Source organism: Amblyraja radiata, chromosome 15 (genome assembly GCF_010909765.2).
Source record: "Amblyraja radiata isolate CabotCenter1 chromosome 15, sAmbRad1.1.pri, whole genome shotgun sequence".
Lineage (NCBI taxonomy): Eukaryota > Metazoa > Chordata > Chondrichthyes > Rajiformes > Rajidae > Amblyraja > Amblyraja radiata.
In genome coordinates, this window is record NC_045970.1 from 33,229,272 (window position 1) to 33,373,450 (window position 144,179).

At 43.2% G+C, this 144,179-nt stretch overlaps 2 protein-coding genes across 2 annotated transcripts; both read right to left on the bottom strand.

Annotated features, from left to right (window-relative positions):
• Nucleotides 1-352: 352 nt before the first annotated feature.
• On the bottom strand, nt 353-65,566 carry smc3 (structural maintenance of chromosomes 3). The gene is made up of 29 exons (XM_033033992.1): nt 65,327-65,566; nt 62,606-62,681; nt 59,118-59,156; nt 56,966-57,033; nt 55,924-55,995; nt 54,592-54,671; nt 52,955-53,033; nt 49,952-50,069; nt 44,606-44,781; nt 43,654-43,734; nt 42,969-43,133; nt 40,570-40,691; nt 38,973-39,186; nt 37,941-38,044; nt 37,204-37,303; nt 36,458-36,618; nt 35,746-35,887; nt 35,272-35,422; nt 28,546-28,698; nt 25,720-25,871; nt 25,050-25,208; nt 24,422-24,529; nt 20,876-20,984; nt 14,959-15,206; nt 11,893-12,105; nt 9,943-10,113; nt 9,017-9,194; nt 2,923-3,029; nt 353-813 (listed from the first exon to the last, which is right to left on the bottom strand). Exons 1-29 carry the CDS (start codon nt 65,339-65,341, stop codon nt 742-744), a joined length of 3,633 nt encoding a protein of 1,210 aa, XP_032889883.1. The 5' UTR covers nt 65,342-65,566; the 3' UTR covers nt 353-741.
• Nucleotides 65,567-109,969: 44,403 nt separating this feature from the next.
• Nucleotides 109,970-125,451, bottom strand: dusp5 (dual specificity phosphatase 5). Its single transcript, XM_033033993.1, has 4 exons — nt 124,945-125,451; nt 119,187-119,335; nt 113,838-114,057; nt 109,970-113,035 (listed from the first exon to the last, which is right to left on the bottom strand). The coding sequence occupies exons 1-4, from the start codon at nt 125,306-125,308 to the stop codon at nt 112,641-112,643; spliced, it is 1,128 nt and encodes a 375-aa protein (XP_032889884.1). The 5' UTR covers nt 125,309-125,451; the 3' UTR covers nt 109,970-112,640.
• Between the last annotated feature and the right edge of the window lie 18,728 nt (nt 125,452-144,179).

Consider the following 144,179-nt stretch of genomic DNA (forward strand, 5'->3'; position numbering starts at 1 on the left):
AATTTTTTATCAAAGATCAGGCATTAAAATCTGTGCTGATTTTGAAGGATCATTAGCAATTCTTCAGTCTGATTGTTTGGTTAAGGATATAAACTGATCTTCCAGCTACAGTAGTGGACCTTCATGTCATTGAAGTTTTAGCAGAATCCATTGAAAATTCAATCTAAACAAGATTTGGTCCATTCACTTAATGTTGATTCTAAAAAAATGCTCTGTTGGGTGTTGCAGATATTAATGTACAAAACTTGCTCCTTGTAGACAGAGTGCACTCAGCATAGAAAACTTAAACACAAAAATATTTACCTAACATTTTATTGCAACTCTTTGAAACAAAAAGTGATTAAAAATTATATAGTGAAAAGCTATTTATTGCAATAGAAGATACAAAGCTTATAAACAACTACGAGAAACTTTACAAAACCATAGACATACTTCAACTTTGCACGCAAAAGATAGCTGAAGCGGGTGTCTTTATTTTAAGAAACAGCAACAAAGAGACAGAATAGACGTCAAACTTCTGAAGAAAATCTGCTCTGGTCATTTCCTAAATGTCATAAAGTCCAATTAAATTGACCTCAGCTCAACTTCACAGGTGGAATTTAGAATATTTTTTGAGTAGCCATGTGAAATGCAGTGACTATCTAGTTTAGTATGATATAAGCACTATCAATGCAAATCAAATCTGCAGATAAAAAGTATACAACTTGTGTACAATTGATTGGAAACCAGATCCTGCTATTTTTATCCATGTGTGGTATCATCTTCTACAAAGTCTTTAGCTTGTTCAGCTGTGATCACATCAATGTGACTGACCTGTAAAAGATTTATTTTTAAAGAAAATGTAAACACACAGTTTTACTACAACCCAGGTACATAAAAGTTTATCAAATCAGAAGGCACTATTTATAGATAAAGGAGAAACGTGACAAGAAGTGCTTTGAAAAGCTGGACAAAGTGTTACCAAGAAGGAAGTCTATACTTCAGTAAGTTAAATTAAAAAAAACATTAGATTGATTCCTTGAGTGAAAGTGTTGATGTACAAGAGGTGGAACAGGTCAAGCCTAGACTAATTGAAGATAAAAATGAAGTGATCTTACCAAATTAAAGTTTTGAGAACTGATAAAGTGGATGCTTAATTCATCTAATGGAGATGCCTCGAACCAGGAGATAATTTCTGAACAAGGGATTTCCGATTTTAAAGCAAGGAGTAACAACTATTTCACACGTGGGTTGTACATCTTTATGCCCAGGCGGCTGTGAAGGCAGTCACCAATTATATTTAAGACTGAGACTGATAAGATTTTTAAACTCAAGGGAATGGGGAGAAAGCAGGAAAGTGATGTTGAGGCCAAGATTGGATCAGTCATGAGCTCAATGAGTGTCAGGGGCAGTTTATTAATCTACTCTTGCCTATGTTCTAAAACCTGCAACTTTATCCAAAAATGTTATGGTAAAATAAAGGTGTTGCAGTGCTTTCAGATCCGAGGTGTTCCATGTTTAAAAAAAATCTTCAAAAATGCATTAATTGAAGAAGTTATTGCATTACACATCAATGAAAGACTTTGATTTTAAATATATTAAGTTACTCAAGGTGTAATTTAATTTCCTTTAACTTACAGGAAAGCATAATTTCTTCAGAGGCAAGTTTAGGACTTGACTTAGAGTACACAGTCTGATGAGAGGTCACACGTATTGAAATTGAAGTGATTGTACAATTGAGAATTTAGCCTTGCCAAAGGGCTAAGGCTGATATAAAAGCTTGACAAATCTTGTTCCTAGAACCCTGCGCATCCCAGAAACAGCTTGGGTTGTAGAAAGGGGAACAAACGTAGTCTACACTGGCCACAATTATATTCTCAGTTAGTTCATAATATAGGTTCATTGTGAATGTTCAAATTTGATATAATAGCATTGTTAAGGTAAAGATTGGGGAAAACAGCAGACTACATTAGGATCAGCATTCACTAAGTAATGTACAGCAGGCCCTTCATTAGTATGCTATTCATATCCAGCAGCAGCACGATGGGCCGAATAACCTTCTACTAAGCTATAGTTCCAAGATTCCATATCTCTAACAACCTAGTCAAGATCCAGGAAGTTATACAGCACAGAAACATGCTCTTCAGCCCAACTTGACCATGCAAACCAAGATGCCCCTTATGCACTAGTCCAACTATTACATATATACTGCCCATAGAAAGAGATGGCCCATTCTCAGCAAGCCAAGTGGGATAGTGGTTCAGTCTTCTTGAATGAGATACAATAAACAGCAAAGGGTGACAAGATTTTTTATAGTTTAGTTTAGAGATACAGCGCGAAACAAGCCCATCGGCCCACCAGGACCATGCCGACAAGTGATCCACATACAGTGGCACTATGCTATACACTAGGGACAATTTACAATTTTACCAAAGCCAATTAACCTACAAACCTGTACGTCTTTTAAGTGGGAGGAAACAGGAGCACCCAAGGAAAACCCACGCGGTCACGCACAAATGGGGAGAACGTACAAACTCCGTACACAGCACCTTAGTCAGAATCGAACCTGGGACACTGGCGCTGCGCTACCATAAAAATATTATTTACATTTTAACCATTCCCATGTACAAAAAGACACCGACAGACAAAATTAAACATAGCGCAACTATATTGGTACCAGTGAACTCCAGCTAAATACTTGTAAACAGCCTCGTTTGATACATCCTTGGACATCTCCTGATTGCAAAGTTGGCTGATCGGTTTGGATTCCCTCCTAGCCTCTCCCTCCCAACTCACCTAACACCCGCTTCCTTTCCATCTGGTCACCAATGAAACGCAGCAAATTTCCCATTTTAAGAGATTTGTTTGTTAACAACTGTTCAAATAAAGCAGCTTGAATATAAAGCGAGTAGGTTACGACATCCACTTTACTTATGAAATTACCTTATTCCTGAATTTCACTCCATAAAACTTGTCTGCTGATTCGAGCAATTCTGGCCTGAATGTAGTCGTAATGAACTGGGCATGTGCGGAAAGTTCGGATATCATATCTATTGTGGAAAAGATTGTTAGGATGTTAAAAAGAGAGCAAAATTACAATTTACAAACCTACTCAAGCATCAAATAATTGCCATTGAAAATTAAAACAGATTTTAAAGGGTGGAACTGAGTTACTAAAGCACAGATTCCATTTACAAGAAGAACTTGAGTGTATCAACAATCTTGACAGAATTTGTGTGTAGTCTGGTGGATTGCCAGGTACCTGGCAGATAAGGCAACCCATCTGTCCATCTCATTTGACCTTGTATCTACAGCTGCAAACATGCTCCTCTGTCCCCAGAACGCCCACAAACAATCAAAACATCACCAATGGTTCAGCAGATCCCAATAAATGTACATTAGATATTTTATCGTGAATTCTCCCGCCATTCTTACCCTTCCTAATAATAATAATAATAATAATAATAATACATTTTATTTATGGGCGCCTTTCAAGAGTCTCAAGGACACCTTACAAATATTGAGCATGTAGAGGAAAAACATGTAAGGGGAATGAAATAAATAGTAGAGACATGACTAGTACACAGGAGGAGGAGGAGCCATCTTGGTGAACGGCTGCTAGCCAGCAGCCGTCCGTCTTAAATTCGTTTTTTTAAAAATAGTTTTTAGTGAGTCCTGTTTTTTTGTTTGTAGGGGATATGGTCTTTTAATGTGGGGGGGTAGGTGTTACTTTATTTATAGGTCCCTACCTGGTCGGTGTGGCAGCCTTTTTTCCGGGCTGCCCGTCGACCCGTCCTCGTGGCCTACCAGCGGGCTTGGAGCGCCGTTTCTTGGCGGGAACCACCCAGCACCTCGGCCTGGGTGGCGGCACAGCATTGGAGCGCTGGAGCGGAGCGGAGAGGGCGATGCCTTGCCTGGGTCGCCGCGCTGGAGCTCTGGCGAGCTGGACCGCCGTGAGCAACATCTCCGGGCTGCGGGTTTGCGGAGCGGAGAGGCGGCGTGCGGAGAGACGGCGTGCGTAGAGGCGGCAAGGCGGCAGTGCGGAGAACGGGCGCCGACTTTTTTCATCTGGAGCCTGGGAGCGCCAAACCGGCGCGGCCTTGTCGGCTTCGGCAGCCGCGGGCTCCAACCAAGAAGCGGCCGTTCCAAGTGGCCCAGCCGCCGAAAGGACTCTCCCGACGCCGGGGCAAGACCACCCGGTGAGAACGGCCAGGGACATCGGGCCTCCGTACAGGCAATTGCGGTGGCCTCAATAGGCCTGACTTTGGGGTGAACATGGGGTGGGGACTGGACATTTTTTTGTCTAATTGTAGTCCTGTAGGTCTGTGTCCAAGATGGCTGCCGTGAAGGGAGAGTGGACGCTGGCGCGCTTTGGCTGCCGCTGCTCTCTTTTCACACTGTGTTTTTGATTTTCTGTTTTTGGATTGAATTCTGTTTTTAATTTGTGTCACTGTGATGTCTTTAATTACTTGTTTTATTCCGATTATATGTTTCTATTCCGATTACTATGTAAGGTGTCCTTGAGATGTATGAAAGGCGCCCATTAAATAAAATTTATTATTATTATTATTACACAAAGTAGACAGAATTCAATACAAAACACAGTATGAGGCAATTAATGCACAGATGAAAAGGGACGGGGCCGTGGGGCTAAGGATAGGCAGAGGTGAAGAGATGGGTCTTGAGGCGGGACTGGAAGATGGTGAGGGACACGGAATTGCGGATCAGTTGGGGGAGGGAGTTCCAGAGCCTGGGAGCTGCCCTGGAGAAGGCTCTGTCCCCAAAACTGCAGAGGTTGGACTTGTGGATGGAGAGGAGACCGGCTGATGTGGATCTGAGGGACCGTGAGGGTTGGTAGGGGGAGAGGAGGTCAGTGAGATATGGGGGGGCCAGATGGTGGAAGGCTTTGTAGGTGAGGACCAGGATTTTGTAGGTGATCCGGTGGGAGATGGGAAGCCAGTGAAGTTGTTTGTGGACTGGAGTGATGTGATGCCAGCATTTGGTGTGGGTGATGAGTCGGGCGGCTGCGTTCTGGACCAGTTGGAGTCGGTTGATGTAGGTGGAGCTGATGCCAAGGAGAAGTGAGTTGCAATAGTCCAGTCGGGAGGAGATGAAGGCATGGATGAGTCTTTCAGCAGCGGGCGGTGGGAGAGAGGGTCTGAGTTTGGCGATGTTGCGGAGAAGAAAGAAGGAGGTTTTAATGACATGGCGGATGTGAGGCTCAAGGGAGAGGGTGGAATCAAAGATCACGCCAAGGTTGCGGGCCTGGGGAGATGGGGAGACAGTGGTGCCGTCGATGGTGAGAGTGGGGTTATTGATTTTGCTGAGTGTGGCTTTGAAGCCTATGAGGAGGAATTCTGTCTTATCGCTGTTGAGTTTGAGGAAGTTATGTTGCATCCAGGTTTTTATAGCTGACAAACAGGAGTTGATATGGGAGAGGTGGGGGTTGTGGGGGGATTTGGTGCCAAGGTAAATCTGGGTGTCATCAGTGTAACAGTGGAAGTCCAGATTGAAGTGGCGGAGTATCTGACCAAGGGGGAGGATGTAGATGATGAAGAGGATGGGGCCGAGTACGGAGCCTTGGGGAACGCCTTGAGTGACTGCGGCTGTAGCAGAGGTGTGGTTGTGGAGAGAGATGAACCTAACCCAACAGAATTAGTTCTTGTACCTTACATTTGTCCTGCCAATATAACAGTGCACTGGCAAGGACCCAAGTCTTTTTCACCCTTCAAGTGTTGATTTACACCATTTAGAAGATATATTTTTAATTCTTTAGGTTAATCTCACGAAAGACTCGTATTGAAATGCAATTTGCTGTTGTTTCTTCACTCACTCATTCAGGTAATATTGTTTTGTAACAATGTTTATTTAAATTGCTGCCTTTGTGACATCCAAGTAATTTAGGAATATGGTGATTAGGTGCAGCCCAAATACAGATAGTCAAGCAGAAAAGTCCTCAACTTACTCACCATTAGTTGGCATCAGATTCTTCAAAAGATTTGTGGAATTCATCCAGCTCTGCATAACTTTACTCTTTGCGACTTCACAATATTTACACTTTTGGGTGGGGAAAAGAGTGGGTTAAGTGGGAGCATGGGAGCTAAAAGAACCCCTGTATCCCATGCCATGATCAGTGGATTCCATTGACTGCAATTGGGATAGCGGGTTACAGGGGAATGTATATTAATTATTTGTGGACTGCTTTTGGTGGATACTTGTTTTAATTATTGAGGTTTTTTTTTAATATCACATACTTATTGAATAAGTATGTAATATTTGTATGTAAGACTTGACGAATAAAGTATGTAAGATCCAGATCCAGACAGTCATGGCCAAGCATCATGTGCCGGGCGAAGTGGCAGATCTCATCCTGGACTATTACAACCAGTTCAGCATGAGAGTCTCATCAGGGTCAGTAACATCAGAGTGGCACAGACTGGAGGTTGGGATCATCACAGGCTATACCATCTCTGTGATCCTTTTTGCTTGGGCGATGAACATGATCGTCAAGTCTGCTGAGCCAGAGTGCCAGGGCCCTCGGACCAAGTCAGGAATGCGCCAACCACCAATCAGAGCCTTCATGGACGACCTGACTGTCACCACTGAGTCAGTGCCAGGAGGCAGGTGGATCCTGCAGGGGTTGGAGAAGCTGATTGGATGGGCAAGGATGAGGTTTAAGCCAGGAAAATCAAGGTCACTGGTGCTGAAGAAGGGCAGTCATGGACGGGTTCCACTTCAGCATCGAAGGGACACCAATCCCAACTGTCTCTGAAAGGCTAGTGAAGAGTCTTGGCAAGGTGTTTAACAGCAGCCTGAAGGATACAGCATCTGTCCAGGCAACCTGTCAGGAGCTGGAGAGTTGGTTGAGAGCAGTGGACTGGTCGGGTCTTCCCGGCAAGTTCAAGGCATGGATTTACCAGCATGGTATCCTGCCAACGATACTCTGGCCACTGCTTGTCTACGAAGTCCCAATATCCATCGTAGAGAGATTGGAGAGGAAAGTCAGCAGCTTTCTCAGAAGGTGGCTGGGACTGCCCAGGAGCCTTAGCAGCATCGCCCTTTACGGAAATAACACCAAGCTCCAGCTGCCCCTGAAGTCCCTGGAGGAGGAGTTCAAGGTGACTCGGGCCAGAGAGGTGATGCTGTACAGGGACTCCAGCGACCCCAAGGTGGCTCAAGCAGGGGTGGAGGTGAAAACTGGGAGGAAGTGGAGAGCCGGCAAAGCCGTGCTGCAAGCAGAGTCCCGGATACGCCACAGAGTCCTGGTGGGAGCAGTGACTCGGGGAATAGCAGGCCTGAGAATCTTCCCATCTCCCCAGTTTGACAAGGCCAAGGGGAAGGAGAGGCGCAGGCTGGTCCAGGAGGAAGTGAGGGCAGTGGTGGAGGAGGAGAGGTGTACCAGAGCAGTTGGATTGAGGCAGCAGGGAGCTTGGACAAGGTGGGAGCAGGCCATGGACCGAAAAGTCACATGGACTGAGCTCTGGCAGGCTGAACCACAGCGCATCAAGTTCCTGGTCCAGGCAGTGTATGATGTCCTCCCCAGCCCATCGAACCTCTTCATCTGGGGCAAAGCGGAATCTCCAGATTGCCCGCAATGCTCAGGCAACGGGACATTGGAACACATCCTGAGCTGTTGCCCAAAGGCTCTTGGGCAGGGCCGGTACACATGGCGTCACGACCAGGTTCTTAAACCCATTGCAGAAGCCATCAGCATGGGAATCAGCAGCTGTAGACGAAAACGCCCCACCACCCAGATGATCACCTTTGTGAAGGCCGGAGTGCAGCTGTCAAGAACCACAGCAGCCAGGAATCTGTCAGGAATCCTGGCCACTGCGCAGGACTGGCAGCTTTCCGTAGACCTGGTGAAACAGCTGAAGTTCCCACAGCACATTGCCACGACCACCCTGAGGCCAGATATCCTCCTGGTCTCAGAGGCGACCAAAAACATCGTCTTGTTGGAACTGACAGTGCCGTGGGAGGACCGTCTGGAGGAGGCCCACGAGAGGAAGATGACCAAATATGAAGAGCTGGTCATATAGACTGCCGTAAGCAGGGCTGGAAGGCAAAGTGTATGCCCATCGAGGTTGGCTGCAGAGGTTTTGCAGGGCAATCACTCTACAAAGCCTTGAGTGCACTGGGCATCAATGGAGTGGCGAGGAGAAGGGCCATCAAGAACACCACAGAGGCAGCGGAGAAGGCCTCGAGATGGCTCTGGATCAGGAGAGACGGTCCATGGGGAGGAGCGAATGCCACCTGAACACAAGTCGTGGTCTGATCAACCACGGCTGGGTCGCCTGGGTGAGGGTGGCTGATGTTGAAAGACCCGAAACACCCAATGACCCCAGGTTACATCACTGATGATGTGTCCAGGAGCATCTATCGGTGTATTTGTATCAAATGACTTGACTTGACTTACAACAGCATAGCAAATCAGAAAGTGAAGATAACCTGCCTATGCCAACTATTAAGCTTAATGATTTATACACAATCCTATGTTGTTATTTCTTCACTATCTGTAATTTAGATATAATTTTTGGCATGAATAGCGGAAGTTGATTAATCCCAGTGAAAAGAAAGAGAATTTAAGTTACAGATCACAATTTCGCTGTAATCTAAAATCACATGAAATCCGAGAAGCTTTAAGGTGAGGAGGGAAAAATTAAAAGGAACCCGAGGAGTAACTTTTTATTACACAGAGTGTAGTGGAAGAATGGAATGAGCAGCCAGCAGAGGTAGTTGAGGCAGGTACTATCACAATGTTTAAGAAATATTGAGACAGGTACATGGATAGGATAGGTTTAGTTGCATATGGACCAAACGCAGGCAGATGGGACTAGTGTAACATGTTGGTTGACATGGGCAAGTTGGGACGAAGAGCCAGATTCCACACTGTATGGCCCTCTTCATCCCTATCATTGACTAAAAATAAAATCTTGCTGTCTCAATGAGATTCCTTTTAATAGTATTTGAAAAACTCATGAATGGAGCAATATAAAATGCAGTTTAAAATCAACAAGGTTTTCTTTGAAAACTTTACCTGAAACAGCTTTTCTGTGTTGAGCATCCAGGGCCTGGTCGATTTCATCAAAGAGGTAAAAAGGAGCGGGGTCACATTTCTGAATGGCAAAGATTAAAGCAAGCGCCACGAGCGATTTCTGACCTCCAGAAAGCTGCTGCATTTCTCGCATTTCTCCTTGTTTTCCTGTAAAAGACACCTGCCAATGTAGAAAGTGGAATTACAATGCAGCACTACCAACATCTGCCAAGAAATTGTAAAATATATCAAGCATCAGTGACAAAGATTTAGAAATTAGCTTTTGGATGGTATAATCCTATCCTCTGGGAAAGTCCATAAGTTTATGTGTAAACCAGGGTTTGCTCTGTTTATGATGAATTTAAAGGACCCATTATTAGCACCAAGCACTACACGTGTGTATGCAGATGAAAATCTGACATGACTCCAGAATCTATCAGCAAAACAATTCTGATGAGGTGGAATCTGAAAAGAACATTGGGTGCAGAACAAAAATACTGAAACTTGTCAAATGAAATTAAATTTTGGAGTTTGTGCTTCCCATTCCTTAATCTAAATTTCCATAACCAGGTTGAAAAATGTAATTCCCCATGAGCATCTTAAAACAGGTGGATTTTATCTATAGTAACGATTTCTACAAAACAATGATGCAATTCTATGACTTCCAGAGAAGAAGGATCCTGACCCGAAACAACATCTGTCCATTCCCTCCACAGATACTGCCTGACCCGGTGAATTCCTCCAGCACTTGTGTTTCATTCTAAGACTTCCATCCTGGTTTATATTAAACTTGTGCCCATTGAAAAGTGAAAAACACCTGCAGATAATCCTGATCGACATCAATTATTTAATGTTGAAAACAATGAATGAGTGAAAGTGAAATTGCAGGCAGAGAACGTGATAAAATGACACACAATGGAATCAGTTACCCGAATGCCAACTCCTGTGAATTGATCAACAGATGGCACACTGCTCTGTGATGCACTGCCTTCACCTTCATCCTGCGATTGGCTTCCTTCCACGTCACCTTTCTTCATAACCAAGGATGCTTTACCACCTGGGACCAACTTTGTGAACACCTCACTGAAATTTTTGGATACCTAATCAAAATAACATGATCCGGCATTTTAGAATGATTCAAAGGATGAAAAATGACAATGCAGCCCAGACGCTTTGCTTTTATTAGTGGGTACACATATTCAATGCAGCAGAAGTGCAGCAGGTGCTACTGTGAAATCCAAAATGGATGAAATTTAACTGTTTAGTTAATGATTCTATATAAACACCCAGAGGAAATTGTAACTATCAGGAGAGGTTTTATGAACATATAAACTTACAGCAGAAGACACACAGCGCATCAAGGCTTCTGCTTGCTGTCATTTTACAGTGAATTCAGTAAGTTGTTTAGATGCAGTACATTTTCAAAAGACAAAAATGCTCCATTCAGTACCAGATTTTGTTTCCAATTAATAAAAAGTCATTACTGTAAACTGGTTTGCAGTTAGTTTTCAATTAATTGCTGAAGAAAGCAACAACAAATTTGTGTGGCGATATCATTTTATAATGAAATAAAATGTAATCAGCCAATTAAAATTTTGTGCAATGTAGGCTAAATTTGTACTTTCAATTTTCCTTGAATGCCACTTGCCATTTTAATAGTAATCCCTCACTGGCCAAACTCTAATACCTGCCTTACTGGCTGGCAAATTGTCATAGATAATGCCACCTACGTTTTGATACATTTTAACCATCTTCCCCCATCTCTAAAGATATTATCTTGATTCAGACATTTCCCGGTAGCCATGTTGGCTCTGGCATGTTAGTCTGCTGCACCCTTTAAATACTTTTTAAATGATATCTCAGGATTTCATGAATGGACAACTGGAAAAACTAAAGGCAAGATGGTCTCCACTGTAATACTGAAGTCAAAGTGCCTGCCTCACTGAATCTATAGACAAAGCGTTCACTATTGTTTAGCCATGTGATTAAAACTGCAACAAATCTTTTGGCCAAACTTTATATAAACAATAAAAATCATTGAAATCTCTTTTGATGATGCAAAGAAATAAGTCTGTAAAAAGTGAAACTGCAAATATCTAGCTTTGCTTTTAAATTAAGGCCACTAAAACACAAGCATGAAGATCAGAAATTTACAAGTGACTGAATCATTAAACAAGAAAATAAGATCTATTTTTAATTAAAATGAGCATTCCAATTTAGACTGCAAACAGAAGAGCATTCAGACATTTAATATAAATTAATTAACCCCGTAGATAATAAGAAAAATACTTCCAGGTTCCACCCTACAAATAGAAATCAGTTATATACTTGGGTTAGTCATTGAATACTCAAAATCCCTTGTCACAAACATTATGCTTGACCCTTGACAATAATTGTACTTAGTTTGTTCCAACATGGACTAATACAGCCAAATACCAGGTTCATTCAGCATGGGACCAAAGGTGCACTAGTTCCCCCACCCCCAAAGAAGGGTAGGCCGTCTTACTATTTTTCGCAATTTGATTGAACACATTGACTAGCTAGGATACTTCAGAAGTGGCCTAGCTACCCACGACACTATTACAAAATTAGTGACTAGCCAAGGTCCATGAATGTCCCACCGACCAGGGATCAGACTTGAAAACTACTGTGGATTGCTAAACCCTTGACATAAGCCACCTGTCCTATCATCACTATTTACACCAGGTATTAAAAAAGTTGATGTTGAACATCTACTGAAAATCAAACGATTGAAAACATATTGCAATGAAGGAAAAAACATGACTTTAGTTATAATGTATTAATCGCTAGATTTGTGAGCAAAACATCAAATAAGTTTTCACCAATTGATAAACTATTAATAGTACACAATATTTTACCTGTTTGAAGGTCAGCTGTATGGCTTCATATTTTCTCAACTCAAGCACATTCATAAGCTCCATGATGGACTTGTGGCCACGGTCAAGCTCCTCTTGACGTTTCATAAGCTTCTCCTTCTGTTCAGAGAAATTTATAAACTGGTCCAAGGCCTTCTTGTTGACGTGACTGTACTTCTTCAACTCCTGGTTACACTGTTCCAATTTCCGGAATAGCTGCAAATGACGGGGCAAAAAAGTGTGACAGTAGAAAGTCACTTTCATATACAAAACACACACAAAAAAGGCACATCTCAACAAACTTTAGATTACAAGTCATCTCTTATCAAAAACCTGTGAATCAATTTATGCTTAATAGTTGCTGCTCTAAATATGGCAAAATATTACGACAGTATTGTTAGTTGAAAAATGTATTAATGGGTTCATTTATTCCAGTTTTAACCAAGGTATCTAAAAAGAAATATTTACTGCAGATGCAGTTTACAAAAGTGACCAAACTACTGGAGTAACTCAGCAGATCAGGCAGCATCTCTGGAAACCATGTATAGGCGATGTTTCAGGTCGGGACCATGTTCAGACTCGCCACAAGGAGCTCAAATACTTGTTGACAAATGAAACTGCAGATACTGGTTCCTGAAGAAGGGCCCCCAAAGCATCACCTAATGTCCTCCAGAGATGCTGCCTGACCCGCTGAGTTACTCCAGCATTTTGTGTCTTTTTTATTTAAAAAATAATTGTACTAGAGCCTCATGCCAAATTTCCTTATCCATAGATTCATCTTTGTCTCCTGTTTATTGCTTTGAATATTTTTATTTATACACGCAGAGCTGATGACTTCATCTGAAATATTAACCAAGTGATTGTAGAAATATGTATGGGGGAACTAAATTAACAACAGTATGGATGCATTGCACCGTCCCTAATGTATACAACAATAAAACTAATCATAATCAATAATTACATAATTAAGATCAATTAAATTGGATATTAATTCAACTCCCTTACTGAATGCTACACTGCTTCTTGAAATTTGCACCTCACAGTGCAGTCATCAGCCCATACTGTAAAAAAATGTTTGTGATTGTAGGCTTATTGGCCAGCCTAAATTGCTCTTCATCAGTAGGTGGGTGATAGAATCAGAGGCGAGTTGCTGGGCATATGGGGGAGAATAATATGGATTTATTATGATCAATGTAAAATGGTGCTCAAGGGTCAGTATGGACTCAATGGGCTGAAGGACACAAAGTGCTGGATCAGTGGGTTAGGCAGAACTCTGGAGAGGTCTGAAGAAAGGTCTCGACCTGATACACCACCTATCCATGTTCTTCAGAAATGCTGCCTGACCTGCTGAATTACTCCAGCACTTTGTGTATTAATCAGCATCTGCAGTTCCTTGTTTCTACAATGGGTTGAAGTGCTCATTTTCATATTTTAGGACTTGATAAACTGTAGTTTATCTAAAACATTTTTTCCCCAGCAAAAATAAGTGGAGAAGATACAAAAAGTCACTTGCAATGAATGAATCCAGATCATACCAGAATGGAAGATCATACCAATTCAACAAGACTTAACAAAACAGAGCTCCTTTCCACAGAAAATGGAAAGCTGATGATCTAATACTTTTAATAGCATACCAGAAGGGGTTTCTTGGACAGATTTAGAGAAGATATTTCCACTCAGGTCTTAGGGGTAAGGGAATCAAGAGTTATTGGGAAAAAGCCGGAACGGGGTACTGATTTTGGATTGTCAGCCATGATCATATTGAATGGTTGTGCTGGCTCGAAGGGTCGAATGGCCTACTCCTATACATATTTTCTATCTTTCTATAATGTTGAACATTACCATAAAGAGCTGCTTAGGTGACTAGAAAAATGAACATTTAATGAACAGCAGGATAAACACACGAAGAATAAGAAAGGCAAAGGATATGCCAATGAGGCTAAATGGAAAAAGGCGACTCGTGTGCAGTAAGACGACAGGCACGATCGAACAGGAATAGCTTGTTTCCGGACTGCAGATGCAATATAATTATGCAACACAAATTATTAAATGATTCACTCCGCCTGCAGATGGTGCTCATAACCTTCTGCTGATCTTTAAGTAAATGGATTGCCCTTAATCAGTGCTCCAATAATGTACTGAATCAATAATTCTTTATCATTATATGTACCTCAGAATTATGTACACCTTGTCAGACAGAATTTAGTGCCAAATGCATTTTGTTCTCGATTGCTCAATTTGCCAGCCCATTGGGGTTCCATTAGGGAACATTAAGATAATAGCAGGTGATCCTAAATTGAAAAGCTCAATATCTTTACTACGGTTTAAGCCTCCACACAGACTTGCCTTCAATGAAAAGCAAGTTATAGAGAATAAAGTGCAAATTTAGTGACTTCCCAATGTACAGAAATGTGCATTTTATTTCTAGCAACAAGGAGCTGTAAATTCTGGTTTACTAAAATAAAAGTCCTGGAGTATTCCAGTGGGTCAGGCAGCATCTCTGGAGAACATGGATCAGTGATGTTTCAACTCAGGACCCTTCTTCAGGAACCAACAACTGCAGTTCTTTGTGTCAACCAGCATCTGCAGTTCCTTGCGGCAGTCTCGTCTATTGTCACCCAATCATGTTCTCAAGAGATGCTGCCTGGCCCGTTGAGTTACTCCAGCACATTGTGTCTTTTTTTTTGTTGCAATTTATTTCTTCCATTGCATTTCTACCTGTGCCAAAGCCCAAGAGAAAGGAACAAAATAATCAAACTGTAAGTAATTTTCTTGAAGTCTGGAGAAGGTTGATGAAATTATATTTTATTATTAAATAATTTTAGCTTAAAATATCAAAATGCAAAAGCATGCAAACACCACCACTTGGAAGTTGCCTTCCACAACGTGCACTATCCTGTCTTGGAAATACATGTCTGTTCCTTCACTGTCAATGGATCAAAATCCTAAAAATCTTTCTCCAACAGCATTGCGAGTACTCTCACACCTGAAGGACTGCAACAGTTCGAGATGGCAGCACAACAGAAGCCATTTTCTTCACAAGATGCCAATTTCCCCCACATACATTACCTGCTTGAGGCTCAATGTTTGGTATTTTTCAAAAGCCTCCTGTGGCAATGAGCCCAATTCTCTGATTTTCTTCATGCATTCTTCTTTTTTCTTAAGCAACATGCCCTGCCGGTTTGTCATCTTCTCCAGCTCCTTTGTGTCATGGTTGATAGCTTCCATGTGATCTTTCTCCATGTTCTTCCAGCGATCCATGCTTTTAATTCGATCTTTGGATTCCACTTCTGTTTTGTCTATCAGAGAATCCAGTTCTGTAAAACACATCTGATGTTTTAGCACAGATTTTGCGGAAGGGAAAAGGCAACTGTTTATCTTCAGTGCTCAGTTATCTCTACAACAATCACCCTAATCCAATATTAACAGTGAACTCACCAGATGTTAATGGTCAACATCCCAAGAACTAATCTTGTTTAGAAAATTAAGAATCATGGACTGTTTCCCTAATACCAGCTACTGCAGTCAAAAAATGCTTAATGAGTATTTGTTCACTTGAGTTCATTCAATTACACTATATAAATAAAATTGATTCATGGCTTCTGTCGTTAAAGGATGCAGCAATTAAATTCATACACCTGGAGTATAATTTATGCTTACACAATTACTTTATAATCATGCAATAACCTGCAGTGTTTTATTTTTATAAAACATCAATTGTAAATCTTGTGACTTCGAAGAACACGGATCGTGATATAAGAGTAATGGGTCATAAGGTTTCTAAAATTGTGCAACTTTATGACTACATGCGCTTTACAAAATAAGAGTCACAGAGTCTGATTTATACAGCACAGAAACAGGCCCTTTGGCCCAACTTGTCCAGGCCGACTAAGATGCCACATCAACCTTAGTCCTATCTGCCTGCATTTGGCCAATATCCTTCTAAACCTTTCCTGTCCATGTATCTGTCCAATTCTTTGAATAGCCAGAAATCCTTTTTGTAAAGGAGTGATTCCTGACACACTGTAACCTTTACTAAGAGTTTATTATAGCACATGGCACACACGTCCCAGCACTGACTGCATCCAGCCTTCAGGCGTACCGGGACCAAGTGGGAGGAAACAAAGGGAGGATATCACAGTTATATTAATATGATGGGGCGTGGTTAATGGCGATGAGGTAGCTACATTATAGGTTGCATGCATAAACCATCTACATCCTTCCCCTTACAAATTAAACAAGTTACGGCAATGGCAGGTTGGTTATACAGTACCTGCAAAGCTAAACGAAGTCTCCGTATCGAGCCGGAGGTTTGACAATCCGACCCGAGCGAGTGCGCACTGCACCCTCACCCTCCCCACCCGAAAGAATAGGAGGAGGGACAGGAACAGGAACAGGAGGGAGAGAGAAGGTAGGTGGAGACCCAAGCTTGAAAGGGGAACCAAGAGGCACAGGTGAACCAGGTGAAACAGAAGGGGTTGAATGAGCAGAATTCTGAGAGAGAGAAGGCCTGACAGGGGACGACAGGGCCGGAGAAGCGAACCCTAGAAGAGCAGGGGGAGGAGACCGAGGCAAACGGACCGACCGGGGCATGCAGGGGCAGGCTATTGTAGAAGCGGCTGTCGCTGCTGATGCGGGGCAAGAGAGTTGCAATCCGGACAGGAGGCCACCCTGGCCTTGATGTACTTTGCCATGCCCGGCCAATAATATTGTTCCTGGGCATGCGAGATAGTGGCATCTGCCCCGGGTTGCCCCATGTGGGCAGCGTTGAAGTACAAACCGTGCAGCGAGGCAGGGACGACCACCTTGTGTCCCTTGATGATAATACCGTCCCGGAGCACCAACTCATCGCGAACCAGAAAAAAGGGGTGGACGCCAGCAGGCAATGAAGTCCGTTTGATAGGCCACCTGCGCTTGATGACAGCAGCAAGTGGCTGCAGGTCAGGGTCGTTAGCGGTGTGCTCAACCAGGCACTGGAGCTGCTTGGAAGGGACGAAGTTTACGTTCAGTACCTGTAGGTCTGCCTGCTCGAAGGGGTGCTGGTCGCAGGAAATGTGGCCAACATATGGGACCTCAGGCACCTGGAACCTGCATTTTGACTGGTTCAGCTTTAGATTGATCTGACGTGCGCGGTCCAGAATCTGTCGGAGGTGGCGGTCATGTTCAGCCACATCCCTTCCATAGACCAGAATGTCGTCCACAATAATCGTGCAGGGCAGACCTGCAAACAATTGTTCCATAGAACGCTGGAATACCTCACTGGTGGAGTTGATGCCGAACGGCATCCGCAAAAATTTAAACCTGCCGAAGGGCGTACCGAATGTGGTCAAGTCCGAGGAACGTTTGTCCAGGGGTATTTGCCATAATGAACTCCTGGCATCGAGGACGGAAAACACCGTGGCTTGTCCGACCTGGGCGGCAACATCTTCAACAGTCCTCATAGGGTAGTGGGGCCGCTTAATCGCCAGATTCAAGTCCTTAGGGTTGATGCATACCCGTATTTCATTCTTCCCTTTCTTCATTGTGGCGACCATGGTGGAGACCCATTCGGTGGGATCGCTGACAGCCTCCAGCACTCCCATGTTAACCATATCCTTCAGCATAGCCTCCACCTTGCCCTTCATGGCGAACGACACCCTGTGAGGTGGGCGGATCACAGACACCACGGAGGGGTCTGTTGCGATTTTATACACCAGCGGCAGCTTCCCCAACTTGTCGTCGAACATGTCCGGGTACTCGGATAGTGGATCCATCACTGCTTGCACCTCGTGGACCGTACGGTCGAAGGACACCAGACCAAGATCCTGGCAGGCCTGGTTGCTCAGTAGAGTTACACAGTCGCAATCCAGAATAAAGAACGACAGGTCACGGGATGATTTCTGTAGCACACAATGGAAGGTCGCCCTCCCCACAGGTGTTAGCTCCTCTCCCCCATAGGCACGCAAAACAGAGCGATCTGCAGTCAACAGCTCATTATTTCTTATCTTGTGAAACAGTGATGTTGACATTACGTTCACTTTTGCCCCCGTATCCAGCTTCGCAGAGAAGGACTTATTGTTCACGGTAATGAGCACAGATGGATTGGGGAGGCGAGATCGGCTGTGGAGGAGAGTGTAAACACTTGCATCTCCCATGGAATAGCTGAGCTCAGAGCTGGGGGCAGTGTCGACAGAGGACTGAGAATCCATCTCACTATCAACTTGCTGAAGGTTGTTTAGGAATTGTCTAGGAGCTGAGGGCACATTCCCACGGGACCGGCAGGCAGCTGCAAAGTGGTTCATTTTCCTACAGAAATTGCAAGATTTCCCAAGAGCTGGGCACTGTGACTCCGTGGGGTGAACATAATTACAGTTTGGACACTTCTGAGAGCGCGGGACCCGAGATGTACGAACGGGCCGCGGTGGAGGGCGAAAGTTGCCCTGCATACGTCGTTGTCCAGCAACACCAGTCAGATTTATGGCTCGGCTGTCAGATCCCCTCTGCCCATGCGGAGGGGTAACCACTTCGGCGATGCGGCACGCATGCATTGCTTGAGTCAGGGTTAGGTCAGGCCGTTGCAGCAAGTCGGCACGTAGTTTCTGGTCGAGCATGCCAGTGACGAGAATGTCCCTGGTGAGCTGGTCGCGCATGGTCTCAAAATGGCACCGCTGAGCAAGGTAGCGCAGGTCAGCGATGAAACACTCGACAGGATCGTCCGGCTGCTGCTTCCGTGAGAAAAACCTAGCCCGCTCCAATATGCGGTTGGAGGGCAGGTCGCAAATCTCTGCAAACTTGCGCAAAAGACATACCGGGTCATCGGCAGATTCAGCTGGCTCGACAGGCTGGCCGTTGTCATCCAGGACCGCTGGATCGTAGACGAAAGCCTGAGCTCTCTTCATGGCGTCGGGACCGGCCAGGTTAAGCAGGAGTGAGGCTTTGACCGCGGCTGGGTCATTCCGGTGCGCAATGTTGACGAAGTGAGTGTAATCCATCACAAAAGTCGACCATCGCTCCGCAATGTCAGCGTCAAAGACAAGGGGAGATGGCTTTCGGCATGAGGATGCCATATCAAGGGAAACCCAACACTGGGCACTCAGGAGACAAATAAAAGAAAACCGGTAAACGGGAGGCGTGCGTTTAACTAGCTGACACCATGTAAAGGAGTGATTCCTGACACACTAACCTTTACTAAGAGTTTATTATAGCACATGGCACACACGTCCCAGCACTGACTGCATCCAGCCTTCAGGCGTACCGGGACCAAGTGGGAGGAAACAAAGGGAGGATATCACAGTTATACTAATATGATGGGGCGTGGTTAATGGTGATGAGGTAGCTACATTATAGGTTGCATGCATAAACCATCTACACTTTTAATTTACAAAAATCTTTAGTTCAAATATGGAAATTTTCAACAGTTCCCTTCCATAATGCTGTTGAGCCAACGACAATCAAGAAATATCAAAACTGAATTTGGGAGTTGTGGATTAGTTAAGGGTATGCAAAAAATGTTAATATATCAACCAAACATTAAATAACTAAATGGTTGAATGGTTCAAAGACTGAACAGCCTTTTTATTGTTGTTATCATGCTACTGAACCATCCTACCAACAACTAGAGAGCAGTCCTGAACTACTATTTACCTCATTGGAGACCCTTGGACTATCTTTGATCGGACTTTACTGGCTAAATGTTATTCACGTTACTCCCTTTATCATGCATCTGGCCCATTCTAAGTCATGTGTGCGACCAAAAAGATGAAAATTTGTGGAATACATCTCTTTTAATTATGAAAGCATTACAGGTATATTGTTTTGTGCTGCATATATGATTCTCTTTTCTTCGGTTTTCAATATAAATTTTATGTGTTACGCTGACAATGTTTGTTTAGGGTAAGAGGTCAAATATGGCTGGTCACGTGTGTGACACCACATGGACAGTTTACAAACTCTGAATTTTAAATAGCTAGAATGTTCATATCTTTCGCAGACATGCATTATAGTTCTGTAGGTAGGAAAATAGCGATGAATAAGATGAATCTCTTACAATAATTTTTTTGTATCACTTTGTGATGACATCTGGTCACGTGTGACATTTTGGTTCACTTTCCAAAGAATGGGCCATCTGTATACCGTGGATGGCTCGATTGTAATCACGTATTGTCTTTCTGCTGACTGGTTCGCACAAAACAATAGCTTTTCATTGTACCTTGGTACACGTGACAATAAACTAAACTCAAATTGCTGTTTTTAGGATGGGAGTAACAACAATAGCTTGTCCAACATTATGTGACTGACTGAAGTACGAAGCTTACAAATACTTTATTTGCCACTATATTTACTGCAGCAAAGTCCCAACGCCAATATAGCACTGAGAACATCTGCTCCATCTTCTGCTGATCCCATGCCTGTGTTATTTTAAGTTATTTCAGTATTTCCCCCCCGACTAAAAATAATCTCAGCTCTTATTCAAAACTTTGCTGCTAAGTTTTGCTTACCCAGAATCTGTGCTCATCAGCCTACACTGCCCCTTATGTCAAAGCACCCAATGCATTTCAAAATGCTTCAAAAATATTTAACTTTCTTTAAAGTCCAATTTTTACCAATTATTTAATACCTTTTTCTGCATTCAATTATGTGTTGTAAATGTTATACCATTTTTGTTATATCACAATTTGTTGCCATTAAACAGTAATGCAGCCTGCACAATCTTTAGGCAATCTCCCAACCTTTAAGAGTTTTGCCTTTCAATTTTACTTCAATTGAGGATTAATCTACTGTAGCACTCACATCGTGAGATGAGTAAATAAAGAATAAATCAAATTCGGCTAGGTATAAAGCCTGTACTTCTAATGCTGAATAGCATACAAAATTAATTAGCAGAACCATGGCGAAAGAGCATGGGAATGGGACTGATCTACCTGGCATGAACGCAGTGCTCTTATGTTGTTATTCTATAACTTAGAACGAAGACAAAAACCATATTGGCACTTAAAATGGTTCCAACCTTCTGTACGTGACGTAGTCTCCTTCACACGCTTGTTTATGGCCTCCAATTCAGAAGTTGTGGCATTTAGAGCAGTCTTGCCTTCAGTTTCTCGTAGGTCATTTAACTCCTAAGTAAAGAAAGTACACAATTAAATTAATCAAATCTTAATACCTATTCTGTTCGATTAGTAATAGTAAATTGCAAAATGCACAGCCAATTTCAATTAGGTACAACAAAGCACAAGATTTCAATGAACATATCACAACAGGTTTAAATTTGTTGTGCAAAATACTCAATAACTTTTTATTTAGCAAAAAAATATGGATTATTGGTGGCAGAAGAAAAACCTTTACTTCTGTTATGTGTAAGAAGGAACTTCAGATGCTGGTTTATGAAGATAGACACAAAAAGCTGGAGTAACTCAGCGGGACAGGCAGCATCTCCGGAGAGAAGGAATGGGTGACGTTTCGGGTCGAGATCCTTCTTCAGACTGGATAGGGATAAGGGAAACGATAGATATAGATGGTACACAAAAAAGCTGGAGAAACTCAGCGGATGCAGCAGCATCTATGGAGCGAAGGAAATAGGCAACGTTTCGGGCCGAAACCCTTCTTCAGACTGATCTGGGGAGGGAGGGGCGGGGACAAGAAAGGAAAAAGGAGGAGGAGCCCGAAGGCTGGGGGATGGGAGGAGACAGCAGGGGGACTGAGGAAGGGGAGGACATAGCAAGGACTAACAAAATTGGGAGAATTCGATGTTCATGCCCCCAGGATGCAGACTCCCCAAGCGGAATATGAGGTGCTGTTCCCCCAATTTCTGGTGCTGCTCGCTGTGGCCATGGAGGAGACCCAGGACAGAGAGGTCGGAGATGGAGTGGGAGGGGGAGTTGAAGTGCTGAGCCACAGGGAGGTCAGCTTGGTTATTGCGGACCGAGCGGAGGTGTTCGGCGAAACGATCGCCCAACCTCCGCTTGGTCTCACCGATATAGATCTGCTGACATCTAGAGCAGCGGATGCAATAGATGAGGTTGGAGGAGATGCAGGTAAACCTCTGTCGCACCTGGAACGACTGCTTGGGTCCTTGAACGGAGTTGAGGGGGGAGGTAAAGGGACAAGTGCCCGGGGAGGGGGTGGTACGAGAGGGAAGGGAAGAATTGGCAAGGGAGTTATGGAGGGAGCGGTCTTTGCGGAAGGCAGATATGGGGGGAGATGGGAAGATGTGGCGAGTGGTGGGGTCACGTTGGATATAGATGGTGATGTGGAGAGATAAAGAACAATGAATGAAAAATATGCAAAAAAGTAACAATGATAAAGGAAACAGGCTGTTTGTAAGCTGTTTGTAAGGTTAAAATGAGAAGCTGTGCGACTTGAGTGGGGGAGGGAGAGAGAGGGAATGCCGTGGCTACCTGTACTGGGAGAAATCAATATTCATACCACTGAGCTGTACGTAGCCCAAGCGAAATATAAGATGCAGTTTCTCCAATTTGCATTTAGCCTCACTCTGACAACAGAGGAGACCGAGGATAGAAAGGTCAGTGTAGGAACGGGAAGGAGAATTAAAGTGTCCAGCAACCGGGAGATCAGGTTGGTTCACGCGGGCTGAGCGAAGGTGTTCCACGAAACAATCGCCCAGTTTGCGTTTGGTCTTGCCGATGTATAAGAGTCCACATCTTGAACAACGGATACAGTACGGTTGGAGGAGGTGCAAGTGAACTTCTGCCTAACCTGAAAGGACTGTCGGTGTCCCTGGACAGAGTTGAGGGAGGAGGTATAGCAACAGGTGTTGCATCTTCTGCGTTTGCATGGGAAGGTACCTGGGGAGGGGGTGGTTTGGGTGGGAAGGGATGTTAAGCAGGGAGTTGCGGAGGGAACGGTCTCTGCGGAAGGCGGAAAGGGATGGAGATGGGAAAATGTGGCTAGTGGTGGGATACCATTGGAGGTGGCAGACAATTCGGAGGATTATGTGTTGTATGCGACGGCTGAGGAGGTGGAGGGTAAGGACTAGGGGAGGGGGAGCAAGGGCAGAGTTGTGGGGAACCGAGGAGACCCTAGTGAGGGCCTCATCTATGATGGGAGAGGGGAACCCCCATTCTCTAAAGAATGAGGACATCCCGCATGTTCTAGTATGCATGTTCAAGATTGGGAGTAGGGGATAGCGTCTTTGCAGGAAGCAGGGTGGGAAGAAAACGTCACCTATTCCTTCTCTCCAGAGATGCTGCCTGTCCTGCTGTGTTACTCCAGATTTTTGTGTCTGTCTTTATTCCTGTTAAGTAGCAATATTTGGAATTTGTGGGAGCTCTTGGGATTATCAGATTTGTGGGAGCTTGTACATTACAAGTAGTGATTCCCAGGATTGGTGTTTTTGATAAGACAGGGGGCTGCAAAAACTGCCTCTCTGCGAATGTGTCAGCTGGCTGCACAGTAATTTAATCCCTGTGGCATTCATCCTGGACAGCTGCATTCAAAGGCCATCAATCACCTTATATAGATAAGGAAGCTTGTTTTTTCTACAGTATATTCTGTAAAAGTGTTAGTCCAGTGTCTTTTGTCTCTCGTCATCTTCAGTCCTTTAGTTACAGTTCCATAGTTTCTTTGTTCTGTTAGTTATGATATATTCCGTTTTTATTTATGGTCTGCAGATATTTTAATACTTTGCTCTGATGCTGTATAATTGTTGCGCTTGAATAAAATCAAGTCAAGTCAATTTTATTTGTCACATACACATACAAGATGTGCAGTGAAATGAGAGTGGCAATGCCTGCAGATTGTACAAAAACAACAGAACAGAATAGAACAGAATCAGTATTTACATGTTAGGGAAAAAAATGTTTTAAAAGACACACCAGTAAATTAGTCCCGGGTGAGATAAGAGTTTACAGCCCTGATGGCCTGTGGGAAGAAACCCGTCTCATCCTCTCTGTTTTCACAGTATATCAGCGGAGGCGTTTGCCTGACCGTAGCAGCTGGACCAGTCCGTTGCTGGGGTGGTAGGGGTCCCCCATAATGTTGTTGGCTCTGGATCTGCACTTCCTGGTGTATAGGTCCTGCAGGGGGGCGAGTGTAGTTCCCATAGTGCATTCAGCCAAACGCACTACTCTCTGAAGAGCCTTCCTGTCCTGGGCAGAGCTGTTCCGAAACCAGATTATGATGTTGCCGGACATGATGCTTTCTACAGCCCCAGAGTAGAAGCACTGAAGGATCCTCAGAGAGATTCCGAATTTCCTCAGCTGCCTGAGGTGGTAAAGGCGCTGCCTTGCCTTACTCACCAGTGCAGCAGTGTGTGTTAGATTTTAAAAAATTTAAGATTTTAAAATGTTACTACTGTACTTGACAAATCATTGAAAATTCAAAGATCCTGCAGGATTTCAGGATCAGTGTACATAAATTCAGCAGATCTGGTCAACTGGTCAATACGTCCTATATGAAAGCTTTGTAATGTTGATTAAAATTCAAATCGTGTGCTGATTCTTCCAAAACATGGAAATTAATTAGCATCATTTCAAAATGCTGTTGCATAAATTTCCAGCATTTTGTTGTGAATTATTACTCCAAAACGTTATTTTACCTGCTCAACTTGGTCCAAGCGCTTCCTTAAATTTTCACTGAGATACGTCTCCAACCTGGTCATTATACCTTCTAACTTAATCCGTTCATTTAAAAGTTGCCGGTTATCCTAAACAGACAAATTAAAAGTAAAACAATCTTAAAAATCAGATGCACATCTGACACCAACCTATCATCAGCATTGACTCACTGCCCTATTTTTCACCTGGCTACGGATCAGTGTTTTAAGTTGGTAGGAAATGTCTGAGACCAGATGCTAGCAATTTTCCCCAAAATCATATCAAACATCAATCCTCTTGACATAAACTCAGTACGTGCTTTGTTTGATCAATCCTGCCATAATTAAAAAAAACTCTACTATAACCCATTAACTGTGGTACTAAACCACCCTGTTTCTCACACCATGGACATGCATCTTCTCGAAACTGGTTATTTTCCGAAGTAATTATTCTTTACCATTGCTGTTATAGGTAGATTCAAATGAGCAATTGTTCCTTTCTTATTATATTTCACATTTTCTCATTTGATCATGAAAATTCTGCTAAACTATACAGCAAAGAGGCAGGAAATTTTAGCAGCTTGTCAAGACCAGGAAATAATATAACATTTTGTATCTTCAAATACCATACCTGTTGGAGCTGTCGGATTTCATCATTAAGTGCATCAACTCGTTTTTGGTCATCCAGACTAAGCTGAGAAAGCAGATCTGTGCCAAGTTCAGCTTTCAGGGACTCACGTGTTGACTCCATAGCATGTAAACTTGCTTCCAAACTCTGCAAACTTCGTTGCTAGAAATAAATGGAAAAATTGCCTTAACTAAAAATAATGATCTAAATTGAGTGAATTTCCACCCAGCACAATTTTCTTCATTGAAATTGCAATCTCGTCCACCACTAACCAAACTACTTTTTGAATCACATTATTCGTAAAGAATAAGGAAACAAAATTTTTTTGTGAAATATGGGCAGCACAGCTAATGGAGGTGCTGTATTTCAGGTAAAGTGACCTCTGTTCAATCCTGACTTCACAAGCTGTGGGGAGTTGCTTGTTTTCTTTATAACCTTGTGGGTTTACTCCTGGTGCCCCAGATTCCTCTGTATTCCAAATACAAAGATTGACTGGTTAAATGGACACCATAAATTGTATTGGTTTGCATTAAAATATGGGTACGAGGCAGGAGGAATAGAGTAAAATTGATGAGAACATGGGAAGAGGGAGCAACAGGAAACATTAACTGGGGGAACTCCATATACCTGACATGTCTGCCTCCTATGTAAAAAAAAATCATTGGATTGGTACCTTAGGCATGAAGGTTTTCTCAGACTGTTGCCTCTTTTCTTTCAACATCTTCATTTCTGAAAGAATGCTGTCTCGTGATGCCTTAAACTTTCTCTGTTGTGTTTCAATCTGCTGCATTTGATTCATCAACTGATCAATCTCATTATTAATCTGTATGTGGTGCTAAGGAACAGTATATCACAGCAGTGTCGCGAGAGCAACTTAATTAATCCATCAGCCACTACTTAGTAATAAATAGGCAAAAATAGTTTAATGTATTGAACAGATTTCTTGATCTCTTAGACAAGATCATTCATCCAAAAATGAAGAAAGCAATGGTTTATTTTGCAATTCAACCCCAAACTCCCCACTCCCCGCCACACTCCCCGAAGGACACTTAAAATTATGAAACTTTACTAACCCTTTCACAATATCTCAAAACATTTTATGGTCAAAATATATTGTGGTAATATGGGAAACACAGGTGCTAATTTGTGCAAAGTAAAGGGCCTGTCCCACTTGGGCAACCTAATCCACGAGTTCAGAAGAGTGCCTTCTACCTTCAAGCTCGAGGGCACTCGCCTGGAAAGCCTCGAGCTGGATCGACCGTCCGCGTTGAAACCGCGAGCTGCATCTACCGACCGCACACACACACATCGCGAAGGTGGGGGCCAGGGACAGCAGAGGAGCGCTGTCTGCGCGAAGAAGAGGAAGGTAAACGGCTGCCACAGAGTACCGTAAGTCCTTTAGAGAGGGGGGGGAGGGGGAAAGAGAAGGAGAGAGAAGGAGAGAGAAGGGGAGAGGAGAGAAGGAGAGAGAACTTAGACAGAAGGGGAGGAGAGGAGAGAGGGGAGAGAAGGAGTGGAGACACTTTTAAGAAGTATAATAAAGTTAGCGGGCATTTTACCTACCGGCAGGCCTTCCTAGGTCGTGAAACTCCAATGAGCCAATCAAAATGACCGGTCAGCAAAGGAGATGGCCTACGGCCGCCCTCGAGTGCCTGTAAGTAAATAGCGACCCCACTCCACTGCACTACGAGTGAAAAAGACCCAAGCCGACCAAAATTTACTCACGGAAATTTTTTCAATATGCTGAAATATTTTCTGGGACCTAGTTGAGGCCGCGAATAGGCGGGAACCTCCCTCGAGCATGAAGGAGAGTTCCAACCACCTCATACAACCTCCTAGGACCTCGTGTCGACCATGCTGCGAGTTTGTGTCCAGGGCAAACTCTTCTAAACTCGCAGCTTAGGTCGCAGACAGGCCCTTAAGTTTCCTGAATTGTCAAAACAATAAACCATGTTTTTTAATGCTCATGGAGGGATAAATCTTGGCCTGGACACTGGGAATAATTATTTACATCTCTTCAAAACAGTACCTTAAATCCAAATTGAGTGTACTGAACATGTTTTGTAAACATTCCATCCAAATAACAAAATCAGCCAGCAGAGGTCTGCTCAAATATAAAATTAAAAGTCCAACTTAACACCTGCACTAATAATTTATTACATATCCAATCATCTCAATAGCCAACAATCTCTAACGCCCCGCTGATCTGTGAAGACTTTTGCTGCAATATCTTTGGAATGGGATTTGAACCAGAATTCTTCTGTTAGGGAAGGGTCTGCCACCCTCCAAGCACAGCTGACACTTGACAGCACCAACACAACCTCACTTTGGTTATCAGATGCTCTTAATAGTCCCTTCAATATTTCATACTGACAATTTTCCCAATTGAGTGAACCAACATAAAAACAATACAGCAACATGCTATTATTTAATATACATATTACTTCTGCACATGTAACTATGATGCAAATTAAAACACATATTTACATGCTCGAGTTAAAGAGACATTTTCTGTGAACCATATCTCATTAACTCAAACATGCACAAAGTCGATTACTATTATTTTCAGAAATTGCACTGTGCTTTACGGAGTTTTGTGTCATAACTGCATTCTATTTGTTCTAAGTTGAAGACCTTAATTTAGGATGAATCATGCAGCTCCAAAGTCTTGTATACAGCTGTGCACTCATTATCATCAGCAGAAAAGGTCGTAATCATTTATCACACTGACTCATTGCTATCAGGGGAGCCCAGTTTTAAACAACCGATTAAAAAACAGACTATTCATACAATTTATTTCTAAGAAAACCAACAGTGAGGTGTCACTGAAGCCAAGGTGAATTCTCTTTCCTTTTGTTTCACTTACACCCCATTCCTCCAGAACAAGAAAAATCAGTAAACACTTGCTGGATCATTTGCTAATAAAAAAAGTAGCACTCATTGTTAAAAATAAATTTCTACCCATCTCCGTGCATCTAAAGTTATTTAACAATACATTGAAAACAACTCTTTCAATAATGAAACAAACTCATTTCATGAGGTAAAATATTTGTGTTTTTCAGCACACAAAAAAATGGAATGGTGTTAATAATAGAATTTAACAGAATTCTAAAATCAAAATCTATCAGAATTTCCAGAGTGTTGGATGCAAGGATTTGGCAGATACAAATTGAAGAAACAGAAAATGATGTTGTTCAGAATTACAATGCTATAAATTCCACCCACGTTACATTAATAAAATCTGAACGAGCAGCCATGCTAGTTTTCTTTTTGGCAAAACAACCTATTTCCTACTCTCTCTTCCTCCTTCCCCACCTCCACACCTCCCAAAACCTTTTTAGGTCCAATAATGTTATTTTTTGAGTCATTCTAAGCCTTTTGAAAATTACATTAGATTTCCCTTCCATTTTTTCCTCATTGAATCCCAATGCATAAAAGTCTATGTCACCAACATTTTTTACATTATTATAAATGTCAAAACAGGATTTCTGAAGGATATTTTCAATGTTTCTACGGAGATTTTCGTTCAGTTTCGCTTCCAGTTCAGTTAATTCTTCCTCTGCTTTCCGTGCATCCTTTTGAAGTTCCAGCCTTGATTTTCTGGTGTCATAATAGCCACCAGTAAGAGCCCCACGGTGACTAACCTGGTCACCTAGAAGGAAGTTAATAACATTTCTCACAATCAAACATCAGTAGTAAACCACAATTCTTGCCACGTGCTTGAGATTAGTACTTAATCATTTTTCGAAACACCAAAAAAGGTTAGAGAGAATAATGCTTCAGGCCAACAAGGAAGAGCAGATTGGAATTTAATGAATTGATGTTCAGATGAATATTAATGTAAGAGCTATGATGGACTACAAAAATAACTAGAATAAATACTATGCAAAGCATTTATTTTAAAGTTAGCTAGGGAAGAAACAAAGTCATTGCAGCAATACATTCTCAAATCTACTGTATAATCTATGTTGGGTACACTTGCAAATTAAGGTGTCGCAAAATTTTCAGTAAAAGGTTTCTGTAAGAGTTTGAAACTGTATAACAGAAGAGGAAAATGAAAAACATTATTTTAATCTTTAAACATCAACAGTAAATAGTTCAAAAACATCCAGGTGCCTGACTGTTAGGTTTATTTTCCAAATGTTGTTCTTCCAGAAAGAGCCATCGACTAAAAATTAAATGCAATCACAAGTCAACAACAGAGATATGAACTACTTTGCATGCTATCTCCAGACACTATTAAATATAATTGGAACATTGTCGGGCCAATTCCAATTTGGGTCAAGAGACTAAAATGGACTGCTAGTTAGTGAAGGCATATATTTTAACATCAATTCCAGTCAGGCAGTTTCTATGAGGAGCAGCCTAACATTAACATTAGGTTGACATTTGGAGGCTATGTTCCAATACTAACTTCTGTTTGTGACAAAACCAGCTGATTTAATTTCTACTACATATTTCTACAAGATTTTTTCCCTTTCTTCTCACCCTAATGCATTCAAAGGTCACAATGCCAGGTTAAATAAGTGTCACACGAGGCCATTAGAGGCCATGAATAAAATTACAAATTGTAATAATTGGATTCACAGCTATTATGCCAAGACAGGGTTCAAGCCTCTGCCCTTATCTATTGCAAAACTGTCCAATTTACCAGCTGTTAGTGACAACGACAATTGGTGGTTACTGCTGCAAAACACACTGGGAATTTTCCACTTGTTTTAAATCACAAAAGTCAGTTAGAGGGAGAAATAAAAAGGGGGAACTAAAATAAAATAAATTTTAAAATCATACATTAAATTATATCGACAATACAAGCTCAAAATTCTGATTTTGTAAACAGCTGTAATTGCAACCAGATGAATGACAAATGGCAAGTGAATTTGGGGAAAGTGACAACTTTGACGAAATTAAAAAGAAACAAAATGATGCAAGTTTAAAAATAATGTCTGAGGGACTTTGACAATGATAAATGGATCATCTGAAAACATCAATTTGATCTGAAATGAAATTATGGCAGTTCAGCCAGAGAAAATGCAGACAAAAACCCATCATCAGCACCGTGGATGAGTCAGCCTTCTTAATCCTCCTACTGATCAACCAAGCTTACTTCGGTGGTAGAAGCAAAATTAATATTTATCTCTTGTGGTTAGAAGACCTTGTTTGTTCCATGAAATTGGTATTATTACTCATGTATATTTCAATAATATAAAAACGTTAGTAATCCTTTGCAAACAGTCTCACACAAAAGGTTAACAGAATATCAATCTCAGTCCAGCTATCCTAACCCACGCCATTACACATTAGTGACTCAGAACTGATCCATGCAACACCAGAAGTCAATGAGCATAATTAGCTAATAGAAGAATCAGGACCATTGGCTAATAAATGCCACAAATCTACTTAACTCGCAGGTAGGGTCGTTTTTATATTTATACCCAAATTTAAGTGTTCAATGAGCATTTTTATCCATTAAAATATACACAAACTTCATGCCAAAGACATTTTCCTTGATCACCACTTTCATGTTTCAGGTAAGCTCACGGGTTTACTCCCTAGCACAGAATTAATTGATCCAATTATTTTGGAAAAAATAAAGTATGTTGTATGTTAAAAAGAGATCAAGCTTTAAAACAAAGTGGAGGCCACAATTTATTCAATTTGGAGTATTCCATCGCATGTGGCACCTGATTAAAACAGATCTTCCATCTTTGAGCCAGGCATCCTTCTCAAATTGTCCACTGTGTGGCAACCTCATTTTTTCCTGAGTAAACTGATTTTTTTTCAGTGGAATACTCCGTTGAACAAATGTCTCCCTTCATTGAGATTTTAAAAGTCAGTTAATATCTGATATAGTCAAAAGTTGGACACCATAGAGGCAGGCCATTCAGCCCAACTCTGCCATACCGATCGTGATAGCCATACAGTGTGGAAACAGCCCTTTGGCCCAACTTGCCCATGCTGACCAAGGTGTTCATCTACACTAGTCCCACCTGTCCATGTTTGGCCCATATCCCACTAAACCTTTCCTATCCGTGTACGTGACCAAAACTATTTTAAATGCTAGTACCTGCCTCAACTACCTCCACTGGCAGCTTGTTCCATATATTCACCACCCTGTGTGAAAAAAATTGCCCCTCATGTTCCTACTAAATATTTCCCCCTCATCTTAAACCTGTGGTTCTTGGTTCACCTACAGGTTCCCTTACTGTAGGTAAAAGACTGCATCTGGTGTTTCTATACCCCCATCATGATCTTATACACCTCTGTAAGATCACTCCTCATCCTCCTGTGCTCCAAGGAATAATGTCCCTGTAGCTCAGGCCCTCAGGTTCTGGCAACATCCTTGTAAATCTTCTCTGCAATCTTTCCAGCTCAATAACATCGTTCATATAGCATGGTGACCAAAACTGAACATAATACTCCAAATGTGACCTCGCCAAAGTCTTGTACAACTAGTGATGGCTATATATGCAAATTTAATTTGCATTTGGTTGTTCAAATAGCTGAGCAATAAACCTGCTCAATTAACTTCATCAAAAGGAAACCAGGAGGGCATTCATTGTAGCGGCAGATTTTCATATCTTTCAGGTAATTAGCACCCTATTGGATGAGAATGGTTGAAGGGGGTGACTTCTAAACACATGCAAGCTCACTCAGAGACCTTCAGAGCTTCTTCTCAGATATGACTTCAAAACAGTCTTTTGATGAATAAATGCTTTATTGTTGCTAGAAAACAGTAAGATACATCCAAGTTTCTTCCGACTCGTTACTACAATCTTCTTCGAACTACAGCTTATTACTTTAGACATTAGTAAACTCCTTGTGTCTCTGTAACACTGGTAAGATCTGGCATGATCTCCTTTAGATCTCCCGTGGACCCCGTATGGCCCGCATGGTAGAAGGGTCAACCTTCCCCATCGGTTCTCCAAACTAATCTAAAAACTAAACTTCTGCGCAAGCATCTAAGCTCCAAACACGCCCAAAAACACGTCATAAATCCCACCCACAATATAACGGACAGTCTAAAATTTAAAGGCACATGCCATCCTCAATGGCATGCAAACAGGCCAAAATGGCCACTACATTCATTACCTTTAAAAGGGATAGGCACATCAAAAAGCGATATGCTTGTCATGTGCTTTGAGATATCCTCAACATGCAAGTTCTTTCATCATTAAATTTTTTCCCCCCACGGAATACAGAGGGGTACATGTGCCCAACCAAGGCTTCAGAGTACGGCAACATAGTAGTGCCAGACTGCATGATGCCAAGTAGCACTGTTCTTTTTTTAAGCTGTCCTTAAAGATCTATGATGCCTTATTTCCATTACATTTCCATGATGAGGCCGAACTATCTGAAAATCTTGACCTCCATTTTACACTCGATCCCACATTAATGGGATGTTACACTTTCAGGATTTGAGAACATCCTCAACCCTTCCATTTTTAGTTGATATACCCAGCTAGTAATCTCTTGCCACAAGGGAGCTCAACTAAAGCATCCGTTTTGAGAGTCTGCTGTCTGGCATGCGAATAATGTGGCCTGATGTGGTCTTATAAAGATATACTTTAAAAACACAAATCAGCATCTTATTGTTAAATGGTAGCTATGTCTTTTAAAGCCACCAAGTAAACAATAAGTTTATGGCGACAAGAGACTGCAAATGCTGGAATCTTGTAAATAAAAAACCAAAAAAAAACCTGCTGGACAAACTCAGCGGGATGAGTTTACATTAAGGTAAAATGTGGATATTTGACTGTAGATTTTGTGAATGTAGAGAGATCCACCACGATTTGTATTGTGCTCACAATGAATAGCAAACAAAAGGGCACCATGTTTAACATTTTAAGTTTAATACAATTTGTCCAACTAAAATGGCAATGCACATAAATGTTGTGCGATACGATCTCTTTCATATTACTAAATTATTGTTGCTCTCAGTAACATCAACTGTCTTTCCTTCTCTTTTTACTCATATATGGGAGATGGTGGATAAGAAGACTGCTTTACATTTGGGATCTTAAGAGAAACTGTGGCTTACAACAGCTTTCCCACCCCAAATAATTATTCCTGCTTCCTTCAACCGTTTACGAGGGCTGGTGTGTTATACCATTTAATACGCTAAATAAATTGAATGAAAACTGCAATTTGATACGTTAGAAAACTAAACCAGTACAATAGCTCTTTGACGATTCTGTCAGCGATCTCCAATCAGCGATAAACATGGTAGGCAGGGATGAAGTAAATGTTTTCACATTTTACCATGTCATAAATAAAAGACTGGCAAAAATCATTGCGATTTAGAACTCATCCTGAATTTGATATTCCATGTGGCGGGGCATTATAATGCATAACCAAATATAGTTTTCTGCATTAATTGTGGTTGGTGACTCATCTAATAGAAGCAAAGTTAGCTCACGACCCCTTCCTCAATTTCCATTTAAACAAAACTGTCATTCCAAATGAATCATCGATGAATCAGTAATCTTGATAATCATACATCATAAGCCTTGGAGCGTTAATCTTAATAAAACTCACCTAAAATGATAACCTTTAAACTCATTTTTTAAATTTGCGCAAGAACACTACAAATCTATCTTTGAAAACATTGAAGGGATAAATAAATGTAAGCTATCTGACTCTTGAACCACTCATCTCTTTCACATCCTCTTTCTGGGGGTGCTGCCACGTACTCTTGCTCTTAATTCTACATAAATTGATTATTCCGTTATTGTACTTGAGTGCTTTTGCACTACAATTTTTGTACCATTCTTTTCTTTCGCATTTTGTCGTTGTATTTATTGTTATATCTATCATCACCATGTATACTGTTTACTCTGAGCTTCATGCAATCAAATAATTTTATTACATCCTGGTGTTTCTGAATGGGATTAAATGAATACGAATGCCATGGACATTTTCCCTGTTTGATTTCTTCAAAAGTTGTACTAGATTGTTCACATGATCAAGTATTGTGCACTGGCAGTTACTTAATTCACCAGTTAAATGTTAAATTCATTTTGCACAGGCTGAAAATTAAGCCACAATATCTAAAAGCTTGAACTTTGGACAAATGTTAACATTAAAAAAATCAAAATAAGCTACAAAAAAAAAATCACAGGTGTTTAAGTGTGTACTTAAATCAAAAATGTAAATGTATTGTATTCAATCACTTCAAGTTCTATGAATAGCAATCAACATGTGTACTAAATAATACCAAATTCAATTGATTTATATGAATTTCAGTAAAGATGTGGTTGTCAAATTGTAAATTTAATTCTCCAAATGATCACAATTATGCTCAAAGATATTCTATTCTGAACTATGTGTAGGAAAGAACTGCAGACGCTAGTTTATACCAAAGATAGACACAAAATGCGGAATAACTTAGCGGGTCAGGCAGCATCTCTGGAGAAAAAGAATAGGTGACGTTTCGGGTTTGAAGAAGGGTTCGGACCTTAAACGTTACCTATTCTTTTTCTCCAGAGATGCTGCCTGAGCTGCTGAGTTACTCTAGCATTTGGTGTCTATATATCCTGAACTATATTGGTTTTGCAGATTACTCACAAATCATGTGCATGAATATAACAAGCTGTCTTTTAGACCTGCAGTTATAAGAAGGATCCAAAATAAAAATATCACGTATGCTGGTAACAGTAAATGCTGAAATTATTGCCAAATCAAGCACTACACCACCCTCAAAAACATCTTCTGTTTTACCACAACATCACTTGCACCTCTCAATTTATCTTGGCCTCCAACGTATTACACACAACCCCATTTGTTTTTCCCCCCTACATTTTAAAACAAGTTTTAGCTTTAACTTTGTACAGTTGTCATGAAGTATCATTGAGACAACATAGAACTGATTCTCTCTGCACAACTAATGAATAAAGATATTTCCATAATTTTCAGTTTTTGTTTCAGGCTATTAAAACCATGTTCACATTTGGCATCTGTATTCTATTCTAACTACAAATTTTGAAATTAAATTTATTCAAGAAATTAGTACATAACTTTACAACCTTTAACAATGTGGGCTTGAAGTTGAACTTTCCAGTGTGATAATCACTAAAAATTATTTAGCAAGTTAACATAGAAGAAATAGTCAAAGGAAAGCTTATGACACAAGACACGATATTAAGAATACGATAGCATCAAATGAACAAAGTTAACCCTGTTTGATATCTGATCCATTATATTGTAAGTTATTATTTATCCATACCTTCTAGAGTTATGCAATCCATATTAAAGGCTCTGGCCAACTGGGTGGAAACCTCCATACTGCGACATATTAGTGTTTTCCCAAACACATGTTTGTATGCTTTATCAAACCTTTGTATATATCTCAGTTTACTTATCATAGGTATAGCATCCTGGAAAGTAAGAATTACATATCAGAAACATGATTTATTTTTCAAAGTACTGCTGAAAATTAATTTAATTAAACACCAACATCGCTAGTTATCAAATATGTTGGATCACAAACACTACATAAATGGATATTCAGAAATAATAAATGCTTTTAGATCAATCACTAAATTTGAACATTTTTTTCTTCAAAACTGCATGACAAATATATTTTAAAATTTTTATACTGGAATTGGGTTTCAAAACATTTGCTACCTCAAAGCTTTGAACGGTTGTGAAAGGCAAGAAAAAGTATAAAAGATAGAAGGGAGGAGAGGTGCTTACGCACATTAGTTTCAGGATAAGCTGTATCTCGAACATCCAGTTTGTTCAGAGGAAGAAAAGTGACTTCACCAGGATAATTTTGCTTATTGAACTCCATCAAAATCTTTGTACTAACTTCATCCGATTCCACAATATGATAAAATAATCTAAAAACATTTTTTAAAAAAACATGTTAATTTAGCATATCATGTGCTGTAGAAAGCCATTTTCTAGAGTACCCGAGCAAAACAGCAGATATTTTATTTGTGCAGGAAAAATATGATAGCATTTTTCAAACTAAGGATTCTTTTCTCTTTACTACCCGAGTGTTAAAGCTGTAGGCTTACTGCAAAATTTATCCTAAGATTTATCTTGTGTCTTTATAAATAGTGCTGTTTTAGCATGAGAAAATATAAAACAGTCACAATGGTTACAACATAAAACAGTTAATTTTAAAGCTACCCGGTGACACTAAAACAGTAGCTGGAGCTGTGAATACAGGTAGTTTTATCAAGAGTGGTCACTGTGATATATGACCTCAAAGTTTTGAGGCAAAGGATTTCCTCAATTGGCATAGATAGACAAAAATGCTGAAGAAACTCAGCGGATGAGGCAGCATCTATGGAGCGAAGGAATAGGTGACGTTCTGCCAAATCTCCTCATTTGGCATGATATTTTTGAAGTACATCTAACATAATATTCTCCAATCAAATCTTAATTTCATAAAAATTGTTTACCGGTTTCCAGCAGTGACTTCCACACTGGTATAAAATGCTGGATCACATTCAAAGTTATTCATTACAATCCCATGATAGCCGTTTACGACATGTGGGTTGATGCCCTTACGACCAAAGTTCTCTAAGACTTTGTTTATGCTATCAATACCATTCAAAATTGCCTGTGGAAAAACAAAGTTTAATGTAAATGAAATAATGGTATATTAGAAAATTTAACTTAAGCTTTAGTTTAATTTGAAAACGATGTAATTGACTTCTGAAAATTATCCTGGAGAATATACCACAAATTTAAACCATTCCAACTCTTATAATTTGAATTCCAAATTCCCACGCTCAGTCATACGTTTATGAGTAGGCACCAAATAGAGAATGTTAATTGAAGAAAGGGGAAAAGGGGAAAGGTGAGACATTACCATTTGTGAAACATCATAAAAAACAGTACTTTTGAATATTCTAACCTTACCCAATCTAAACAGTAAATGTATATGCACTCCAACATATATATTTTTCAATCACAGTACTTATGTAGTATATTATCAATGTTTCTGCTTGACTTTCTCACTGTCGTGAAGCAAATTGTCATATAATTAAAAATACCCAAAAGGAATGCAATATACATGTTTTCCACAACTTAGCTATAAGCAATGCTTAATCCAAAACAATTCTAAATTACTAACTAACCCACAATTCTACCCCACTTTGGTTTCAGGATCACTAGCTTTACTAAAATTAGTAAAAATACTTACTTTTCCTGTTGCACCTCGAAGCAGTTGCTGTTTCTTTTCCAACTCTTCTCGTTTTGCTGCCAATGCTTGCTGCTCAGCATTTTCTTCCCGCCATAGGTAGCTTAAGAATTAAAAGTAGAGGCGTTAAAATAAAATTATGATACAGCCTCAAAGATATTTTATTTTATTCTCAGACTATGCTCCAAGCACCCAACTTATACGTTGAGAAAAGTAGCATTGCGCTTTATTTGGTGGAAAGGCAATCCTGAAGAAATAATAACAAGATTCACCACCACCGTTTAAGAATTTAATCCAGTAAGGATAGGAAATAAAGAGCTGGCGTTAGTTAAAACAAAACTGGTTCATGAAGCTAATAGATTAAAAGCTCAACTAATTCTCTAATGTCTCTTCTGAAAGGAAATCCACCATCCTTAACTCAATCCAATCAACTTGAATGGTGTTTACCCTAAATTAAACTTAATTCATACAGCATGTTAACCATTTCTATCATCTTACTTCAGTGAAATTAGGGGTGGCCACCACATCACATGAATTGTGTAAAACAAACGGAAGTACAAAATCTGCAGCATCTATATATAGTTTATGCTTGACTGTAGTAAGTCAATGGATGAGTGATATTAATACGTTAACATTTGGAATACTTTTGAGATCCAAGGAGTGCAAACAATATGGTACTTGCAGACCAATTAATATTCATCAACTTAAAAACATTACAACTTCTCACTCTTTGAACCTACTTCCTCTCATTTTGCAGCTCATCCTTTCTGTTTTTCACTTCATAGTATTTCTTGTCAAGTTCTTCCACTCGTGATTTCATTTCAGCCAGATCTTGATCAAGTTTCTAGTAGACAATGAAAATACAAGTTCAATCCACCAATTATTTGTGAACTATTTGTCTCCAATTAGTGATGGAATTTCCCAGTTATATACATCACATTATAATCATTATGTTTGCCCATTGGTGAATTGCACTGTGCCTGCAGGGAGTCGGACCCATTAACTGCGAGACATTTAGATACCTTCAACTTGATGTCTCAGGGAGGAGTGTAGAGAAGAGGGAGTGGAGGTGAAACAGTGACAGCAAGGCAGATATAGGAGGCATTTCATTATAAAGACAGTAGTGTGACTTTCTTACCACACCCTCTAAGCACTGCGCAATACATCGCACAATATAAACAGTAGCTAATATTCAATGGGATCCAGAAAGATGGAAATTCAAGTGGAATTAATTTGTCTGAACACCATGTGTTGATGGTGCCAGTTTAAGATGTGCACACAGAGGCGAGATACAGTGTGACCAGAAACCACTGACATGTGTACATTCTTTGATTCAGACATCTAACAAAGCAAGAGAATACAGTAAACCCTCACAATAACGGACCTCTACATAGCAGATTTCAGATATAGCGAACCGAGGTTCCCATTCAGCCACCCCCCTCACTTCCGGCAGTTACCCAATGAGCTAGGAACTTCCGGTTGCGGGAGTGGACTGAGCAAGCAACATGAAGGTGTCATGAGTACCGGACCCGTCCCTGACGCACCGCATGAGAGGCTAGGGTCTCTGAGGTTCCCTGGCGAGTGAATTTAAACCCCCCCAACACCGCATTTCTTCCCTCCTGGCCTTGGGTTAAACTTCATCCCCCTCACTTGGTTATAGTGGACAATTGGCAATAACGGGCACCACTCTCCCCCTCACCCCCTCCCCGTGCTCCGTTATTGCGAGGGTTTACTGTATATAAAAATGTACAAAGGTAGTCTTAATTACTTACACTGTACTGTTCCAAATTTTTCTCTTTATTGGCTTCTGTATCCTCCAGGTCTTTGGTAATTGCAGCAATTTGTCGTTTTTTGTCATTGATAGCTTGATCAAGTGATTTCAGCTCTTTTTTGATCCATTTATCTCTCTCTTCCTTTGATGTAAATTGACTTCCTCGACCCTGCTTAGCATACAAGTCTGTCCTCTCCTGGGTAGCCTGTGCCAACCTAAGCAAATCAAGAGAAATCAATGTAAACTAGATCAGGGCTTCTAATAGTTCACCCTCAGTATTATCACATTGGGCTCTTACACATTGGCAACTGAGCTTTGAATATATTTTATTCAATAATTACAACAGTGAATTGCTTTCTGTTTTGTTTTAGTCTAATCCAATATAAAATATCGGTATATTTGCTAAAGTGAATTTATGTTGGCATACCTTTTCAAACAACTATACACTGGATGGGTTTCACAATGGCAACAGAACATAACCAAATATTGTCAGCAGACCAAAATGCGTCAAGTTGCAGTGGGCTAAGTTGTTCTTTAGTCCTACTGCCAAGTTACCTTTAAAAAAATGGTGATCAAATCTCTCATAAAATGAAATGCAACTTCAAACTCTTTAAAACTGCAGCCCGCGCACTCAAATTACAATAAGAAGCAAGGCTGAGAAGAGAATCTTAAGTGTGCAAGTAAACAAAGGCCTTAAAAATGCAAAATAAACCAAAATGCTTGAAACTGGCTATGATACTCATTATCATGGCACTTGGTATGGACATTCCAGGAATCTTCATTTTGATAATTTACCCTGAAAACTTCAAACCAGCATGCAGATTTGGTAGTCAACTGATGCATGGATTATGAATAATGCCAAAATAAATTTTCTCTATTATTCTAAGAGAATTGTTCATGCAGATCTAGTTGCCTCGTTACAGGTTGAGTGTCGAGACTTGGAAGAAGAAGCAAACGAGGAAGACAATTAGTTATAAGAAGAGGTTGGACAAATTTGGATCATTTTCTCTGGAACTTCAGAGGCTGACAGGAGACATGATAGAAATATACAAAGTTATGAGAGCTATAGATAGGTAACACAGTCAGAACCTGCTGTCAGGGGTAGTAGTGGAGACTGATACAATAGTGGCATTTAAGAGGCTTTTAAATAGGCACAGGGAATGAAGGAATAAAGACCACATGCAGGCACAGTCAATTCGTTTAACCTGGTATTATTTTCGGCACAGACATTATGGTCCAAAGGGCTTGTTCCTGTGGTGTAGTTTATACAAATAAATATTTAGACATTATTGTAAACAGTTCTGTGGAAATCGTCTTTTAAAAGTTTACATCCATTTGGAAACTATGAGCATGTCAATGTATTATGAGCACTTAAATCAGTGTACTATCTAGGTTGCTGAGCAGTGACCTCTGCTGGAATATACAAACAGACCAAGGACTAGATTAAACAGTTCCCAGCAAGTAATAATGTCTTCACCTACTTGCTTGGTTTGCCCTCAAAAACAGCAACATACAAAGGTATCACAAGTCTTCCAGTTCTACACCAAGCAAGTTATTTGACTCTGGCTTTCAGTTTATGTCAAACTTTTTTTACAGACCTTGCTATCCCATTTTCTTCCTTTTCTTTAACAGTACTAAATTTTGGTTCTGTTTCTGCAAGTTCCTTCTGCTTCTCGTCTATTTTCTCCAGCAACTTTTGCCTTTCTTTCAAAAGCCGTTTCTACAAAAAAGAGAAAAGCGAAAATGCAAGCATAAAAATCAGTGCATTTTATTTTAATCCACATCTTTACTATAGCAATTTGAAGACAGTTCAAGGATCAAATATTACAAATACTGTGCATATTGTTTGACAAACTGAACAGAATCAACCAAGGAAATGTGCAAATCAAAATCACAACATGGGTATGCCGGTTCTGGTGCAATATGCGTGTCCTGTAGAGGCAAATTAGGATTTATTGTGTTGTCACAAGTGTGGCTTGGTAGAAAGGGTGCCTTCACATTTTTTAATGCCTATCAGAGTTTCGGGACTCCAATGCCACAATTCAATCCGTAAGTCACACAAAATAATACTGGAAATATCACCTCCAAGAATGATTCATAGTTAATTTGTAATGTAATGTACTTTAATCTAATATTTCAAATCTAAACATCACAATCATATACCAGTATATTGCAAGAGTAGGTCACGCTATGTCAGATGCTCAAATCCTATTTACACTTGACAGTTAATTTTAAAGGGATTTTTTTTTTTTTTGGACAGCTGGCTGATTGATACAAGCATTAACTGAATAATATAGTCCAATTCCAAGCGAACTACATTTGAGGTAATTTTATGCGTCAGAACAATCAACTGATCTATTTAGCTGTTGATGTACGTTACTATGAATGTGGCATTTATATATATTACTAGACCAAGTGCAGGCCCATTGGGTCTGTTCCCCCAAGTAGGGGGTGGGGGGAGAGGGGAAAGAGGGGGAGAGAGAGGGTGTGCTGAGAGGGGAGGGGGAGAGGTGGGGAGCAGGGAGGGGGAGAGGAGAGGGCGGGGGAGGAGGGGGAGAGGAAAGGGGGGGGGGGGAGAACCTAAAAATCATTTTAGAACCAAAAGAGACACTTTTTGCAAACATTTTAGAACCAATAAACACTTTTTGCAAACATTTTGGAACCAATAGACACATTCTGCAAGCGTTTTAGAACCACTAAGGACACTTACATTTGAGTAGACATGTGTTCAGTGTTATTTACAGCTCAGAGAAACGTGACCCTCTGCCTTCCTCCAGCTTGCAGACACTGATTGAGGCACACCACTTCCTGGTTTTATAGTCCCTCCCCCCTGCCGCCAGCAGGGGCAGCAGAGAGAATGGGGAATTTTGTAAAATCATTAATATCTCTGTCATTTGTCATCGACGGGAAAAATCCTCGGCACACATACGGCGGAGGGGGGCTCTGAGCAAGGTGGCCAAAAATGATGGCCGTAGGTGGCGGCGTTCTCTCGGAAATCGCAGCACAGATGGCCAAAACCAGTCAAGAACAGACTTTTAGTAATATAGATGTACAAGTCTATCACATAATCAATTTACACCTTTATAGTGGAATGATGAAAAAAGACTATTATGGATTGTATTAAAATTATAGAAAGGTAGAAAACTACACAATGGTGCCTGTTTGTATCCGATTAGGCTTCTGGAAATACTTTTATTCAACTAAAACTGCTTGTATAAATGTATATTATTCAAAAACATCTGGAGCGTTTGTTTTACAAGCCACACTCTTAATGTTCTTGTCTTTGATTAAAGAACCATCTGAAATTCAGATTATATTAGGAGATCTATTTCTTATATTTTATATAAATAGAAATCTCTTAAAAGAATCATGGAATAATTATTGCACTAAGCAGCCACTCAAGATTAAATCCACACAAACTCTTGTAGAGCAATCCAGTCTATTCCATTCACCTCTCAACCCCTATCCCCCGCAGTTCAGCATTTGTTCTTTTCAAATATTTGTCCAGATCCCTTTTGAAAACCACAACCAGATCTGCATTTAAGGCGCTTTTAGGCAATATACTCCACTTCCTAACTAATTGTTGCGTAAGTAAATGTTCCAAGCATCACGCCTTGATGATTTTTATGTCTTTTACTCAGGTGAATAGTTCAAGTTTGAAAATTCCATTGGAATGGAATTATTTTTGTTTATGATCTTTGAAGTGCATTAGAAATATTTTAATATAAAAGTAAAATTCCTGTATTTCTCAGACACACTTGCAACAGGAGATATATATATTTTAATCTAGAGTTGTAATAGTTAAACGGATGATCAGAGAAGCAAGCGTTCTGTAGCTGAGTAGGCTGAATTTAAGGGCCAGACCCCAGATTGTAAACAATGCAATAGAAAATTCCTGTTCTTGCAACAGTCTAGCTGTTCCGTGACCAACTTTCCTCTCCCAATGCTCCGACCCCAACTCATTCAATAGCTAACCGAACAGTGCTCATTTCCTTACCCTTTGTTCACTGTTCCCAGCCATCTCATCCTGAAGATCCTTTGTCCTTAACTCAAGCTTAGTCCTCTGTTTAATCTGGTCTTGCCGTTCATGTGTTAGTTGCTCTTTCTCTTCCTTCATTGATGAGACTTTTGTTCTCAGCTCGCGTGCTACCCTCTCGATATCCTTGATTTTCCAAAGAGAGATGTTTATTTCAAATATAAATAATAAGATAGTAAAACAAACAAAGCTACATTCTACATGGTGCATGATCAGTTGAATGATAGACTCCATAGAATTAACAAAAAAGTGGATAAAGAAAAACATCAGAAGTTTCAATTAGGTATATGCAAGTCAATAGAAAAATAATTCAAAATTTGTATTTAATTAACTAAAAGCACAATTATTTTAATCTTTTCAAACCTGTACACATAGATGAGTCTAAAGGCTTGACCTCTGAATTTGTACCCTACACATCTAATCTAATCTAAGTGAAAGCATATATGCAAGGTAAAAATCAGAATTCTTGCCACTATTAAAAAGCAAGGATCTTTTCTGAAAATAAGATCATGTTGGGAAATGGTTTGGTTGACATGACCTTGGTTAAAGCTTGTCTTTCCGAAAATAGAACATAATCTACAGAAAATATAAATGCGTTTGTTGACTCCAAAAACTGAAATTCACAGCAGGGTAAGAAAAATCTTACCTCCATTTTATCTCTAGCTTCTTGTTGTGCATCACGCAGTTGCCTTGATTTCTCACCACTTGTCTCTCGTTTTGCAGAAAGCTGTAGAAAAACAAAAAAATGGGTTCTGATAATCCAAATAGAAATGAACAAGTATGATAGTCATAGATTCAGAATTATACGGCATGAAACAGACCTGTTAGTCCAACTCGTCAATGCTGACCAAGACAACTACCTGAGCTGGTTGCATTTGCTTGTGTTTGGCCCATATCCCTTTAAACCTTTTCTATCCATGTACCTGTCCAAATGCCTTTTAAACATTGTAATTCTACCTACCCCCTACAGGATCCTCTGGCAGCTTATTCCATATACCCCCCTTCCACATTCTATGAGAAAAAATTACCCTCTTAAAGCTTGTCATTCTTGCCTAAAAGCTAGTTTTAAACTACCCTACCCTAGGAAAAAGACCATGACCAATCATCTTATCTAAAACAGTCATTTTATATACTCTACAAGGTCACCTCTTACCCACCATCAATCCAAGGAGGAAAGACCCAAGCTATCAAACCTCTCTTTACAACTCAAGCCCTACAGTCCCAATAACATCCTCCCGAATCATTCTGATAAATCAACCAAGCCAATTGAATTCTTAGCATTAAAGTCAAGAAAGTTAAGTCATAATACATTTCATTCTAGATACAATCTCTTATTAAATATCGATAAAAACACTAAATCCACACACGACTTAACTGAGTCGCACATAATCAAGAATAAATACCAAGAAAACTGAAACGCGTGGAATAAATATGGGATAACACGTCATTTGAAATATTCTTCCCCCTCCTCCCCCACCACTGAATCCGTTATTTTTAACCGTACATTACATTGTTCAGTTCACACATAGGTATTAACACAGTGAAACATTCCAGAGATAATTTAAACGTTTGCAAAAAAAGGTTCCGTTCTCTCTTACCTCATCAAGTTTGGCACGCGTCTCATTCAGTTCCTGATTGTAAATAGTATATTCCAGGGCTCTTCTCATTTTATCCCATTTCTGATATTGCGCCAGCTCTTCTTTTTCATCTTCTAGTGTATGCAGGCGCTCCTCAATGTATTTCAGTAATTCATTAATCTTTTCTCTTTTACCCTCTGCAAAATGTACCGAAATCGATTAGAAAATGGTTCTTTGTAAAACAAATGCCAATCAGATCTAAAATTCATCTTTAAAGTGATAGACAAGAATCCTAAAATCAAACAGTTCTGAAATCTCAGATTCCCCTCTGCAGTATCACCCTGGCCTCAGGTAGGCGACCAAATGAAAAGTAAAGCATATAGGAAGGAACTGCAGATGCTGGTTTATACTGAAGATAGACACAAACTCAGTGGGCCAGGCAGTATCACTGGAGGAAAAGAATAGGTGACTTTGTCAGAAGCCTTCTTTAGACCCCAGCCAACAATGGGCCATTATGGGCTCCATCCTTTCCGAGGTAATTTGTGGCCGGCCAAGTTTTGTTCGTTTCTCGCCTATTTATTTCCCTCCCCGCAGTCCCACATCTCTACTTTCAGTCTGAAGAAGGGTTCCAAACCGAAACATCACCTATTCTTGTTCTCCAGAGATGCTGCCTGACCTGCTGAGTTACTCTAGCATTTTGTGTCTAACTTCGAAAAATAAATTTTGTTCTGCGCTGCTCCAACAATATTCTTTATTGAAGTCAGGAAAGCACACTTCATAGTGTAATTGTGCCAAGATCAAAATTGTATTTCATAATCTGAACCAAACTTTAATGCAAATCAAACTGAAGATGCCAAAGTATTTTTCACAAGACTGCCATCCCAATTATACAACCTACAAAATGAAGACACAAATGCTGGTTTACAAAAAAGGACAGAAAGTGCTGGAGTAACTCAGCAGGCCAGGCAGCATCTCTGGTGAATTTTCATTCATTGGCATTCCATTTTGCATTGACAGTACCGAGGTACAGATGGTTGAAAGCTTCAAATTCCTAGGAGTAAATATCACCAACAACTTCTCCTGGACCACCCATATTGAAGCTATGACAGATGCGCCATAGAAAGCATTTTATCGGGATACATCACAGCATAGTTTGGGAACAGCTCCATCGAAGACCGCAAGGAATTGCAGAGAATTGTGGACGTAGCCCAGACCATCACACAAACCAACCTCCCTTCCATTTATGTTCAAGAAGGAACTGCAGATGCTGGAAGATCGAAGGTACACAAAATATGACTTGGAGCGCTTCAACCGTCGTCTCCGCCTCACAGCGCACTTCCATGGGAAGGAGTCCTCGCCCCCCAATGATGACCCTTTTTCCCGTCTCCAACGCACCCCCTCCTCGTGGAACCCCTCTCATAAAGTCCCGGCTCTGGAACTCTTTATCCAGAACTGCCGCCGCAACGTCAACCGCCTCAACTTCTCCACTCCCCTGTCTCACTCTAATCTTTCCCCCTCTGAACGCACTGCCATTGAATCACTCCGCAAAAACCCAGATTGGGTCATCAAACCAGCCGACAAGGGAGGTGCCGTGGTAGTCTGGCGCGTCGATCTCTACAAAGCTGAGGCCACGCGCCAACTCTCGGACACCTCCTCCTACTTACCCTTGGACCATGACCCCACTGACGAGCACCAGGCCACCATTTCTAGCACCATCACCGACTTCATCAATTCCCACGCCCTGCCCGACCAAGCTTCCAACCTCATCGTTCCCCAGCCCCGCACGGCCCGTTTTTACCTTCTCCCCAAAATCCACAAACCCGGCTCTCCCGGCAGACCCATTGTCTCTGCGTGTTCGTGCCCCACCGAACTCATCTCCACATACCTTGACTCCATCCTATCCCCCCTGGTCAAATCCCTTCCCACCTATGTTCTAGACACCTCAGACACTCTCCGCCGCCTCCACGCATTCCACTCTCTGGGCCCTCACCCCCTCATCTTCACCATGGATGTCCGGTCACTCTACACCTCCATCCCCCACCAGGATGGCCTCGGAGCCCTCCGGTTCTTCCTCGACCAGAGGAGCAACCTATACCCAGCCACTGACACTCTCCTCCGCTTAGCGGAGTTGGTCCTCACCCTCAACAACTTTACATTTGACTCCTCCCATTTCCTCCAAACACAAGGCGCAGCTATGGGCACACGCATGGGCCCCAGCTACGCCTGCCTCTTTGTCGGGTACGTTGAACAATCCTTGTTCAATACGTACCAGGGCCCCATCCCCGACCTCTATCTCCGTTACATTGACGACTGCTTTGGGGGCAACCTCCTGCACCTACACACAACTGACTGACTTCATCCACTTCACCACCAACTTCTATCCGGCACTCCAATACACCTGGACCATTTCCGACACTTCCCTACCATTCCTTGACCTCACCATCTCCATCGCAGGGGACAGACTCCTGACCGACATACATTACAAACCCACTGACTCACATGGCTATCTGGACTACACATCTTCCCACCCTGCCCCCTGTAAAGACTCCATCCCCTACTCCCAATTCCTCCGCCTACGCCGCATCTGTTCCCAGGATGAGACATTCCATACTAGGGCATCGGAAATGTCCTCATTCTTCAGGGAACGGGGATTCCCCTCCGCCACCATAGATGAAGCTCACACCAGGGTCTCATCCATACCCCGTAACACTGCTCTCTCTCCCCATCCCCGCACTCGCAACAAGGGCAGAGTCCCTCTGGTCCTTACCTTTCACCCCACCAGCCGGCAAATACAACACATAATCCTCCGCCATTTCCGCCACCTCCAACGTGACCCCACCACTCGCCACATCTTCCCATCTCCCCCCATGTCTGCCTTCCGCAAAGACCGCTCCCTCCGCAACTCCCTCGTCAATTCTTCCCTTCCCTCCCGCACCACCCCCTCCCCGGGCACTTTCCGTTGCAACCGCAAGAAATGCAACACCTGTCCCTTCACCTCCCCCCTCGACTCCATTCAAGGACCCAAGTAGTCGTTCCAGGTGCGACAAAGGTTCACCTGTATCTCCTCCAACCTCATCTACTGCATCCGCTGCTCTAGATGTCAGCTGATTTACATCGGCGAGACTAAGCGGAGGTTGGGCGATCGTTTCGCCGAACACCTCCGCTCAGTCCGCAATAACCTACCTGAACTCCCGGTGGCTCAGCACTTCAACTCCCCCTCCCATTCCCAATCCAACCTCTGTCCTGGGTCTCCTCCATTGCCAGAGTGAGCAACAGCGGAAATTGGAGGAACAGCACCTCATATTCCGTCTGGGGACCTTGCGTCCGGATGGCATTAACATTGAATTCTCCCCATTTTTGCTAGCCCTTGCTGTCTCCTCCCCTTCCTTAACCCTCTAGCTGTCTCCTCCCACCCTCCCATCCGCCCGCCCTCGGGCTCCTCCTCCTCCTCCCCTTTTCCTTCCTTCACCCCCCACCCCCCATCAGTCTGAAGAAGGGTTTCGGCCCGAAACGTCGCCTATTTCCTTCGCTCCATAGATGCTGCTGCACCCGCTGAGTTTCTCCAGCAATTTTGTGTACCTCCCTTCCATTTACTCCATTTATACCTCACGCTGCCTCAGCAAGACCACCAGCATAATCAAGGACGAGTTGCACCCTGGCCATTCCATCCTCTCCCATCCAGGCACGGAAATCGCAAACAAAATATGGAGGGGACACAATTTCTTGGCGGCCGCGAGCGCTCACACACACACGAGGCTTTGGAGGCTCAATCCAGCGTTAAATGCAGCTCAACTCTGCCTGTCTCACCGGGTTAACCTCCAGCCCTGCCTGGACTGACGGGACACAAGCGCTGCTTCTCCGCGCTGGCTATAAACCTGGGCCATATTTCCCGCAAGTCCAGGCAGGGCTGTAGGTTAACCTGGCGGGACAGGCAGAGTTGAACTGGGTTTAGTGCTGCTTCTCTGCGCTGGCTGTGGGCCTGAGGGCACAGCTCCCGTCTGACTCCCGACGTCTCTGGTCACCCCCGGGCGTGGGGGGCACTCGGGTGGGGACGGGGATGGTCTAGTGGCGGTTCGGCAGCGATTGCAGCGCCGGAGAGCCGGGATTGATCCTGGCTGCGGATGAGGCGCAAGTCTGTGTCCAGGGCTGGCGAGAATGTTTTGGCATGTCTCCCTCATCCAATCACCGTGCTCTATCCTCAGTCCCACCCCCCCTACATCCGCCTCTGACCGACCGACATCACTCTCGTCCAATCGGCGCCCTCGATCAGCAGTCCCACCCCCACTGTCTCGCGGTAAGCGGAGATTTCACCAGGTTTTGAAATCCGGATTACAAAAAAGTGGGGGGTGGTTCGTCCCACACCTCTCAAAACAGGGGGGGGGGGGGGGCGTGTCGCCCCTGCCGCCCCCCCCCAGATTTCCACCCCTGCTCGCATCGGACAAAAGGTATAGGAGTATGAAAACCCACACCTCCAGATTCAGGGACAGTTTCTTCCCAGCAGTTATCAGGCAACTGAACCATCCTACCCGAACTAGAGAGCAGTCCTGAACTACTATCTTTGATCCAAATTAATCTTGCACCAAACGTTATTCACTTTGTCGTGTATCTGTACACAGTGAATGGCTCGATTGTAATCATGTATTACTTTCTGCTAATTGGTTAGCATGCATGCACCTCGGTACATGTAACAATAAACTAAACTCAATAAACTTAACTCAACTCAGAACATGGATTGGTGACTCGATGTTGAAGTTGGATGAAAACTCAAGAACCATAGTTTACAGATTGCAGCATGTAACAAATTTGCAATAGCTATTTAATCCAATCATCAATCTGTTTTTCTGAGAATATATTGCAATTGCAAAGTTTATTGCACATCTCCACAATGATCTGGAATTTAGCCACTAAGTCCTCCATTTATTTCACTACTGCCACAGTTGACAAACACAAAACAGTTTTGCAGTCAATCAGAAGGCACCAAGGAAAATGCATAATTAATCATGCCAATATCTTTAAATCTTGTTAGGCCATTATTAATGCTGAGAAGATCAAAAGAGAACTGGCACCTGAATAACTTCCCAAAATATGCTTGTTTTCCTTTTTAATCTCCATTCTATTGTTGAGAGAATAAATTTGCGACTAATTGGATCTCATTCGGAGCTAGTAGATACACAATGAGCCAAATAGCCAGCTCTGTTGTTTGATGCTCCAACTTCAAAGAATGCACAACAGTTGAAATTAGCAGTCATTAATGCAAACAGAAGAGCTCCATCAAAAGATGAACCATTGAGAACCCAATCTACATTTGTATTATTTTGAACTTTAGCCAAAATAAATTAAGTGAAAGGCAGTCTCAGCTTTGCTTACCAGTTTCCTTCATAAGATTGATGCTCTCTTCTTTGCGTTCATCGTATACTCTTGTACCAGCAACCTCCCTCAGAAGTTTCAGTCGTTGAGAGTCTGGAGCTGTTGCCATTTGATTAATCTAATTCAAACAGATGCAGAGTTCATAAGCATGCATTATTAAGATAGGCCCAAAAAACATTTGCTTGTCTATCACAGCACAACAAAATAAGCTTTTCACTATACCTCAGGACACGTAACAATAAACTAAACTAAAATTTGAAACATAATGGAATTTGCCACTCAATATTTACTGGAATCACCTTGTTCAATGGAAAAAACTGCCCATTCCAAAGCATTACTTAAAAACACAGTATAAACCAACTAATCGGGCTTCAACAACTTTAGGACGTCATGTAACTGAATCTCATACTGCACAGAAACCACTACAATAATTTATCCCACCCAAAAAATGGCGACTTCTTGGGAACTTGACAGACCTTCAACAAACAGTCCCACAGGGTAAAGGTGGCAAACCCCTCAGCAGCAACAACTACTGGATAATGCAGTTGGTGTGGGTTGACTTGAAGGTGAGAGGGTGTAACACACTATCCCCTTAAATCAAGACGTTTGTCATGTGCGTTTTCCTTTAATATCATATGCATATCATAAAGATTCCTGAAAGTTATAAAAATATAATTGATTTTTTTTTTTAAACACACCAAGTGCTGGGGTAACTCAGCGAGTCAAGAAGCATCTCTGATGGACATGGAAAAGTGATGTTTCAGGTCAGGATCCTTCCTCAGACTCCAAGATAAAGGGACATTTTTTCAATATTATACGTATTAGTTTTGAAATTATGATTTGCAATACACATTGTGCATCCCCTTCAGAAAATGTCACAACAATGTGCATGGTAATTAAGCAATCCAGTTTCCAAACCCAAAGGTGGTGATTCATGTTGAATTCATAGTGAGCAAGACAAAGCAGTTGTGATTCATAGAGTGATTAGTACCTTACCAACCTAAAATGAATAAATAATTGATGTGCAACGTGCAACTAATGCAAATAAGGAAAGCTATCCCAAAATATACAGCCACAAATAAAATTGATTTCTGCCCCATCTTTCTCCCGCAAGCTACCTACAAATTATCCTCCACATAACAAGCAAAAATGTTTTGTGAAACATTTTAGATTTCACCCACTAGCACATATTCTGTGGCAGACAAAGAGGATGAAGTGATGGAGAAATAGCACAATGTAATTGAGCTACTGAACAATAACAGTCCAGGTTTAGTAATTAATCATTTTTATGTCCATTTTTAAATATCAAATATATTTTATTCATAAATAGGAGGGAAATACACAGGTCTACATCAGGTCAGTGTGATTTTGTTGTACTCTTAATTTTTCCTTTAATCAACAAACACTACACAAGACAAATATTTGTTATTATCATGGACTACACTGTTTAAAATATTGCAATCACAACACAAAGCTTAAGACAAACATTACAATGAGTAAAGGTTGAGGGGTAAATTTCAGTAGTCATATGCCAGATTAAGTAACTCCCTTTAAAATGATTCTTCGTGACCTAAATCACAGTTATCACTGTGCTTTGTCTATTTTCGTATTCTGACATTTATTTTCATACAGTGTAAAGCTCCAGAGTGAAAAGCAACATTCAAAACTGCACTTTTACTTTAATGAGAGAAAGCTGCACATTGCTTGCAGATGGCTCAATCTGTTCAAAATGCAGTTGAGATGGATAAGTGGATTGAATCAAGATAAGCCAGAAAACATGTTTGTTTCCTTCTCCCCCAACCGATCCAGACCACAATAAGCACCAAACCTATCAATGATCCTCCATCTTTAACTTCACCACTGTTTCTGGAGTGAAGTGCCAGGTTTCACATTCGTTTCATCAAGAATGCAATATAAAATTAACAATCCAAAAGCAAAACCATTCAGATCCACAGGTTTCACAAACAAAAAAAGCAAAACACAGGCACTATTCCTGTGTTGTTTTGTGATCTCAACAATGTATATCCTCTGGGACATCAGCTACAGCTACTGAGAATGGGTGGCAGAATGACTGAGAAGACCACGGTTTGCAATGGCAGCATTTATTTATTTTTTTAAATTGGGACCCAGAGGAGCACTCCTACTAAAAACAAAAAATAAAACTTGTCCTGACCTTCTACCTTCTCTGTCAGTGGAGTCAATTATAGTTTGCATAGCTCACATTCAATCCCAAAACAATAATGAGTCCTGTTAACATCACTGCATTCTAATTTGCACATTAAAGGGAAGCTTACCGCATAAAATAATTGTATATTTCTCTTGGCCAGTTACAGACCCTAGAAAAATGACTACAGGCAAACCCTCAGGATTAATGGACGAGTTCAGTCATTATGAACTTTAGCAGGTTTAAACAGATGCTGTGGAATCTGTACTTTGTTCATTTTGCCCTTCCCACTTAACTTGCCACCAAAACACTTACACATTAACCATATTCGCATCTCATGGGAATTATCTCAATAGACTTCATTGGTAATTATAATAAACTCATTGGCCTTATATCCAGCTATTATTAATTTGGCAACCAGTTAATAGATCAGCTTTGATTTTAATTCACTACATGTCCAGATAATATAAACCAATTTCTTATTATGCAAATGCTTTGCTTATTGTCCTGTTGTCTATGTCAAATAAGTAAAAATGGAAACCGAAAATAGTGGCAAATGTCTATTTCGACTAGCAAAAATGTGGTTTAATCCCGTCTCCACATTCTCGCAAATTGACTGCCATCAAAAGTCAATTCCAGTCCCATGCCTGATAATTTACTTTTGTGATCGTAAATACCTTTCAATTATTCAAATTTCCCAAAAGAGAAATTAGAACTAAATTAGTTAACTTGAATTAAAAGTAAAATGATTTTTTAAAGTTTAAAAAAAAAATAACTGAAAATCAAGTGAAAATATTCTTATGTCAGCAAAAGCCACTTGCAATTCCAAATTCAATTACCTTTCCTTGCTTGACGATATAGTAAGGATTGCTTCTGGAAAATCCAGCACTCTCCAAAAGATTCATAACGTCATTTTTCCTATTGAACAAAACAGGATGGAAATATGATCCTCAATTTGGGATTCCAGCGCATGTAAAAATATTCCTGAGAGGCAGCTGAAGTGGTACATCCCAAGTGTGCCGTAATAAAACAGTTCAAGATATTCTCACTCAACAATGTGTGTGTCACATTTCAGATGAATTTCAATCACCATTTGGAAAAATGGTAAGCATTCTTTGAGAATGTTACATTTAATTTATTTGGATATTGAAGAGGTTATCTTGATTTGACCATAAGAAACCAGGTGTCAATCAGCACTTCACAAAGCAATTCACAGGTACCCAGCCTCAGTCATTAGTGACGTCTGATGATTTCACCTTCTAAGTGTCTAACTAACAATCACTTGTTAGTACTGCAACTGGCTATGTTATTATATCAACAAGGTAAAAGTAGGTTCCTAGAGTATAACCTAAGAGAAGAAAATTGATTACACAAGGAAGCTGCTGATATAACCCATATAATAAATTTACTGGAACATTAAAGAGCCGAGATATTTACATTACAAACATTACTACAATATATTTTTTCAGGAAATAGATGTCACAGGCTAGGCCAGTATTTACAGCCTTACTCCGTTTTCCGAGACAGTAGGGGCAGCTTGCTTTCCTGAATACCACAAGAGGCTGCATAGGATGGTGGACTCAGCCATCATGGGCACAGGCTACCCCACCATTGAAACTATCTCCATGAAGCGCTACCTCGTAGAGGCAACATCTATCATCAAGGATCCCCACTATCCAGGCTATGCTCTCGTCTTGCTGCTACCATCTGCCAGGAGAAACAGAACCCTGAAGTGAAACACCAACAGATACAGGAACAGCTACTTTCCTATAACTGTCAGGTTCTTGAACTAACCCACACAACCATAATCTCTTCCTTGCCAATGGAAGCACTGCGGACCAACTCTTGCACTTTCACGGACATGTTTTTTTCATCTCTAACAATGTTATGAACTGATGTCTTTTTTTTGCACAATCTTTATGTATAATTTATGTTTTTGTGTTTCTTTAAGATTACATGCCTCTGACGCTGCTGCAAACAATATTTTCACTGCAACTATACTGTATCTTGTGCATATGACAATAGAGTCAACTTAACTTGAACAGTCTAACACAACCAAGTGACTAGCAAGGCAATTTCAGAAAACAGTTAAGAGACAATTGGTGTGGGACTTGAAAGGTATGGAAGATATTAACCATTGAAGGATATCAAATTTGCCTTCCTAAAATGGCATGCATTGCTTGGATATTTCTATCAATCAGACACCTTCCTGGTTCCTTAACTGTTAACAATTTAACTTATTTGAAACTGAAATACAACTTATTTTAAATTGCCATTCTCTGAATTATTAGTCCAATCGACAGACATACCTGTCATTAACACACTCTATTTACTGGTTAGTTGACAGCAAAACATTTGTATCAATCAATCATCAAAACTTAAAAAATAAGGTTACCTTCTGGAATTGCAATTACGGACAAAATAAAGTGTATGTTATTTCCTAATAAGAACTGAGAGGTGGAAAATATTAACCTACGTCACCATTTTCTTGTCCAGAAAATACTGATCCTTCTTTGCTCCAATGACACGACGAAGAGAAACCTCTTCTTTGTCAATCTACAAAATGAAATAAACATAATTATTTATTGTGCTAACACATTTCTACAGATCCTAAACACGGCTAATTAAATAACATCTCAATCAGGACAATGATTTAAAAGTTCTATTCTAAAGTTATTTATCTTATCCTCCAAACTTTCTCTACCATTGTGCAGTCAGATTCACAAACGCACAACTCCGTAAAGCACTGATGAAACAAGAACTGCACTCAACTTCCAATTTATTCCATTCTAATATTATTACAGTCACTCACGAAAAGGGTAGTATGCCTAATGCAGATAAATCTTTGTCAGAGCATTACAAGAGTATAATTTCAGTGCACCTGCAAGTACATCCTGCATAAGCGTAAATACACACAGAAATATTCCATAATACAATTGTCATGCTGCATGGAAACAAGGCCTTCGGCCCAACTTGTCCATGTCGACAAAGATGCCCCATCTATATTTGGCCCACCTGCCCGAATTTGACCCAGATCCCTCTAAACCTTTCCTATCCATGTTCCTGTCCAAATGCCTTTTAATTGTTATTATTATACCTGCCTCAATTACCTCCTCTGGCAGCACATTCCATATACCCACCACCCTCTGTGGGAAAAAGTTGCCCCTCTGGTTCCTATTAAATCTTTCCCCTCTGACCTTAAACTTATGTCCTCCAGTTCCTGATTCCCATACTCGGGGTACAAAATGCTGTGCATCTACACTATCTATTCACCTCATGATCTTATACACACCTCGGTAAGATTACCCCTCAATGTCCTGTGCTCTAAGAAATAAAGTCCTGGCCTGCCCAAACTCTCCTTACAGATCAGGCCTCTAGTCATGGCAACATTCTCGTAAATCTTCTCTGCACTCTTTCCAGCTTAACAACATCCTTCCTATATTAGGGTGACCAAAACTGAACACTACTTTTCATCTTAACTAAATGCTAAATATCCTTTAGTTCCTTTACTCAAGTAATGAGCTTAATCTTCTCCACCCCTTCAAAAGGTCACAACCTTGAGTCTATTTACATATATGTGCCTTGCTTCCATAGGAGCACCAAGGAAAGGGAAAGGAAGCAAATGGAACCACTGATGTTTAAATATTTGACAAATAAACTGCCTTAATAGAGACATTAACTAGCAAAGTTTGGTTTCTATACTATGCTTTCATCCTAAAAGTTCCCTTAACAAAGATAAAATAAGAAACAAAAATATATCCAATGCAAGTCAACACAAGATATTTTAATTCAATGAAAATCTACTTACAGGTAACCTGTTGTCTGAATTGTCAAATATTATTTCAACAAATGCAGAAATAACCCGAGGTCCAGTTCCTTCCTAATGGGTCAGTCAAAAATCACATTAATATTTGGAAATTAAATTGAATTCAAGGATAAATTGTAAAATACATTCATTGTAACAAAAAACAAAAATACATCATTCAATATATACACATTTATATCAAAGAATAAACAAAAATACAGGTCCGCAACATCTTTGGAAAGAGAAACAGTAAATGTTTTGGATCAGAGCACAGAATCTAATGAAGGATCATCAACCTAAATCATAAACTTTCTCTTTCCACATGCTGCCTTATCTCCTGAGTTTTGCACAAAATAAACAGCTGGAAGAACTCGATCAAGTAGCAACTGTGAAAGCAAAGGAATGGTTGACTTTTTTGGTTGAAACCCTTCATCAGTCCTTTTGCAGGGTCTCAACTTGAAACGCCAACTATCACTTTGCCTCCACAGATGTTGCTGAACTGTTGTCTTCTTCCAACAGTTTATCTTTGACTGCAGATTCCAGCATCGGCTGTCTCGTGTTTCCTGCTGAATATTTCCAGTATTTTGCTTTCATTCATAAAAATAAGTGTCCCGTATAAATTTAAAAGGGAATTAAATAAACAGAGCTACATAACAATTCTTTATTGAGTTAATGATCAGAATTTGCAGCTGGATTGACAAAAGATAATTGACCTGAAAAATTAGTTTCGTTTCTTCATCCACTAACTTCTTACATACTGAGCATATGCAACATTTTTTAGTTTTGAATTTGCTCAAGCAAGGGTTAGGCTCAGAATTACAGGACTCTCAGTCATACTATTGTGTAACTATCCCAAGTAGAAACCAAATAAAATTATAACTTTGCTTCATTAATTAAAACCAAGGGCTTCACAACAATTCATGTATTAAAAGGTATCAAAAGGTACATTTTGAAGAACAGTATCCTCAAAATTAAGTTGCACAGGATATTGCAGTAAATGATAAGCACAATCATAAATTAACTATTTTTTGGCACAAGTACTTACATGTAACAGAGCAAGTCTTTGCTCTGGACGAAGGTGACTGAACTCATCACTAAGCACAAACTGAATAGCTACAAATGAGGGAAGAAAAAAGTAGAGAAAATAGAAATAAGAAAAGTTACTTCAAATAAACAAATTTCACATTTTTATCCTGATTATGCAGAAGACAGCCATTTGGTTCTTTGAGTCCACGCTCGCTCTCAGAACAGCTTCAAACTCATGACTCTATACAGGTTAGACACAAAAAGCTGGAGTACCTCAGCGGGACAGGCAGCATCTCTGGAGAGAAGGAATTGGCGATGTTTCGGGTCGAGACCTTTCTTCAGTCTGAAGAAGGGTCGAGACCCAAAATGTCACCCGCTGAGTTACTCCAGCTTTTTGTGTCTATCATCGGTTTAAACCAGCATCTGCAGTTTCTTCCTACTCCATACAGGTTACTACCCGGGTTACCAACTCCAAACTTATGGACACCCGGTGTATGCGGATGAACGTTTAGGAGATCAAACGTTATATTTGACCAGGATATATTTGCTAGCTACTGCAGGCATAGTCTTTTGGGTGATAACAGAACATTTCCATGTGCCTATTGGCCACACCCCCAACAATCAGGGACGGAGCCGAGCAAAGCTAGAATGCTGAGCACTCACTCCATGAGTCAGTGAGGCTGCTCTTACTGCACATACTTGCTCTCCCACCATAGTTGTTTCACACACTGTTTTTGTTCAATTCCATCCTAGGAACAGTTCAGGTTACGAACAGTTCTCAAGTCTGTACCCTGTGGTAAACCATGGGGACTTATTGCAATTTATTTTCTCGCGCATGCCCATCACCCCCCCACCATTCTCTTGCCACACAACTACTCTATGGGCATTTAACTTAGTTGCACATTTGGGAGGAAACCAATGCACCCAGGGGAAGCCCATGAGGCAACTCCAGATAGCACCCAAGCTCAATATTAAGACAATGATGCTCGGGTTGCGTTACAGCACCAACACTAATTGCTGCTCCACCATGCTGTCCTTCTATTCAAAAAAGGACAGCCATTGTAGTTCCATTCTAATATCATAATATACACTTTTAATATGACGTGTAGGTTGCCGTCGATTAAAGATAGCCGGTCACTGTATAAATGAAACAAGTTTATAAAAAATCTATTCTGCAGCCAGGTACAACGCAAGTTATAACAACAATAAAATAAATGTATTGTGTAAAATCAAAGTGCGGCAGCTTTGATGAGATTGATCAGTTTTGATGGCTGGCTGGGTTTCTTTACAATTCTGTGAAATTGGATGTTTAATTGATTAATTTTCAGAAGATTTTAGTGCACCAATGAATATTACCACCTGAAAAACTTCAAGAAACTGAAGAAAGAGGCTAGTTTCTAATTTATTTAAATCTTCATTCATTATTTTCCTTAGAAAAGTCAACACCTGTGAAAATGAGTAAATTACTTTCACATCCCATTCTTGTCTCCAAATAAGCACCTCTAACAGTATCAGAAAATGACCATTCCAATTTTCCCACCTTCCCCAACATTGCTTCCAACCTAGAATTCCCATACCATTACACTAACATAGGCCATTTAGCCCCTCAAGCCTGCTTCAGCATTTAACAAGATCACTGCTGATTTGACTGTACCCTGAAGTTTGCATTTCCAGCTACCCATCGTAACTTTTCACCCCCTTGCTCATTAAGTATATACTCACATTTTAAATATGCTCAAAAACTGTTTTCACTCCTACAACCTACAACCATTAAAATAAAATATTTCACCTCATCCATCTTAATTAGGCATTCTCTTATTTCTAAATGGTGAACGCTAGTTCTAAATTCTCCCAGAGGAAACGTCCCTCTTCATCCACCTTGTCAAAACCACTCAGGATTTTAAATGTTTCAATCAACTCATCTTTTGCTCTTCTGAACTCCAGCAGATACAACCTTGCCTGATAACATGCATTCAATATTACTCTCCAATTGTGCACTTGAGCAGTTTCTCCTATACCTTAGTCAACATGCATTCCTAAAACGTACCATTAAAAATGCATGGCCAATGTATACATATTCCAAATGCCATAAATCAACGAGTCAGCATATTAATAGCCAATAAAGGTACAGTTATAAATTTAAATGAAAAACAAATCCAGAAAAATCTTACCATAAAAGAAGTTACTTTTTCCAGATCCATTTCGACCAACTAAACAGAAAGGAAAAATCATAGTTAAAATCCAAATTTACTTATTTTAATAGCAACTGTGCAAAGTTTAGCTTTAATAGTGAAAGACCAAGAAAGGGTTAAAAAAAGGTCGAAAGACCAGTTAAAAGGCTTCGGGGTACTAATTCTGATTTATCTTACGCTTGGCAGCACTTACCTGTCTGCTACCAAAACAACCATTTCTTCCAAGGGGTTTAAGATGTACACTAGAAATATTACATCAGCTGATCAGCAAAAGATTGATTTGAGCAAAAGTATGCTGTCATTTTGCTTATTCATATGATTTGGACTAATAACAAATATCTTTGTTCTTTAAGAAGCTATTCCAAAATATCCACACCCAAACCAGAACAGAATTTGGAGAATTATTGCCACAGTGGCCTATTTTTGTCTCATTTGGATATCATGCCACACAATAAGCACAGTACCACAGAACTATCATTGAATTGTAATCAGGTCCACCCTATAGAGAGGAGCAATCCATATTATGCCCCAAAACACATGTGTTTATCCACAATGGTTCACAAAAATAAAACAAATATTTGTTACGTTTTCCCCATCATTTAAAAAAATGTATTTTATTCCCCCGGCCATATTTATTGAGGATGTATTGCCCAACATTTAAAGAACTTCTGGTCTCAATAATCTGTAAAATGATATTTAATGCCATTCTTTGTTTCTCCAGATTCAATTCTACACCCGAGTTCCTCTCCTATCTCCTCTAAACAACATTCTCCTTTCTCCACTGAGTGCGTTGAGGGAAACAAGTCAAACTTCGCAGCCATTTGGCATCAACAAAATTCCACAAAAAAGAAAAAGAAAAAAACTGACCAGTTACCAGCACTGGAAGAAGAATTGCCCTTTTAAAAATATAGTAAAACTCAACAATGGGATTTTGGTTATGATGGTAGATTTTCTAGACCATTGGAAATTATTTTTGTTAATATCTTAACACACTGCCATGTCATTTTTTAATGAGGTTATACAGTAGAATCATAATATTCCTAGCAAATTTAAAGTTAGTATGGAAAACAAAAACCAGTAAGCCAGATGCTGAATGATTAGAATTTTCAGAGAGCGGCTCAGCAGTAGATCATCAGAGTTTTATTGCAGTACTGGGTCTATTGTGCATCATAAATGCCCAGAATAGATGGCCAAGACCTTAAACTATGCCCTCTTTCTTTACTGCAATAGTGCATCTCCAATAAGTCTGAAAATGCTACTGTAAAGTGCAACTCAATGGTGATAATGTTTCCAATAGGGTCACTCAAGACCTGGCCGGTAACCATTTTATCCAAATATTTTTGTAAAATTCCAAAAATTTCAACTGTTATTTATATAAAGTTATATATATATACTAGACCAAGTGCGGATCCGTTGGGCCCGCTCTCCCAACGCAATATTCCACCAAACTACGCATGCGTGGCTGATGAGCCCGCACTAACGGCAGAAATTAAGTTAAAGTTAACAATTTTGCGTTTAACATTTCCATTATCTCGCCATCCCTCTTCCTACCCCTATCCTCTTCCATTCCCCCTCATCCCCCAGCACTTCCTCCCCCTCCGCTTCACCCTCCCTCTTCCTCCCCTCCCTCCCTCTCCTTTCCCCTACCCTGTCACTCCTCCCTCCATAACCCCTTCCCTACCCCCCTCACCTCCCCCTATCCCACACCTCCTACTCTCCCTCATCTACCTCACTGTCCTCCTCTCCAACCCACTCCATACCTCCCTTCTATCCCCCCCTCCTCCCCCACTGCCTTCCTCTCCATCTATCCCCCACTCCCTACCTCCCCCACTCCCCTCCTCTCCCTCCTCACCTCCCCACTTCCCCATCTCCCCCACTCTCCCTCCTCACCTCCCCACTTCCCCCCCCCTACCCCCTCTATCCCCCACTCCCTACCTCACCTCCCCACTTTCCCCCCCTACCCCCTCCTCTCCTTCAATCCCTCTCCCTTCCCTACCTCCCACATCTCCCTCTATCCCCCTGCTCCCCCCACTCCTCCCTAGCCCCCACAATGAAAATCGCTGTTTAAAAAAAAATGAAATTCTCAATGATAAACACATATTTTCTTTAAAATAACCTAGGCACAATGTAAGCTGATAATGAAAACGGAAGAATTTGATTAAAACAAAGTTTATTGAAAATCAAAAAATTTTTATGTAAATGAAATTTGGGATCCTATTGTGACGTCGAATGCGGCTGACAGGCAGGGCAAGTGGAAAAGTGGTTTGAAAAGTGATTTTTGTAAAGTTTAAAATGTCAATAACTTAATAACTTAACAAAATATAACATCAATCCGAACGAAACTTGTTTCATTTACATCCCAATGGTGAGTAAGGCGGGCCAAAAATTGGAGCGCTATCGTGTACTGTTTTGGCGGGGGGTTTGGGATATCATGCACACATACAAACAAAGTGTTAGTAATATATAGTTCCTTGGCGCAGTTCCTTGATCTGACAGACAGACGAGACTTTTAATAGTATACTAGACCAAGTGGGACTCGCTGAGTCCCGTCCCCTCAATGTGCGGTTGCGGGGGGGGGGGGGGGGGGGGGGGGGGGGGCGGCCTGCGGCGTCACACACACGCTAACCACCCCCCACACACACACTAACCACCCCCCTTGATCTTATATTAATATTATTAATTCGCTCCTTTTAACCCATCCCCCCGCCCTATCCACTCATGCATAGCCCCCAACTCGCAGGCGCGGCTAGAGAGGGAGAGGGAGGGGGGTAGAGAGGGCAGAGGCAGAAGGCAGGGGGCAGAAGGCAGGGGCAACAGGTAGAGGCAGGGGCAACAGGTAGAGGCAGGGCGCAACGGGTAGAGGCAGAGGGCAACTTGTAGAGGCAGAGGCAGAAAGAGGGCAGTGACAGACACAGAGTGTGGAGCAACCTCTCCACCTTGCGCCGACACGAGGACCCCAAGCGAGGTGGCGAGCGAGCATCGACCAAAGGACCGCGAGTTGGGCCGCCGCAGTCTTCAGCCCAGGGCCCGACTTCATCTCTGGCTGCGTCTTTTGAATAACGGGGGGAGGGGGGGGGGGGAGGAGAGAAGGTTGGGCGGGTGAAGTCACTCCCAGCGCGAGGAAGGAGGCATGCAGACCTACTGTGACATCATCAGCGAAAGACAGTCGTTTTAAAATTCAATGTTTTGTCAGATTTTTGAACATTTTCATTAATAACTCGAGAAATAATGCATGAAATTTTCAGATAACGCGATTTTGGACTCCGGGGGGAAATGTCTATATGCAAAAAAATTACCGTTACCGCGTCGTTTTTTTTACGAAGATGTGATTATACACAAACACACACACAAATAAATACACATCCAAGATCTGAGTTTAATAAGTATAGAGATATATAGATTAGAGAACTTGGACCATAAAATATTCTGGCCAATTACTTTTTTAAAAACTATGCTTTGGAACTCACCTATAACGTTATGCTTGGAACTAAAGGGATCAACAATGGTTTGATCCCTGTAGCTGCGAAAACCCTGGATAATTACCTGGAAGATAAATAGGGTAACTAGCTTTAGTTTGCAGCATAATAAAACAGAAATTCTATATAGGGAATGTAAATCCCAATCTTTATGGCCAAAATGAGAATAATTTCATAAATAAATCCCAAACAATACCCATTCTACAACAGAACAAATTAAAATCTACTCAAAACCAAAATAATGTGCTCATTAAAACTTTGCATAGACTTCGCCATGTTTAAACTAAACTGAATGTACTAGGTCAGGCAACAATTAGACAAGGATTAGAAACCCAAGCAAGCCATTTCAAAGTCCTCCTACTACAAAGTTGTATGTACATACAATGTAAATAATAACTTTCATTACACCAATTCAAAAATTTATATTGATATAGAATGCAAACGTTGGGAATAGGAACAGCCGTGGAAGGGAACTCCAAGATTTTAAAGAAAAAAGTGAAACCTGCGGCAGCAGCAGGTAAATAATTGATTATGTGCATTCCATTCATTGCAATTGAAAAACTCGATGTTGAAAATCAGAGAGCGTGATCATTTTGTGTTAATAAAATAGGTAAAAAGGGCAATGACATACTCAAACTTTAGGCAGTAGAGTAATAAAGCAGCAAGATCACAATAGATAATAATCTCCAGATTATTGTAGGTATCACAGACAAGCGAATAAAAGGCAATAATGCAGAAAACAGGGTTCAAAATGCCTTGTGGAATTGAACTAGGTTTGGAAAAGTGCTTCCAGTAAAAATGGTATGCCTATATAGTTTATATGGTCTGCACAATATCTCTGCTCTATCACATTCCTGCCGATCTCTGCCTGTGGCTTCCTGTATTGTTCCAAGAAGACCCAAGTTCAAGAAATATCTTCCCTCTGGTACATTGAACGATTTCTGCCCGCCATCATTTCACGTCCTCTCGGACACATGGCATGGTCGTGCAGCAGTAGAGTTGCTGCCTTACAGTGCCGGAGCCCCGGGTTCAATCCTGACCACGGGTGCTGTCTGTATGGAGTTTGTACGTTCTCCCCATGACTGCTTGGGTTTTCTTGGAGATCTTCGGTTTCCTCCCACACTCCAAAGACGTACAGAATCGGGCCAACAACAACAACATATACAGCCAGTCACTTAATCTATTCGCACCAGCCACATCTTCACCTTATGGACTAGTAGATCCTGACCTCGGGTGCTCTCTGTGTGAAGTTTGCACGTTTTCCTTTGACCACGTGGGTTTCCTCCCACATCCCAGACATCCCAAATTGGGCTTTGTAAATTACCCCTAGTGTTTAGGGAGTGCATAAGGGTAAAACACAGAACTGGTGTGATGATGATCGATGGTCACGTGGGCTCATTTGGCCGAAGGACCTGTTTCTGTGCTGTATTGTTCAATTCAAACAATTAGAGAAATTCTCTTTTACTACCACTTAGAATAGGTTTTCTCTCTCAAGTTTCAAAACGTGCCCTTCTCTGAAACATTGAAAATGTTTCTCTTTGTCACTTAACCCATTTAGTTTCTCCATTTGTCAATTTGTTTTTAATATTATGTTGGCTCAGCTCGTCTCATCCTGCTACATATGCAAGTCTAACCTGTCCACCGCCCTATCATTAACACTACTGACTAACTAGCCAACGTGCTTGCTGCTGTTGCCATCAAGCCATTTCAATTCATGCTATCACTGACATTCACTCCTACTGAAACCTAACTTGCATCTCACTTTCACAATTCTGACAGAAGGTTGCAAACCTAAAATGCTGACCATTTCTTTTCCTTCAGATGATGCCTGACCTGCTCAGTTTTTTCAGCATTTTCCATTTTTGTTCTTCGTTTCCACCACTGGTCTTTTTTTTTCTCTTTACAATATTTATTCTGTACTCTCTTTCCCCTCTCTGCTCCCACCATTAAACAACTTCAAGCTTATCTCCTACTCTCCAGCCATCCCATCCGAAAATGCAGTCTTCATGTCTGCCTCCTTCCCTCCACCTCCCATCCTCAAACAGCCGCAGGCATCCCTCCATCCTGCCACCAAAATTCCAGTAACAGTGACAGACACGCTATCCTGTGATAGTGACAAAGGATATCCACGTTTTCAACAAGATGTAGATCAGTTGGACCAAGGCATGGCAAATAGAATTTAACGCTTGACAAGTGAGAGGTGTTGCACTTTGGCATGTCAAATTAGGGCAGGATTTACAGAGTCAATGGTACAGCCTTGAAGACTGATGCAGAACAGAGATATCTGAGAGTACAGGTGCAGGGTTCCTGAAAGATGGCGAGTCAGGTGAACAGTATGGTGGAGAAGACCTTTAGCATCTTGCCTTCATTGAGAAGGGTACTGGATACAAAGGTTGGTACAACATGATGCAGCTGTAACATTTGGAGTACAGTGTGCAACCGTGGTCACCCAGCTATAGGAAGGATGTCATTAAACTGGACAGAAGGCAAGAGGGGAGACACTATGATGTTGCCTGGGGATGAGGCAGCAGCACCCCGGCCTTCCCACCATCATCTCCCCCTCCATCCTACTCCACCCTCCAACCCAAGGCCTCCTCTCTCCACACCCCCACCGCTCAGCTCTCTCTCATTCCCTCCCTCCATCTCCACCACTCTCTCCCCCCACCTCCAAACTCAGGCCTCCCCCAGCGCCCAGGCCTCGCTGCCTCGTACCTGTTTAATGTACATTTCTGCGGGCGGACGGACGGACCCCTCGGCCGCGACACCGCCACTAGTTAATAACGGGCTTGGCCAGAAGCGGCGGCGGCGTCTATCCTTTCACCCCACCCCCAGCAAACCTCGTTTATTAACATTCAGTGTCCGAAACGTGAGTGATTGAAAACAAAATAAATTAAAAACCCAGAAACTCTGCGCGGGCGAGAAGATGGCGATGATGGTGGCGGCGGCCTCGGGTCCCGGGACTGCGGGGGGAGGGGGGGGACAGAAAACTGACAGCGCAATGCCGGGGTTAGAACTGGAACAAGAGCACCAATTCACCAATGTTTGATATGGTATTTGAAGATTAATACTTAATTTTAATGCGATCATTTGATTCACGAAGAAAAACAAATCATTCCTTCCATTGTATATACAGTCCTCCCCATTTGTCATTGGTTTGGCCCAAGTGAGGTCAAAGATTCGGCGCCAATTGGGGTTTCGGCGACTGCGCCTGCGCATTTTATTAAAGGCGCACTTTGTTTTGGAAACGTCATCGGATTATCTGCCGGCCGGTTTTATTTTGGATCACAAAGGTCTTTTATTGTCACGTGTATTAAGGTACAGTGATATTCGAGGCTTTGCTGGAAGTCTTACCACCATCCATTTTTTTCGCTCTTTTTGAGAATATTATTAGATATTGTTGTAGGCTTTCAATGTATAAACTCAGTGACGTTAATGAATTAAGTATAGAGATTCAAGGGACTGCTGATGCTGGAATCTTGAGCAAAACACAAAATGCTGGAGAAATTCAGCAAGTCAGGCAGCATCTGTGGAGGGAATGGACAGGCGACTTTTCGGATCGGGACCCTTCTTCAGACTGATCGTGATCTGTCAGTCTGAAGAAGGGTCTCAACCCGAAACGTTGCCTCTCCATTCCCTCCACAGATTCTGCCTTACCTGCTAAGTTACTCCAGCTCTTTTTGTTTTGCCCAATTAATGACTGGGTGCAATTAGCACAAACCCAGTACAGCGATTATTGTGCATCATAATGACCCCATCATGGCTCCAAATCACAAACTTTGCCATTGCTGTTTGAGTAACACTTTCAACTTCTATTCCACAATTCCCATATCAAAGTCAAAGTCAATTTTATTCGTCACATGCACATCACATGCAGTTAAATCAATTTGCTAGCAGCGATACACTTAAAAAGAACACACAATCTATCTATCTATCTTCTATCTATCTATCTTCTATCTATCTATCTATCTATCTATCTATCTATCTATCTATCTATCTATCTATCTATCTATCTATCTATCTATCTATCTATCTATCTATCTATCTATCTATCTATCTTCTAACTATCTTCTATCTCTATTATATAAAAGTCTCGCCCCATCCGTCCGGCTGGCGTCCGGATCCCTTCCTGCCTTTCGATTCGTTCCCGCCGTGCGATGTCACAATGCCCGATGCTCGCAGACGTCCAATCGCCATGCCCGACGCTCGCGGACGTCCAATCGGAACGGATCCATTTACATGTACGGCTTCCGGCCGCATTTCTTCCTTTGATTCCCTGCAACTCCGAAACCGGACGCGGAATCGCCGACGTCTTTTCCATTTTGGTAGAGATTTCACTTTTCTTTCTAGATATCCGCACCTCATTACATTTCGTCGTGTTTAAGTACACGTTTTTAATCAAATCCTTACCCCCCCCCCCCCAATATTTCAAAACTAAACTGGCTTCTCACCCACAGAAGCTTCACCAGCCCCAGCCCCTGCTGAACGTTCCATTGTGTGATGTCACAATGCCCAATGTTCACATATGTCCAATCGGAATGGATTCATTTACATATGCCTATGCAGGAGCCCCAGCCAATGGCGAACGTTCCATCGTGTGATGTCACAATGCCCAATGCTCAAATACATCGTTGCCATAGTGACAGTACAGAGTACAAACTGGCATCTCACCCATACAAGCAGCCATTTCGGTAGACATTTCACTTTCCCTTCCAGCTCTCCACTCCTCATTACATTTCGTTATGTTTATGTCCATTTTTTTCATTAAAACCTTCTCCCCACTCACTCATTTTGTCGCCTCCTGCTGGCCAGCAACCATAACGGCTGCTGGCGCCCGCAGCACAACCTCAAGCGACGCCATTTAAAAACGGCCTTTCGGGAACGGCTCTACTTCGAGGACCACGTCTCCCGTGGGGGCTGCGGGTAGGCAACGGCTGCGTTGGGGCATTACACTTTTAAGGCTCTGTGTGTGGGGATGCTTCGTGTGTGTGATGCCGCCCCGCCACCACTCCCCCCCCCCCCCGCGTTGCCGAGACGGACCCGACTTCGACGACTTCAAGATACGCTATTTTAAAACGGCCGGGACCCGACTTCGACGACCACGTCTCCGCTGGGGGCTACAGGTAGGGAACGGTCTTTATACACTTTTCCAACTCTGTGTGTGGGGGTGGTTAGTGTGTGTGATGCCGCCCCCCCCCCCCCCCCCCAGTGGGGGCTACGGGTAGGGAACGGCAGCGTTGGCTAAAGGGATCAAGGGGTATGGAGAGAAGGCAGGTACATCACTCCCCCTACCCCTCCCTCCCTCCCCACTCTTCCACTTCTATCCCCCTCCCCCTCCCACTCTCCCACCCCACTCTTTCCCCTCTCTCCCTCCTCCCCTCTCCCTCATCCCCATCTTCCCCATCCCCCCTCCCCGACATCTCTCTCCCCATCTCTCACCCCCTACCCCGCTCTCCTTTCCCTCCCAAATCTATCCCGTTTCCTCCGCCTCCTCTCCCCTCCCTCCCCTCTTCTCACCCCCCCCCCCCCCAAAACGCCGTTAGGGAAACAGACCCAACGGGTCTGCACTTGGTCTAGTCTATTATATAAAAGTCTCGCCCCATCCGACCGGCAGGCGTCCGGATCCCTTCCTGCCTTTCGATTCGTTCCCGCCGTGCGATGTCACAATGCCCGATGATCGCAGACGTCCAATCGCCATGCCCGACGCTCGCAGACGTCCAATCGGAACGGATCCATTTACATGTACGGCTTCCGGCCGCATTTCTTCCTTTGATTCCCTGCAACTCCGAAACCGGACGCAGAATCGCCGATGTCTTTTCCATTTCGGTAGAGATTTCACTATTCTTTCTAAGTATCCGCTCCTCATTACATTTCGTCGTGTTTAAGTACACGTTTTTAATCAAATCCTTCCCCCCCCCCCCAAAATTTCAAAACTAAACTGGCTTCTCACCCACAGAAGCTTCACCAGCCCCAGCCCCTGCTGAACGTTCCATCGTGTGATGTCACAATGCCCAATGTTCACATATGTCCAATCGGAATGGAGCCATTTACATATGCCTAGGCAGGAGCCCCAGCCAATGGTGAACGTTCCATCGTGTGATGTCACAATGCCCAATGCTCAAATACATCGTTGCCATAGTGACAGTACAGAGTACAAACTGGGTTCTCACCCATACAAGCAGCCATTTCGGTAGACATTTCACTTTCCCTTCCAGCTATCCACTCCTCATTACATTTCGTTATGTTTATGTCCATTTTTTCATTAAAACCTTCTCCCCACTCACTCATTTTGTCGCCTCCTGCTGGCCAGCGACCATAACGGCTGCTGGCGCCCGCAGCACAACCTCAAGCGACGCCATTTAAAAACGGCCTTTCGGGAACGGCTCTACTTCGAGGACCACGTCTCCCGTGGGGGCTGCGGGTAGGCAACGGCTGCGTTGGGGCATTACACTTTTAAGGCTCTGTGTGTGGGGATGCTTCGTGTGTGTGATGCCGCCCCGCCACCCCGCCCCCCCCCCCCCCCGCGTTGCCGAGACGGACCCGACTTCGACGACTTCAAGATACGCTATTTTAAGACGGCCGCGACCCGACTTCGACGACCACGTCTCCGCTGGGGGCTACAGGTAGGGAACGGTGTTTATACACTTTTCCAACTCTGTGTGTGGGGGTGGTTAGTGTGTGTGATGCCGCCCCCCACCCCCCATTGGGGGCTACGGGTAGGGTACGGCTTCGTTGGCTAAAGGGATCAAGGGGTATGGAGAGAAGGCAGGTACATCACTCTCCCTACCCCTCCCTCCCTCCCCACTCTTCCACTTCTCTCCCCCTTCCCCTCCACTCCCCACTCTTTCCCCTCTCTCCCCCACCCCTCTCCCTCCTCCCCATCTTCCCCATCCCCCCTCCCCGACATCTCTCTCCCCATCTCTCACCCCCTACCCTGCTCTCCTTTCCCTCCCAAATCTATCCCGTTTCCTCCTCCTCTCCCCTCCCTCCCCTCTTCTCAACCCCCCCCCCCCCCGCAAACGCCCCAGCCCCTGCTGAACGTTCCATCGTGTGATGTCACAATGCCCAATGTTCACATATGTCCAATCGGAATGGATTAATTTACATATGCCTATGCAGGAGTCCCAGCCAATGGTGAACGTTCCATCGCGTGATGTCACAATGCCCAATGCTCAAAGACATCGTTGCCATAGAGAGGGAGTACAGAGAAGGTTCACCAGGCTGATTCCTGGAATGTCAGAACTTTCATATGAAGAAAAACTGGATAGACTCGCCTTGTACTCGCTAGATTTTAGAAGATTAAGGGGGTATCTTATAGAAACGTATAAAATTCTTAAGGGGTTGGACAGGCTAGATGCAGAAAGATTGTTCCGGATGTTGGGGAATACCAGAACAAGGGGTCAAAGTTTAAGGATAAGGGGGAAAGCAGAATCGCAGACATCTTTTCAATTTCGGTAGAGATTTCACTTTTCTTTCAAAGTATCCGCTCCTCATTACATTTCGTCGTGTTTAAGTACACGTTTTTAATCAAACCCTTCTCCCCCCCCCCCCCCACCCCCCAGTTTTTCAAAAATAAACTGGCTTCTCACCCATACAAGCAGCCATTTCGGTAGACATTTCACTTTCCCTTCCAGCTATCCACTCCTCATTACATTTCGTTATGTTTATGTCCATTTCTTTCATTAAAACCTTCTCCCCCCCTCCCCCCACTCACTCATTTTGTCGCCTCCTGCTGGCCAGCGACCATAACGGCTGCTGGCGCCTGCAGCACAACCTCAAGCGACGCCATTTAAAAACGTGGGGGCTACGGGTAGGCAACGGCTGCGTTGGGGCATTACACTTTTAAGGCTCTGCGTGTGGGGATACATCGTGTGTGTGATGCCGCCCCGCCACCACCCCCCCCTCCCCCCGTTGCCGAGACGGACCCGACTTCGACGACTTCAAGATACGGTATTTTAAGACGGCCGGGACCCGACTTCGACGACCACGTCTCCCCTGGGGGCTACAGGTAGGGAACGGTCTTTATACACTTTTCCAACTCTGTGTGTGGGGGTGGTTCCATGGAGAGGCGACTTTTTCAGGCCGCCTCCCCCGTGGCCTAACAGCAAGGATTGGCGCTGACTTTCCTGGAGACGCGCCCGGAGCTTCAGCGGCGGGCACAGCGTGGACTCTCGGCGCGGAGCGGGTGAGACCTCGCTGGAGGGGAGCGCTCCGTTACGCTGGCCCGCGGCAGCCGGCAGCCGGCAGCCTGAAGCAGCGGTCTGCAGAACTCCAGCTGGTGCGGCGTCTACAGCCCGGGATCTCACGTTGGGGACCCGGGTGGAAGAAGCTTCCACCGCCGGCCCGCGGCCATCTACTACCGCGGGCGTGGTATGGACTTAACATCACCCCAGGAGGGGAGCTTCGACCGCCGGCCCTGCAGACTGTGGTGCTTCCGGCTGCGGCACGGCAGGTACTTTAAAACTTTGACCGCCGGCCTGCGGCCTACGCCAGCCTGAAGCCGCGGTCTCTGGTTGGGAAGAGCCGATCCTGGACTCACCTTGACTTTGACTTTGTCCCTTACCATCTGGATGCCCGCAGCAACGGCTGTGGAGGGTGGTGGTCCCGACCAAGGGGGAAAATGGAGGAGGACTGGCCAAGCTCTGTGCCTTCCACCACAGTGATGAATGCTGTGGTGGATGTTTGTGTAAAATTTTATTGTGGTTGTGTTCTTTATTATTGTACCGCTGCTGGCAACCCAAATACCACCGACCTTGGTTGTGTGGCAATAAAATTATTTCTATTTCTATTTCTCTCCCCCAACCCTCTCCCTCTCCCTCCCTAAACTGGGGTTTGACAGGCTAGATGCAGAAAGATTGTTCCAGATGTTGGGGAAGACCAGAACAAGGGGTAAAGTTTAAGGATAAGGGGGAAAGCAGAATCGCAGACATCTTTTCAATTTCGGTAGAGATTTCACTTTTCTTTCAAAGTATCCGCTCCTCATTACATTTCGTCGTGTTTAAGTACACGTTTTTAATCAATTCCTTCTCCCCCCCCCACCCCCAGTTTTTCAAAAATAAACTGGCTTCTCACCCATACAAGCAGCCATTTCGGTAGACATTTCACTTTCCCTTCCAGCTATCAACTCCTCATTACATTTCGTTATGTTTATGTCCATTTTTTTCATTAAAACCTTCTCCCGCCCCCCCCCCCCCCCCCCCCCCCACTCACTCATTTTGTCGCCTCCTGCTGGCCAGCGACCATAACGGCTGCTGGCGCCCGCAGCACAACCTCAAGCGACGCCATTTAAAAACGGCCTTTCGGGAACGGCTCCATTTCGAGGAGCACGTCTCCCGTGGGGGCTACGGGTAGGCAACGGCTGCGTTGGGGCATTACACTTTTAAGGCTCTGTGTGTGGGGATGCTTCGTGTGTGTGATGCCGCCTCCCCCCAGTGGGGGCTACGGGTAGGGAACGGCTGCGTTGGCTAAAGGGATCAAGGGGTATGGAGAGAAGGCAGGTACATCACTCCCCCTACCCCTCCCTCCCTCCCCACTCTTCCACTTCTCTCCCCCTTCACCTCCACTCTCCCTGCCCACTCTTTCCCCTCTCCCCACTCCTCTCCCTCTCCCTCCCTCCTCCCCATCTTCCCTATCCCCCCTCCCCCACATCTCTCTCCCCATCTCTCACCCCCTACCCCGCTCTCCTTTCCCTCCCAAATCTATCCCGTTTTCTCCTCCTCCTCTCCCCTCCCTCCCCTCTTCACATCCCCCCTCCCCCCCCCCCCGCAAACGCCGTTGGGGAAACAGACCCAACGAGTCTGCACTTGGTCTAGTTAATATATAAAACTCTCGCCCCATCCGTCCGGCTGGTGTCCGGATCCCTTCCTGCCTTTCGATTTGTTCCCGCCGTGCGATGTCACAATGCCCGATACTCGCAGACGTCCAATCGCGATGCCCGACGCTCGCAGACGTCCAATCGGAATCGAACCATTTACATGTACGGCTTCCGGCCGCATTTCTTCCTTTGATTCCCTGCAACTCCTAAACCGGACGCAGAATCGCCGACGTCTTTTCCATTTTGGTAGAGATTTCACTTTTCTTTCTAAGTAGGGTAGAGGATTGGGAAGCATTTAAAGGTCAGCAAAAAATAACTAAGAGATTAATTAAGACGGGGAAAATAGACTATGAAAGGAATTTAGCAAACAACATAAAAACTAATAGTAAGAGTTTTTATAGCTATATAAAAAGAAAAAGGGTGGCTAAGGTGAACGTTGGTCCATTGGAGGGTGAGACTGGAGAGTTGTTGGTGGGGAACATGGAAATGGCAAAGGCATTAAACGAGTATTTTGTATCAGTCTTCACCATAGAAGACACAAAAAATATTCCAACGTTGGATAAACAGGGGGCGGTAGGAATGGAGGAGCTAAATACTATTAAGATCACCAAGGAGGTGGTATTAGGGAAATTAATGAGACTGAAGGAGGATAAATCCCCTGGGCCTGATGGATTACATCCAAGGGTCTTGAGGGAGATAGCGGTGGGGATTGTGGATGCATTGGTGATAATTTTCCAAAACTCCCTGGAGGCAGGAACGGTCCCAGTGGATTGGAAAATGGCCAATGTAACACCTATATTTAAAAAAGGAAGTAAACAGAAAGCGGGTAACTATAGACCGGTTAGTCTAACATCGGTGGTGGGTAAAATGTTAGAGACAATTATTAAAGAAACACTAACGGGGCACTTGGATAAACATGACTTCATCGGACAGAACCAGCATGGTTTTGTGAAGGGGAAGTCCTGTTTAACGAATTTGCTCGAATTCTTTGAGGAAGTAACAACCCGGGTGGATAAAGGGGAACCGGTGGATGTGGTATACTTGGACTTCCAAAAGGCTTTTGACAAGGTGCCACATAAGAGACTATTGCTAAAAATAAAAAATTATGGAATTGGGGGTAATATATTAGCATGGGTAGAGGATTGGCTAACAAATAGGAAGCAGAGAGTGGGGATAAATGGTTCATACTCGGGATGGCAACCGGTAACTAGCGGGGTTCCGCAAGGGTCGGTGCTGGGACCCCAGTTGTTCACAATTTATATAAATGATTTGGAGGAGGGAACCAAGTGTAATATATCAAAATTTGCGGACGATACAAAAATGGGAGGAAAAGTAGGGGATGAGGAGGATAGGAAGAGTCTGCAAAAGGATATAGATAAGCTAGGTGAGTGGGCAACAACTTGGCAGATGAAGTTTAATACTAATAAATGTGAAGTCATTCACTTTGGGAAAAAAAATGATAGGGCAAGTTATTTTCTAAATGAGGAGGAGCTGAGTTGTAATGCAACGCAAAGGGATCTAGGGGTATTAGTACATGAATCACTAAAAGTTAGTATGCAGGTGCAGCAAGCAATCAGGAAGGCCAATGGAGTTTTGGCCTTTATTGCTAGGGGGATTGAGTATAAAAACACAGAGGTCTTGCTGCAGCTGTACACAGTATTAGTGAGACCACATTTGGAATACTGTGTACAGTTCTGGGGTCCATACTTAAGAAAGGATGTACTAGCCCTGGAGGCAGTGCAGCGAAGGTTTACAAGATTAATTCCTGCAATGAGGGGATTGACATATGAGGAAAGGTTAAGTAGGCTGGAACTCTACTCTTTGGAGTTTAGAAGAATGAGAGGCGATCTCATTGAAACATATAAGATCGTGAGGGGCCTTGATCGGGTGGATGCACCGAGGATGTTCCCAATGATCGGGGAAACTAGAACTAGGGGACATAGTTGCAGAATAAGGGGGGGCTCTTTTAAAACTGAGATGAGGAAGAACTTCTTCACCCAGAGGGTGGTTAATTTATGGAATTCACTGCCCCAGGGAGCAGTGGAAGCAGAAACTTTAAATATATTTAAGACTAAAATAGATGGTTTTTTAGCTGCCAAGGGGATAAGGGGCTACGGGGAGAGGGCAGGGATATGGACCTAGGTATGGTTAGTATAGTAAGACCTGAGTGATCTCCTGGACAAGTGTCGATCACCTAGATTGGGGTCGGAGAGGAATTTCCCGGATTTTTTTTCCCGAATTGGACCTGGGTTTTTATCCGGTTTTTTGCCTCCCCCAGGAGATCACGAGGTTTTTGGGGTGGAGAGGGGTGATAGCGGTATAAAGGGGAGGGTAGTGTCTTGTGTTCTGTGTCTTGTGTCTACTGTTTGTGGGTAAGTGTGTCTGTTTAGTGTTCAGCCATGAGCGAATGGCGGTGCGGGCTCGACGGACCTGGTGGTCTACTCTCGCACCTACTTTCTATGTTTCTATGTTTCTATGTTTATCCGCACCTCATTACTTTTCGTCGTGTCTAAGTACACGTTTTTAATCAAATCCTTCCCCCCCCCCCCCCCCCCGATATTTCAAAACTAAACTGGCTTCACACCCACAGAAGCTTCACCAGCCCCAGCCCTTGCTGAACGTTCCATCGTGTGATGTCACAATGCCCAATCTTCACATATGTCCAATCGGAATGGATTAATTTACATATGCCTATGCAGGAGCCCCAGCCAATGGTGAACGTTCCATCGTGTGATGTCACAATGCCCAATGCTCAAAGACATCGTTGCCATAGAGAGGGAGTACAGAGAAGGTTCACCAGACTGATTCTGGGATGTCAGAACTTTCATATTAAGAAAAACTGGATAGACTCGCCTTGTACTCGCTAGATTTTAGAGGATTAAGGGGGTGTCTTATAAAAACGTATAAAATTCATAAGGGGTTGGACAGGCTAGATGCAGAAAGATTGTTCAGGATGTTGGGGAAGACCAGAACAAGGGGTCAAAGTTTAAGGATAAGGGGGAAATCAGAATCGCCGACATCTTTTCCATTTCGGTAGATATTTCAGTTTTCTTTCAAAGTATCCGCTCCTCTGTGTGTTTGGGGTGTGGTTGATGTGAGTTTGATGCCACTGCCCCCCCTCCCCCCCCCCAAAAAACGCCGTTGGGGAAACAGACCCAACGGGTCTGCACTTGGTCTAGTTATATATTAAAACTCTCGTCCCATCCGACCGGCTGGCGTCCGGATCCCTTCCTGCCTTTCGATTCGTTCCCGCCGTGCGATGTCACAATGCCCGATGCTCGCAGACGTCCAATCGCGATGCCCGACGCTCGCAGACGTCCAATCGGAACGGATCCATTTACATGTACGGCTTCCGGCCGCCTTTCTTCCTTTGATTCCCTGCAACTCCGAAACCGGACGCAGAATCGCCGACGTCTTTTCCATTTCGGTAGAGATTTCACTTTTCTTTCTAGGTATCCGCACCTCATTACATTTCGTCGTGTTTATGTACACGTTTTTAATCAAATCCTCCCTCCCCCCCCCCCAAAATTTCAAAACTAGACTGGCTTCTCACCCATAGAAGCTTCACCAGCCCCAGCCCCTGCTGAACGTTCCATCGTGTGATGTCACAATGCCCAATGTTCACATATGTCCAATCGGAATGGATTCATTTACATATGCCTATGCAGGAGCCCCAGCCAATGGTGAACGTTCCATCGTGTGATGTCACAATGCCCAATGCTCAAATACATCGTTGCCATAGTGACAGTACAGAGTACAAACTGGCTTCTCACCCATACAAGCAGCCATTTTGGTAGACATTTCACTTCCAGCTATCCACTCCTCATTACATTTCGTTATGTTTATGACCATTTTTTCCATTAAAACCTTCACCCCCACACCACCCCACCCCCCCCCCCCACTCATTTTGTCGCTTCCTGCTGGCCAGCGACCATAGCGGCTGCTGGCGCCCGCAGCACAACCTCAAGCGACGCCATTTAAAAACTGCCTTTCGGGAACGGCTCTACTTCGAGGACCACGTCTCCCGTGGGGGCTGCGGGTAGGCAACGGCTGCGTTGGGGCATTACACTTTTAAGGCTCTGTGTGTGGGGATGCTTCGTGTGTGTGATGCCGCCCCGCCACCCCTCCCCCCCCCCCGCGTTGCCGAGACGGACCCGACTTCGACGACTTCAAGATACGCTATTTTAAGACGGCCGGGACCCGACTTCGAAGACCACGTCTCCGCTGGGGGCTACAGGTAGGGAACGGTGTTTATACACTTTTCCAACTCTGTGTGTGGGGGTTGTTAGTGTGTGTGATGCCCCCCCCCCCAGTGGGGGCTACGGGTAGGGAACGGCTGCGTTGGCTAAAGGGATCAAGGGGTATGGAGAGAAGGCAGGTACATCACTCTCCCTACCCCTCCCTCCCTCCCCACTCTTCCACTTCTCTCCCCCTTCTCCTCCACTCTCCCTCCCCACTCTTTCCCCTCTCTCCCCCACCCATCTCCCTACTCCCCATCTTCCCCATCCCCCCTCCCCGACATCTCTCTCCCCATCTCTCACCCCCTACCCCGCTCTCCTTTCCCTCCCAAATCTATCCCGTTTCCTCCTCCTCCTCTCCCCTCCCTCCCCTCTTCACATCCCCCCTCCCCCCACCTGTGTGTTTGGGGGGTGGTTAATGTGAGTTTGATGCCACTGCCACCCCTCCCCCCCCCCCCCAAAAATTCTGTTGGGGAAACAGACCCAACGGGTCTGCACTTTGTCTAGTTATATATTAAAACTCTCATCCCATCCGACCGGCTGGCGTCCGGATCCCTTCCTGCCTTTCGATTCGTTCCCGCCGTGCGATGTCACAATGCCCGATGCTCGTAGACGTCCAATCGCCATGCCCGACGCTCGCGGACGTCCAATCGGAACGGATCCATTTACATGTACGGCTTCCGGCCGCATTTCTTCCTTTGATTCCCTGCAACTCCGAAACCGGACGCAGAATCGCCGACGTCATTTCCATTTCGGTAGAGATTTCACTTTTCTTTCTAAGTATCCGCTTCTCATTACATTCCGTCGTGTTTCAGTACACGTGTTTCAGTACACGCACCCATAGAAGCAGCGCCAGCCCCAGCCCCTGCTGAACGTTCCATCGTGTGATGTCACAATGCCCAATGTTCCACATATGTCCAATCGAAATGGAATCATTTATATATGCCTTTGCAGGAGCCCCAGCCCATGGTGAACGTTCCATTGTGTGATGTCACAATGCCCAATGCTCAAATACATTGTTGCCATAGAGGGAGTACAGAGAAGGTTCACCAGTGATTCCTGGAAAGTCAGGATTTTCAAATGAAGAAACACTGGATAGACTCGCCTTGTACTCGCTAGATTTTAGAAGATTGAGGGGGTATCTTATAGAAACGTATAAAATTCTTAAGGGGTTGGACAGGCTAGATGCAGGGAGATTGTTCCGGATGTTGGGGAAGACCAGAACAAGGGGTCACAGTTTAAAGATAAGGGGGAAATCCTTTAGGACAGAGATGAGAAAAACATTTTTCACACAGAGAGTGGTGAACCTCTGGAATTCTCTGCCACAGAAGGTAGTTGAGGCCAGTTCATTGGCTATATTTAAGAGGAAGTTAGATGTGGCCCTTGTGGCTAAAGGGATCAGGGGGTATGGAGAGAAGGCAGGTACAGGATACTGATGATCAGCCATGATCATATTGAATGGTGGTGCAGGCTAGAAGGGCCGAATGGCCTATTCCTGCACTTAATTTCTATGTTTCTACGTTTCCCTCTCCCTCTCCCACCCATCCCTCTCTCCCCCACCCCCTTTCCTCTCTACCACCACCACCTTACCCCTTCCCCTCTGTCCCTCTTTCACCACTCCCCCTACCCCTCCCTCCGCACTCTTCCACTTCTATCCACTTACCCGACGCCTCTCCCTCCCCCACCCCTCTCTCTTCCGCTCCCTTCCCCTCTCTCCCCCACCCCTTCCCCTCTGTCCCTCTTCCACCACTCCCCCGTCCCTCTTCTACCACTCCCGCTACCCCTCCCTCCCCACTCTACCACTTCTCTCCCACTCTCTCCTCCCCCTCTCCTCACCCCTCTCCCATCCCTCTCTCCCCACCCCCCTTCCCTCTCTCCCCCCACCCCCTTCCCCCTATCCCTCTTCCATCACTCCCGCTACCCCTCTCCTCCTCCCTCCCCACTCTTCCACTTCTCTCCCCCTTCCCCTCCACTCTCCCTCCCCACTCTTTTCCCTCTCCCCCCCACCCCTCTCCCCATCCCTCCCTCATCCCCTTCCTCCCCATCTCCCCTCCCCCACATCTCTCTCCCCATCTCTCACCCCCTACCCCGCTCTCCTTTCCCTCCCAAATCTATCCCGTTTCCTCCTCCTCCTCTCCCCTCCCTCCCCTCTTCTCAACACCCCCCCCCCCACAAACGCCGTTGGGGAAACAGACCCAACGGGTCTGCACTTGGTCTAGTTATTATATAGAAGTCTGTGGCTGCCGCCTGCCGTCCTTCCGTCCGGCTGCCGGCTGCCTTTCTTCCTTTTGATTCGCTCCATCGTGTGATGTCACAATGCCCAATGTTCACATATGTCCAATCGGAATGGATCCATTTACATATGCCTTTGCAGGAGCCCCAGCCCATGGTGAACGTTCCATTGTGTGATGTCACAATGCCCAATGCTCAAAGACATTCTTGCCATAGAGGGAGTACAGAGCAGGTTCACCAGACTGATTCCTGAGATGTCAGGACTTTCATATGAAGAAAGACTGGATAGACTCGGCTTGTACTCGCTAGATTTTAGAAGATTGAGGGGGGATCTTATAGAAACCGATGTTGGGGAAGTCCAGAACAAGGGGTCACAGTTTAAGGATAAGGGGGAAATCTTCTAGGACCGAGATGAGAAAAACATTTTACACACAGAGAGTGGTGAATCTCTGGAATTCACTGCCACAGAAGGTAGTTGAGGCCTGTTCATTGGCTATATTTAAGAGGGAGTTAGATGTGGCCCTTGTGGCTAAAGGGATCAGGGGGTGTGGAGAGAAGGCAGGTACAGGATACTGAGTTGGATGATCAGCCATGATCATATTGACTGGAGGTGCAGGCTCGAAGGGCCGAATGGCCTACTCCTGCACCTGATTTCTATGTTTCTAAGTTTCCCTCTTCTCAACCCTCTCCCTCTCCCACCCATCCCTCTCTCCCCCACCCCTCTTCACTCTCTACCCTATCCCCTTCCCTCTCTCCCCCCGCCCCCTTCCCCTTACCCCTCTGTCCCTCTTCCACCACTCCCCCTACCCCTCCCTCCCCACTCTTCCACTTCTCTCCCTCACCCCACCCCTTTCCCTCCGCCACCCCTCCCTCCTCCCCTCCCTCCCTCCCCTCTCCTCCCCACCCCTTCCCCCTACCCCTCTGACCCTCCCCACTCTTCCACCTCTCCCCCTCCCACTATCCCTCCCCACTCTTTCCCCCCTCTCCCCCACCTCTCTCCCCCTCCCTCCACACTCTTCCCCCTCCCTCCACACTCTTACCCCTCCCTCCTCCTCTCCGTCCCCATCCCTCCCCCCCCCCACATCTCTCTCCCCTCCCCATCCCTCTCTCCTCCCTCTCTTCCACTTCACTTCTCTCCCCCCTTCCCCCTCCACTCACCCTCCCCACTCTTTCCCCTCTCTCCACCCACCACTCTCCCCTTCCCTCCTTCCTCCCCTCCCTCCCCCCCCCCCCCCCCCCCCCCTCACCCACATCTCTCTCCCCACCCCCCTCTCTCACACCCTACCCCGCTCTCCTTTCCCTCCCAAATCTGTCCCGTTTCCTCCTCCTCCTCTCCCCTCCCTCCCCTCTTCTCACCCCCCCCTTCCCCCATCTGTGTGTTTGGGGGGTGGTTAATGTGAGTGTGATGCCTCAGCCCCCCCCCCCCCCCCCGCAAACGCCGTTGGGGAAACAGACCCAACGGGTCTGCACTTGGTCTAGTATATATATTACTAAAAGTCTGTTCTTGACCGGTTTTGGCCATCTGTGCTACGATTTCCGAGAGAACGCCGCCATCTACGGCCGTCATTTTTGGCCACCTTGCTCAGAGCCCCCCTCCGCCGCATGTGTGCCGAGGATTTTTCCCGTCGTCTATCTATCTTTATTATATTACTAAATGTCTGTTCTTGACCGGTTTTGGCCATCTGTGCTGCGATTTCCGAGAGAACGCCGCCACCTACGGCCGTCATTTTTGGCCACCTTGCTCAGAGCCCCCCTCCGCCGCATGTGTGCCGAGGATTTTTTCCGTCGATTAAAAATGACAGAGCTATTAATGTTTTTACAAAATTCCCCATTCTCTCTGCTGCCCCCGCTGGCGGCAGGGGGGAGGGACTATAAAACCAGGAAGTGGTGTGCCACACAGTCTCTTCAAGATGGAGGAAGGCAGAGGATCACGTTTCTCTGAGCTGTGAATAACACTGAACACATGTCTACTCAAATGTAAGTGCCCTTTAGTGGTTCTAATATGCTTGCAGAATGTGTCTCTATTGGTTCAAAAGCTTGCAAAAAGTGTCTCTATTGGTTCTAAAGCTTGCAAAATAAATGTCTATTTGTTCTAAAGCTTGCAAAAAATGTCTGTTGGTTCTAAAGCTTGCAAAAAGTGTCTATTGGTTCTAAAGCTTGCAAAAAAATGTATATTGGTTCTAAAGCTTGCAAAAAGTGTCTCTATTGGTTCTAAAGCTAGCAAAAAGTGTCTCTATTGGTTCTAAAGCTTGCAAAAAGTGTCTATTGGTTCTAAAGCTTGCAAAAAAAGTCTATTGGTTCTAAAATGGTTCATACTAGCGCTCCAGAAAACGCCCCCCCCTGCCCTCCCCAGGTTGGTTTGGCTTGGGTGTGTCTTGAAATTGAAAGGCACTACTTACTGCAAATGGTGGCTTGGGAGCTTTGGCTTGAAGTTGAAATGCACTACTTACTGCAAATGGTGGCTTGGTTGCTTTGGCTTGAAGTTGAAAGGCACTACTTACTGCAAATGGGGGGCGTGGGTGCATTGGCTTGAAGTTGAAAGGCACTACTTACTGCAAATTGTGGCATGAAGTTGAAAGGCACTACTTACTGCAAATGGTGACTTGGGAGCTTTGAAGTTGAAAGCGACTAAATGCAAATGATGGCTTGGGTGTGGCTTGAAGTTGAAAGACACCATTTACTGCAAATGGTGGCATGAAGTTGAAAGGCACTACTTACTGCAAATGGAGGCTTGGGAGCTTTGGCTTGAAGTTGAAAGGCACTATTACTGCAAATGGTGGGTTGGTTGCTTTGGCTTGAAGTTGAAAGGCACTACTTACTGCAAATGGTGGCTTGGGTGCATTGGCTTGAAGTTGAAAGGCACCACTTACTGCAAATGGTGGCATGAAGTTGAAATGCACTACTTAATGCAAATGGTGGCTTGGGTGCTTTGGCTTGAAGTTAAAAGGCACTACTGTAAATGCACTTACTTCCTGTTTGCACTCTATATTGATTTTAGATAAAACGCTACCACTTACGGCTGTAATTTTTGGCCATCTTACTCAGTCCCCCTCCGCTGAGCAGATGCAGAGAATTCTTCCCATCAATGAAAAATAAAAGTGTTATTAGTTTTTTTTTAAATGTTGAGAATCTCTCTCCTGTCAATCTCTCCATGAAAGCCACACCTTTTCCGGGGGGGGGGGGGGGGTGAGGGGTTATAAAACCCGGAAATGTGGGTGTGGCTCAGTCTCTGCAAGATGGAGGAGGGAGAGGTCACGACTCGCTGTCTTTAGTGGCTTTGCACCCTAGTATATACATATATACACACATATACACACATAATTTGTAACATTTTTGCGTGTACATGTCCCTCTGAAAACAGGCAAAGTTAAATTCCTAACCATGCTCCTGATTAAATTATTTTAACTTAGAGTAACATGCTACTGAATAGTTGGTTTGTGTACATATGAACTCTAAATTTAAAGTTATGAACTTAGAAGAGTCTTATTAATTTCCCATGCGGAATAGAAATGTGACCGTGGGAATTAATTTATAAATTTCTTTTCCATGTTTTTTTATTAATACAATTTTTCCTACAGGCAGGCCTTCATTAGATTCTATTCATGTCTTCCTCTGTTTGTTGTCTCACTGTGGATAATTTTCCTTTGAACTTCACTCTATTGTCTTTTTTTTAGATCAAAACCCGCCACTTTACGCAATCACTTTGCTATCTGCATTCGCATTGTCCTGTAAATGGACTATGTGCTGCTTCTCACTGGATCGCCTCAACTCTTTCAGGTGGAGAACCAAGAACCAGGGCAGTGTTGCTTCAGAATAAAGTGCTACCCCAATGAGGAGGCTTTTATTTTTCAGTGATAATAAATCTTTGGAATTCTCTATTGCCGAGAGCTTTGGTGGATGAGCCATTGATTATGTTCAAGGGTGAGATGGATTTCAGATGTAAGTGTTCTGGGGAACAGGCAGATTTAGACTTTACTTTAGAATTTAGATATACAGCGCAGAAACAGGCACTTCATCCCACCGAGTCCATACCGTCCAGTACACTAGCACTATCCTACACACTAGGGTCAATTTACTAATTTTTTTTAGCCTAGCCAATCAACCTACAAACAGCACGTCTTTGTAGCATCTGTGGTTTCTTGTGGCTCAATTTTACTGCTCCGCTGTGAAATCTCCAAAGTATGTCAACTTTGAAGAAGTTCTCCACCTCTCTCCGATGGTTCTGTGAGACCCTCTCTCCCTGCTCCTCCTCCACGATACCTGATCCTCTCCCACTCACTTACCAGGCTTTGCCTTATCCACGCCTCTCTTTTCCAGCTTTCTCCCCCCCTTTCTCCATTAGTCTGAAGAAGGGCCCCGACCCAAAATGTCACCTATTCATTCTCTCCACAGTCTTCTGAGTTCCTCCAGCACTTTGTTCCTTTTTGGAGCATTAAACTGCTTTGTCTTGGTGAGGACAAGTGGAAGATTCCATCACCCTATTGACTTTTTTGAGTTGTTTAGGTGGTGGAGAGACTTTGAGAAATCAGAAGGTGAGTCACTTGCCGCATAATACACAGCATCTGATATCTTGCAGCTATAGCACTTCAGCTAACCCTGTTAAATGTTAACAGTGACTACACTTCAAAGGTATTGCATTAGCTTTAATTGCTTAGGAATGCCCTGAGGATGTAAAGTAATTTCTTTCAACATGTTGATTGTCCTATAATTATGATAATGGTTATCTCAGTTCAGCATTGGCTAAGGCCAGTATGTGAAAAAACTAAAGTCGCTGTAGTTTTCTAAAGCTGGACTTAAAAGCACTGCAGTCCCTGAATAGCATGAGTAATTTAGATGCATAATTCAAAACATTGATGTATTTTGGCATTATGATTATTTCTTCCATCATTAATAAACACTAGACATAAATTCCTGGAATCTTGATGGACGAATTGATCTTTCAAATTCTGATTAACCTGTTATTGTAAAATGAATCATGCCCCAGTAACAAAGAGTATGAAAGGCATTTTGACCCCACATAGTATTTTCCAGATCTAAATGTGACCGCAATATTATAAAAATCATAACTTCATAAACAGTGCAGCACAGAGCTGTAGTGGTTTTTACGTCTCAGGTGGTCCAATGGATCAATGGTATTTTTTTGTCACATATACTGAGGTACAGTGATTTTTTGTTGTTGCATACAATTCAGTAAAAGTATTATTATACATAAGCACATCTTAGATTCAGCAGGTACACAAAAATGCTGGAGAAACTCAGCGGGTGCAGCAGCATATATGGAGCGAAGGAGATAGGCAACGTTTCGGGCCAAAGCCCTTCTTCAGACAGGTATGCCTACTTTGAAATCTCCTCAAGGTATGCCTACTTTGAAGTTCTCCTCCTCCCTCCGGAAAAAATCTCCTCTTAGATTCAGCAAATGGGTATAGGAATAGAACAGTGAGACATTGTACAAGAGTCGCCATGTTTGGCGCCATTTTCAAATCCCAGTTATTGTGCAGAGTTAACCTGGCCATGAGGCTCATTGTCTTGTGGAGGGAGTTGCAGGGTCGGCCTGGCCAAGCATAGCTGTTGGTGTCCTTCATTGCTGATCTACCGTACCATGCAGCTGCAGGTCTTGTCCCGTCCGTGCGCTCAGCCTCATGGAGCGGCACCCAATCCAGCCAAACCTCAGGCTGCTGAAGGTTCTCCAGTGGCCCACTCCACTGTCGAGATGCACTGCACAGCAAAATACCTACCTGGCTGCTGAAAGTTAAAGGTGGAAAGTAAACTTCGAAAAGGAACTCATAATGTTTTAACAATTATTTTTCCACCTCTGCAAGTGGGCTGGATTACCGGATGGTTGACAATCTGGTCGCAGGTTTGTTCGGTTGGAGTTGCAGTTGGGAAATGTGGCAAGGGAAAGACTGCAGTAGGCAGGTCTTGCCTCTTTTGCCCTCTCCCATCAGGCAAGAGGTACAAAAGTGTAAAAAAACATCCCTCCAGATCCAGGGAGAGTTTCTTCCCAGCTGTTAACAGGAAAATTGTCCATGGTTGCTTTCCCGAGGCAGCGCAGAATGTAGATGGAATCAATGGGGGGTCGGGGTGTGTATGGGGGAAGGCTGGTTTGTGTGATGGACTGGGCTACACCCACAATTTCTTATGGTCTTGGGCATACCAGTTGCAAAACCAAGCCGTGATGCATCCCCACTGGATGCTTTTAACACTGCATCTGTGGAAGTCGTTGAGGGTCATTGTCACTTGTAATAAAGTCGATGTGGGACAGCTGCCCTGCCACCAGCATGTTCGTTATTTCTATTTTTTTTTTTTTCTTGTGTCTAATTTAGGTGTCTCTCGGTATGTCTTATGTGGGGGGTGGTGGGGAGGTGAAAGGGGGAAACCGCTTCTGACCGCCTCCTCCACGGCGAGGCGACTTTTTCCATGTCGCCTCCCTCGCGGCCTACCACCATGGGTTGGAGCAGCCTTTTCCAGAGATGGCCCCGGAACATCGGCAGCAGGCGCAGCGTGGACTTCCCATCGCGGAGCGGGCAAACCCTTGCAGGGGGTCGCCAGAGAGGAGTGCTCCGATCGCTGGCCTGGTGTCGTTGACATCGTGGAACTGTGGTCTGCGGAGCTTCTAGCCGCGGGCTTGGAGTGGACTTATCAACCGGAGCCTGGGATCCTTCGCCAGGGATCGCCGTAGAAGAGCTCCAACCACTGGCCCGCGGCCTATAACATCCTGAAGCCGTGGTCTGCGGAGCTTCTAGCCGCGGGCGGGGCGTGGACTTACCATCCGGAGCCTGGAATCCCTCGCCGAGGATCGCCGGAGAAGGGCTCCGACCACCGGCCTGCGGAACCCGCGGACTCTGGTAGTGAAGTGCTGATTCGGGACCTCCAAGCCGCGGAGTGTTTCCGCCGCCTGTATATCCGACCGTCTGTAGCAGTGACTACGGAGGATCTATGGCCCTGACCACGGGTGAACAAAGGAGGACTAGCTGAACTTTGTTGCCTTCCACCACAGTGAAGAATGCTGTGGTGGATGTTTGTGTTAAATTTTATTATGTACTAGACTAGGGGGGGGGGGGGGGGGCGCTTTCTGGAGCGCTAGTATGAACCATTTTAGAACCAATAGACTTTTTTTTGCAAGCTTTAGAACCAATAGAGACACTTTTTGCAAGATTTAGAACCAATAGACATTTTGTGCAAGCTTTAGAACCAATAGACATTTTTTTGCAAGCTTGAGAACCAATAGACATTTTTTTTGCAAGCTTTAGAACCAATAGACATTTTTTTGCAAGCTTTAGAACCAATAGTCATTTTTTTGCAAGCTTTAGAACCAATAGACATTTTTTTGCAAGCTTTAGAACCAATAGACATTTTTTTGCAAGTTTTAGAACCAATAGACATTTTTTTGCAAGCTTTAGAACCAATCGACATCTTTTTGGCAAGCTTTAGAACCAATCGACATTTTTTGCAAGCTTTAGAAGCAATAGACACTTTTTGCAAGCTTTAGAAGCAATAGACAATTTTTGCAAGCTTTAGAACCAATAGACACGTTTTGCAAGCTTTAGAACCAATAGAGCCACTTTTTGCTAGCTTTAAAACCAATAGAGACACTTTCTGCAAGCATTTTAGAACCACTAAGGGCACTTGCATTTGAGTAGACATGTGTTCAGTGTTATTCACAGCTCAGAGAAACTTGATCCTCTGCCTTCCTCCATCTTGAAGAAACTGTGTGGCACACCACTTCCTGGTCTTATAGTCCCTCCCCCCTGCCGCCAGCGGGGGCAGCAGAGAGAATGGGGAATTTTGTAAAAACATTAATATCTCTGTCATTTTTAATCGACGGGAAGAATCCTCGGCACACATGCGGCGGAGGGGGGCTCTGAGCAAGGTGGCCAAAAATGACGGCCGTAGGTGGCGGCGTTCTCTCGGAAATCGCAGCACAGATGGCCAAAACCGGTCAAGAACAGACTTTTAGTGATATAGATCTTCGATGTTATATGGACACACTGATCTGTTCTGTATTTATTTCTGCCTACAATATTCTGTTGTGCTGAAGCAAAGCAAGAATTTAATTGTCCTATCCGGGACACATGACAATAAACTCTCTTGAACTCTTGAATTTGAACTTGAAATTAAATGTCTGCAACGCTAACCTTTCATCTTTATTTTAGATAATTATAGGAGGGACATTCCACAGCTTATTTACCCCTCCCATCTAATTCCCCCATCACCCACCTGCCCTGCCTCAACCCTTGCATTTAATCACTTCTTTAGAGACTGGTCAAAACGATGGATTTTCAGGAGGATCGTGGAACGTGAGATATAGATGTTCTGGGGATTTGTGGGGTTCAGTCACTTGGAGGCACAGCCACAGTGGTAGAGTAAAAGGTTTGCCTGAGGCAGTGGAACAGAGTTAATATACATAGATGTGTCCGGAAGTGGCGGCGCTGTTGAACGGCTGTGGCTCGCCTGCAGTCCGTCTGTTTTTACTTTTTTGTGTTGTTTTTGTCGTCTTGTTTAGTTAAAGTTTTGGTTATTAGGTTGTGTTATGTGTGGGGGGGGGGGGGCTAAAACAGGGCTTTCTGTCTCTCCCTTCTGGGGAATGCGACTTTTTCTTGTCGTATCCCCCTTCTCTGCCTCCGTCTGCACTGAGGCCTAATGGCGGACTGGCGGCCTCCAACCTGTGACTGACCTCAAGGCTCTGGAGGTAGAGCCAGCCAGGACTCACCAACGCGAGGCTGGCCGTCTTTGAGCTGTGGCGGCCTTCGGGCGCTCCAGTGGCAGCGGCATGACTCGGCGCTCCAGTGAGGGCGGCCCGGCGTGGGGCTGAGACGCTCCGGTGGCAGCGGCACGACTCGAGGCTGGGACGGCGCTCCGGTGAGGGCGGCCCGGCGCGGGGCTGAGGCGGTGCTCCGGTGGCTGTGGTGGCCCGGCTCGGGGCTGGGACGGCACTCCAGTGGCTGAGGCGGCCCGGCGCGGGGCTGAGACGGTGCTCCAGTGGCTGACGCGGCCTGGCGCGGGGCTGAGACGGTGCTCCGGTGGCTGGGGCGGCTTCTGGCGGCGGCCTGCCTGAATCCGGGGCTCGGCCGCGGGCCAGTAGGCAACACTGTCGGGAGCTCGCAGGCCACAGGCTGGTGCCTGTTTTCCGGAGCTCCCGCGGCAACAGCTGCATCCGCTGGACTGGAGGGCGGCAGCTTCGACCACCCCGGGCCGCGGAGCTTGAACCGGCCCGTTTGCGGAGCTCGGTGAGCCGCGGGACTGACTTACCATCGCCCGGTGGGGTATAGCCTCAGCGCAGAGGGAGAAGAGGAGGGAAGAGACAGTAACCCTAAGATTTTTGCCTCCATCACAGTGAGGAGGTGCCTGGTGAACTCACTGTGGTGGATGTTAATTTGTGTTTATTGTGTGTTTTGTTGTTTATTATTACATGTATGGCTGCAGGCAACGACATTTCGTTCAGACCGAAAGGTCTGAATGACAAATAAAAGATCTAAGTCTAAGTCTAAGATGACTCTATATCGTAGATTGACATAAAGTGCTTGAGTAACTCAGCGGGTCAGGCAGCATCTCTGGAGACCCTTCTTCAGACTGAAAGTAGAGGGGGTAGGAAAAGGTCTGAAAGAAGCAGGGTCGGCTTGATGACCAAGGAAGGGTGGAGCCCATAATGGGTCATTGTTGGCTGGGGAAAAGATGATATAATTCTGTGTTCAAATAAAAACTTGGGTAGATGATGCATCCAACCCTCATGAATTAACCAACTTACTCCCAGTGTCTATGATCCCAATAACTATGGTTTGCCATAGTTAGACACTTGCAAAGTGATCGTTTTTTTTCGTTCCTACCCTATGTTCCTGAGTAATCCTTGACCAATTCCAACAATTCAATAAATTATTTTGAGAACGCTATTCTTTTCTCATGGAATATATCGCATTTCACTGTATAACATCCACTTCCCAGTTAATTACCCGATTAATTAAATGCGTAATTCTGTTTAGGGAAGAAAACCAAACCATTCAGTGAAATGATGCAGATTGATTTCTGCTGTAAGTCATGCCCACCATTATTTATCTTATGTTAGCCCAAACTAGCTGCCGTGGTAACTTCCAGTTAATGTAACAAAGTTGAGAAGATGATAAACATGTTTAAAAATCCATCCTTTTGTGACCTACTATAAACAACAGACTAAAGAATCCATTCTTGACAGGGACAACTTTAATTGAATGTACATTGTACCAATCAGCTTCCTTTTGATGATAATCAGATCACAGGAATTAAATTATGTGAGTGATGATCTTGTTAAATGCTTTTGAACATAGCAGGCCAGATGTCCTCAATCATTTCTAACCGACTGTTCTCATCAGTGCCTCTGAGATGGATTCTTAGAGCAGCTTGTACTGGAGCCTACCAGGGAGAAGGCAATTCTGGATTTAGTGTTGTGTAATGAACCGGATTTGATAAGGGAACTCGATATAAAGGAGCTATTAGGAGGTAGTGACCATAATGTGATAAGGTTTAATATACAGTTTGAGAGGGAGAAGGGAAAATTGGAAGTGTCAGTATTACAGTTGAGCAAAGGGGACCATGGAGCCATAAGGGAGGAGCTGGCCAAAGTTGACTGGAAAGAGACCCCAGCAGGGATGACAGTGAAACAACAATGGCAGGTATTTTGGGGAATAACATAGAAGGTGCAAGATCAGTTCATTCCAAATAGGAAGAAAGATACTAAGGGGAGTAAGAGGCGACCGTGGCTGACAAGAGAAGTCAAGGACAGTATAAAAATTAAAGAGAAGAAGTATAACATAGCAAAGATGAGCGGGAAGCCAGAGGATTTAGAAACTTTTAAAGAGCAACAGAATATAACTAAAAAGGCACTAGGGGGAGAAAAGATGAGGTACGAAGGTAAACTCGCAAAGAATATAAAGGAGGATTGTAAAAGCTTCTTTAGGTATGTGAAGAGGAAAAAATTAGTTAAGACCAAAGTTGGACCCATGTAGACATAAACAGGTGAATTTATTATGGGGAACAAGGAAATGGGAGATGAGTTGAACAGATACTTTGGATCTGTCTTCACTAAGGAAGACACAAACAATCTCCCAGATATACTCATGGCCAGAGGACCTGGGGTTACGGAGGAACTGAAGGAAATTCACATTAGGCAGGAAATGGTGTTCGGTAGCCTAATGGGACTTACGTCTGATAAGTCCCCAAGACCCGATGGTCTGCATCCCAGGGTACTTAAGGAAGTGGCTCTAGAAATTGTGGACGCATTGGTGATCATTTTACAATGTTCTATACAATCAGGATCAGTTCCTGGGGGTTGGAGGGTAGCTAATGTTATCCCACTTTTTAAGAAAGGAGGGAGAAAGAAAACAGGGAATTTTAGACCCGTTAGCCTGACATAGGTGGTGGGGAAGATGCTGGAGTCAATTATTAAAGATGAAATAGCGGAACATTTGGATACCAGTTACAGGGTCGGTCCGAGTCAGCATGGATTTACGAAGGGGAAATCATGCTTGACTAATCTTCTGGAATGTTTGAGAATGTAACTAGGAAAATGGACACGGGAGAGTCAGTGGATGCAGTGTACCTGGACTTTCAGAATGCCTTTGATAAGGTCCCACATAGGAGATTAGTGGGCAAAATTAGAGCACATGGCATTCGGGTAGGGTACTGACATGGATAAAAAATTGGTTGGCAGACTGGAAACAAAGAATAGGGATTATTGGGTCCCTTTCAGAATGGCAGGCAGTGACTGGGGTACTGCAAGGCTCGGGGCTAGGACCGCAGCTATTTACAATATACATTAATGATTTAGATGAAGGGATTTAATGTAACATTAGCAAATTTGCAGATAACGCAAAGCTAGGTGGCAGTGTGAACTGTGAGGAGGATGCTATGAGGATGGAGGGTGACTTGGACAGGTTGGGTGAGTGGACAGATGCATGGCAGTTTAATGTGGATAAATATGAGGTTACCCACTTTGGTGGCAAGAACAGGAAGGCAGATTATTATCTGAATGGTGTCATTAGGAAAAGGGGAAGTTCAACGAGATCTGGGTGTCCTTGTTCATTAGGAATTTAGAAGGCTGAGAAAGGATCTTATTGAAACATATAAGATTTTCAAGGGATTGAACAGGCTAGAGGCAAGAAACATGTTCCCGATGTTTGGGGAGTCCAGAACATCAGGGTGTCCAGAACAAGAATAAGGGGTAGGCCATTTAGAACGTAGATGAGGAAAAACGTTTTCACCCAGAGAGTTGTGAATCTGTGGAATACTCTGCCTCAGAAGGCAGTGGAGGCCAATTCCCTGGATGCTTTCAAGAGAAGAGTTAGATAGAGCTCTTAAAGATGGCGGAGTCAAGGGGTATGGGGAGAAGGCAGGAACGAGATACTGATTGTGGATGATCAGCCATGATCACAGTGAATGGTGGTGCTGGCTCAAAGGGCTGAATGGCCTACTCATGCACATATTGTCTATTGTCTACCTCTCTTTATATATCTTGAATAACATATTTATTGAACAGTTTACTGCTTTAGAGCATCAAGCATGTTGCATGTTGAATGGGATGCTTTTGCTATTCATTTACATGGAATTGAAAGAGTTATGATGTTTACTGAGAAGGGAGAAGAACTTGTTCCATTCATCTGCCTATTTATTTTTTCACATACCAGAGATATCACTGGAATGTCCACATTTTATCCCCATGACTATTTTTCCCTTGAGCAGACTACCTTGCCCGATGAGTTCAGTTTTGATTAGTGTCATTTAGTTTACTATTGTTACATGTACCGAGACATAGTGAAAAGCTTTTGTTTGCATGTTATCCTGTCAAAGAGAAGACTAGACACAAAAACCTGGAGTAACTCAGTGGGACAAGCAGCATCTCTGGGGAGAAGGAATGGGTGACGTTTCGGGTCGAGACCCTTCTTCAGGCTGGTTAGGCATAGACTATGATGTCGAGAGATAAAGAACAATAAATGAAAGATATGCAAAAAGTTAACAATGATAAAGGAAACTGGCCATTGTTAGCTGTTTGTTGGGTGAAAACGAGAAGCTAGTGTGACTTGGGTGGGGGAGGGATAGAGAGAGAGGGAATGCTGGATCTACCTGAAGTGGGAGAAATCAATTTTCATACCACTGGGCTGTAAGCTGTCCAAGCGAAATATGAGATGCTGTTCCTCCAATTTGCGTTTAACCTCACTCTGACAATAGAGACCTAGGATAGAAAGGTCTGTGTGGGAATGGGAAGGAGAATTATTGTGTTTAGCAACCGGGAGACCAGGTAGGATCAGGCGGGCTGAGCAAAGGTGTTCAGCGAAACGATTGCCCAGTCTACGTTTGGTCTCGCCGATGTATAAGAGTCCACATTTTGAACAACGGATACAGTAGATGAGGTTAGAGGAGGTGCAAGTGAACCTCTGCCCAACCTGAAAGGACTGTCGGGGTCCCTGGACAGAGTCGAGGGAGGAGGTATAGCGACAGGTGTTGCAACGTCTGCGGTTGCAGGGGTAGGTACCTGGGGCGAGGGTGGTTTGGTTGGGAAGGGATGAGTTAACCAGGGAGTTGTGGAGGGAACGGTCTCTGCAGAAGGCGGAAATGGGTGGAGATGGGAAAATGTGAACAGTGCTGAGATCCCGTTGGAGGCAGCGAAAATCTCGGAGGACCACATGTTGCATGCAACGGCTGATGGGGCAAAAGGTAAGGACTAGGGGGATTCTGTCTCTGTTGCGACTAGGGGGAGGGGGAGCAAGGGCGGACCGAGGAGACACGAGTGAGGGCCTCATCTATGATGGGAGAGGGGAACCCCCGTTCCCTAAAGAAAGAGGACATCTCGGATGTCCTGGTATGGAACACCTCATCTTGGACGCAAATGAGGCATAGACGGATTAAGAAGACTATACATGATTACATTCAAGTCCACCACAGTGCACAGATAAAGGGTACAACATTTGGTGCAAGATAAAGTCCAATTAAAGAAAGTTCAACGCGGTAGATGGGAGGTCAGGACCACACTGTCGCTGACGTGAGAATGGTTCAGTTGCCTGATAACAGTTGGGAATAAACTGTCCCTGAATCTGGAGGTGTGCGTTTTCAAACTTCTGTACCTCTTGCCTGATGGGAGAGGGGTGGAGAGGGAGTGACTGGTGTGAAACTGGTTCTTGATTATGCTGGTGGCCTTGTCGAGGCAGCACGAGTCAATTTCAGAATTCAGATTCAATTCCATTGCTGGGGGTCTGCAATCTTCTGTATGCAATGGACAACAAGGACACAAGCTTAGTTTAGTTAGAGATACAACGTGGAAACACACCCTTCGGCCCACCGTCCACACCGACCAGCGATCCATGAACACTAACACTATCCTTCACACACTAGTGGCTATTTACAATTTTAAATACCACTATCATGTCTGCCTATATTCACCACCACCCCTGGCAGCTCGATCCAGGCACTCACCACACTCTGTGTAAAAAACTCACCCTGCACACCTCCTGAAAAATTTGCCCCGAATAATGTTATTTAGATTGTGGCTACAGTTGTTTTAAAGTTCTTAGTTTCTGGAGAAGACCTGAGGGATTGGAAATCTGCCAATGTGATGCCCTTATTCATAAAAGGTGGAGACAAGACAAGAGTAAATTTAGGCCGATTAGTTGAATGTCCATCATTCAAAATTGTTATCAATTATCAAGGAAATAGCAGACATTTGTAAAATCTAATTTGATCAAATAGGGTCAGAATAACACCATGGAGGGGAAATCACATCCACCATGTTTATTAAAGAGCTTTGCGGAAGTATCAGTTTGAATGGCAGGTTTTTAATTTAATTTAAGTTGGCTGTAGTCTGTAGTCTAGTGGCATCTTACTACAATAGCTCTGATTCCAGGTTTCCATTCATGTCTGGGCTGATGTGGGCTGAGGGGGTGTAAGTCCTGGCAATAATGTGGGGCGTGTGGGTGCAGCTGGGGGGCTAACACATCAATAATGATGCCAAAGAGGCAATCTGACAATGCCAAGGTAACTGTGGAGATGAAGAAATAGAGAGAGAGAAAGTTGGGTGTTCAAGTGAAAATATTGTTCTGCGTACTGTTGACAGAGGGAGAGAGAGATGAAGAGGGACAGGCAGACAGATGGAGAGAGGGAGTGGGAAAGAGAGAGACAGAAAGAGAGAGCGAGTGTTGGATTAGCCAATATGCTAAAAAATGTGCCCATTATTTATTACCATTAAACTCTTGTCATTTCCTTTGATCATTGACCAGATTTATACAGTCGCTCAGAACTCGTGTTTCATGCAAGTTTGATATTTATTTAAAATAGTTTTAGACAGGCATACTGATATGCAGGGAATGGAGGAATATAGGTAGGCAGATAAGTGGTGATCTAGGCACCATGTTCGACAGACTTTGTAGGCCGAAGGGCCTGTTCCTGTGCTGCATTGCTCTATGTTCTGTGTTCTATGTTCTACATCATTGTTTTGTCGATCTTCTCCTACAAACAAAGTCCTATTTGCTTCAACAACCATTGACATTTAATTTAACAACTTCAGCAATCTTGAAGCTCTCACAGGCCTTTTTCCCTTTTTTAATTAAATGCCCTTTAAAGTATAATCAAATTTGCTATTTTTAGCGTTAAATTCTTTACTCCATATTTCTGCATTTTAAATGTCACATACAATACATCTGTGCAATTATTATGTCTGTAAACTCTTCAAGAGTATTATTTTACTCAGGGAACTCTGTTCACTGAGATTTTTTGGTATCATTAACATTCACATTTTCCACTCAGAGCGTCTTCCATGAAGTTCTTCGTAATGCAGAGGAAGTAACTGCAGGAAATGGTTTACACTGAAGAAAGACACCAAATGCTGGAGTAATTCAGTGGGACAGATAGCATCTCTGGATAGAAGAAATGACAGTCTGAAGAAGGGTCTCAACCCAAAATGTCACTCATTCCTTCTATCCAGAGATGCTGTCTGACCCGTTGAATTACTCCAGCATTTTGTGTCTAAGTCCTTCATAATTGCTGGGGAACAGAAAGACCCAAGCAAGACATATCAATTAGTTTATTTAATTATTTGGTTATATCAAATTGTACGTATTTTGCAACATGGCAAAGATATTTGCAATGAGTTAGGGTTTTAAATTTGAGATTACTCAGATATTATAAAGGGCTTCAACAACTCAAATGTCTTCTGGTCTAGTTCAATCATTTACAAGTGTGAATGTAACTGATAAAGAGGTACTTTGGAAGATTTTCCAAAGGCTACACTTGTACAGACAGTCTATAAATTAACTTAACAATCAGGAACTGGCTGTGTAGCTACAGTTATTACTACTTCAACAACAACAATCTGCATTTATCTCCCACCTCCAAGTGAGATCATTTGCCAAGATGATGCAAAGATGAAATTTAACAAATTAGATGACATATGAAAGAAGAATCTCTTCAATGGAGTTAGTATAGATTTTGCATAAAACATAAGGGTGGTACAGTGACACAGCAGTAGAGCTACTGTCTCACAGCACCAGAGACCCGGATTCGATCCTGACTGCGGGTGCTGTCTGTGCAGAGTTTCTACATTCTCACCGTGACCACGTTGGTTTTTCCCGGGTGCTCTGGTTTCCTCCCACATTCCAAAGATGTGCAGGTTTGTAGTTGAATTGGCCACTGTAAATTGCCCCTAGTGTGTTGGATGAGAAAGTGGGATGACATGTATTTTACAAACCACTACTATTTAGTTCAGCTTAGTTTGGTTTAGTGTTTTGTCACATGTACCGAGGTACAGTAATACAAAAGCTTTTCACTGTACCTCGGTACACGTGACAATAAACTAAACTAAACTAAACGAAATCAAACGAAATCAAACAAAACAAGAATGTAACTATAATCAAGGCCAGCAGCACAATCAATTATCAATCTCACCCTGCTCACTCCCTCTTCTCCCCTCTCATATCAGGCAAGTGGTGCAGAAGTGTGAAAACTCATACTTCCCGATTCAATGACAGTTTCTTCCCAGCTGTTATCAGGTAACTGAACCGTCCTCTCACCAACTAGAGAGCGGCCCTGACCTTCTCTCTACCTCGTTGGAGGCCTTCCAACCATCTTTTATTGGATTTTACTAGACTTTATCTTGCACCAAATGTTATTCCCTCATCCTGTATCTGTATCTGTGGACGGTTTGATCGTAATCATGTATTGTCTTCTCGCTGACTGGGTAGCGCACAACAAAGATGCTTTTCACTGTACCTTGGTACATGTGACAATAACAATAAACTAAACTAAACTAAACTACTGGTAGGGATTAGCTTTAGCTTTTGCCTGGGTGTATTTTAATGACCCCGCAGTCAGGCAGTCATTTCATTGCAAATGCCTACACACACTCATGACAAATTACTCCCATGATGGAAACCAGATAATTTTCTTTCTTCCGTCATGGGGAGTGGGTGTTACAAACAAAGCTAGCATTTCCAGGCCTAAATAATTGCAGCAATTGCCTCAAATTGCACAAGATAGTGAATGATGGATCAGTCTGATTACGCCTCTGTCAATTGCCCTGGGACGTTGTTCTATTTTAAAGCTGCCACAAAGCAGTCGATTCAATCCCTTCACAGAAGAAACTGGCAAAAATAATTTCTCTCGTGAATTTTCACTTATTTAGTGGACTGCGGGAAGCCAGATTTCCTGATCCTTCTGCCTAGACACCAGGTGTAAAAATCTGACATCGTCCCCTTTTATTCATCGGTCCATAAGACATAGGAGCAGAATTACGCATTTCTGCCCATCGAGTCTGCTCTGCTATTCGATCATGAAAAAAAAATGTTTCCCTCTCAATCCCATTCTCCTGCTTCCTCCCCATAACCATTGATGCCTTGATAAATCAAGGTTAATCTCTGCTTTAAAATTACCCAATCATTTGGCCTCCACCGCCGTATGTGGCAATGAATTCCAAGGATTCAATAGACAATAGGGGCAGGAGTAGGCCATTCGGCCATTTGAACCTGCACAGCCAATCACTGTGATCATGGCTGATTATCCACAATCAGTACCCCGTTCCTGCCTTCTCACTACATCCCTTGACTCCAGTATCTTTAAGAGCTCTATCTAATTCTCTCTTGAAAGCATACAGAGAATTGGCCTCCACTGCCTTCGGAGGCAGAAAATTCCACAGATTCACAACTGTCTGTGTGAAAAAGTTGTTCCTCATTTCCGTTCTAAATGGCCTACCATTTATTCTTAAATTGTGGCCCCTGGTTCTGGACTCCTCCAACATCAGGAACATGTTTCCTGCCTCAAGCGTGTCCAATCCCTTAATAATCTTATATGTTTCAATAAGATCTCCTCTCAACCTTCTAAATTCCAGTGTATACAAGCCCAGTCACTCCATTCTTTCAACATATGACAGTCCTGCAATCCCGGGAATTAACCTCGTGAACCTACGGTGCACTCCCTCAATAGCAAGAATGTCCTTCCTCAATTTGGAGAACAAAACTGCACGCAATACCCCAGGTGTGGTCTCACTAGGGCCCTGTACAACTGCAGAGCGGCTTTTGCCCCTATACTCAACTCCTCTTGTTATGAAGGCCAACATGCCATTAGCTTTCACCACTCTCTTGCTAAAGAAATTCCTCCTCATCTCCTTTCTAGGGGTATCTCCTTTTATTCTGAGGCTGGATCCTTTGGTACGAGACTCTCCCACTACTGGAAACATCTTCTCCTCAGTGGCGGACTGGGTCTAAAAATATTGGTTGCCAGGAGACAAAGGGGGCCCACTTCATCAGGGGCCCACTTGATATAGGGGGCCCACTTCATCAGGGGCCCACTTGCCATCGGGCAAGCTGACACCCTGGCCAGTCCGCCACTGCATCTCCACATCCAGTCTAGCCAGGCCTTTCATTATCCAGTTATTTTCTGTGTTTGAATACTCACCAACACTTAATGTCCAGCATATCTGGTTACTTGCGAGGATGGAATTGTAGTGAGAAATACAACCCGCACTGAGGGAGATTTGCAAATGATTGCGAAATCAAAGATGGGAAAGGCTTTTTTTTCTGCATGTCCAATGTTATTGATATTATTGTTGGAATGTCAGCTCACCATGGTGGTTGGATCACTTGTTTCCCCATTCAACAAGCCTCCAGCACCTCATCTTCCCATTAATCTGAGTTACTCAACCATTTTATGTCTGACCCACTGAGTTTCTTGTACATTTTGTGTCCTCCAGATATGCTGCTTGACCCGCTGAGTTACTCCACCTTTTTTGTCTTTCTTTGGAGGCAATCAGTCAGAAGAAGGTTCCCGACCTGAAAAGTCGCCTATCCATGTTCTCCAGAGACGCTGCCTGACCCGCTGAGTTACTCCAGCACTTTGAGTCTTTCCATTCGTGAATCTGCTTGGTTTGCTGTTCACACGACCTCAGTGAGGAAATGGATTCATCACTCCCTGTAAAAGCATAAACATGGGTGGATAATTTCCAATCATTGGGTAATCAGCACCAAGGGTGTGTGCATTTAGGATTATAGACCGCTATCTTTAATTTACATTTGCTACATTCACCTCCACTTTGTCATGGACAACACATATGCTAGCAATATTGCCCTCTATCCAAAAAAGAAATTTGAAAAAAATTAGTTTGCTAATTTAATTTTAAACAAGATTCTAATTTTGACCTGTTTATTATTTGTTTAATTCAATAAATATAGGATAAAATTGGTGCAAAAATAACCTGAATCAGAATAAACCAGAAATGCCAAGAGGAGTTTTGAATTTTTTTGTTTTAATTTAGTTTAGTTTGTTGTCACGTGTACCGAGGTACAGTGAAAAGCTTTTTGTTGTATGCTAATCAGTCAGCAGAAAGATGATTACAATGACGTCCACAGTTTATTTTTGTTTATTTTTGTTTAGAGATACAGTGCAGAGACAGGCCCTTTGGCCCATTTAGTCCGTGCCGATCAGCGATCCCCGTACACTAGCACGATCCCCGTACACTAGCACGATCCCCGTACACTAGCACGATCCTACACACTAGGGCCAATTTGCGATATTTAACATAGCCATTTAACTTACAAACTACATTTTTGGAGTATGGGAGGAAACCGGAAAACCCAGGGAAAATCCATGCTGTCACAGGGAGTAGGTACAAATTCTATACAGACAGCATCTGTAGTCAGGATCGACCAGGGTCTCTGATGCTGCAAGACAGCAGCTCTACCGCAGCACCACTATGTCGCCCACACAGTGTGCGGAATGCATTATTACAAACGGCTATTGAAGACAGTTCAATTGCATTTGGAAGTGCATGAATACTCAAAGGGATGGAACAAAGAGGGGAATAATTCTAAGGTAGATAGTTCTAATGTTGACCTCATAATTGTACAGATAAGTGGGTTGACGTAACCTTTGACAGCTTTTAAACGTTTTGTAAGATAGAGAATTAATTGTCAAAGAAGCATGAAAAATGAAAAGTTGTGACATTTTGAATTGTAAATGAAGCAGCTTTACAGGAATTGCGACAAATGAACATTGAATCATTGGAAAAGGAAGTGGGCAGTTTCCTGATTCATTTGGGAGGGGAGGGATATGGGTTTGGCTTTTGGGTGAGGTGTTGTTCAGAAAGGCTATTTTAAACAAAACATCTCCAACCAACTCTTTGCACATAGAATGAGCATTTTAACTGCCAACCTTCACTCGTTCCGACATTTTATTAAATTGGTAAATTTTCTGGAAGGACCAAGGCAAATAGTGCAAAGAGAGAAAGGGTTGATAAATGTATGATGTAATATATTCCAAAGTTGTGATAAGCTGACAGTATTTTATAATGACAGGTTCAAGTATATGCAGCTAACCTAGTACAGATTTTAGAGCAGCCCACTATACCATCTCAGTCATATCAGAAAAGCAATATATTGTACAAATGTATGCTCAAAAATAATATTGTACAATGTTTGAAAACATTGCAAGTAGGAGCAATGTAAAGTTAAACGTTCTAGATGTAGTTACAAAATGACATAAGAAGATGAACACAACGTGCTGGAGTAATTTAACGGGTCAGGCAGTTTCCCTGGGGAACATGGATAGGTGAAGTTTCAGGTCAAGACCCTTCTTCAGGTGAAACCTGAAATGTCACCTATCCATTTTCTCCAGGGATGCTGCCTGACCAGCTGAGTTACTCCAGCACTTTGTGTCTTTTCTTGGTAAACCAGCACCTGCAGTTCCTTGTTTCCACTAAGAAGATAAGCTGGAATCGGCCATTTCCCCCCCCATGCCTATTCAGTGAGCCATCAATCGTCTTTTACCTCAGTTGCACTTTCACTGATCCCAGTTCCTTTGATTTCCTAATTTTCCAACTTTCTATCGACCTCTGAAAAGAGAACATGCAACAGTACAGCACTGGAACAAGCCCTACGGCCCACAATGTCTGGGCCGAACATGATGCCATGTCATTTGCCTGCATCTTGTTTGCCTGCACATGATCCGTCTACCTCAACTCTCTGCAGATCCATGTTCCAAAAGCCTCTTAGTTTATCTGCCTCCAACACTTCCATTGGTAACGTATTACAGGCACCCAGCACTCTCTCTGTAAAAACTTGTCCCACACATCCCTTCAAATGCCCCCACCCCTCATCTTAAAGCTGTGCCCGCTTGTCTTTAACAATCTGATTAAACCCAGTGACCACGTCTGAAATTCCCAAAGATTTACGGTCCCTTGGGTGAGAAATTTATTCTCGTTTTTATTCTGAGCAACTAATCCCTTATTTTCAGACTGTGACCTCTACTTCTGGACATGCCAGTCAGAAGAAACATTTGCAGTGCATCCACACTGTCAAACTTTCATTCTTCTAAATTCTAATATAGTCTCAGTGTTTAATCCCTTCTCAAAGGCAAAAGATCTCTGTAATCAAACTGCTGTAACTTCATTGCATAAACCTATTGCAGCTGTATTATTCTGTACCACCGACCAGACATAAACAGGCACATGGCGTGGCCTTACTGCCTTACAGAGCCAGAGACCTGGGTTCGATCCTGACTATGTGTGCTGTCTATACGGAGTTTGTACGTTCTCCCTGTGATTGTGTAGGTTTTCTCCGGATGCTCGGGTTTCTTCCTGCACTCCACAGATGTATATGTTTGTAGGTTAATTGGCTTCAGTAAATTGTAATTGTCGCTAATATGCAGGATAGTGTTAGTGTATGGGGGATGATTACTGGTGAGCATGGACTCAATAGGCCAAAGAGTCTATTTCCACACTGCATCTCTAAAGTCTAAAGTATGCAATAATCCAAGTGCAAACTCACTTGGCAGGAGGAATTTGTGTCAGCCCTTACTATTATACCAATATAATAATAGTAGGAGTTCCAATACTAATTCATTTTGCATTGAAGACCAATATCCTGTTAGCCTTCCAAAATGCTTGATTTACATGGTGATAACTTTGAATGATTTGTGTAAAAGGACACTGAGGTCCTTCTCAACATCAAAAAATTTAAATCTCTCAGTATTTAAAATATATTCCGAGTTTCTACCTTTTTCTAGCAAAATACATCAACATATTTTCCTTTGTTCACTCAGCCACCATGGAGCCAGAGGAGGAAAGGGCTGACACATAAGGCCTTGTGTATTGCAGTTCAATGCCTGGGGCTTTGTACATAACAGCGATTTTTTTGGCTGTGAATCCACAAATTTATTGACCCTCCATGCATTAGTGCTGGTTCCTAATGTCAATGAATTTCCTGGTCTCTTTTATGTCACAGAACTGTTGTACTTTTGAAAATGAATTCAAAATTATTGATACAAGAGTCAGGACTAAAATAAACCTGGCAACATGTTTATTAAGAAGGAATCACTCCAATTACATGGAATATGAAATATTTAGACATATAAAATAGCAGGACTTATTTCCTATAAAGGTTACTCCTGCATTTGTCCAATTTTTTAAAATGTATTTCAAATTTCCCTCACTAAAGGGAATGTATTCCCTTTATCCTATATCTGCACACTGTGGACGGCTTGATTGTAATCATGTAATATTCTGTTGACTGGGTAGCATGACACATAAAAGCTTTTCACCGTACTAATAAACTAAACTAAACTTACCCGAGAGTGCCACTGAGATGATCTCTCATTTCTCTTCTCTTTGGTACGTAATTTGTAAACTCAGAAATCTCTACCAATAATCGGTTCAACCACACTTGCTCCTCCCAACGAAAACAATGACGTCATACAAATATTCCTCCTGCCTTAATATGCTTCCATGTACAAGACTACCTTGGATGCAGTGTGTCAAGCTCAAATCTCCATTGATGTGAACATGGCTTCCATATCAACAATATGCAAAGTTACTCACATTTACTATGGCTACCTGCTTTTGGTGTTTTTCCATTGTAATATTAAATGGCATGCTTATTTTAACAACTATGTCCTTATTGTCGACAAATAAAAGGAGCAAATATTTACCCTTACTTTCATGAACCTGTGGTGTAATAAAGCTCACAGGCAGCTGCTTCAGTTGCTTTGTGCCTTTCTCCAGTGTAATCTGCAGAGATCATTGAAAAAAGCTTAGCTCTTGTTCTAGGGCTTGAATGCTAAGAGGATGTTATATTCCATTTCCGAAATTTGATATTATTGGCTTCAATGGAACCACTTTTCAGATGCAGAATACATTACACTTATCTGAGTACATTAAATGCTTACCACATTTAACCACAGAAAGTTTCTGCCTCAAAATATTTACAAACTATTTCAGGTGTAAAGTGTGCATTTAATAGTGTCATATTTATTCTTTAAATTACTCTTTGGGCGGCACAGTGCCACAGCAGTAGAGTGGATGCCTTACAGCGGCAGAGACCTGGTTTCGATCCTGATTATGGGTGCTGTCTGTACGGAGTTCGTACATTCTCAAACCCCAAATGGGTTTTCTTAGGGTGCTCCGTTTTCCTCCTGCACTCCAAAGATTTGTAGGTTTATAGGTTGATTGGCTTCTGTACAATGTAAATTGTCCCTAGTGTGTAGGATAGTGCTAGTATACGGGGTGATAACTGGGTGGCGTGGACTCGGTGGGCCAAAGGGCCTGTTTCCATGCTGTATCTCTAAAGTCTAAAGTCTAAACCTCCCTGGTTCCAGAAAACTAATTTTACATGTATAGAAGAAGGGAAGCCACAGATTAAGAAGAAGCCCCTCTACCATTGTTACCAGAGGCCTTGGCCACATTTCTGTTTCCAGCACCTCTACTCTCAATCCTTTTCCTCCAAGTCATGCTAAGGACAGAGATCCCCTGGTCCTCATGTTCCATCCAACCTGCCTCAGCATTCAACAAATCATCCTTTGCCATTTCTGCCAGCTTCAATAAGATTCGACCACCCAACACATCTTCCCCTCCCTTTCACTTTGTCAAAGAGACCATTTCCTTGACCCTTCCTGCAGAACCTTCTCATACAACTGCAAAGCACACAAGACTTGTTCCTGGTCATTACATGAGTTACTGCTATGAAATACTCTGGTACGGTGAATATAATTGAACTGACAGTGACACTGTGAAGTTGAACATACTGTGTAAACTTAGCCATAAAGCGCAGTCCTTTAGTGGGGAGATTCAGTGGGCTCTGAGGACTCACTAAGCTTTAGGCCAGATTCAGACTTCTGAAGAGGAAGGCTAAGTGATGAAATAATTGATTTTCTGTTACAATCCATTATTGACATGATATTCCGCTTCAGGGACTTGAAATCAGAATCTAGAATGCCATTTCAGTGCCATACACAGCTCCTGTTTTTCAAATAGTCAGGTTTCCCTCTTAGGTGGATGTTTATTGTAAGAAGAGAAGGGAAATTCTCGCAATGTCCCGGACTCAAACAAAAGCACTGAAGACATTATCCAATCATTGGTTTTATGTTGCTTTGGGGCTTTGCAATGCATAAATTGTTTGACATATGTTCCACATTATAACAATTCAAGAGAATGCATTTCACTCGGCATAGCTACAAGATGGTGATTCCTTGCATGTTGGTCCCAGAGGAAAATCCACTATCATCAGATACAGTTGCTCTACTTGTTTAAATCTCTTTTCCACCTGGCTGTAGGCTCTATCTTTTGTATTTGTGTTTGGCTTGATTGTATGCATGCACAGTGTGACCTGATTTGTTTGGATAGCATGCAAACAAAAGCTTTTCACTGTACATGTGACAATAACAAACCCAAACCTAAACCTAAACTTAAACAGCTTCGGGGCAACCAGACCCCCTGAATGACATTACATAAATTAAAATTATTGTTTTTCTACTTACAAAAAAATCTTAAAATAAAATCTTCAAAGTAGCAATGCAATATTTAAATTAGGATCGTTAAACATTCCTCTCCAAACTGGTCGACACGGTGAGGTAGTGGTAGAGATGCTGCCTTACCGCGCCAGAGACCCACCCCAGTTTAATACTTACCACGGGTGCTGTCTGTTTGGGGTTTGTACGTTCTCCCCGTGACTGCGTGGGTTTTCCCCGGGTGCTCTGGTTTCCTCCCGCACTCCAAAGACATACAGGTTTGTAGGTTCATTGGCTTTGATAAAGATTGTAAATTGTCCCTAGTGTGTAGGATAATGCTAGCGAGTGGGGATTGCTGATCAGCCAAAGAGCCTGTTTCCACGCTGAATAAACTAAACTAAATTAACCTCAACTAAACTAAACTAAATTAAACGAAACTAATCTAAACTAAACTAACGCATAGCTAACTCTAAAAGAATTTTAAGATAATGATTTTTATTAGTTCCCGATGTTACACATTTCCACAGGAGTTCATCCCTCTACAGTGGCCTAAACTTAAATGAATTAATGCCTACTCTTTTAATTTATGATTTTGTTGGAAACACAATGCCTTAGGTTTGTTCATATACTGTACGTGCAAACAAGGAGATGTATTACTTGAATGAAGTCATGGGACAATACAGGGCTTTGATGAATTTAAGGGGAAGGTCGGAGATTTTCACTTGGAATGCTAGAGTTCAGTAACTCTCTCGATTGTAATGCCATGTCATTACTTTCTCATTTAAAGCAAGTCCGGCATCCAAATGATTTACAAAGGACACAAACCTCGTATTTTTAAATGTGAATTGAATGGAAGTGACGGAGTCCATTTGACTGCAGCCTTGTTTGGATTGAATTGTAGTACATGGGTTAGAGAGGGGAGGAGGGCAGGAAGCAGGGTGGTGGTTACAAGTGTGTACTGTTCCTTCTCCGCCACCACTTGTTCTCAGCTTTTCTGACAGCGGATGTCAGTGACTCATTCTTGAATCTATCAACGTATCGGAGCTCAGTGAACGTAAAAGCAATGGAGGTGTAGCTGATTGAGGCAACTCCATGTTAAAAGATCTTAATTGCAGGAGTCTACGAAAAACAACAGCAAAGAGGGTCGAAGGTGCATTTAACTTCCTTAGCAAATGCTGACCCTGAAGTGATTTCCTCAGAAATTATTTTAACTTGGCTAAACTATAGTTATCTGCTGACTTACCATCCATTGATCCTTACGCTCATGGATTTGCGATTGGGTACACTAGCAGTCAGGAATATATAACTTACTAGACTAAGTGGGACCCGTTGGGTCCCAGCATCACACAGGAGGGCTGGTCATCCAACACAATATTCCACCTCTCCACCAATTCTAATATTGGTGGCCAGTTGGGGGGGGGGGGCTTTCTGGAGCACTAGCATGAGTGTTGTGGGCTGAAGGGACTGGTTTCCAGAGGGCTAGTATGCAAATTGTGCACCAAATGGATTCTTGGGCTGGCATCTCAGTCAATCAAGTCTGTTGTGCTGGCAACTCACTCACGGCTGGTGGTCTGGTAGTTGACTCACGGCTAATCCTTGAAATTCTATTTCAAGCAGGGTATAAGGCCACCAAATTCAAGTGCAGTTTCTTACCACTTCTAGCAGGGTGCAAGGCCACCAAATTCAAGTGCAGTTTAATACCATTTGAAGTAGGGTGCAAAGCCACTAAAGACAGCGAGTCATGACCTCTCCCTGCTCCATCTTGCAGAGACTGAGTCACACCTACATTTCCGGGTTTTATAACCCCTCCCCCCCCCCCACCGGAAAAGGTGTGGCTTTCATGGAGTGATTGACAGGAGAGAGATTCTCAACATTTAAAAAAAAACTAATAACACTTTTATTTTTCATTGATGGGAAGAATTCTCTGCACCTGCTCAGCGGAGGGGGACTGAGTAAGATGGCCAAAAATCACAGCCGTAAGTGGAAGCTTTTTATCTAAAATCAATATACAGGAAGTAAGTGCATTTGCAGTAGTGCCTTTTAACTTCAAGCCAAAGCACCCAAGCCACCATTTGCAGTAAGTAGTGCATTTCAACTTCAAGCCACCATTTGCAGTAAGTGGTGCCTTTCAACTTCAAGCCAATGCACCCACACCCCCATTTGCAGTAAGTAGTGCCTTTCAACTTCAAACCAAAGCTCTCAAGCCACCACTTGCAGTAAGAAGTGCCTTTCAACTTCATGCCACCATTTGCAGTAAGTAATGCCTTTCAACTTAATGCCAAAGCTCCCAATCCACCATTTGCAGTAAGTAGTGCCTTTCAACTTCATGCCACCATTTGCAGTAAGTGGTGTCTTTCAACTTTAAGCCATACCCAAGCCATCATTTGCAGGAAGTAGTGCCTTTCAACTTCAAAGCTCCCAAGCCACCATTTGCAGTAAGTAGTGCCTTTCAACCTCAAGCCAAAGCAACCAAGCCACCATTTGCAGTAAGTAGTGCCTTTCAACTTCAAGCCACAATTTGCAGTTAGTGCCTTTCAACTTCAAGCCACACCCAAGCCATCATTTGCAGTAAGTAGTGCCTTTCAACTTCAAGCCAAAGCAACCAAGCCACCATTTGCAGTAATAGTGCCTTTCAACTTCAAGTCAAAGCTCCCAAGCCACCATTTGCAGTAAGTAGTGCCTTTCACCTTCAAGCCAAAGCTCCCAAGCCACCATTTGCAGTAAGTAGTGCCTTTCAACTTCAAGCCAAAGCTCCCAATCCACCATTTGCAGTAAGTAGTGCCTTTCAACTTCATGCCACCATTTGCAGTAAGTGGTGTCTTTCAACTTCAAGCCACACCCAAGCCACCATTTGCAGTAAGTGGTGTCTTTCAACTTCAAGCCACCATTTGCAGTAATAGTGCCTTTCAACTTCAAGCCAAAGCTTCAAGCCACCATTTGCAGTAAGTAGTGCCTTTCAACTTCATGCCACCATTTGCAGTAAGTAGTGCCTTTCAATTTGAAGACACACCCAAGCCAAGCCAACCAGGGGAGGGGGGGGGCGCTTTCTGGAGTGCTAGTATGTGCCAGCTTTAGAACCAATAGACATTTTTTTTGCCAGCTTTAGAACCAATAGACACATTTTATTTCAAGCTTTAGAACCAATAGACATTTTTTTGCAAGCTTTAGAACCAATAGACATTTTTTGCAAGCTTTAGAAGCAATAGACATTTTTTGCAAGCTTTAGAAGCAATAGACATTTTTTTGCAAGCTTTTAAAGCAATAGACATTTTTTTGCAAGCTTTAGAACCAATAGACATATTTTTGCCAGCTTTAGAACCAATAGACACATTTTATTTCAAGCTTTAGAACCAATAGACATTTTTTTGCAAGCTTTAGAACCAATAGACATTTTTTGCAAGCTTTAGAAGCAATAGACTTTTTTTGCAAGCTTTAGAACCAATAGACATATTTTTGCCAGCTTTAGAATCAATGGACATATTTTCGCCAGCTTTAGAATCAATAGACATTTTTTTTTCAAGCCTTAGAACCAATAGAGACATTTTTTGCAAGCTTTAGAGCCAATAGACATTTTTTTGCAAGCTTTAGAACCAATGGACATTTTATTTGCAAGCTTTAGAACCAATAGACATTTTTTGCAGCTTTAGAACCAATAGAGACACTTTTTGCAAGCTTTAGAACCAATAGACATTTTTTTGCAAGCTTTAGAACCAATAGACACTTTTTTTGTAAGCTTTAGAACCAATAAACATTTTTTACAAGCTTTAGAACCAATAGACACTTTTTTTGCAAGCTTTAGAACAAATAGACATTTTTTGCAAGCTTTAGAACCAATAGAGACACTTTTTGCAAGCTTTAGAACCAATAGACATTTTTTGAAAGCTTTAGAACCAATAGACATTTTTTTGCAAGCTTTAGAACCAATAGACATTTTTTTGCAAGCTTTAGAACCAATAGACTTTTTTTGCAAGCTTTAGAACCAATAGACACTTTTTTGCAAGCTTTAGAACCAATAGACACATTCTGCAAGCATTTTAGAACCACTAAGGGCACTTACATTTGAGTAGACATGTGTTCAGTGTTATTCACAGCTCAGAGAAACGTGACCCTCTGCCTTCCTCCAGCTTGCAGACACTGATTGAGGCACACCACTTCCTGGTTTAATAGTCCCTCCCCCCTGCCGCCAGCAGGGGCAGCAGAGAGAATGGGGAATTTTGTAAAAACATTAATATCTCTGTCATTTTTAATCGACGGGAAAAATCCTCGGCACACGTGGCAGAGGGGGGCTCTGAGCAAGGTTGCCAAAAATGACCGCCGTAGGTGGCGGCGTTCTGTCGGAAATCGCAGCACAGATGGCCAAAACCGGTCAAGAACAGACTTTTAGTAATATAGATAGATTGAATAGTGAAAGGTCTGGATAGAGTGAATGTGGAGAGGACGTTTCCATGAGTAGAAGAATCTAGGACCAGAGGGCATAGCCTCAGAATAAAAGGATGCACCTTTAGGAAGGAGATGAGGAGGAATTTTCTTTGTCAGAGGGTGGTGAATCTGTGGAATTCATTTCCACAAAGTCAATGTATATTTTTAAGGTGAAGATTGACAGATTCTTGATTAGTACGGTGTCAGGGGTTATGGGGAGAATGGGGTTGAGAGGGAAAGATGGGTCAGCCATGATTGAATAGCGGAGTAGACTTGATGGACCAACTGGCCTTATCCTGCTCCTAGATCGTATGAACTTATGAATATGGATGGTTTTGTAACCGGAATAGAATACAGGTTGGATGGGTCAAGCGTGCAACTGGATCTGAGGTCATGGGTCAGGGTTGGAATTAGGAACTCCAGAACACTGAACATAGAACACTGAATTGTACGGCACAAGAACAAGCCCTTCGGCCTGTGGGTGTGATCTTATAGAGATGTACAAAATCATGAGAAGAATATAGGGTGAATTTTGGGGTCTCTGGGTGGTGCAAGGGAGGAATTAAAAGAACGGTTAAATGGGAAGGTGCCGTGAGAAAGAGAGTGGGTGTTGGCGATGAAAGGGTGAATATCTTTTACAATGTTACAATGTCTGTGCCCTACGATGCCAAGACCATCACTCATCTATCTGCATATAATGCACTTCCCTCCATTCCCTGCATATCCATATGCCTATCCAAAAGTATTTTAAATGCCACTAACATGTCTGCTTCAACCACTACCCGCGGCAGCGAGTTCCAGGCACCCACCATGTTCCGAGTAAAAAAAACTTTCCCCGCACATCTCCATTAAACCTCAAGGCTCTGCCATCTAGTATTTGGGGAAGGAGTGGTGGGGAATGTGGCTGGGTTTACATACGAGGTGAAACTGTAACTTGATCTGTAACTTACAACTACTTGTTATGTCCATGGAGGTGTAGATGTCTGTGTGTCATTACAGCCTTGGGGTTATTGCCAGCAGCCTTAGTGGCAGTATCCGTACACTTTGTTGTTCGTACAAAGCCCAGACCCGTATCCCTTATGAATAACAAGGACTTGTTTAGAGTCTAGATTTTTAGAGATTCAGCGTGGAAACAGACCCATTCACTTATCGAGGCCATGCACACTATTTCGAAGTTATCCCACTTTCTCACCCACTCTCTACACAATGGAGGTAATTTTAGAGGCTCATTAATCTTCAAATCTGTACATCTTTGGGATGTGGGAGGAAATAGGAGCACCTACGGGAGTGATTGTGCAAACTCCACACAGACAGCACCCAAGATCAGGCTCTGTGAGGCAACAGCTCTACCAACTGTGCCACATAATTACTTGGTGTAATACATGTTTCATTGGTGGGTGTTAGTGGCAAGGAGATTTATTGACTTTAATCCAATTTTTTTTCATTTGAAATCTTGTTTTATTGATATTGTACAGGAAAACATACAAATAAACATCACTGCACATATTCCCAAAATGTATTGCTCATGTACAATAAGATATTGCAACTTTCCCTGAAAATATTCACACACAGTTCACAGGTTGTATACAGTACTTCACAGGATATGAGACAAACTTGACAAAATGACTCAAACTGCATTTCAATGTTTATTATATCAGCAGGAGAGCTGGAGGAACAAGATGTGGGACAGCGTTGTAAGTGTAAAGAGCACCAAGGTTAAATTAACATTTCATTTATTTTCAACTTTCAGAGGTAGTATTGTGCTAAGATATTCATGAGGTTGATGTTGGTATGATTCAACCCCATTATACACCCGATGAGATGGATTATATTGATTGAAAATAAAACACAGGGAAGCAGGCCCTTCGGCCCACCGAGTCCATGCCAACACCCGGTCACCCATTCACACTATTCCTATCTACTCCCACGTTCTCATCCACTCCCTACACATTCAGAGCAATTTACAGAGGCCATTTAACCTACAAACCCTCATGTCTTTGGAATGTGGGAGGAAACCAGAGCACCTTTGTGGTTGCAGAAAAAGTATAATGTTATATAAAAATAAATGAAGAACTTTTGATATCTTGGATTTGAGTGATGGAATGGGGAGGCAGAGAATCAACCCATGGAAGTTCAGCAATACAGTGGGAGGAAGTAATCTAGGTTTTGAATGCTAATCCGTCCTGGATTGAGAAGAGCCATGCTTATGCTGATTTAGCACGTGCATGAGGGGAGGGTTGTTGAGGGATGTAGAAGTTTCATAACCCTAATCCTAATGGAAGAATGCAAATCATAAACAAAAATAAACACCAGGACAAATGTAAAGAGAGTCTCCCTGTCACCAACCTCATGTTAATAGAAACATAGAAAATAGGTGCAGGAGGAAGCCATTCGGCCCCTCGAGCCAGCATTCATTGTGATCATGGCTGATCATCCACAATCAGTAACCCGTGCCTGCCTTCTCCCCATATCCGATGATTCCACTAGCCCCAAGAGCTCTATCTAACTCTCTTTTAAATTCATCTAGTGAATTGGCTTCCATAGCCATCTGTGGCAGAGAATTTCACAAATTCACAAGTCTCTGGGTGAAAAGGTTTTTTCTCATCTCAGTTTTAAATGGCCTCCCCTTAATTCTTAGACTGTGGCCCCTGGTTCTGGGTCCCGCCAACATCGGGAACATTTTTCCTGCATCGAGCTTGTCCAGTCCTTTTATAGTTTTATATGTTTCTATAAGATACCCTCTCATCCTTCTAAATTCCAGTGACTACAAGCCCAGTCTTCCCAATCTTTCCTCATATGTTGTCAGCAGTCTAACAGTCTATGGCTTTATGTCCAACCAGTAGTCTTAATACATAACATCCTGTAGTGGGACAAGGTATGCTCACAAGAACGAGGCAATCCTGAACCATGAAATGTTTTCACTCTCCAATGGGAAAAAAATCAAGTGTAAAGAACTCTTTTGGTATCCCAACCAGAATAGATCAACTGGAGTTTACCCAAAATAGACAGAAAGTGCTGGAATAATTCAGCGTGTCAGGCAACATCTTTGGAGAAAAGGAATAATTTGCATTTTGGGTCAGAACACTTCTTACTACCCGAAACGTCACCTGTACCTTTTCTCCAGAGATGCTGCCTAACCCATTGAGTTACTCCAGCACTTTGTGTCTATCTTCGGTCTAAACCAGCATCTGCATTTCCTTCCTATGCATGGAGTTTATCCAATTTAAACTATTTTTTTGTGATACACCCTACAGAGGTGAACGATACGATACAAAGGTTTTTATTTTCTGGAAGAATAGTGGGTTGATGTTCCATTTCCATGTAAATGTGCTACTGTGCAAACAGGATGTGTCTAACAATTGGAATAGACATCAAGAGTTTGAAATCTACTGGTTTTAAGAAATAAAATAATTAGTTGTAGTACAATCAGGTAAAACTTGATGCTTGGGGTAAAAACATATGTCAATTAATTTGATTATTTTTTTTTTCAATTAGTAATCCTATTTAGGTGGTTAACCATTTATCCTGACACTATAAACCAGTAGGGACTACAGTTCATGAACAATGATGATAAAGATTTGTAGCCATCTCCCCAGTTCCTTTGTATTATGGCTGTTTTCTTGGAGAAAGACATTTACTACCTTGTTTAACATCACACATATAACACTATGACTGTTCATGCAATCGTTTGCGACAAACACAAAACCATGCGGACATTGATGGGTAAATATAGAAGCATTGTATACTGTTGATGTCAGCTTTGGTTTGTATTATTGTACTGGGACACTTTGAGCCATAAAACAATGAAAGACCTCCTGCCTAACTAGGCTAGGTAGACATGTATGCAGTATAAGTAACAGAGGCGATATTTAGCACACACTCCAGTGGGCACAGTAATGAGTTACAACAGTCAGCAGCTTTTGAGCAGAAAATGTGCTGAGTTGAAGGTTCTTAAATGGGATGAACATTGAAAGAGCCAAGCGTGGTAAGCACAAAGTATTGCAGGACTTGAAGAAGACATTTAAAAGCAGTCAACGTTCACCATCATAAGACTTGTGAGTGTTCATGTTTCTTCACTCCACAGTATCTGCTGTTGTGCCGCATTTCAGCATGAAAGCGATACCTTTATTGGGTTGAATTCGAACTGGTGACCCGGTGGTGGTATTGGCACTATACTTAAGAGTGAACTGGGAAAGGTGAAAACGGAACCGTCCAAACTTTTGTCGAAGGTCAATTCATCTGCGGAGCAAGACGCGGTGTCCCTTTTACACGAACTGACTGTGTGCGCGAGGGGGTGCATTTCTGTTTCGTAATTCAGTAACTGGTTCAGGAATCCAAAATTTGGAGAAATTGTATTTCTTCGTTCTTTAATGTAGTCAAAGGCTTCCTCTAATCGTAGCTGCTTGCTCTTCATTAGATAGGCCAGGCAGATCGTGGGTGAGCGAGAGATCCCGGCTTCACAGTGGACGAGGACCTTCCCTTCTGTGAGTCTCACGTGATCTGTAAAATAACATAAACTCAATTTAACTCATGGTCAGGTTGTTTTCCAAAACATCTGATTTGTCCGTGAACTCCAGTTAATAGCCCTATCCCACTGTACGAGTTCATTCGAGAGTTCTCCCGAGTTTGCCCTGATTCGAACTCGGAGATTTACGGTAATGGCCGCTCGCAGGTACTCGGGGCTCTCGTGGACATTTTTCAACATGGTGAAAAATCTTTACAAGTCTTCCCGAGCTTACTGCGTTTCCCGAGTACCTGCCGTTAGCGTTACAAGCCACTAAGAGACGTCCCCGATCTCCGACGTACCCGCTACGTTCATTCTACATGCTTACCACGAGTTTGATTTTTTTTTAACTCGGGAGAGCACTTGAATGAACTCATACAGTGGGACAGGGATTTAAAGCGTATTTTCAATTCTCCTGCCTTCTCCCCATAACCCTTGTTACCCTTACTAATACAGAACCTGTCAATCTCCGTTTTAAAAATATCCAATGACTTGGCCTCTACTTGGCAATGAATTCCACGTCAATGGCAATTAATTCCACAGATTCACCACCCTCTGACTAAAGAAATTCCTCCTCATCTCTTTTCTAAAGGTACATCCTTTTATTTTGAGGCCGTGCCCTCAGGTCCTAAATTCTCGCACTAGTGGAATCATCCTCTCCACATCCACTCTATCCAGGCTTTTCACTATTTGGTAAATTTTAACAATTTTACCAACTCCAACCTAGATTCAAATGTCTTAAAAAAAACCATACAGTGTCTTATATCGGAAGACATAAAACCTACAGTCAGTACATACCAATGAAGTCTATTGCTTCCTGGAAATGGGAACTTATATCTGCCGAGGCACTGTCTTCCACTGGGATGAACTTGTAGAGATAATTGCTTGTGAAGTATTCTGCACAGTTACGGGAGACGTTCAGCAAAGCAGTAATGTGGAGGTCATCTAAAAAGTCTGGTCTGGATGCATGGTATGCACTGCCCAGGTACAAATAGGGCAGAATCTCCACAGGTTTCCCCTGGAAATTGAAGAACAAAACACGGTCAACAACACATAGAAAGCTACACAAAAAAATAGAGCATGGCAGCACAAAAACACAAGAGAACTGATTAAGGTGCCTCACAATTATTTTGTCATCTTTTACTTTGTTGTCTTTCCAGTTCACATGGGTTCCCATGGATTTCTTGACCTCTGTGAACACTGGTATCGGTTCATGTTCATCCATTGGAAAGTGGTATTCTCACAAATTATCAAAACACTAAGTGCTGGAGGAACTCACCAGCTAGATAGCGGTCCTGACCTCCCTTCGATCTCGTTGGAGGCCTTCGAACTATCATTAATTGGACTTTACTTTACTCTTAACATTACACCATTTATTCTGCATTTGTACACTGTGGGCGGCTTCATTTTAATCATGTAAAGACATTTCGTTGACTGGATAGCAAGCAACAAAAAAGCTTTGCACTGTACCTCGATACACGTGTTAATAATAATAATAAATAAAACTACAAATGGACAAATGACTTTTCAGGTCAGGTCCCTTCTTCAGTCACTTGTGTTCTCACAAATAATGTAGAAGAAGCATCTCAGCTTAATTGAAAATTTCCTGTGTAGGGAATCTGCTTTCTAAAATGTAAGGACACTAATGTGTTTAGATGTTGGGCCTTGCACCATTCTAAGCTGCTCATTCCCTATCTATGTTCCACAGTGAATTCAATAGGTATTTAATTCAGAATACAAATGGGTGTAAACATTAACCACAGTAACATTGGCATAGGGAAATCAATGCTCCAGAAAAAGGTTTAAAAATCAGAAAAACAAATGGTAAACAATCTCTAGGGGTCACTTTAAGATCTCTATCCTATGATGCCTATAATTAAATGAACAGTCAGAGCTAACAAAGAGACACCAGCCACATCTAATCATATCCTGTTAAAGTGGTGGACCGTCTTATTTGCGTGGGCACATGCAAGCTAATATCATTAAGCATAAGTGACCCACTGTGATGATCTGTCTAGCTGGGCAGAACAATGAGACGCAGGATTAAATTATTCATTTCGGATATTTATATGGATGAGTTTTTGTACAAATTTAGTTTAATTATTGGAACTCAAGCACTTCACTATTTATGTAATGTTTGCACTTATTCCTCTCTGCCTTCTTGCTGCTACCCACTTCCTGCAGTGTTTTTAGCAGCTCTTACTCTCAAGCCATTTACACAACTGCAGATACCGGATCTTTTGAATCTGAGAATCGTACAATGACGCAGAAAGCATACCGCTCAATTTGCTGTGCTGAATGAGAGGTGCAATTGCAATTTTCTGTATATTGTTAGTCACACAGTCACAGTCATGGGTGAACCAGAAACCAGGTTCATACGTATAGGAAAGAAAAAAACCAAAGTAGAAATCTCACTGGGCCATTATTTTCTGATGCTGATCATATTGTAGATATGTTTGAGCAAATGCTTTATCTACCCACTAGAAAGCAAGTGAAATTAAAAGATATTTTTTGATGAAGGAGTGTGCTGATGGCACATATAACAGTTTCCTCCTGCCATGAATGATGTTTCTTATTTTAAATGGCCCTGTCTCCATAGATTTAGATGTATCTGGGGTCCAAATGGCATCCATCATATGACTCTTCATCAGATCTCTACTTAAAAACTAAAATCCCGTCTTCTTAGCTGTTCAATCAGTGGTCTGGCGTCTGGAGTGATACCAGAAGATGGATGGGGGCGAAAGAACTGGCAGATGCTGCAATCTTGAGCTAAACACAAACCGAAGGAGCAATTCAGTGGGCCACGCAGCATCTGTGAACGGAATGGATAGGCGACCTTTCGGGTCAGAACCAGACTGATTACAGTGAGAGCGAGAAAGTTGGAAAAGAGTGGGGGGGGGGATGATAAAAGCCGGTACCCGATAGTTGAGTACAGGTGAGGGAGGGTTTAATTGTCAGATGGGTGGATAAAGGCTAGAGATGAAAAAGAGACTAAAGGAGAGAAGAGGATTGAAATGTAAAGCCAGATCAAGGGATAGAGCTGTAGGGAGGAGAGGGAGAGGGGCGAAAGAATAGCACGATAGTGGGAGAAATAAGTGCGCACCAAGATGAGGTCACAGGAAAGAGGGAGCGCAAGGAGTGGATGTTATTTAAAAACGGAGAATTCAATATTGAGGACAAATAAGAATAGTTGGGCATCCATATCGCTCAATCTTTAATAATTTAAAAGGAGCAATAGGTACCTCTCTTAAAAAATATCATAGCCCCAATCATGAATTTAAAAGAAGTTTTTATGATTACATGCTTAACATTATAATCATTTTCTGCCTAGACAGGACAATTAAAACAGTAAATAGCTGAGAGAAACATTCCTTTTATTTCAAATCATCAAGGAGTGCCATAGCTGGAGGTAAGAGTTTTAAATGACATGCACAATATGCCATGCAGCTCAGCCTCGAAATGCAACTAGGATAACTGCCTGAAAGAATGTAGCGTTAAAAATAATTGGTCTCAGAAATTAGCTGCTCTTTTGTTTACGAGGTCTGTTAATATTCTCTGTCATTTTGACTGCGGGTGGAGGTGTGCTCCGTTTTTACAAAGAGCAATTAGGTTTTGAATTCTCAAGTGGAAAAAGTTTTCTACTTCCGCTATTGGCAACACTCCAGTGATTTTCATTAGCCTCATGAGTTCCAGTTTGATCTCCAGTTAAAGGCAATCATTCTGTTCCCGGATTCCTTCCAGTTAACTGTGGGACTGCTTTGGAGTGACATCAGGAAGTCCGGCGAAAAATTTAGGAAATGACCGAGGAATGGTTTATTGCCTTAAGTTGATTATGATATTAAATATTAATTTAATTGTAAACTAATCAGAGGCAAATGTATGCCAACATTACTTTAAATGTTGACGTCGTTATGGGTTTGTTCCACTGGTATTAACTCAATTATGATCATGGGACTCCACAATATCCGGTCTGGAGACAGGAGTAACCAGATTATCAGTAAATGCATTTGCTCAGTCGAAATGGTTGAAGGAACGTTTTCCCTCTCACCCACCCATTGCCCTGAAGAACACCTATTGCCCCCACCTGTGGCAGAGTACACAGATCCCATATTGATCCCACCAGCCACCTCAGAACCCATAGAACTGGAGTGAAAACCAAACAAAATCCAGAAAAGTAGAGCAGTAAAACATATTTGGGGCCGTGTTAAGACAATGGTGTCTTTCATAAGCAATATTAATTTCTTATGCTGTCAACAAATTGTGATCTAAATGATCAATTATTGGAGACTGAATGTTATTTTCATTGGTCTCGTGCATTCTGATTTGACTTCCAGTTGATGTTATGATTAAAGTTCAATATCCCCTCAAAATTAGCCATGGAGCCTCCTTTATGGGTGCCGGGTAAGATATCACCCGGGATTGTTTAGTATTATCAATCGCCAAAGTGATGGAAATGTTGTTGGCAATGCTATCAAGAGTGACTTGCCAATAACCAGCTCACTGTTGCTACTTTGGGTTACATCTGGATCACTTTCTCCCAGACCCCATAATTGGCTTGGTCCAAACATGGTCCAAAAAGATGAATACTAGACATGAGGTGAGGATGATGGCTTTTGACATCAATGCAGCAAATTACTGAAGTCAAAGGCCATCAAGTAGAAAACACTTGGATGGTTGGAGTCATAGTTTGCATGGATTGTGGTTGATCATCCCAACTTCAGGATAGTGTTTATGCCCAACTAACTTCAGGTGCTTCATCAATGACCTTCCTTCCACCAGAAGGTCAAATGTACGCTTATGAAGGCAAATCCTTCAATTCCAAATGCAACTCTTTAGCAAAAGAATGCAGCCCAGCAAGACTAAACAACATTCAGGAATAATGTGATAGATGACAGATAATGACCATTGCCAACTTAAGAGAGCCTAGCATCTACAATTAATGTTTATGACCATTCACTTTCCAAGTCCATTTCCACCAACAACCTCCTGTGTGTGTGTGTGTGTGTGTGTGTGTATTGACCAGAAACTCAAATACACCAAATGCAAGCACTGTGGTTACAAGAGTAGGTCGGACTGGCTGAGAGTAGGCTGAGAACTTATGAACATTTACTTATTCACTACCTACGAAGCAAAAGTCAGAAGAGGATGGAATATTCTTAACCTGCCCTGATGAGTGCAGCTCCAACAAAACGCAAGAACCTCGACACCATCCAGGTCAAGGCCGCCTGATTGACCGGTGGCCTATTTCACCTCTCCACGCATTCTTTCCCCGTCACCGCTGCACAACAGCCACTGTGCTGCAATTACTTGCCTAGACTACTCCAACAGCGGCTCACATGCCCATGATTACTACTTACAAGAAGGACAAGAGCAATGAGTCCATGTGAATAACTCCATCCACATGTTTGGACACAATCCTTACTTGGAAATACATTACGGGTTCTTTACCGTCTTTCAGTCTTAACCCTGGAACTCCATTCCCAACAGGACTGTGGGAGTTGCTTCACCCACAGACTGCAGTGGTTTACGAAGGTTCCAACCCACTCTTTCATTATCAAGAACAATGTGGATGGGTAGTAAACGCTACCCTGAGCTGCAATATCCAGATATCAGAGAAAATAATTCATACGAAATAAAAGTTGAGACTTATCACAAATTGTCTTGCAAGATTTTGGTCTGTTTTAAGGCAAATCATTTGTTAATTCAGACTAAATTGTTTGTTTAAGCAGAGCTGTTCAAACATCCGCTTCCACCTTGCTGCATTGTAGATATTACAGGGATATAACCTGTTTTGCAAAGCAGATGCAAAATAGGGAAGACAAATGAAACAAGTAAACCCATAAAATAGTATATGCTAAAGCTCTCAGGAAATAGGAATTAGGTTCTTTAATAAAAAAACACCACGCCACATTACTGATCCGCTGGGTTTTTGATTCAAGAAGCGCTGGTTTTTGGTATAGTGTACGTTTATATGTGCCCGATTGTGATGGATGATGTCATGCTGTGATGGCAATTACCCACAGTGGCTTTTGAAAAACAACTACATCTGATGCCGTTTCCTCTTTTGTGACATTTTTCTAAGGAAATGCGCCCTAAAGTCAGCCCGTTACCTCAGCAAAGTAGTGCTTATTCTATAGCTGCACGCACCTGATCGTAGGCTGGTCTGCAATTGCCACAGGGCTTCTCAGGTTGGTTTGCATCAGGTTCTGCAACCTCTTGCAGACTGGAATAGTTCAAGGTCGGCTTTGTCTCAATGCAACACTCTGGGTACAGGGAGTGAAAGTCTTCATATCCCCCTACAAACAAAGATCAAAGGAGAAAACATAAGTTTGAATGCTTCCATTTGCTCTTTAAAAATACTTTCTTTCTCAATTTCACGCTTAAGAAAGCATTGATATTATGAGGGTTAATATCCATGTCTTTTACATTTAAATCGTTTCAAACAACACTGCTCACCAAGTCAAAAATGGCAAATTCCATAAAATACATTACAGGATAAGTAGGAGACTTTACGTCACATCTGCTGAACACAATATTACAAACAAGAAAACAGATGATTGAATTCACAGAATATAAGAAAATAAAGTATAAATTCCGACTTAGGTGGGGGGCATTGAAGAGCACCGGAAACTAATAATGGGATAAGGCACTTGACTGAGGAAAGTATAACTGTGTGAAAAGCATTATCATTACTGTCCCTCGCATTAGTCCATTTTAACGTTACTACAGTTGCGTTTTTGCAGAGCTTTTAAAAAGCTAAACCATCCTCAGGTGCATTACAACAGCAAATACAAAACTGAGCCTCACAATATAAAACACCACCAATACAAGAGCTGAGAGCAAAGCATTTAGTGTCAAATGGAACAAGTTAACTGAAATAGGCAACATAATTTTGAAAATGTATTAAATAATCAAGCTTTTGCTAATAAAACATGCAATGAAGGATTTTAAAATGGGTTGGGAAGGAATCATCGACAGAGGTGCCCCGAGCCCGTTTTAAAATGAACATTAAAGTCTCACTGTGAGAAATGGTGCAATAAATTCAAGCCATCAACCCCAACATCTCTGTAGGTTTAACCATTGACCATCTTAATTGATGGAAAGGCTTGATTGGCACAATGTGTAAAACACACACTTTCTGGTAAAGATACTTATCAAATCTTTTATTAGCATGTTTTGTTTTAATTTATTTCGGAATAAGCAGGTATTGTATTAAATACCTGAACATAACAATTTAAGATAGATACAATGTGCTGGAGTAGCTAAGCGGGTGAGGCAGCGTTTCTGGAGAAAAAGGACGGGTGATGTTTTGTGTCGGGACACTTCTTCAGATACGGTGCGACCCGAAACGTCACCCATCCTTTTTCTCCAGTGATGCTGCCCGACCCGCTGAGTTACTCCAGCACTTTGTGTCTGTTTTCAGTAGAAACCAGCATCTGCAGTTCCTTTCTGCACATAAATATTTAATGTTGATCCAACATTCTGATTATTAACCTCGGCTGTGAGGAGTTTTTTTTAAAAGTCTTCCTGTGAATGATTCAGTTTTTACGAGCTAACAACTTTGCCAGTTTGAATGAAATAAAATTGCCTTCAAGTAAATTTCAAACAGTTCTTAATTATCTCTTCATGCCAACTGCTGTGACACATTCAGTACATGATACACACCCCACAAATTTACAGAGAAATCACATTGTCACAGTCATACAACATGGAAACAGACCCTTCGGCCCAACTTGCCCAAACCAACCAACATGTCCCATCTCCACTAGTTCCACCTGCCTTCTAAACCTGTACTATTCATATACCTGTCTAAATATTTTTTAAACGTTGAGATAGTCCCTGCCTCAACTACCTCCTCTGGTAGCTCGTTCATACGCCCACCATCCTTTGTGCAAAAACATTACCCCTCAGATTCCCAATAAATCTTTTCCCCTTCACCTTAAACTTATGTCCTCTGGTTCTTGATTCCCCTACTATTCCTCTCATGATTTTATACACATCTATAATATTACCTCTTATCCTCCTACGCTCCAAGGAATAGAGTCCCAACCTGCTCAATCTCTCCCTATAGCTCAGACTCTCGAGTCCTGGCAACATCCTCGCAAATCTTCTCTGTACCCTTTCCAACTTGGCAACATCTTTCCTATAACATGGCGCCCAGAATAGAACACAACACTCTAAATGCAGTCTCACCAACATCTTATATAACTGCAACATGACCTTACAACTTCTATACTCAACACTCTGACTGATAAAAGCCAATGTGCCAATAGCCTTTTTGACTTCTGCCGCACAACAATCTCTCTCATATTTGGCTCCCAGGTAGGATTTTTTTCCTGGAGAGTCTGTGGAATAAACACCAGAATGGGTACTTTTCCAAGATCAGTCTGGATTGTTAGACTAAAACTAGATCACTATTTTTCAAAATAAAAGAATGAGCGATGTAAAGAATATGGACAGCACTGCTTGATTTAAAAAAATTAGAATGGAGATGAAGAGGAATTCATTTAGTTAGGTGATGATCTGTGGAATTCATTGCCACAGGCAGTTGTGGAGGCCAAGTCAATGGATATTTTTATGGAAGAGATTAACAGATTCTTGATTAGTATGGGTGTTAGGGGTTAAGGGAAGAAGGCAGGAGAATGGGGTTTAGAGGGAAAGGTAGATTGGCCACAATTGAATGGTGGAGTTGACTTGATGCGCTGAATGGCCCAAGTCAGCTCCTAGAATTTATGAATTAATGCACTAATCCCTCCCGGGCTAAGGGAAGGATTTAATTGCTTCTTAATACTACTGAGAATAATTACCCTGGAGTATATGGATGGGCAATGTTTTGAGTCGGGAATTTATTTTTCAGTCTGACCACATCCTCTTTGTGCTGCCTGACACTGACTCCAGCACTTTGTTTTTTTTGTAAACCAGCATCTGCAGTCCCTTGGTCTCCAGAGAATAATTGCTCATGAGCATTTGGGTGAGTGGGCGGGATGGCTCATTTTTTCTGCTCTCGGTTTTTGCCTGTTGTCTGGTATCATTAGTCGGCCCACCTCTTTATCAGATTTGGATATCAATGATTATAGTTGAACAAAATGTCCCTTTGCTTTACAAAGGGCTCTCAAACCAGCCACAGTCCACTAATATGAATATGTGGTGTTCATTTTCACCATACAGCAATTGGGAAGGTGGAACCCACCTGATCATCCTTTCAGTCAAGAAACAATATACTTCATTCAAGCTACAATCATGTCCTGCAGTGGTGACTGACAGTAGCTACCATTAACTGCTTGATTCACCCTCTGGTATCATATCTTTGCTGATAGACGGAAGCTGGCTCTGCCGTTGAGGGAAGCTATATCTGCCGTTGAGGGGAAATACTGTTAACTTTACTGTTCATTTGGTGATCTCAACGCCCACATATACCCTCCCCTTAATCCATTCTTTCCCCCATATTGTCAGATAAGAAGATAGACGCAAAGTGCCGGAGTAACCCAGCGGGTGAGGCAGTTTCTCTGGCGAACAAGGATGGGTGACGTTTCGGGTCGGACAGATTAGTTCATTTTTGACAATAGTAATGTTTCAACCATTTAAGGAGTACAACGATACTAGATCTGCCAATGCATGTCTGAAGGAAGGGGTCCCGAGTCAGGACCCCTTCCTTCAGACATGCATTGGCAGATCTAGTATCGTTGTACTCCTTAAATGGTTGAAACATCTCCTATTGTCAAAAATGAACTAATCTGACTTTTCTTTCCGTCGATTTTAGTTGAACAAAAGTCACTTCACTCGTGACTACAATTACGTCTATTGCGCTGTGAAATATATTTGATGCAAGTTGAAATGTCCTGGCGCGGACGCAATAATCTGTGCATTTCTAGATTGATGTGAATCAGATCCGTTCATACAATAGAGACACAAAATACTGCAGTGGGTGGTATCTTGAACAAAACACTGAGATCTAGAGGAACTCAGCGGGTCAGGCAGCATCTGTGTAGATGGGCAGGCGACGTGTGCAGGAAGGAACTGCAGATGCTGGTTTAAACCGAAGGTAGACACAAAATGCTGGAGAAACTCGGTGAGACAGGCAGCATCTCTGGAGAGAAGGAATGGGTGACGTTTCGGGTCGAGACCCAGTCTGAAGAATAGTCTCGACCCGAAACCCTGTCCCGCTGAGTTACTCCAGCATTGTGTGTCTATCTTTGGACAGACGACGTTTCGGGTAGGGAACCTTTGTCTGAAGAAACCTCGTCTGTCCATTTCCCTCCACAGATGCTGCCCGCGAATTCCTCCAGCATTTTTTGTTGATGTCTATGCAATAGACAAGGGTGTAGGAAGGAACTGCAGATGCTGGTTTATACTGAAGATAGACACAAGATAGAATTCAGGCAGCATCTCCGGCGAAAAGGAATAGGCGACGTTTCTGAAGAACGGTTCCTGAAACATCACCTATTCTATTTCTCCGGAGATGCTGCATGGCCAACTGAGTTAATCCCGCACTTTGTGTCTATCTTTCGTAACAGATAAGCATGTTTCGTTGTAGCCAGAAGCATATGGGTTAGGCGGCCTTCAATCCATGATGCTGGATGGTTTCTTACCAAAACGACACAGAAGTATTCTCAGTGCACACATTTCTTCCTAAATCCCTGCATCATCTCCTCCCACCCATTCGCTCTCCCCCGCTCTCTTCCCATTAGCCTTGATGCATGGAGAAACTGGGCCAAGAGAAATGGATACGGGCAGGGTGAGTGGGCATGGGAGGAGGGAATGAGTGATGTTTTGGGTGCGACTCGCCATGCGTGGATTTGGTTTGGAGTTGACGTCAACAGTCACACCTGAAACATGTATTCCGGTTTTTGCTCAGCTTGTGACGAATTTACTGTAAGTGGCCCGCCTTTCCCGACTTGCTACCATTCCACAAGAATTCCTTTCGGGCACTTACACGAATAAATAACTACCCCGTCATCAGATTCACCATATGCTCAATTGTACATCATTTTCGACCCCGACACGCGTTGCATCCTCCAACAGTGTTCTCCAGTTAATGTCCCAAACATCCTAGTGTAAAAATCACACCACACAATTGTACCAACGCTTATCTTATGTGCACAAACTCAGCCGCTAAAAAAGGCCAGAGGGGAAAAAAATCTCTGGGTAGAAGGAATTGGTGACGTTTCGGGTCGAGACCCTTCTCTCGACCCGAAATGTCACCCATTCCTTCTATCCAGAGCTGCGACCTGACCCGCAGAGTTACTTCAGCATTTTGAGTCTATCTTCGGTGTAAACCAGCATCTGCAGTTCCTTCCCACAAAAAAACATCTCTATCAGGTGATGTTTCGGGTCGAGACCCTTCTTCAGAATAGGTCTCGACCCGAAACGTCACCTATTCCTTTTCTCCAGAGATGCCGCCTGACCAGCTGAGTTACTCCAGCATTTTGTGTTGATCTTCAGTGTAAACCAGCATCTGCAGTTCCTTCCTGAACATAATTCTCTATCAATTCGCTGAGCATCGTGACGCCAAAACGATGCAATCTCACACAGTCGGAAAGGGATTTGCCTCGCCAAGGTAAACATCGATTTAAAAGGCAACAAGGGCATTCCTTATGGCTTTACAAGTTTATGGGCAGTTTGAGAAACAATATCGGAAATAATATAATTCCAAACATTGAGCTGATTATTTCAAGATTCATTCCAAGAACATGCACATACGTAACCCGAAGCTGCAGCGATGCCTGCCTGCCTGCCTCTACAGTACTAACCTGATTTATCCTAGAGATTTGGGAAGTGGTGGTGGCGGTAAGGGGTGGGGATGTGGGGGTCGAGATTGAATTAAATACATTTCTTGTATCAAACTGCAGAAATCCCCGCCGCTTTAAAATATCGAATGTTCGAACGATTTGCATCCCAATCTCACCTTTCAGGAAATAGATTTTGGCTGTTGAGATGACAGCAGTTAGCGTGTTTAACACGCTCTGTGCCGTGCTATCCTTGCTCAGCCTCTGCCTCTGCGAAGTTCTCTCGTCCAGTATCACCACGGTCGACACCCTGCCTTCTCGCAGCCGGGCTCTAGCTCTCTCGTCCGGGATGATGAACTGTAGCGGGATCGGGCCACCTCTCGACCTTCGCACCACCACCGAATTCAGGTTCACGCTGTGCGAGCCGTGAACGTGGGACGCGGCGAAGGATAGAAACGGTCTACAATCCAGAATCAAGCTTCTACCCCTTTGTTTGCGAATAAATTTTTTCAAGCGCTGGCTGTCGATCGCTGAGACTGTCATGATTGAATATATATTATATCATATATTTAAAGACAAACTTTGTCCCCGAGTTCAGATTCTGAAAGTACGAGGATATATGGTTAAACCACGGAGAAAGCGCGTCTGTCCTCCGTGGACTGAAACTAATCAAGGTTCTGAGAAGGGTGATTTCCCCTCTAGTAGCATTTATAAGTGGGGAACTGCCGGTGCGACGTAAATGCCCATATATGGGGTGTGACGTCAAGTGCCATCCATATACGGAATACGACGTGGTAGGATTTCCATATTTGGATCCAAGGTTGACGCCCACCGACCTCCCCCGCACAAAGCGACCTCTCAGTCATGGGGGTTGGGTTGGGTGGAGGTGGGGGTGGGGACTTACTCACTAGACATTAGTCAAAGCCTGATACTGAGAAAATAAAATCACATTAAAAAAATGCGCGTGCATGTGCCAAATATCTGTTTGCATCAGAATCAGCTCATCACCCACAATGACAAGACTTGGATGAAGTAGCCATGGTTCGCATTATCACTGCTGGTCAACGGTTTTATTGCTCCCGGTCGCTAACCATTTAACTCCCATTCCCATTCTGACCTTTCTGTAGTAACAAGGAACTGCAGATGCCTGTTTAATTTTGTTTTTAAAAGGGCACAAAGTGCTGGAGTAACTCAGAGGGCCATGCAACATCTCTGGAAAATAGGGACCGGTGACTTTTCGGCTCGGCACCCTTCTTCAGACTGACTAAAGGTCCCGAACCGAACCATGTTCCCAGAGATGCTGCCTGACCGGCTGAGTTACTCCAGCACTTTGTGCGTGACTTTTCTGTCCCAGGCCTCCTCCATTGCCAGAGAGAAGCCACATGCAAACTTGAGGTACAGAACTTCATATTCCGTTTCGGTAGATTACAGCCCAATTATATTAACATTAAATGTTCCACTTTTAGATAAGAACCACCCCCTTCCCTGCCCTCCCTCCCCCCCCTGTGACACCCCACCACACTCACTGTGCTTTCACTTCCTTCACTATCCCGGCGACATTTTTTCGTCACTTCTCTCCTTCCCCATCTCTGTTCCTTCGTTCTCTCTCCCCCCTTTTCCCTCTCCCCGACTCCTTCCACCAACATTCCTGCCGCTGGCTTTACATTTCACTCCTCTTTCACTCTTCTCCTTATCTGACAAAGAAGACGGAAGGGTGGGAGGGTGATGAGTGGAAAGAAGAAGCGGAGGAAGGGAAGGGAACAGGGTCATGGTGCGGGAGGGGGAGTGGAAAAAAGATGCGGGGAGAAAACCTGGGTCGATGAGAAGGTGGGGGGGGAGGGGGGGGAGGAGGGGGTGGGGGGTGGGTGGGGGGGGGGGGGGGGGAGGGGGTGGGGGGGGGGGAGGGGGTGGGGGGGGGGGGGAGGGGGAGGGGGGGGGGAGGGGAATTATGTGACATTGAGAACTCAATGGTGAATCCGTTGGGTTGTAGGTTTCTGTTTGTGCATGGTCTCCCTCTGCCATTGGAGGAGGCCAGGGACATGTAGGGTGATACAGTCACAACAAGTGGAATTAAAAAGGCTCGCAACCAAGAACTCCAACTGGCCCCACTTTTAGGACTAAAAGAACAGCACGCCATATTTGGATTGATATGAGGAAAAACATTCACTCAAAAGGTGTTGACATTTTGAAATGTTCCACCCCAGCAGTCGGTGCTCATTCAATCATTCGGCCCATGGATTTCTGAGTATTCTGGATATAGAACATAGAACAGTACAGAGGAGAGGGCCCAGCTCACAATGCCAGTGCCGAACATGATGCTATGTTAAACTCATCTCTTCTGCCTGAACGTGATCCATGCATATCCATGTGTCTATCCAAAAGCCTCTCAAATGCCACTACCACCACCCCTGGCAATATGTTGCAGGCACAAACCGCCTTCTGTGTAAAAAAAACGTGCCCTGCACGTCCCCTTTAAACTTTGCCCCTTGCACTTTAAATCCCTCTAATGCCCTGTAATATTTGACATATAGTGCTGGTTAAAGAAGCTGAGATAGAAGATCTACTGTAATTTGGTAGAATAGTGGAGCATTAGAGGGCATGTAGTACTTAGAGGGCTTAGTACTTGATGGCCCATTCCCACCTAACTTTGACCACTGTGGTTTCAGAGCAGTCCGGGTTAATAGTGTTCTCATTCATTGCACTGGTGGTCTCAGGTCCTTCCCCTTCTAGCTGTAGAAAACGGGAAATAAAACTTATGGGCAGTGCAGCTTAGTGGAATTCTGGACAGAAGATAACATCAAATAAAATGTCTCCAATAAATTTGGAATGTAGAAGAGAATTGTCAGAGATGATTTGTTATGACAGTAAGGATAGTGCTAATGTATGGGGTGATTGTGGTCACTTCTGACTCGGTGAGCCGAAGGGACATAGACATAAAAAATAGGTGCAGTAGGCCATTTGGCCCTTTGAGCCATGATCAATATGATCATGGCTGATCATCCATAATCAGTACCCCGTTCTGGCTTTTTCTTCCCATATTCCTTGATTCCCTTAGGCCTAAGAGCTAAATCTAACTCTTTCTTGAAAACAGCCTGTTTCCACGCTGTATTTCTAAACTAAACAAAGTCTCAATGATTTAGTGATGTGACATTGTTTATTTTACATTATAATGAGAAGATCAATTATATTGGGTGAAATAAATTAGTGGAATTATACACAAGTCTATTTGACAATAAAACTAATTTACTGATTCACATCAATTCAATCTAATCGGTTGTTTGTTTGGCCTTTCATCAGCAACAAAGCAGGACAGGACCCTTAATCACCTACCCATTTTCTCCAGAGTTGCTGACTGACCCACTGTGTCACTCCAGCACTTTGTGTTTTACACTAATATCTAAATTAGTTTACAACACTGTACTGTGTCATATCCCTGGGCAACTCAATCATTTATGCTGGTGAAAGGCCACATGAGACAACAAGAACATCTGATGCTTGAAACAAATTCTGGAGAAACTCAAACAGCTGAGGACAAGCAGATATCGAAAGCAAGCCCAAATTTGTTAACTCACTTAACCAAAGGTGTAGCAAGTAGGTTAGTAAATAAAATGGTGGGTGACCACAACAAAACAACCAGATAAAATTACCAGTTAGTTAACAGACATGCGGTAGTTCACTAATAAACTGACACTAATTGACACCCTGCACAATGCATGGTGTATTATGAAAGCAAAATGCAGTGTAACTAAAGATAAGTGAAATAGGAAACTGGCTTTACAAGAAGGAAGTGGTGAAAATTTACATAATGCCATTGGATGCAATGGAACTTTTCCGAGTAACTACTAGCTAGAAAAACAAAACAATGTTGTCACAGGCTGTTCCTGGGCGTTTCAGTTGCTTAGCTTGTCCAGGCCTCAGTGTAATGATTCTTCCTTAAGCGAACATCGTAAATACCTCCAAATAATGGAATAAATACTATTAATACCAAGAAAGATGTCAGTATGGCCAAGGCACATTGTTGATAAAGCCACACCCAACTGATAATTGCTTTCCTCGTGTAGATGCTGATTCACCTCTAATGAATTTTCAGCATTCTCTTACACATCATTGATATTTGTGTTGCGCGGCAACATGTTCTGAGAAACCTTTTGCATTTCAGAGGCACAGTCAGAGCAAATGTATGAATAATGGTGCCTAAATGACCTTGGCCTGATTCAACAGATATGACTGCAGCAAGGCAAGTTTTGAGTAGAACTAAACAGTTTTGATAATTGCTGCATATATTCAGTGAACCTTTTGGTTCATTGACTCAGATGTGCTGATTATATGAAAATCGCATAGAATGACCAATCTGTTGGTGATCGAGAAACTCAACGGGTGAGGCAGCATCGATGGAGAGAAGGAATAGGCAATGTTTTGGTTCGAGACCTCTTCGGACTCAGTCTGAAGAAGGGTCTCGACCCGAAACGTCGCCTATTCTTTTTATCCATAGATGCTGCCTCACCTGATGAGTTTCTCCAGCACTTTTGTCTACCTGCAAAACTTACAAAATTCTTAAGGGGTTGGACAGGCTAGATGCAAGAAGATTATTCCTGATTTTGGGGAAGTCCAGAACAAGGCATCACAGTTTAAGGATAAGGGGGAAGTCTTTTAGGACCGAGATGAGAAAAACATTTTTTACACAGAGAGTGGTGAATCTGTGGAATTCTGTGCCACAGAATGTAGTTGAGGCCAGTTCATTGGCTATATTTAAGAGGGAGTTAGATGTGGCCCTTGTGGCTAAAGGGATCAGGGGGTATGGAGAGAAGGCAGGTACAGGATACTGAGTTGAATGATCATCCATGATCATATTGAATCGAAGGGCTGAATGGCCTACTCCTGCACCTATTTTCTATGTTTCTATGTTTCTATGTTATCTTCGATTTTTCCAGCATCTGCAGTTCATAGAAACATAGAAACATAGAAATTAGGTGCAGGAGTAGGCCATTCGGCCCTTAGAGCCTGCACCGCCATTCAATATGATCATGGCTGATCATCCAACTCAGTATCCCGTACCTGCCTTCTCTCCATACCCTCTGATCCCCTTAGCCACAAGGGGCACATCTAACTCCCTCTTAAATATAGCCAATGAACTGGCCTCGACTACCCTCTGTGGCAGGGAGTTCCAGAGATTCACCACTCTCTGTGTGAAAAAAGTTCTTCTCATCTCGGTTTTAAAGGATTTCCCCCTTATCCTTAAGCTGTGACCCCTTGTCCTGGACTTCCCCAACATCGGGAGCAATCTTCCTGCATCTAGCCTGTCCAACCCCTTAAGAATTTTGTAAGTTTCTATAAGATCCCCTCTCAATCTCCTAAATTCTAGAGAGTATAAACCTAGTCTATCCAGTCTTTCTTCATAAGACAGTCCTGACATCCCAGGAATCAGTCTGGTGAACCTTCTCTGCACTCTCTCTATGGCAATAATGTCCTTCCTCAGATTTGGAGACCAAAACTGTACGCAATACTCCAGGTGTGGTCTCACCAAGACCCTGTACAACTGCAGTAGAACCTCCCTGCTCCTATACTCAAATCCTTTTGCTATGAAAGCTAACATACCATTCGCTTTCTTCACTGCCTGCTGCACCTGCATGCCCACTTTCAATGACTGGTGTACCATGACACCCAGGTCTCGCTGCTTCTCCCCTTTTCCTAGTCGGCCACCATTTAGATAATATTCTGCTTTCCTGTTTTTGCCACCAAAATGGATAACCTCACATTTATCCACATTATACTGCATCTGCCAAACATTTGCCCACTCACCCAGCCTATCCAAGTCACCTTGCAGTCTCCTAGCATCCTCTTCACAGCTAACACTGCCCCCCAGCTTAGTGTCATCCGCAAACTTGGAGATATTGCCTTCAATTCCCTCATCCAGATCATTAATATATATTGTAAATAGCTGGGGTCCCAGCATTGAGCCTTGCGGTACCCCACTAGTCACTGCCTGCCATTGTGAAAAGGACCCGTTTACTCCTACTCTTTGCTACCTGTTTGTCAGCCAGTTCTCTATCCACATCAATACTGAACCCCCAATGCCGTGTGCTTTAAGTTTGTAAACTAATCTCTTATGTGGGACCTTGTCGAAAGCCTTCTGGAAGTCCAGATACACCACATCCACTGGTTCTCCCCTATCCACGCTACTAGTTACATCCTCGAAAAATTCTATAAGATTCGTCAGACATGATTTACCTTTTGTAAATCCATGCTGACTTTGTCCAATGATTTCACCACTTTCCAAATGTGCTGCTATCCCATCTTTAATAACTGACTCTAGCAGTTTCCCCACTACCGATGTTAGACTAACTGGTCTGTAATTCCCCGTTTTCTCTCTCCCTCCCTTCTTAAAAAGTGGGGTTACGTTTGCTACCCGCCAATCCTCAGGAACTACTCCAGAATCTAAAGGGTTTTGAAAGATTATTACTAATGCATCCACTATTTCTGGAGCTACTTCCTTAAGTACTCTGGGATGCAGCCTATCTGGCCCTGGGGATTTATCAGCCTTTAATCCATTTAATTTACCCAACACCACTTCCCGGCTAACCTGGATTTCACTCAATTCCTCCAACTCCTTTGACCCGCGGTCCCCTGCTATTTCCGGCAGATTATTTATGTCTTCCTTAGTGAAGACGGAACCAAAGTAGTTATTCAATTGGTCCGCCATATCCTTGTTCCCCATGATCAACTCACCTGTTTCTGACTGCAAGGGACCTACATTTGTTTTAACTAATCTCTTTCTTTTCTCATATTTCTTAAACAATCTGTTGGTGATGGTGCTTAGCATTTAAACTACAATCTCTACTATCCATTCCATCACAAAAGAAGGCAACAGTTGCTGAAACACATTATAGGAAAGGGAGAATCACCACTTTTAATTGCTCCATGATCAATGGCGGTCCTGGGAACTGCTGAGGCCTTCAGCTCTACACTCAGGTTTTCTTCTTCATGAGAACTTTCTTCCCTCAGATGCTCCTTAAATGTCTCAATATTCATTTGCTCAGCTATTATTTCCTTACATGACCTGTAAAGCAGCTTGCAGTTCTACCCTGTGTTTGGGATGTTGTGGGATGCTGTTGGATTGTCCATGTCAAGTGATTAAAGAGTCAAGTGACATGAGTCTTTAGTCAAGTCAAGTCAAGTCAAGTCAAGTTTATTTGTCACATACACATACGAGATGTGCAGTGAAATGAAAGTGGCAATGCTCGCGGACTTTTGTGCAAAAGACAAACAACCAAACAAACTATAAACACAATCATAACACACATATTCTTTTACATAATAAATAATGGAAGGAAAAACGTTCAGTAGAGTTAGTCCCTGGTGAGATAGGCGTTTACAGTCCGAATGGCCTCTGGGAAGAAACTCCTTCTCAACCTCTCCGTTCTCACCGCATGGAAACAGAGGCGTTTGCCTGACCGTAGCAGCTGGAACAGTCCATTGTAGGGGTGGAAGGGGTCTCTCATGATATTGTTGGCTCTGGAGTTGCACCTCCTGATGTATAGTTCCTGCAGGGGGGCAAGTGAACGCACTACTCTCTGCAGAGCCTTCTTGTCCTTGGCAGAGCAATTCACAAACCAGATGGTAATGTTCCCGGACAAGGTGCTTTCCACCGCCGCTGCGTAGAAGCACTGGAGGATCCTCGGAGACACTCTGAATTTCCTCAATTGCCTGAGATGGTAAAGGCGCTGCCTTGCCTTACTCACGAGTGCTGAGGCGTGTGATGCCCATGTCATATCCTCGGAGATGTTGACCCTCAGATATTTAAAACAGTTCACCCTATCCACAGGATCCCCATTTATCCTCAATGGAGTGTACGTCCTCGATGATGTGCCCTCCTAAAGTCCATGATCAGCTCCTTCGTTTTTGTGATGTTCAAGAGGAGGCTGTTATCCTGGCACCAGAGTGCTAGACCAGCCACCTCCTCCCGGTAGGCCTTCTCGTCGTTGTCTGAGATCAGGCCCACCACTACAGTGTCATCAGCAAACTTAATTATTGAGTTGGAGCTGAACCTAGCCACACAGTCATGTGTGTACAGGAAGTACAATAGGGGGCTTGTGCTCAGGGTGAGGGACTGCTATGTATTCCCTCCCATCTTGACTACCTGGGGCCTGGCGGTGAGAAAGTCCAGGACCCAGGCACACAGGGAGGTGTTGAGCCCCAATTCCATTAGCTTCCCGGCCAGTCTGGTGGGGACTATCGTGTTGAAGGCTGAACTGTAGTCTATTAACAGCATCCTCACGTAGCCCCCCTTCTGGCTGTCCAGATGGGAGAGAGCGGTGTGCAAGACCTGGGAGACCGCATCGTCCGTGGATCTGTTCGGACGGTATGCGAACTGCAACGGGTCCATGTTCCGAGGGAGGAAGGCGCAGATGTGTTTCTTCACCAGCCTCTCAAAGCATTTCATGACTACCGAGGTAACGGCCACCGGACAGTAGTCATTCAGACAGGCGGGGGAGTACCAAAACGGAACAGTGAAACCCTTACTTGCAGCAGCATAACTTGCAGGTTACACAGTGGCGCAGCGGTAGAGATATGCCCCTGTCCCACTTAGGAAACCTGAACGGAAACCTCTGGAGACTTTGCGCCCCACCCAAGGTTTCCGTGCGGTTCCTGGAGGTTTTTGTCAGTCTCCCTACCTGCTTCCACTACCTGCAACCTTCGGCAACCACCTGCAACCTCCGGGAACCGCACGGAAACCTTGGATGGGGCGCAAAGTCTCCAGAGGTTTTCGTTTAGGTTTCCTAAGTGGGACAGGGGGATTACTGCCTTTCAGCAACAGGTACCCGGGTTCGATCCTGACTACGGGTGCTCGTCTGTATGGAGTTTATACATTCTCCCTTGACCGCGTGGGGTTTTTCCTGATGCGCCAGATTCCTCCCACATTCCAAAGACTTGCAGGTTTGTAGGTCAATTGGCTTCTGTAAATTGTCCCTAGTGAGTAGGATAGAACTAGTGTAGCAGGGGTGATTGCTGGATGACGCGGACACAGTGGGCCGAAGGACCTGTTTCCACACTGTGACTCTAAACTACACTAAATAAAAATATCTGTAATCGATTCATTCAAGAGGATTGGTCCAACGAGATCATGCTGGCTTCAAGCATTGAATTACACTAATCCTATACAAATCCCATCTCATTTTCCCGTCAACTCCCCTCGTTCTGCCTCTCACCCGCACACAAAGGGCAATTTACTGACTAATAAACCTACCAGTCTAACTACCTGGATTATTTTATCTCCTGCAGTAAAGCATGGGGTGGAAATTCGTACCTGGTCACATATGTTAAACATCCAATATAGTAGTGTGTCTGGTCGGTTCTCAATTTCTGAAAGTTGCCTTGAAATTCAGTGAAACTCAATTCTGAAAGCGGAATATATTTTACATATCTTTCATTATTGTCAAATAAATAAAGAGTCATGGAGTTATAAAGCAAAGTAATCAGCACACGCTGACCAAAGTGTCTCAGGGCATCTTCCTAGGCTATTTCCATATGCGTGCCTCTGGCTCATAGCACTCCATGAATTATTTTCTCTCCATGAACCTGCCTAAATGTCTTTTTCACGTTGTACATGCCTCTAACACTTCCTCTGGCAGTTCATTCCATATACTTACCATCCTCTGTGTGACAATTTGGCCCCTCAGGTCCCTTTTAAATATTTCCCCTCACAGCGTAAGCCTACACTGTCTAGTTCTAGATTCCCCAAGTGATTCCCAGAGACAGCGATTGTCAGCTTTTCTATATCCAGGGTGATTTTGTAACCCTCTCTAGGGTCACCCCTAAGCCTCCTCCAGGGTAAACAGTCTCCACCTATCCAGTCTCCCTTTAAAACCCAAGCTCTCCCAACCATAACTCTAACCCTAACCCAAGACACATCAAATCAGATTTTCTAAAAAGCATACAAGGGCCCAGACCTAGGCTAGGGTTGGCACTAAGCCTACCACGAATAACATGATACAGTAACATGGCTGTCCAGGCCCACAAAATTGTTGAAGGCCACTTTAAACAATTTCAAAGGGGACTTGTCGCTCTGCAGGGATACAAAGTAATGTCAGAGCTAAAAATCTGAGGGACATCCTGGTCAGTACAAGCCTACACACAAGCCCAAGCTGTGGGCAAAGGCAATGTGGGACCGGTACCCATCTGGTAATAGCCACAAACATAAAGAACTGTGTGACAGGAAAACAAGGCCCGACAGAACAGAGGATAACCTGTGAACAAGAAAATGTGATGGATGCAATTAAATGTAAGGAGTGTAATATGCCCCTGTCCCACTTCGGAAACCTGAACGGAGACCTCTGGAGACTTTACGCCCCACCCAAGGTTTCCGTGCGGTTCCCGGAGGTTGCAGGTGGTTGCCGGAGGTTGCAGGTGGTTGCCGGAATTTGCAGGTAGTGGAAGCAGGTAGGGAGGCTGACAAAAACCTCCGGGAACCGCACGGAAACCTTGGGTGGGGCGCAAAGTCTCCAGAGGTTTCCGTTCAGGTGTCCTAAGTGGGACAGGGGCATTACTTACTGTACATAGGAAAAATGGGTAACAGCCTCCAAGTCAGGCTGATAGAAGACCTCAGCAACATTACAAGGGGTGACCGGTCCAAACTCATTCACAGACAATTCCAGCAGCACGGGACCCAGTCCCTCGAGATCATGAACCTAGAAATAAACATCAATTGGTCAACCGGGCATAGGAAGAGGGCAGAGTGGAAATTGATTGAAGCGTTGTGGACGCGAGAGATCTACGGCCTTAACCTAGCATAAGCTCTGACTGACTCGTACAAATCTACAGAAGGGCAAGTGTAAAGGCGAGTAGATTTGGACGAGGGTAATGAGGTTGTGGGCCAAACCAAAGCGGCAGCACATGGTGTAAAGGAATCTCCAGGGGGAGAACATTGAGCACCAGAGGGCATTTTGTCCCACTGCCCAATAAATGATATCCTAACCCCCCCCATCATATAAGTGACACGTTCCTCATTACATGACACCCTAACCCCAACGCTAGGTCTCGGCAACACCAAAGCAAATCATCTTTGCATCATATCTCGCTTAATCACGCCCCTCCTATATTGCTATGTTAATACTTGTTAGCAGGAACAAATTTTTCCACATCATCATGTAGAAACAAAAATCTCTAAAACCATCCCCTTCTTTTTTCTCATAAGCTTAAATGTTAATTCCTGGTTACTGATTCACCAACCCTGTCATCGTTTAATCCCTCGAAAATGTTCAGAAATTTGGAAACCTCGGGTAGATACCTCTAAATCCACAGGAAAATGCTTCAGACCTCAAGAATAATTGAATCATAAAACCACGAGACATGTGCTGTAGCAGTATGTCTACTTTACACTCAACCTCTGGAATCTGCCTGTTAGCTCTCAGGGGACCTGGACTTCAAACGCTTTTAGTTTGCTATTTTTCTAACGATAGTTAAAACATATTGAATGGCCTGTGTTCTTTCTTCCAGATAACTCCCTTCATTTACATCCTGCCTTGTATTTTGCTGCACGTTATTTTGGATCCTATCATATCTTTGCGAAAATTGATGTTTACCACCCATCATAACAATAATAATTGTAGAAACACAGTTAAAATTAAATTCGACAAGCACACCTTGACCTCTCTAAGTTAGCAAGAGCTCCCTCATCACCTTTCCAACAATTAGCTCTCTAAATTTAAAACACAGCACCATTGGAGATACACAGCAGGTGAGGCAGTTTCCGTGGAGACAGAGTTGACATTTCAGAACTGATGAAAGGTAATCAAACTGATTAATTCTGTTTCTGTCGCCACAGATGCCGGAGAATCCCCCGCATTTTTAAGAGTTCTAGCACATGCGTTGCTTTTGCTTTTCAGCAATTAATCCTTTGTTGTGCCCGACCTTTCTTCCAGCATTCTCCCCCTCCCCCTCCCCACAATCAGTCTGAAGAAGGGACCCGACACAAAACATCACCTAGAATAGATAGGATAAATGCACTGTCTTTTACCCAGAGTAAGGGGATCGAGAATTAGAGGACATAGGTTTAAGGTGAGAGGGGAAAGATCTCATAGAAAGCTGAGCGGCAACATTTTTTTTTAACGCAAAACGTGGTGGGTAAATGGAACGAGCGGCCAGAAGAGGTAGTTGAAGCAGGTACTATCACAACATTTAAAAAATACTTGGACAGGTACATGGATAGGATAGGTTTAGAAGTATATGGGCCAAATGAAGGCAAGTGAGACTAGTATAGATGGGGCTTGTTGGTTAATGTGGGCAAGTTGTGCCGAAGGGCCTGTTTGCACGCTGTATAACTATGTTCAGAGATGCTGCTTGACCTGCTGAGTTATTCCAGCACTTTGTGTCTTTTCTTGTATTAAACCCGCACGTGTGGTTCCTTGTATTTCCTAATCATTTCTTTATTATGAATTCAAAGAAATTCACCCTGGGCAAAGGGAAGTGGGAAGAGTAAAGTTTATTCTTAGAATAAAGGGGAGGACATTTAAGACTGAGGTGAGAAAAAACTTTTTCACCCAGAGAGTTGTGAATTTGTGGAATTCCCTGCCACAGAGGGCAGTGGAGGCCAAATCACTGGATGGATTTAAGAGAGAGTTAGATAGAGCTCTAGGGGCTAGTGGAATCAAGGGATATGGAGAGAAGGCACGGGTTATAGATTGGGGACGATCAGCCATGATCACAATGAATGGCGGTGCTGGCTCGAAGGGCCGAATGGCCTCCTCCTGCACCTATTTTCTATGTTTCTGTGTTTCTATGTAAGTGGCAGGGAGGGGAGGGAAGAAAAATAATACAGTGGGAGGAAGCCTAAAAACGAGATTGTTGATCTTACTACTGAGTCATGCCTGATGATCATATTCACTGTCTTGGTGAAGCTCGCACCAGAAACAAGAGCCAGGCCTCTTTCACACGGTTCCCAGTGGAATTGTTAGGAGCCCAGTTCCAAGCTTAAAGGAACACATGGGCAGAACATATGATCAGGATGCTTGACCCATGTGTACTGCCATTCTGAGCAGGAAACAGCTGGAAGGATTTCACTTTAAATGGCTTGTTTTGTTGGAAGCGGAGCAGGTCGACTGAGGTTTCTACAGCCGAGAGAACAATCTCAACTTTCTCATTACACTTCAGGGTTATTATTCCCTCACCACCTACACTCAGCATCTCAAGAGTGTTTTATTGTCATATGCCCCAGACAGAACAATGACATTCTTACTTACAGCAGCACAACAGAATATGTAAATATGTAGGAAGCAACTGCTGATGCTGGTTCAAACTGAAGATAGACACATAAAGCTGGAGTAACTCAGCGGGAAAGGCAGCATCTCTGGAGAGAAGGAGTGGGTGGCGTTTCGGGCCGAGACCCTTCTTCAGAAGTCTCAAGAAGGGTCTCGAAACATGCAATTGGGCCAGGGTGGATACAGATGCGAATAATTCTAGTTTGGGAAGCATGCATTAAATACGCTTTGATTGGCACAGTGGTGCAGTTGGTAGAGCTGCTGCCTCACAGCGCCAGCGACCCAGGTTCAATCCCGATCCCAGGTGCCAACTATATGGAGTTTGCCTATTCTCCCTGTGATGGTGTGGCTTTTATTCATGTGTTTCCTCCCTCATCCCAAAGGCGTTTGGATTTGTAAGGTAATTGGCCTGTAGAAATTGTAGGGAGCGGATGTGAAAGTGGGTTAAGATAGAATCAGTGTGAACGGGTGATCGAAGGCCAGCATGGACTCAGTGGGCTGAAGGGCCCGTATCCATTCTGTATCTCTAGACTATAACGAAGCTAGTAAAGAAAGATACGAGGAAGATGCATTATTTCTGAATGACTAGTCTACACTGACTTCAGTGAGTGCTACATTGCAAGGGTTTAACACACAGTTTATTACGGGAATAATGAGAGGAAACAACAGGCAAAGTGTTACATGAACCCTGAATTGATGGCTGTTCACAATCTTCTGCAGAGCCTAAAAGCCCCCCTTCTCAAATTCTAAAAATACACCCACTTGCTTTTATCCACTTCATTATATCCACACACTTTGCCGATCATTTTCGTCAGAAAGAACAATTACTTGAATGAGTTTGACTGCTGTTATATTGAGGTGCTGCATTGGGAATTTTGCCGTTTCACACTGTTTGATATCTTTCGGAGAATTATTAACAGTCGCCTCATGCGGACAGCTCTGACTCATGCCATTACAAGACCACAGTTGTGGATTTCTTGACACAACACAATGGGTCAGACTTTTACGGTTTGCCGAGGTTCTTACACAGCCCTTCCTGTTCCTGACAGCGTTTTCGCAAACTGGCTGCTGATGTCTCCAGCCTCAGTGAGACTGTTAAACTCTTTCTAAAACATTACCCGCACGTCGTCAACAAACCCTTTCCAATCAAGAGTCAAGTGTTTATCAAGAGTTTATTTGTCACATGTATTGGATGTGAACTGGAACAGTGAAATTCTTACTTGCTGCAGCTTTACAAACTGTCTGAGCTGGTTCTTGAAACACCACCGTCAGTCATTACATATTCTAGTTGAGTTTAGTTTATTTAGTTACTTTATTCTCACTTGCAACAATGTACAGTGAGGGGCTTTTTGTTGCGTGTTACCCAATCAGCAGAAAGACTATAAATGATTACAATCGAGCCGTCCACAGTGCACAGATACAGGATAAAGGGAATAACGTTAAGATAAAGTCCAGTAAAGTTAGATTAAAGATAGTCTGAGGTTCTCCAATGAGGTAGACGGTAGTTCAGGACCGCTCTCTCATTGTTGATAGGATGGTTTGGTTGCCTGATTACAGCTGGGAAGAAAATATTTTGGTGAATCTTTTCCTTCCAAAACACATAATTTGCCTGTTTGGCTTCCTCAGTACTATAGGTTCGTTATGAAAGCTGAACACTTTGCAAACATGTTCTAATGAACAGTGAGAAATAAAATACTGGAGCTAATTTTAACCCCTAGTGGTTTGGGTCTGATGACTTCACCATTTTGAAAGGTCTAACCTGCTTCATTTTTTTGGCAAAACGGAAAGATAGATCAGCCATGATTGAATGGCGGAGTAGACTTGATGGGCTGAATGGCCTAATTCTGCTCCTATGACTTATGAGCATATAGGTTTGGAAGAACTGGTTGGGGGGGAAGTGAATTCTCTTTACATCAACAATTTCTCTCAGCCATCGCTACTAAAAATAGAGTAACTGGTGAAATGTCTATGCCCATGCTTAAAGTGGAAAATAAATTGTAAAAATATATATATGCACACACACAAACACACACACACATATATATAAATATAGGTATATACTAAGATAACAGCAATCTTATGTGCTTCTTTGGGCATGAGCCATATTGTGATATAAAGACTGAGGAAATGCTCCTCTGATCAACCAAGGTCACCTTTGATCCTCTCAAACAGGGATCTCTGTATTATCGATATGTGCTGCGGTTCCAGTAAGCAAGGAGGCACACCTAAAGTGGGTTAATCCTACCGAGTCAATAAGTTAATAGTGAAGAGTTTATAAAACAGTGCACAGACACATTCTGTGTAAGTGCATCTGCCTGGGGATGTACAGAGACCCAGTTCTCTGATCTAGCTCACAAGTGTGAAGGGGATGACAATGAAACAGTCGCTCTCTCTCTTGCTGAAGCATATTTAAAATAGTACACAATTTGAAAACTGTTTGCAGCACACACATTCTCTAATGTTGAACTAATCTTACCACATCTAACTTTTCTCCCTTTATTTGCACAGTGGTACTTCACCGGCAAAGTGCACACACACTTAATGTATGTGACTGAAACATACAGTGCAATAACCACTACAATTAACTTAAAGGAAGTTAGTTTGACTGATCTCACATGATGGTGGTTTCTTAAGTAACCAGCTTTTCCTCAATGGCAAAGTTCATGAAATCAATATTTCCAACATGTATGCTTAACGTTATTTACACTTTTCTAGCTTAAATGTAGACACCAAGAACCTTATAATGTGAGACTTTAAGTCAAATATATCAACTAATATTAGTACAATGATGACCGGCCTCTCTGAAAACCTACAGGACATCAGCGAATCCAGGAAAACAGCTGTCATAAACGACGAGCTCATGAGACTCAACATGGACATAGCCACCCTTCAGGAAACAAGGCTGGCAGACTTGGGCACACTGAAGGGGAAGGAGTACACTGATGGAGAAGGAGTACATGTTTTACTGGCTGGGGAAGGACTCTGACAAGCCCAGAGAGCACGAAGTAGGCTTCGCAGTTAGGAACACGGTGGAACCAGGCAGTAATGGCTCAGGGCGACTCCTGACTCTCCGCCTCAATACCACCGCAGGCCCAGTCACTCTTGCCTGCGTGTGTGCCCCCGACACTGTCCTCTACATCAGGCACAAAGGACGAGATCTATGAGAACCACGCATCCATCATCAGCAGCATCCCGAGTTCTCCTGGGCGACTTCAATGCCAGAGTGGGCGCGGACCACTAATCGTGGTCTTCCTGCCGGGCAGTTTGGTGTGGGCAAAATGAATGATAACGGACAGCGACTGCTTGAGCTGTGCACTAACCATGACCTGTGCATCGCCAACTCATCCTTCCAGACAAAGCCTCAGCACAAGGTTTCCTGGAGACACCCACGCTCAAAGCATTGGTGCCAACTGGATCTGATCCTAGTCAGACATGCCGCCATCAAGAACGTTCTCCACACACGCTCCTACCACAGTGCGGACTGCAACACAGACCACTCCTTGGTGTGTTGCAAGATCAGGCTGCAACCAAAGAGGTTCTACCGTACCAAGAAGCAGGGGAACCCCCGCATCGATGTCAGCAAGATGCCACTTCCAGACCTTGTGCAACAGTTTGCAGAGGCTTTTGAGAGAGAACTTGGCACCTCGTGTCCTGGAGACTCTGCAACAGAGAAGTGGGAAATTCTGTGGGACACCATGCGCCGTACAGCCTTGGCTAGTTTTGGGAAGACGACCTCGAAGACACACGACTGGTTTGAGGACAAGTCGACCGAGATGACTCCCGTCATCGAAGCCAAGCGCATTATCCTATCTGAGTACAAGTGGTCAGCTAACGAGAAGAACCTGCAGATCCTCATGGCTGCCTGGAGCAAGGTTCAGCAGACTGCCAGGCGTTGCGCCAATGACTACTGGACACAGCTTAGTGAGGACATCCAGATGGCCACCATAACAGGGAACATCAGGAAAATATATGATGGCATTAAGAAGGCATTAGGACCAGTCCAGAGCAAGATAGCCGCCCTCAAATCCTCCACTGGGGAAGTAATCACAGACGAATACCAGCAGATGGAGAGATGGGTGGAACACTACTCCAACCTCTACTCGAGAGAGAACACTGTGTCCTCCTCAGCCGTTGATGCCATCAAGTGCCTGCCGACCATGAATGAGTTAAATGGAGAGCTGACGATAGAAGAGCTCAGCAAGGCCATTGACAGCCTGGCCTTAGGCAAGGCCCCAGGTAGCGACGGGGCTCCACCTGACGTGATCAAGCATTGCAAGACCACCTTACTGCTTCCTTTGTATGAAGTCCTCTGCCAGTGCAGGCAAGAAGGAGCTGTACCGCAGGACATGAGGGATGCCACGATCATTACCCTCTACAAGAACACGGGCGAGAGTATGGCTGGCTGGTCGGCGCAGACTCGGTGGGCTGAAGGGCCTGTTTCCGTGCAGTATCTCTAAACTAACCTAAAAATGAAACTATAAAAAACTACATATCTAAAAGCCACTTAAACACCATTATTGTATCTGGCTCCACACCCACCCCTGGCAGCATGTTCTAGGCACCCACCACCCTCTGTACTAACAGCCTGCCCCGCACATCTCCTTTAAACTTTGTTATTTGTGAGGTTCTGATAAAGCTTTATCCCTTAATCAACAGTTTTCTTAAAACAAATTATCCAGTTGTCATTTTGCACTTTATAAGAGCATTGTATGAATTGGCTGCTAAGGTTCCTACATTACATCAACCATTACTCCTTATTGGCCATAAGTTGTTTAGACTCTAGAAGTTAGACTCTCTCTAACTTCTACAGGTGCACAGTAGAGAGCATGCTGACCGGTTGCATCGTGGCTTGGTTCGGCAATTTGAGTGCCTTGGAGAGGAAAAGACTACAAAAAGTAGTAAATACTGCCCAATCCATCATCGGCTGACCTTCCTTTCATCGAGGGGATTTATCGCAGTCGCTGCCTCAAAAAGGCTGGCAGTATCATCAAAGACCCACACCATCCTGGCCACACACTCATCTCCCTGCTACCTTCAGGTAGAAGGTACAGGAGCCTGAAGACTGCAACAACCAGGTTCAGGAATAGCTACTTCCCCACAGCCATCAGGCTATTAAACCTGGCTCGGACAAAACTCTGATTATTAATAACCACTTTCTGCTATTTGCACTTTATCAGTTTATTTATTCATGTGTGTATATATTTATATCATGGTATATGGACACATTTATCTGTTTTGTAGTAAATGCCTACTATTTTCTGTGTGCTTAAGCAAAGCAAGAATTTCATTGTCCTATACAGGGACACATGACAATAAACTCACTTGAACTTGAACTTGAGTGCAATGTTAATGCAAATACTTATATATGTTATAGAGAGGTGAGTCTGACATTTACTTCAATTACAACTAATACGTTGCCCCTGCCATGCTACTGGGCATCAATCCTTAGATTCCAATAAGATAAATAGGAAAGTTTCATAGCTCCTTATATCAGACTTCCTTGCATACGTGTTGGAAATATTGACTACTAGAACTTTGCCATCAATCTCCAAGGGACATTTAAAAGTGCAAATGTGAAATAAATATTGAGAATATATTTAATTAAATGCATCAACATGAACAATAAGAGGATGTTCTTCTTGGGAAGGTGATTGTTTCTGAGAATTTGCTTTGCATTTTTCCTGTTTCATTTGGTAACCATCCAAGATTTTTAATCATAATCATAATCATAATCAAAATAGTAATTTATTAGCTAAGTATGTTTTGCAACGTACGAGGAGTTTGATTTGTCATACAGTCATACCAATAGAGAGCAACAAGACACCCAAATAAAATGTTAACATGAACATTCACCACATCGACTCCCCCACATTCCTCACTGTCTTTATTATTTATTTTCTGATTATATGTTTATATTCCTGTTAACCTATGTAAGGTGTCCTTGAGATGTCTGAAAGGCGCCCAATAAATAAAATTTATTATTATTATTACTGTGATGGAAGACAAAAATAGTTCATTCTTCCCTTCTTTGTTCTCCCGCAGTCGGGGCACTCGAACCTTCCGTTGTCGGGGCGATCTTGGCTCCCGCAGCCGGCGGTCGAGCCCTCCGCGTCGGGCCGATCAAGCTCCCGCATCGGAGGGATCTTAGCTACATGCGCCGA

Bases quoted from the DNA above. Each gene is read 5' to 3' on its own strand.
- dusp5 (XM_033033993.1), bottom strand. From the start codon at position 125,308: ATGACAGTCTCAGCGATCGACAGCCAGCGCTTGAAAAAATTTATTCGC. The intron at 119,336-124,944 runs GTGAGATTGGGA...CTTTGTTTGTAG, and splicing joins CAAAATCTATTTCCTGAAAG to GGGGATATGAAGACTTTCAC. The intron at 114,058-119,186 runs GTGCGTGCAGCT...TTCAATTTCCAG, and splicing joins GCAGACCAGCCTACGATCAG to GGGAAACCTGTGGAGATTCT.
- smc3 (XM_033033992.1), bottom strand. The intron at 25,209-25,719 runs GTACCAATCCAA...ATTTATTTCTAG, and splicing joins AGAAAACCTTCATGCCTAAG to CAACGAAGTTTGCAGAGTTT. The intron at 9,195-9,942 runs GTAACTGATTCC...CTACATTGGCAG, and splicing joins TCACAGGAGTTGGCATTCGG to GTGTCTTTTACAGGAAAACA.